Source organism: Agelaius tricolor, unplaced genomic scaffold (assembly GCF_023055355.1).
Source record: "Agelaius tricolor isolate 1412-34295 unplaced genomic scaffold, bAgeTri1.0.p SCAF_11, whole genome shotgun sequence".
Classification (NCBI taxonomy): Eukaryota; Metazoa; Chordata; class Aves; order Passeriformes; family Icteridae; genus Agelaius; species Agelaius tricolor.
The window spans coordinates 9,325,183-9,469,361 of record NW_027269271.1 but is presented as its reverse complement, the minus strand read 5'-3'; the positions used below and the strand labels follow the sequence as shown (position 1 = coordinate 9,469,361).

Genomic DNA, 144,179 nt, shown 5'->3' with positions numbered 1-144,179 from the left:
AGAAAGGCATAAATGTGTTGAGCCAAAACCACAGTATTCACCACTATTAGAAACAATCTGTGTAGGTTTTTTACATCCCTGTTTGCAGTGCCATGTACAAAACTCGGTACATAACCACAGCACTAACCTTTCCAACTGTCCACACACGTCATGCTCTGGGTAAACACTCAGATATAGCAGTAGTCTGTGCAGGGGTTTTTTATGACTGGGATCAAAATAGCTCCCTCAACTTGTATGTGTGAATATTGCCTTTATCATATAACCAAGACTCCAAAATTAGAATTACAGTGGGTATTTCTGCTGATCTGAAAGATTTAGCAGCTCTTTCCTCATAAAAAATTCTATTTGAAATAAAAAATTAATGCTTCCAAATCTAGTACTACTGTACACAATGTAGGAAAGAGACAGTAATTTGGTATCTCAATAAATTTTTTAAAATAATATTGAGCCAAAAAACTCAACACCCAAAAATGAGACATTGGAGAAAAATTTTAAAAGGCTGTGTGACAGGTTCATTTTTTGTATTGCTTTATATGGACAGACCTGACATTCAGTGCAACTCTGGTTTAGAAATCATTCTTCCCTCAGATCCTCTGTCTTGAAGAATCTTTAACAGCACTTAAACATGCAATAAAGTCCAAACATTTTGTGTAACTGGACTTCCCTGTCCCCCTGTCCTTTCCCCTCTCAATAAAATAATGGATTAACCATAAAATAGTAGAACAAGCCTTTTGTGATTTCTAAACTGCATCATCAATGAATCAAAACGGGGGGAAAATTGGGATCTCAGATTAATTTCATTCAGTATTTTCAAGGAAATATATTGAGCATGTTAATCTAAAAATCTCTCTTTTAATACAGATTAAAAAATATGAAGTTATTCTCTAATACATTAACTTCAGACTATGTATTTGAGTTCACCCAAAAAAACTGATAGGAAAGCTAAGCTCCACCTTCTTCCATCTGGTTTGGTTTGTCCTGAAACCATTTCCCCTCTCCTCCTTTCAAATGCATTAATTCAATCACTGAACTGTAAAGGTCTGGCTTTATTTAACATCTGTGCTCTGATGCATGTATATAACTGGAGGATTGTAAAGCTTTTTGCTAAGCAGTGTTTATGTTGCAAAGACCATCTTTAAATTTGTTAGGACTTTATTAGCTGTTGTCAGAGGTCACACACCAAACTGATAGGCTGGGCACAGAATCCATGCTCATCTTCTGTACCCACCACTGTAGAGAAAGTTTGATGGGGACAAAGCATCACATCAGGGACCTGCTGCAAAATTCAGACAGACCCGAGGCACTTTCTTGCTTCCTCTACACACCTTGCACTCCTGTAAGCTCAACTGCTGCTTTCCCCATTTAGAAAAACCAAATATTATATTCTACAAGCTGTTTCATGGGACCCAAGTACTACAACTGAGGAAAGGGAAATAGGTGCCTGTTTGATTTATAAACTTTACATACAAGCACAGGAACACGAGCAAAAAGAGACAGTGTCCACGCAGAAAGCATTTCCTGCACTGCTCCAACTTTCCTTCAGACTGAGTCATTGCCAGAATCTATGGGTATTTGTTCTACACACAAAAATGTATTTAATCATAATAGAGTCCAAGTAAAATGTGCAGGAAAGGTGAAGATATCACTATAAATGATGGCACTCAATCACACTCCTCACTAATTACAACTCTCGTTCCTGAAAATTTCGAGGCATTTTGAGGAGCAAGTCTCTTCCTTCCTGAGGGAATCTACATAAAATCTGAGTAGCCTGATCAAAAAATATAGCATCTTTTAACTATACTGTATGTGCCAAGGTTAAGGGGAGGCTACATGGCACTAAGTGATACAGAGAAGCATTTTTATTCACTTGCACCTTGCTCAAAATGAATTTGTTTCCTATGTTTGCTAATTTTAAAAAGTTGGTCCTTATGAGAGTGAGCTAAGCTTTTATCTTGCACAAGAAGCAATATAGAAACATGCCTCTTGATGATATCTGCAGGCAACTTGGGTTGCTGTGTTAGATACAAAATGAAATAAAATGTTGAGGCAAATTAAAAAATATTTTGGAGTGTAATTTCAACTGTCTGTGTGAAACACAGAAAACTTGCTTTGTTTGTTCAGTTACTGTCTGAGCTTTGATTTCCAGTGTTTTAGGAGTGAAAACTGAATACATGACTCGGTCACCTTTGAACATTCCAAGTAGTAATAAAACAATCAAGGAAAACTAGATAAAATAAATCCATTATTTTAGCTCCAAGGATCCAGTATTTGTTTTCTTCCAGGTAACTGCTCAGGCACTAGAAACCTGGTGACATGAGATGCTTGCTCTCCACTACAAAGGAAAAAAAAACCCACCCCATTCCAGAGCTGTTACCTTTTACCCTAAATTTGGAAATGGAAATGAGATCAGTAATACTTTTCATCATTGTTTCTGGAAAAGGGTTTTTCCTTATGCGTAATATCCAATTCAATAATCTATCTGAATACATTTGATATGAAATTGCCAAATGATAGTACATATGAGCACAGAACAACTAAATCAGCACAGCAGAAGACAGAAGAGAGCATGGACTGGCATCAGAAGCCCAGACTGGAATGTCCATCTTGGTTAATGGAGCTTACAGTTCACTTCTCAGGGGTGTGAGGTTGTCAGGGAAAGAGGGGAAGAAGTTGGTGTGTTTTGAGGGGTTTGAGGGTTTTAAGATTAAGGAATGAATGAACATGAGACTGTAGGTAGAGATTCTTTGGCAAATGTAAACACACAATGGTTCAGAAGAGAATAAGAAATCTTAGTTTCTAAACATATCCTTACACCTAAGACGTGCATAACCTGGCAGAAGTGAGACATGAACCCGGGTGACAATAAAGATTTTATCATGCACAATATGTCCTTAAATTAGCTGTGAGGTTCTCCAAACCGACCCAGGATAACATCTTTAAGACATTGATTTTATTGATGCCTGAGACTAAGAGCAGCCCCAGGAGTGAGTGAGAGTGCCTGCACTGATTTTACCTGAGGCAGCTGCATCATTTGACACCCTGCCTAAGCTCACCCTGACTGAGCAAGCACCCAAATACCCTGGGCATCCAGGGAAATTAAGGGTGTAAATTTGCAGTTTAGGCCAGCTTAATGAATTTGCAAAGGAAAAGAAAAACGCATCACTCTGGGATCACGGTAAGCAGTGACCTTATTATGAAAGAGGGCTTGAAAGAACCTGATGCAGGCTGTCACAAACAGGCACATTTACCTCTGTCACAGCTGCCACGTGAAACAGGAAAGGCTTGTGCAGAGCCACTGTTTCAGCCCGTCAGGGGTGCTTTAACACCTTGGGGGTTGCTGACCTTCCAGCCAGCTCCCAAACCACGAGAGGTGAGGGCGAGAAAGCTGCCAGCTTGCACTCCAGACTGGAGACTCTGCAAAGCCCTTTAAGCAGAAGTCACACAATTGTGTAACACAGATGATGTTATTGTGAACCTCAAATGAGTCACAGACTATTGAAATCAGAGCAAATAGCAAATTCTGAATGCTACTTCTGGAAACAGAGTACCTGTGGCATTCACTGTGTTTAAGCCTATATTTTGACATGTTGTTGAAAGAGAAAGATGGTCCCAAACATTCTTTCTCTACAGAGGGGGATGAAAAATCCACATGGTAAGGAAAGTTGAGAAGAAAAAATTAAGTTGGGGCTTTTTTTAAGTATCAGCCACAGTAATTTTAATGCTATGCAAGGTTTAAGGAAAAAAGTTCAATTTCCAAGTTGAATCAGTCATATTGGGTTCAATAGGGTATGGAAATAAAGTCTGAAGTCTCAAATCATACTTAATGATACATAAGGCTTCCTCTTAAAAAATAAATTACTGCTCTTTGATAAGTCTAAGAACTTTCCAAGCAAGAAAATGACCCTGTTAAAACACAGATATAATACTGATCACCCAGCTTTCAAGTATTCTCTAATACACGGTGAGTTGCACTGGTCAAGTGGGAAGCCAGCTCTTTATCACATTGCCCACCAGGATTCTAATGAGCATTACTTAAAGTAAATCAAAAAATAATTAGGTTAAGTCAAAGGGCTGCTGATTATTAGCAACCCCAGATATTAGGTTATGCAACATACTGAGAAATCTTTATTTAAGGGCTCACTGGTTCCTCATCAGGCATTCTAAGTTAGGTGCTAATCAAGTAAGTCCTCACTAACAAAACAAGAAGTGTTACAATTTTAAAAAAAGGTCTTTAAGAAGAGAGAATTCTCACTTAGTATCTTTAGGCAGCTGTTAAAAACAGGGTCCCATTTCTAAATCTGTGTTCTCAGCTCTCAGAAACAGCCACTGGTACTTTGTATCCTATACTAGAAAACTTTAGCCCTTAAAGCAATCTTTCACACATTGCTTCCTTACTTATCTATAAATATAATGAGCAATCAGCCCCCACAGTGGTGCCTCTCTGTCTGTCTAGAACTACTCCTCTATTGTAAAATTTTCAGACAGTGCTTTTGCCCCTTAATAAACAGAGCAGCAAAGCTTGCCTCTGAGAGTTTAATCTCACAATATCTAAACTGCACACATACCCATATATCTTTATGAGCAGATATTTGGAACAGAAACAAGCTTTAGCAGAGATCTGCATTTCAAGCTACAAATCAGAAATGCACTTTTTGATGACCTCTCTTTATATACATAGAACAAAGTACACTATTAATAAACAAACAAATGCCCTAAATTCCCAGAGTCAGCTTTATAGCAAAGCTGTCCTTAATGAACACAATGTTAGGTCTCCCTCAAAAACCACATTTGCTTAATAAAGAAAGCTGTGTGGCAGAGTACATCTGCAGCCATACCAAAATATACATCTATAAATTGGAGACTGTAAATGCACATTCACAGGCCTGGTGAGACAATGCCTCATTTCAGTTTAGCCATCTACCCCAGAGGGACATAGCTGTGGATCTCTTGTTTCCCTAGAGTTTTTCCATCCATGTTCTACATCCAACACCTGCTTTAAATCATGCTGTATGGAGTCTACCAGAGGTTAGGAAAGCTCTTAGGAAGACCCTGTCAAGCTTTAACTGCTGGAGCTCTCGTAGGTGGCATTTTAAAGAGTTACAATATGGACACAGTCCTGAGCCAGAAGCTGGGACCAGCTACAGGAAGATGCTAATGGGCAGCCAAAATATCTGGATTCAGCAGGGCAGACAGGCATTGCAGCTTTCCACTCCTTGCAGATGCACGTAGGAGCAGCACCACCTGTTTGCCCAGATGCTTACTTGCTCCTTTCACAGAAAAATCATCAACCAGCCAATCAACCCTGATTGTGTTATGAGAATTTCACAATTAGTGGATACTCCACATAGAAAACAACGCCCAAACTTATTGTATTTCATCTAGCCACAGTAATCTCATCAAGCTGTAAAAATTACAGTTGCATCCATGCTTAAAGGAAATAATCCTAATGAAGCACAGAAGAATCTAAAATGAAGTTGTTGAAATTTTTCAGGGAAATTATGTTCCCTGTAAGTTATTTTACAGCTTGACCACCTTTTTTTCAAAGGGGTTTCTCAACCCCAAGACAAGCACTGATCTGTTGGCTTTTCAGGGACCGCAATGACACAATTGCAGTCACACAGCCCAAATTCTGTGACATTTTTCAGGTTACATAGCTGCCCATTTTCTTAGTTCCTGGTATTATAAGCAAAATAAGTGTGATCTAATGGAGTAATAACCTTGCCTTACATTAGTAACATAGGCAGAAATGCCTAAAGAAAATACACCATAGATCAGCTAAACAAATCTTAGGCTTACTACACATAGCTCAATTAAAGTACCACTTAGGCTGAAGTTTGAGAATATTTTGTAGTTTAGAATCCGTACAAATATTTCCAACTTATATAACAAAATAGGCAACTTAAAAACAGATATAACAAGAGCTAATTAAAATATGGATACTTGTAGTTCATACCCATTTTCTAGCTCATAACAGAGAATCTGAAATGAACTAAATATATTGCTTTCCTTCATAGCAAACAACAATATGTGATGTTCAATTGGTATTTGGCTTGGGTTATTTCTGTATGTGTTGATAGATTGGTTCAACTTCCTGGCTAAAGCTTTTTGACCTTCATTTACTAGAAGGGGCTTGCATGCTGACACAAACTGAATTCATATCACTTGAATTCATATCATTTCATTATCAATTCATATCACTGAATGCATATCATTTCCTCTGCACTTATTTTGTACGTTTGTAATCAGTTTCTAGTTAGAGGGAAACTAACAACAATTATGGAGGAAACAAGAGCCTTTTCTTTCCCAAAAACATGGTTTCACAAATACAGAAATATTCCATTTGCCTATTTGGGTGTTTTTATCCATGTCCCCTATATTTTCAGAACCCTTTTCTGTCATTTTTCAGAAGCTGGATTCTGCTAATTGGGAAAAGAATTTATTTGGTTCTGCATTTGGGTCTTTGGCAGTGATGGCTTTAAAAAACCTTTAAAGTGAGCTGAACACTAAATAAGAGTTAGTTATGAAGAACATATATTTTCTTTCAGTTTTACATTAAAGACCCACAGATTTAACACACAGAGGTTGTTTGTCTTGCATGTTACACAAAACAAGGCCTTCTTTGAATGTTAATTTCATATGCTGGTTTTTATTTGTTCCCATGGTAAGCACACACTGATGGCCAAGAGCATAAATTATTGCAGTTTTCTCAGACTCAGAGTTCCCTCCCTAGGCCAGTAACTACCATATTACTTTTGCTTCACTAATTCATTCTGTAACCAAATTCCTCTATCAAGAGAAAGTGATCTTCCTGGGAAAAGAGTAATATGTGGATAAACACCACCTATTCAAGCTTTTGATTATTTCAAGACCACGTTCTTAAACTTAACTTTATTTTGACCTTAGTCTCAGTGTATAAAAATTCCATAGACAGACTTTAACTTCACAAATTGGAATAAACTTGCTTCCCCCTCCCCCCCACCACCCTCAATCCAAGGAACTGCCACTGACTAGTGTCAGGTGCAGCTCTGATGCAAAGTAATTGCACATTTATATTCTCTTTCTTTGTCCATGATGCAGAGGGAAGTGATAAAAAATTTTGATTCCAAGTAGAACTGGTAAGGAAAAAATAACAAAAACCAAAACCAAAAAGTCTTACTAGTACTAAGAAAAATTGCATGTATAATTGGATTGTCAAAAGTACACACCTTCCAGAAAGAAAAATATGCCACTGGAGAGTTCTCCTCCTTAAAAAGCTTTAAACACTTTCACCTACTTTTATGAGCCCAGTTTGGCATAAAAATAGCTTACCTGAGCTCAGGATCTGTGACAGCACCAGAAAAATAAATCCTTGTGAGACAACCAGGGATATCAAGAGCACGTACAGGAGGTGAGGGCACATTCAAACTTCCCTCATGAACGCTTGTTAGGAGTCACTTCAGCCTGCAATTTCTTTTGAAAAACCTTTCCCTAGTTTCCCTGTCCACATCCTTTAAAAGTCCAAGCCTCCTCTCTGTGTCAATTCCCCAAAATGCAAGCACAGTTAAGTGAAGAGCCTGGGGCAAGACAGCAGAGCCTGGGCTTACCCAGGGAGGTTCTCCCAAACACACACATAGCCTTATCCGAGTGTGAAGCCAGAACCTTTAAAACCTCAAACTCCAACTCTCTCCAAGAAGAAAAGGAACCTTTCCCTCCCTTGTTCCCACCACCCACGCAGAAAATCCTGCGGCAGGGCAGAGCTTTGAGGGAAACTAACAGGAAGGGCTTACCTGAGTGCTCCAGCTCTTCACCGGACACTGCCTGGACACCCTCCACAAAGAGTTTGCTGCTAGCTGGAAACTGGTCTGGAACAGCTCCTGCCGGAGCCTGAGGGTGGTGAGCGCCGGTGCAGACCCTCAACTGCTCAGAGCCGCCCCTCAGTCCCCAGGTGCATCCCATCAGTCCCCAGGTGCATCCCATCAGTCCCCAGGTGCATCCCATCAGTCCCCAGGTGCATCCCATCAGTCCCCAGGTGCATCCCATCAGTCCCCAGGTGCATCCCATCAGTCCCCAGGTGCATCCCATCAGGTCCCAGGTGCATCCATCCCATCAGGTCCCGGTGCCGCCCCTCAGGTCCCGGTGCATCCCATCAGTCCCCAGGTGCATCCCATCAGTCCCGGTGCCGCCCCTCAGGTCCCGGTGCATCCCATCAGTCCCCAAGTGCATCCCATCAGGTCCCGGTGCCGCCCCTCAGGTCCCAGGTGCATCCCATCAGTCCCCAAGTGCATCCCATCAGTCCCGGTGCCGCCCCTCAGGTCCCGGTGCATCCCCTCAGGTCCTAGGTGCCACCCCTGAGGTCCCAGATATTCCCTCAGATCCCAGTGCCACCCCTCAGGTCCCAGGTGCATTCCCTCAGTTCCCCGTGCCACCCCTCAATTGCCAGTGCCATCCCTCAGTTCCCAGGTGCATCCCCTCAGCTCCGCATGCCAGCCCTCAGCCCGGACAGCCTCACCCCAGGCCATGCCACGTTGCACACTCCTGCTGCGGCCCCTCCAGGCTCTTTGCACACTCCTGCTGCGGCCCCTCCAGGCTCTTTGCACACTCCTGCTGCGGCCCCTCCAGGCCCTTTGCACACTCCTGCTGCGGCCCCTCCGGGCTCTCTGCATGGGCACGGGGCCTCAGGGTTACTCCCTGAGTAACAGAGGTGTTCCCAGTGGATGCTGGTGAGGCTCCCCCAGGCATCACCCTCAGTGCCAGGCTCGTGGCAGGGCTGTGGATGAGGATCTGTGCCCTGAGATGCCTCCCCTGGCTGAAGCCATCGTGCAGCAGGGCCTTGATTGAGCACAAAGACTTTTTTTAATATCTTAAAGACAATTACAAAACCTAATGTCTCCTATACTGCAAACTGTTTAGCTACCATATCCCTACTTGTGCTCTACCTGGTCTTGCCAGGAGCAGCTGGTCTCATAGTGGCCAGCTAATGGGAGCTAACCAGTAAGCTTTTTCAAAATGGGAGTTCACCTCTGATATTAAACAGCAAAAAGAAATTACATTGTGCAGTAATCTATGGGCATAGTGCAATCTTAGAAGTTTTCAGAGTATACTTTCTGATTAGTGAAAATAATTTTATAATTTTGCCTCCTGAAAAACCACCTATGGGGGTGGGTTTTTTGAGTGGTGTGATCAATCTTTTGAGTTACAGCAATTCTTAATTATGTCTGTAAAGAATCTGCATTGTCTAGCAGCTCTCTCCTACTGTGGCTTTAACAAATATCAATTCCAAATTTCTTGAGCACTGTAAAAATGTTTCTGCATCTAATACTCAGCATCTGTCTAGGAAACAATATCAATCATATGATCACAAACAGCTGTTGCATTAGACTTTTAATCAGCCATGATTTTCAAAGGAGACAGAGAATGTCGGATGCAGTGATGGAAAGTCATTGCAGAGAATGCCCTACTTGGGAACTGAAAATCCAGTCTCAGGGACTCAGAGCTTTAGTAAGTATTGTAAAAGCTCTTCCTGTATACAGACAGTAGAGTTCTCTGATAGAAATTGGAATAAAATACTATGACACAATGCATGTACAAGCTAAAGTGTAAAAGGTGCTCCAGGCAGGTATTTTGTTATTAAATGTAAAAGGTATGTATCACCAGCTTGCACAAATTGCAAAGAATAAAGTTGTTGCTCAGCAGTCTGTTTTCTCTTCAAGTTTCATAAATCTCATTAATGAGGGGTTCTGAAGCCCTGTTGGAGGCATGTTGTATCTCTTTGTTTAGAAATCATTGATGTCCAAAAATGGCCAAATTCTCCTCTCAGTAATGTTAGTGTAAATCTGCATTAGCTCTGCTGGATTCAGGAAGTATTATGGCGTAGCTCCTGACTCATTTTCAATAGAATATGCCAGTATGAAATAGTAATATGGCTAACTCTGTGTTATCCATCTGACACAGAACCACAAGACTGACGAAAATAAAGGCTACATCTAGAATTGCTTTGGGGTTTTTGTTTGGGTGTTTTGTTTTTTTAATCCCAAACTCCTGGCATTCAACTACTATAAATAGCTTCATAAAGAACTAGAAAGAATATATAATGTAATCCCTTTAAAATACTTTTAAGTTCAGAGCCGTAAGGCATTCTAAACACATCCACACTGGGAACATCAGGCATGGTGTTTGCTCCACAGGCATCCTGCATAAGCTTTCCTAGTCTTTGACTTGATCCTGCCTCACCTCCCGACCCCTGCCTGACTTAGATGTTGCCTGCTGGTCCCTTTTTTTGCCCCAAAGCAGGGGCTGGGTGTCTGGGTGTCCTGGCATCCCTCTCCTGGACTGCCTGTGCCTGCACAGAGGTGAATGTTGCAAAGGCTGGTGCAGCTGCTTGGGAGCTGTTTGAGTGAGGGAGAAGTCCTGGAGCTAAGGTCCATGGGCAAGCACTCAGCAGACATCATGTCAATCAGCAAGTGATGCAAAATTCCTGGCAATAGTCAAGAGCTTCAACTTCTGTCAAAGACCTGGATTTTTGCCTTCCTTCATCATAGGCAGGTGAGGGCTTTCCTTCATTTTGGGCAGCCCAGGCTGCTTGAGGGAGCTCACAGCAGACATTTCTTTGCCTGCCTTTTGCCTCCTTCTCCAGCTGCTCATTCTTGCTGTGCCCAAAGCAGTTCAGGGTCAAAACACCCCGAACAGCATTTTTTTTTGACAGGAGCTTCTGTGAGATGGGCAGTGCAGACCCATCATAAAATTGTATCCTGCAGCAAAAAAAAAAAAAGTTTATTCTGTCACACCATGATTTGTGGATCCATCTAAAGAATAGCTATGAGATCATGAGGTTCTGCAAGCCTGACATTGAAACCAGAAACAGTCACCCATGACAAATATTATCTAGAAAGTATACGAGAGGAAAGAGTGGGACCCAGAAGTCCTCTCCTGTCTATCTTCCTGAGACAACATTAGCAAATTCTTTTTAAGTGGTCAGAGACATATGTGCAGTGGGTTGACTCTGTCTGAGCACCAGGTGCCCACCAGTGCCACTCAATCACTCTTCACAGCTGGGCAGGGCAGAGAAAATGTAATGGAAGTGTCCTGGGTTGAAATAGGACAGGGATCACACAGCAGTGAGCACTGTGACAGGCAGAACAGACTTGAACTGAAGAAATTAAATTCTTGGTAATCAAACTGGAGTAGGCTAAGGAGAAATCTTAAAATGGCTTTCCCTCAGCCCTTCCTTATTCCCTTGACTCCTGATTTCTCTACCTCCTCCCTGTCAGCAATGCAGGGTGATGGGGAACAGAGGCTGCTTTCAGTTCATCACACGTTGTCTTGGCTACTACATGCTCCTCAGAGGAGGACTCCTCACACTCCTCCCCTGTGCCAGCATGGGTCCTTTCCATGGGGTGCAGTCCCTTGGGAACAGGCTGCTCCAGCATGGGCAAAATTCCTGTCAGCAGACCTGCTTCAGTGCAGCCTCCTCTCCCCATGGGGCCACTGGTCGTGCCAGGAGCCTGCTCCAGTGTGGGCTTTCTATGAGAGCACAGCTTCTTTTGGGCATCCACCCGCTCTGGTGTGGGCTCCTCCATGGGCTGCAGGTGGATCTCTGCTCCCTGAGGACCTCCCTGGGCTGCAGGGCACACCTGCCTCACTATGGGCTACACCAGGGGCTGCAGGGGAATCTCTGCTCCCATGCCTGGGCACCTCCTGCCCCTCCTTCCTCACTGACCTTGGTGTCTGCAGAGCTGCTTCTCTCACATATTCTCACTCCTTTTTCCTCTCTCCATATGCAACTGCAGTGTTTCCCTCCCATTTCCAAACATATTATCCCAGAGGCACTACCACTGTTGCTGATGGGCTTGGCCTCAGCCAGCAGCAGATCCATCTTGGAGGTGGTTGGCATTGGCTCCAGAGAAGCTTCCAGCACCTTCTCATGCAATATACCCCCAAAACACTGCCCCACGCTCCCCCTACCAACCAATGCAACACAGTAGATTGTAATTTAATTTCTGATGCTGTGTTTCCCCAGAAAAAAACACAGATATAGGTGCTATAGATTCCTTCATAATGCCAGCAATCATGTGAAAGAGAGATGGAAAACTCATGGGAATTTATGTTCCTGTGTCCTTCAGAGATTTTTCCTAAATAAGGTGCATTTCCAAACAGTTTCCTGACACAATGTTAATTAACACTATAAATCAGATACATAAAGTCAATGAAATCATAAATTAATAAAACCTGTATAATTACATAAGTGTGGAGTTCAGAATGATTGTTTAAAAAAGGCAATAACAAAAAAGCCCACCAGCATTTGTTCAAGCCTGATTACCATGGAGCTGACATTACCTGATCTCCTTGGCTGACAGAGTTCTGCTACCAGCACCATTGATTGACAGAGTGCTTTCTAGAAAAAACACTTTGTGCATTTCAGATGTGGTCTGGAGGCTTCCATTTTCAAAGTCTGTGTTGCACCATTTTCACCTGCCCTGATGCCCTGCTTTGTGAACAGGTCAGGTCTTTATAATTACCATGAAAACACTTCTTTAAGGTACCAGAAAATGTTTTTCACTATTCAGTACCATGAAGCAGTCTCAGATCTTTGGATTCCATAAGTACAGCTAGGAGTGGGGTTGTTTGTTGAAAAGAAAGTAGCCAAACTAAGTGTCACTTCAAGCTTTTCATGATAAATATTGCCAATTATAAGCCAATTGGTAAAATAAACATCCTTGAACCCTGTCTCCATGTTTAACATCAAACATTTTACCTTTTCTCTTCCACCCTTACTAAAAGTTCAGCAAGGTGAAAGGACTGAATGTTCTTTACTAGCAAGATACCTAAAAGTTATTAAAAGTACACAAATAGCTGTTTTCCTTCATGTCATGTGCTTAAATATTCTACCACTGCAGATCATTGGGCACTAACTATAAGAAGAGATTAGTAAAGTTGAAGACCTTTAAATTCTTTAAAGTCATGCTTAATTCCCATTTCTGCTCCTCAAAGCAGCCCTTCTGAAATAGAAAAGTAGTTTTCTCAGGCAACAGTCACATTCAGGAAATAAAATCCTGTCAAGTCTTTGGTTCCTTTGCAGTACAAAAACAGGTCCATAAATTAAAAGAAATGTAGCACTCAGAAAATAAAAATGGTAAGACAGCATGTGTATTTTTTCCCAGGGAAATTATAATTATTCTAAAACATATCAAAAGAAAAGCAAAGAAAGGACAATAGGAATTGCCATAACAAACCAGATCCAAGATCTGGTGTCAAAGACAAATGCTTGACACAGAGAGCTAAAAGTTCTGCAGTAGGATAGTGTGAGGTGGTCTTTCCACTCTCATAATTCCTGGTTCTTTTTCTTAAATCAAATCACTTGATTTGGACCCCATCATGCCATTTATGTGTTCCCTGCCAATGACCATTACTCTGCATGTGTATCCTGAATGTTCTTCACTTCTACCTGCAGTTACCACTTCCAGCTAAGCCTCCATATTCAGCAAGAAATTAGAAGTGCTTTTATAGCTGTTAGTACTCTATACTAATAGTCATCTTGGAAATTTGTTACACCTGGGTTGCCAACACTGTGAAACACATGTCTCTGACAGCCTCTTAATTTAGGCGTGTTCTCAAGAGAAGCATGTTCCAACAGATCTTTCCCTCTCCACGGTTACTGCCTGCCCACATTAATGATATGAATCAGCACTCCTGTTAACATGTCCCCCCATTAGTGCTGCTTCTCACAAAAATGTTTGGGTTGTTCTTTTTCTGGGTTGTTCTTTTTTTTTTTTTTTCCCCCTTTAGGTAACACTGAATTTTTACAGCACATTTTTGCACAGAAAACTGCAGAGAGTATCTGCTCCTTTCTGAGCTACCTAAATCTTACCTTGTATTTCTCCAGGGATTCATAGTTGAGATCTTCAGTCTTGGATTTTTATTCCATTAACTGAATTGAAACAGACATGTAAATTTAATGGATAGCTCTGAAAGCCCTAATTCCTATTCTGTACCCACTCTGCCAAACTACAGCAGCATCTGGCCCTGAGCACTTTGTAATGCAGCAGCAGCAGCTGTGTGTGGTATATAGCGATACAGAAATCTCACCTGTGAACACAGACTTTGTTGTAGGATCAAGCAGTAACTGTACAGTGTGAAGGATGCAGTCAGGGATTAGCCTGCCAGAGCAGTGCCTCTCTCCTGATCCCATCAGTTATAGGTATTTATGTGTATATAAAATACTTTCTCATACTCACATTTTTGTCCTGCTTCCTCTTTGATTGTCACAAAAACAAGCCCACATAACAGTGTGGGGTTTTTTTCTGAAGTGCTTGCTTGTTCCCCAGTTATTGAAGATAACTTCACAGTCTTTCAATGTTCTTTATCTTACCACTTACCCCTAGTTCAAAGTATTATATTCCTCACTTTCCAAATAGCCTTTTTCCCAGTGACTTGCCCAGAATCACAGCAAAGACAAGGGCAGAGGAAGGAACTGAGTCCTCCACCAGTGTTCCCTGGGGAGCAGATAACTCTCCAGGTCAGCCCTTGCTCATAGCTGGGGTTACTGTGCCTGGCAATAACAGCTCATATATACAAGAACCCCATTAGATGAAAGGCTCACGTTACCTGGAAAGGTCTTAACATCAGATTAGGTTCCCAAATTCCTTTCTCCTGGAAGCTAATGAATGTGTCTCTATATCCTTAACTATTACTTCACAGTGTAGATTTCAGGAATAAAATATAGGCATACTTTTTGCCAAATATTCATTTAAAGGGTTCTACTAAGTAAAATTGAATTATTATAGATTAGTGAGTGTATGGATTAATCTTGGAGATCTCTGATACTTTAATGCATATCTATATGTTCCTACTTCTGCTTCCATTCTTAATAGATGTGCTTGCATATGAGATGGGAAAAGGAACTGCTTTATTACAACTTAACCTTTTTTGTTGAATTCACAGGGAATGGTTTTTCAAGCAGGATAGTCAGACTCTTCCTTCTCTTGAATCTTCACCGAAAAGGAAAAGCATAGGAGCAAACCTGTTTTAGATACAGCCTTCTGCATATGTCATTGAGACAACTGATCTAATAAACAGTGTGATCTGGCACCATTTAAGTCTGTACAATTTTCTCAGCACTGACAGCACTTCCGTATTGCTCCAAATAAACTGGCTCAGGTACCAGGCTCTATAGCTGCTCTGTCTGTGCAGTCTGCTCAGGCAAAATCTGTCCTGCCTCTCAGCCAGGCTAATTAATTCTGATGAGACTGCTGGAATAGCATTGGTGCACTGCATCTGATTGCTGAGCTCCAAGTGCACGGGCTTGGCATTGGCTGGGGAGCCCCTGTGCTGTGCTCCACTGCAGGACTGTCAGAGGCTGCATCTCACATTTCACATACAATGTACTCAGAGTCTTAACAGCATTCAAGATTTTGGCATTTTTGCTCTAGCTAGATGGGAAGTAAAAAGAAACTGCAGATCTGCGGGTGACTCATCACTTCCCCTTTCCTCTGAAAGAGTTAACACCAGGTACATCCAGGAGGCCACGAAGGGTTTGGCTCCAACACTGTGTTCTCCTCATCCATGCCAACAAAGATTAAGTAAATATTTATTTATGTAAAATATTTGCTTTAGTAGTAAATTCTTGATATTTTTTAAATTTGGGGGTAAATGTTACTGAAGTTTTGTGCTTATAAAAATGGGAGATTAATCCTGGCCAGAACAAGGCTTGGTGCAAGTGGACCCTGTGTAAACTCCCACACGTCTCTGTCAATGTGCCTCAGCCAGGAGCAGCAGTGAAACGTGGCTACTGTCCCAGTGCTCAACCTCTCCCGAGGGGAGAAAGCCAAATCTGCTGAAAAGCTCACTGGTTCGCTTGATTGCAAATAGGTTTCAAGCCCACCAGAACAGCACATTTAATTACACTTGCCTGGTTTTGACACTGTAACAGGTACTTGTGTGTCCTCCAACTATGCTCATGTAATTGTCACTCTCCAAAAATAAACCATGAGGCACCAGAAGTTGTATCTCTGATGGTGGAGTTTGGGATTTTTTTTAATTGCGTGTTAATTTTTAGTCTACTGGTCTCAATTCTGATGTAACAGAAGCCACTTCTAAGAGCAAATTCAAGTTGCTTCTTGCTTTGATCTTCCACAGGCACAAAAAATAATCCCTAGGAACAACTAATGCAGAGGAAGAGAGTGCTGAAAAAAGAGACAAGTATATTACTCCAAAAAGCAGCATAAGCAGGTCAATAGGAATTTCCCACTGGCTGTTCAAATTGCATGCCTGTTTGCCAGGTAACCAGGGCTAACCACATTGAGTTTCCCCCACTGTGTACTGCTGGCAAGCAATCTTATCACTGAACCAAATTAGCAGGAAAGCATATTCTTAGATTGCCATTGGCCAAGGACCAATTTAACAGTGGGCTCCAGGTAAAACTTGAAACAGATTATTATTTTTACTTTTTTTTCCCTTAAAGAAGCAGAACATGAATGTTAACAGAGTCCACTACAAGTGTACCCAGAGCTGTTCTCCACTTACAGGGCAGCAGAATCCAAGAACTGAATTGTTTCAAAACAAGTAGTGTGCCAAATGCACATTTTTATGTGGATGACCTGTTTTCCCCTTAGTTTTGGGGAGAAGAAAGAGCTTATTAAAGAAGGGAAACTTTCAGCATAGAGGCAGTATTTGTGAGTATCATTTTCTCTGGTACTGAGAAAAATATGTTGAATATAATCTATTCATACTTGCTTCTCTTATTCAAATCCCAACTTACTGCACAGCAAAATCGTTGGAAATGATCCCACTAATTTCAGTTGATATAGGACAGAGTCCTGGCTCAGAAGAATGCTGTGATCATATTGACATCACTGGACACCTCTAAGCAATATTGCAAAAGCAGTTTGCCCATGGAACTGCCTTCCCCATGCTCATGATGTGCTTTATGGAGCAAAAACCCACACTGGGAAAACGCAGAGAAAGCTATAACTCAGGGAATTGCTTACGCATTATCCTGTTGGGTCAAAAATTTTGTTTTTCAAGAGAATGTGAAATGCATTGGGTTTAAAAAGCTCTCACTTATATAACAGTTGCCAAAGGGCAGCCTATTCATTAGCCAAGATATAAAAGTAAAAAGGCTGCTCCAAGGCCTTGAGGCAGCACAGTTTCTTGAGCTGTGCTTCATAACAGCTGCCCTCCAAAGTCTGGTTAACGTCATCTAAAATGCTCTTTAACAGAGGACTAGGATGACACACTTACTGTCACAGCATCCCCTCTTCGGACAGAAAGAAACATCTTCTCTTTCCAGAGCTCTCCTTTCCAGTGCTGAACTCTGACATACTGGGTTTGTCCTTTACCTCAAAGTATTCACAGCAGGAAAATTTGCTCTTTTCTTCTTTAATATAACCTTCTGCTCTCCTTAGTCCTTGATAAACAATGGATGCTCAGATATTTATTGTAGCATGCACTGCTGGCCCTGCACAGTTCAGCCCTCTATGAAGAGGCTGCTTTGATCTTTTGAGGATCAGGGGCAGCCTTACAGAATACTTATGCTGGAGTTTTACAGGACAGCAAGTAGGGAGCCAGTTTGAGGAAGCAAAGGGAGAGAATGTGTTCCTTCCTATCAGACGATTTTATTAATTTGCTATAAAAATAATTAGTGCACACTGCATTTTTCCCTTAAATGCTGCTATAAAATTATGTAATTGGCTAAAAAAAGAGAACTCTTCCTCTCTAAATCTGTTGTGTCTTTTTCCAAGCTAGAAGTCCAGCAGAATAGCTGGACACCTGCATTTATTTCTTGCATACAGCCTGCTACCCTGCCACGGAGACATATCCTGTTCTCATTCCTGGGCTGGGTTATCCAGGCTACCTTCTAACTGGCCTTTACATGTGATCTCAGCTTGTGAACCACTTCAGAGGAGCCATCAGCACACAGTTGTAGCTGTTCAGAGCAGTTACCATCACATGGTCACTCGGTTGTGTTTGTGATGTCTCTCAGCCAAGAGTGTCAGGTTGCAGGGGAAAGTACTGGCTGGGATGTCTACTGTAGATCAAGGTCTTGCCAAGGAAACCTGAATAAACCTTATAAAAATATTCTCTCCTTCCTATTTATCTTAGATTTCTGAAGTTTTAGCTACTTAATTTATCAAACTTGATTTATTTAAGTATTTACCTTGGATGCTGTTCTACTTGATGGTTTTGAGCAAAGAAATAACTGATTCATAATGACACTTGGATGCAAAAACTTGCAGCAGGAATTAAACCAAACAAACTCCTGATTTATTTATATTTTTAGCTACTAGCAAAAGCTTAAATAGAGTGCTAGATGCAATTTTTTAAAAAATGCAATGCAGAAAAGAGCTAAAGCAAAACAAAAAACCTACAAACAGACAGAAGACCATACCGACCTGCTCCATCAAACACTCTGGAGGAGAAAAGGAAGAGATTGAACTGGCTGCTAATGGCATTCATCTGATGCCTCCAGAGCATTTCTTTGTGAGCGTGGGGCCACCTCAGTTCAAGCTGCCTTTCTCCTTCTCCCACAGTGCCTCCTGCCAGGAGCATCCTGCCATGCAGCTGGCACCACTGCTGGCCTCAGGACGGCTCTGCTTCCATTTGAGGGAGCTGCTCACTAGGAGGAGGCGCCTACAGGAAGGCCGTGGAATGTATGCACCAAAAATGACATTTACAAGTACAAACAACCTTGTAAATGAGTCCTGATGTCCTCGAAACCAATCTACATTCATGGTGCTCAGCCGCTGACAAGCAGTTTGATTTTCAGAGCAATTGCCATGACAGCAGAACAGACTTTTCCTGTATGAACAGGGCTGAGACCACGATTTCACACATGTTGTCAGTTCATAGCTGTGCCTCTCAACTCTGTATTAGACTAGAAAAGCAGCCTAGGCTTCAAGGCCTTTAAAACTCAAACCAGATTAAGACCAAAATTTCCTGTAGCCCAGACTTAACCACCTACTTGTAGTGTAGCCTGTCCTGAGTTGTGATGTTGTCTGGCTACATACATCTGTTGGGACAAGGAACCTTTTTCTCCCTGTCTGGGTATAATGAGGAAAAAAGGACAAATAGCTCATATCCCCACTCTCCCATTTGTCAAAACCAAAAAGGGGGAAACAGCTGTCTTGGAAAACAGCAGCATTTATAAAGCACTTTATATAGCTTTGTGCTTCAACAAAAGACCAGAAAATGAGATGAGGTGCTTTTTAATGCATTTCTGTGCAACAGTGCACCATTCATGACTTTAGAATTTTGAATTAGGAATTCAAAATTAGCAAGCCTGAAGCCAAAACCCCATCAGAAAGCTGTTCCTGCATGATGGAAATGCAGAGAACAAGATATCTACTTTGTGGCTATTTCTTTCCTATCTTGTATGAAACAAACTTTCAGAATAAAACCTCAGCTGACCAGATAATAGAGAGGCAGAAGATGCAGATGTAGCTCTGTGTGGAAATGGGCCTTGAATGAAAATATGACAAGCATCATATCTGTAAGGCAATAAATTCAGCTGACTTACTTCTTTCTCACCTCTACCTGCACAGGTAATCCCAAACTAATATTTTTTCTCAATAAAATTTGGAGTTTAAGTCCAAATATTAAGCTGGTACCTGTGGCATTGATTTTACAGGAATCAGTAGTTTTTCTGTCATCTTCACCTAAAATATCAAGACCTAAAATATCTGCACTCTTCAGAAGCAGTAAAGCAGGGCCCATGGAATCGTGCACTGTGCCACAACTGAGGCTGGTCACTGTCCCAGTCCTGCTCTGCTCACCCTGCTCAAGCACAGTGAGACTGTGTCCATGTGGGGCTGGCCCTCTCCTGCTTGGCCTCGAGCTGGGCTCTGCTTCCCTGGCGGGGCAGGCAGCTCTTGCTGCTCCCTGGCACCCAGGATGGGGGGAAAGGTACAGGGAGCATGGGGACAGGGCTGGGCTGGGAGATGGAAACAGAAGGCTGCTGTGGAAAACAGATAGCTCTTCAAGTCAGTGAAATGCTGGAGCTTCCAAATCAGAAGAAAACCTAGAAAGATGACAAAATTATTCAGGTGGGAAGAGATCACAATTCAGTAACTGAGAAAAAGCTACAGAAGGAAGAGTCAGAGTCTTCAACAAATTGGACTGTGAAGATGAGAGCAGAGGTGTCTGCGAGGGGGCTGTGAGCCTTGTCTGCCCTGCACTGTCACAGAAAGAGTCTTTCCACTGCAAGTGGAGACCAGCAAGTTCCATTTGATAGTGGAAATGCCTTGCTCTCTTTGAAACAAGACATAACTCTTTATGGAATAATTTACTAATGCCATTTAAGAAATTGAATTCCTGTTCTGTGAGAATTTTATTTATGCTAAATCAATATATGAAGTCAGAATTTCATTTTATTGCTGAATAGAAATTATATTAAGAAAGCAGCCTAGAAAAAGGAAACAATGATACTGAACTGCTTTAGTTTTGAAGGGGTATCAGTGACATAATGATGTATTAAAAATAATATATTTAAGTATTTCAGAAAATAGCAGGAGTAAAAGGAACTATAGTGCTAAACATAGAACAAGATATTGTTATTCTCAAAATGGCATATTAACATTACAAAAATAGGATTAAAATTATTCATTATTCTTCAAGAAAAAATATTCAAAATTGACATTCCTTACCAAATGTCCGCATTTGGCAAGAACACTGTCCTCCAGTGGTAACTTTCTGTTGTCATTTTTTTACCATTTTTCACTGCAGTTGAAGAACATGCACACTGACTTCTATTGCAATATCAGGAGAGCTAACAAATATGTATTTGGTAGCCTCTGATGCCAGTGCTGATTTAGTCTGTGACAACAAGAGTGCTCTGTAGCCATGCAGTCTCCTGCACCTCACCTTTAATTTACTTTGCAAATTCATCTCTGAAAACCAGCTTATAAAGAGCACCAGCTGCACTGCCCCACAAAAAAAAGTTAGTACAGGATCACCGTATCATCCCTGTTTCTCCAATTTTACTTCCTTCAAGCCAAGCAGCTGCCAAATCAGCAGCTCATGGATTTCTGGCTGGGGATGGAATCTCACGCTTGAGGCAACGAGCGATGCACGCACACACACACACACATGCACACCCTCTGTGTCTGAACTGGAGCTTGGTCCTGGGGAGACAAGCTCTGCAGTGCTGCATAAACAAATGCCATCTTCATTACCTCAAATGGCTCCATGTTACTGAAATGGAGCAAGCTGGATGCACTGCAGGAGGCTCAGAAGTGAGCAGAAGGCGTTTGAAGAGTTTCAGCACAGCCTGCCGGGAAGCTCTGAAAATACACAAGGGTCGCCCCAAGGACTCTGTGGAGCACTGACATGTGCAAGCTCTGACTCCCAGCTGACTGCCAGACAAGGTCAGGCTATCAGGGGGTTCATCTCCAAAAGCAAAAATTTGAATCTGAGTGCTGAAACTGATCCAAAATAAACTTCCTTTTATTTTTCCCTCTGTGTGTCAGACAGTCACACTTATGGCTATGTTAGTACTGCCTGCCAGGGCACTACACAGATGTGGGATTGAAGAGACACCCAGCTGTAAATAGATCTATGCCTATTCCTCTGAAAAAGATTTAATATCTTAATTTTAGAAAGTTTAGCAACATTATGCATTGCTGATGCTGGCAATTCTGAGTCTGAGGACATAACTATTCAAAGCTAAAAATATTCAAAGTTATATTTTACTATAATTTGTAGTAAGTATCCTTTCTAAATAATTTTTTATCACTATAAAGAAGATCTTTGAGCATCAACTTGCACATTACTTTTGGAATCATGTTCCTTCCTTTTACATTGAAAAAACAGATTGACTTAGACTTTTGTATAAAATATTCTCTGTTGCCATATATTCCAAATAATTGGATTATATTTATCCAAAGACTTGAGGTTTTTCTGAAGCAGAGCTGATGTACATAGAAATGTTCTGTATTCTGTAACTGAAACTCCCTTTTCTTCTGTTGTAGTTCTCCCTAGTCCAAAATCAGCACGATGGTCCTTGGCAAACAGTTGCTTCACATATGGAAAAATAGCTGCGGTACAGCTGTGTAGAGCCCTCAGGGAATTTCTGATTTTCTTTTAGAGGCAATCTGTAGAATGTACCATGTCAGAAAAAACCCTGGGCCTTTACAAAAGTAAGATTCCTTGTCAAAGAGATAAGCATTGGTGCTGGAGAGTTTTTCTGAGGAATGTTAAACATACAACTTCCTGCTTAATGAAATACCTGTCTGGAGGCACCACTCACTTTACTTTCTTTGCTATCTCACACAAGCAAACAGCTCACAATGGCAGGATTTTTCTTCCCTTTGTAACTCTTAGCTTCAGCACTTTCTGTGGCTCAGACCCACTGCCCAGCACGGTTTGTGCCTCTCACACCAGATTATTCCACCCAGCTCTCCTGGCCTGCAGCAAAGCCCAAATGCACTGCCTGCCTCACTCCCCCAGCAGCCCTCCTGCACAGGGGGTGTCCTCGGGGTAACCCAGAGCACAGGACTGGGACAGGTGGGGACCCTCCAGGCCTGCCCTGACCCTCGGCTCCTGCTGTGGCCACCAGCTCAGCCCAGCCCTGCAGAGGGCTGCAAGGGGCAGAACGCCCTCCCTTTACCAGTGGGAGCGAGCTCAGTCCCACCAGAGCGTGTGCTGCGGCAGCACCAGCCAGCTCGAAGTGGAGAGAGCAGGTTTGTGGACACTGTGTGCACGAGTGTGGGGGAAAGGAGCAGGCACAAACATTCCCTCAGGAGCACAAATCCAGCACTGGCAGGTGGGCTGTGGGAGAGTAGCAGGGTTTCTGCCATCTCCCAGAACCCCGACGGGCAGGGCTCTGTGTGCTGGCCCTGTTTTGTGTTGCATCATAATGTACAGCCTCTGAAAAGGTCTTAATGTAACTGTCTTGTTCATTACAGAGCACGAGAAACAGGAAAAAACTAAACAAAAGCACACACTCACACTCCACTCCTCATTGCAGCTACCTGAGAGCAGAATCTTGTGTAGACTCTGAGGTCCTTCTTCTCCCCCATCTTCCCACACTGGATTCCACTAACACAGCACTGCAATTTTTACATACCCACCTTTATGTCAGCATTTACCCAGAAAATCGTGGGAGAAATTTAGTCCCTCTGGTCACATAAGCACTTGATTACTTTTATTTGTTGCTCAAAGTCCTCTCTCAGCTCATCTGTTGCTTAGTTGTTTTTATCCTGGACTTCAATTTTAAACCATTCTCCAAGAGGGCTTTGCTCAGCTTGAGGCAGTGGTTAGAAAGTTTTCTGTGGTTTAGCTGTATTCATGAGATAAACATTTTTCATCTTACTTTGAGACTGTTTCTCAACATTCAGGCTATGCAAAGCCAGTGTGCTACACTATTTTTCTTGCCCTGACAGAGCCAAAGCAGTTCCTAGCAAAGCTCTCTAGCTCAGGGTTTGTGTCTCACCTGTAAAATCTTTTACCATGTTCCTGGGGAATGTGAGATTTATCCTACAAGTGAATCAGCCAAGTGACTGTGCAGCATCCAGCATAAGGACCACCTTCTGCAAGCTCTGTGTCACCCCCTCATGGATGTTCAGGAAACAAAGGACAATACAGAAGGCAAAAAAGCATCCCTGGCACACACATGGAGAGTTCCTGCAAGCAATCAGAACTTCTAAACTGTGTTAAGACAGGCTCCTTCAATCATTGAACTGGGATTTAATGAGGTTTAATTCTACAATATGTTCTTTAATTTGAAATTAATTAAAAGCCAAGAGCTCAGTTTACCTCCTTGTGACTGTAAGGAACTTTACTGCAAAAGTGGTTCACACTAGGCACATTAGGGCAGTTTCAGTGTAAAGCTCCATTTCTCTAATAATGAAGACATGCATGAAGGAAAATTTAAGGATTTATCTTTCCAAGTACATATACAAATCAAGAGATAACTTGGCATTCTTCTCTTTTAAAAAATACCAGCAAAAGGACATTGATATAATTCTAGAAAATAGTTAAACAAACCATAATCACACAAGGTTTTTACAGCCTAGGTGCTGCAGGAGCTAAAAACATAGGAATCTTTTTTCAAGGAATTGAAGTATATGATGGCCCTCAGATTTAAAACAAGAAACATTTAGTGCAATTTTTGATTTGGGAAACACTTTCAGTTATTTTTAAAAGTGTGACTAGTCTCTGTCTCCACAGCTTTACATTAGACAGCAGCACTCACTTAGTTTTTCTGTGTGAAAGAGTGGTTTTACAGTTCCCAAATCTTAAACAAAGGGAAATAAATTATTGCTCTCTGACATGCAATGAACACCAATAAACTAATCTGCACCCAAGGGTCTTTATACTGTTGATCTTCAAGGTATGCTAAATTAACAGTTTTATTTTAGTTCCTCTAAAACTAGCCAACAGATTTTGGGCCTACAATATCTTTTAGATCATCTTCCCATGTAGTCCCTAGAGCTTTCCCTCCACACATGACCCTTTCAGCTTTGTTAGTTTATCACCTAACACAACTCCTTGCTGAAAAGGGAGTTCAGCTGACAGCCAAGGGGAATCCCCCTGCTCTGTGTCTGCTTGCTGCCACTTTCTGAAGCAAGACTGCCAGCAAGCACTTGGCTGAGCTGATAATTGTGAATGATATATTTGATCTAGGCTAACAGCACAATTAAATCAGGGCTTTAACCAAGTGTGACTGTACATGTTGTTTAGACAGCTCTCTAAGTGATTTCAATTATGTTTTGTAATGAGAAATTAGGAATGAGCAGTGATAAACTTGGAGCAATGAATCTGTTGCGCGACTGTCTCTTTGATGGCTTCAAGCAAAATAAAATGAAGCCTCTTTCCTCTGTTCTGAGAAAGTCATGGCACTTACCTGGGTACACACACAGTTTTAGAAGAATTAAATTATGTATTTTCCTACTGACATTTGTAAATTTTATCCATGTATGGGACAGCACAAGATTTTATACATTTAGAAGTAAATTATCAGTTCGCATAGTACTAAAAAGCAAAATAATTTTCATCTTGTCAACTATTAATTATCTTTTTTATTTGTTCTAAAAACAGTTAGCTAAAATCCAGCAAGAAATAGTAAAAATATCAAAATTGTAACATACAAAACATCATTATGAAAAAAAAAATCCTGTACCAATTAAAATCCACAAGTAAAATTATCAAAGTATTTTCCAATTCTGAAAAGAGGTTGGAGGCATTCATGGAATAGTCCTTTAAATAAATGTAAGCATAAGAAATAGATATGAAAGCACTCGGTATTTTAAGCTCTAAGAGTAAACAGAATGTGTTTTCCACCAGGACCATTTCAATGATCAAATGCCAATCTCCAAACTCCTATAGGAGTATCAGATTAACATATGTGGAGCAATAAGGACACCTTGAGGACACTTAGAAAAATGCAAAAATTTCAATTCTGCATTGATACGGGAGGACTTACACATCCTTTGTAAGTCGGAATTCCTTGGAATTGCCACATGATGTAAATTATAAACTCTTAAAACTGTTTGGCAAACTCCCACAAGTCCCAAGAGTATTATTAATGCTCTCATTAGTCCTGAAATACTAGAATATATGCTTACCTATAGGTTCACTTACTTACTTCACTAGTAGTTTTGAGGATAGACCTGTTCTTGCAACTTAATAATCTTGTTCTGAGTTGCTTTTCTCCTTGTTACAGAAATAAAAAATTTTGCTTTGCACTCCTCAGCATAGTATTACACTGTACATGTTTTTAAAAGGAAAAGTAAAAAACAGTGAAGTTTTCTGAAGAAGTATTAAATGCAAATCTACACAAAAATTAAAATTCCACAGTTCTTTGTCACTCTCTACAAGTTTCAAGTATTCCTTTACATTTGTACCTTTTAAAAACCAAAAATAACTAAAATTTTTTAAAAAATGGGAAGAAGAAGAAATCTTATATCTCCCATTTTGCTTAAGATTTTTTTGCAGGCAAAAAAGCACTTTTTTTTTTAGTCTAGCTCTAAGTTAGAACTGCAGTTGTGGGGCCATTTGTAGAGCTTTCTGTTCCCTTAGTGCTATCTGCAGACTTAGAACCGTCACATATTTCCTCTGGTGGCTCAATTTCCTCTGGCCGTGGTGGGGCAAGATCAGCTGTGATCAAATCAGTTTCCTGATCTGATTTTCCTACTTCACTGCAAAATTCAACTTTATCTTCCTGCTGGCTGTTCTTCTTTATTTGTCCATTCTGTGCAGGGTAGGTACTGGCAATGGTGTCATACAGAAATTGGTATTGTTCCTTAAAAATAAAGAGAAGAAGTTAGTGTTAATGGAATGCTTTGAGTCCAATAATTAATCCTTTCTTTCTTTTTTCTCTTACATTTTAGAAATGTAGCATGCAGTTGGACAAGCAAGACTGCATATGAAGCACTTCCTCAGTTTTCGGCATAGAGAGTGTTGCTCCTATGGTTTATTCTGACTTCATGTGTACATAACATCTCTGAAACTGTCTGCATCAGATATTCCAAGCTGTCACTCAGTGCCCTTTTGGTTCATAAAGTACCAAAAATACATTTTTTAGAGTACCTAAGTTGCAAACAACATGCATTATACTGACTTAGGAAGGCCATGTAATAACCTGCCCATATTGATGACACCCAGGTCTGGTTTGTGGTAACTGCACAGTGTGTGCCACGGTTCCTCTGGAGTGACTAAACAAAACAGTCAGTGGCTGCCAGCCTGCACATGGAGTTCATCTCCCAGCTGCAGAAAGGACACTGCATGTACATCATGAACCACCTGCAGGAACAGCAATTTATGCCATTTGTAATTTGATCCTGTACACCCTTTGCAAAGGCAGTACAGAACTGCAGCTCTGCATCTCTCAGATTCCTTCATTCCTATCAGCAAGCGCCGCTGCCCAAATGGGGGAGTGTGAATGTTCTGATTAGAATCAGTGCTCCCTATACAGAAATTATGCCCAAGGTTATGGGGATATTAGTGATCATGGTAAGTAATGTCCTTTTTTTTTCTATTAATTCATAAGATTTACTTACAAAGGTGGAGACCATTCCCAGCCTGGTGCGACGAAGTGATTTTACCACTTGGAAAACATCTACTACTTCTTCTGTTTCTGCACTTTCCAAGAGGGTCATTAAAGCACAGAATACACCAGTCTGCTGTGATCCATCACTAGAAGATGATGCAAAATACACATGAAAATCTACAAAGTAAAATCAGAAGTCTTCTGACTAAATGTTAGATATATTTTTAAAACTTTCTACTGAATTATATTTCCAAAGTATTTTTTACTGGACTGAAATTGCCACAATTAAGTATACGTGTAGGATTCACACAGAACATAGTTTATCCCTGAAGTACCACTTAAGGGAAGAGGGAAATTCAAAATTTGAGACTTACAGTCCCAACTATTGTTAGCAGGATTATCTTCTGGTTTAGATGGGATGCAAGGCTATTCCTGGAAATGGTCCTAGAAAAGTGCACTTCTATCCTGGAGTGAGAGATGATCCTAAAAACTCTACTGGATATTCACTAGTATGTCCTGCAAGTGCACTCTGACTTAGCATTTCCCCACAAAATAGGTGCACCAGCCAAGAGGAGCTGCTCATAGCACCTGCTGTGTGCCCACACTTGCCCAAGAAAAGTGTGCTTTCTTTTCATCACTACAATCCAAAAGGCCAAGGTTGAGAAATTCAAGGAATCTTCTTGGGAGAGTTGAGTCTCCAGACACACAGAAAGGCTTGTGAGAAAAGGTAGGCATCCCAAAATGATAGTTGCTCTGTATACCCAGAACTTAGAGCTAGGTGAATGTGTGTGCTGAATTCAGACCCACCAGCAGTGGACAAGCAGTGGGACACTGCGGGCTCTCCTGTTGTCCTCAGTGACTGGTCTGGCTGGAAGTTTTTGTTTAATGTTGAGAATCATGCTGACTAAATCTTTGGGGGTTTCTGGAACATCACAGCCACTCCATTGATGGTACTGATACTGATACACCTTCTGAGTTTCTTTTGTCTGCAAAACAGCAGTGGAGATGTGGTTAATGTTCAGGATAAAATACAGATTCACACAGTACCTCTATTGCTGTGGATTAACAAAGGAAGAAGTATATTCCTGAGGAACTGCAGGGTGATAGTTCTGCCGCATGAATATGAGGTAGGTAGACATCCAAGCTTTGTTCAAAGTACAAAAGTCAGCTGATCTCCTGAGACTCCCCTACCACCATCTCAGCAACTCGCTAAATAGAAAACTTGAGATAATTTATAGCATTTGTCATGATTGACTGTTGGTCTGGAAAAGAAAAATATTTCCATTTCTTAGAGCAGGAGCTCCTAGAACTGCAGAGGGAACTGTTTCTTCTCTTTCTTGAGGCTAAGTTTATAAATTTAGTTTTAAATTTAAAAACTCCTTGAAAACAGTGTTTTGGAATTTGCAAAGAAACTTTCACCTTCAGATGTGCAACATCAAATGCACGTATGGTATAGCTAGGACCAGAGTTGACATCTGCCATTTGAACTTCTAAGCCACCATAAGTTTTCTTTCCTTCTCCCCAGTACTGTGCACAGAGTTCCTAAAATGGATAAAAGTACAAGTCAGTGATTAGCACTTAAATCCTTTTTTACTTTGCCTTCCACATGCACTTAGAGGCTGCACTGACTTTAAAGGAGTTCTATGGCATTTTAAACTATAGCATCGTACACTTTTCCCTGAAAAATTCATTAGAAAGTAAATTAAGTAGGTAAATGATAGGGCAAAATATATTGGAAATGCAAATTCCTCACTCTATGGAAAACATTTGAGCAAGGGAACAAGAGAATACAGTGCAGTGTTTTGTTTGCACGGAGAGGATATTCAGTGTGTCAGTGTGCAGACAATGCCCCCACCTGATCTCCCTCCTTCAGCTCTGTCAGCATAACAATGACTTTGACTTTTCTATGGAACACCATTTGCCAGAAGTCAGAGATAGTTTCCTGCAGTGGTCCCTGTGTTGCAATCATGGCTTTTGGACCCCAGTAACCCTATAAAAGAAATAATTTTTTTCTTCAATTCATTTGAAATATGATTGTCAAACAATACAACTTGTCATTTAAGGAATACACTGTGAAATAAATTAATGCTGTCTGTTTATAAGGAAAACATGTCTTTCACAGTAGGAATCGGTCTTATAGGAATCCTACTACCCAAATGACACTTACCTCAGTCCCCCTAAGAATATCACTTCAGACTGACAACAAGATACATTGATGCTGCAGTGGCTGAGATCTCACCCTGTCATTTTTTGAAAAGCATATTTTTAAGGGGTAAAACATTCTGTTTTACACAGCCTTTTGATTTTACCACTAAGAAATTGTGTTTACACCATACAAAGTTGGTACACCAGTCAATTCACACAGAGCTTCCTAAAAATAAAGATACATTTACCCTGAATAGGTATCTTAACTGTGCAGCATTTCAAAGGATTCAGATAAATGGAACTTAGCTAGTAATTCCATTAAAATCAGTTACTTCATTTACGACCAATAATTGTTCTTCTTTGGATATATAATGATACCAAAAAATTGTTGGCTCCAATTTTCACTGCTAGGGTTTGGTCTATGTGAATAACTATAGTCACATTTCATTAAAAGGGACAATATTAATCTGGTTCCACCTGCAGACAGATGCCTACTAATGGAAATATATGTTATCATGAGGCCAGCTGAAGACTAATGGTTTTAAACATAGATGGATTTGCCAATCAGCCATCAGTTCCATCTCCCTTATTCAACTAAATTCTTTTCTATTGTGATGCCAACAAGAGAATAAGAGTTTGTGCTGAAAGCTTGTGAAATGCCTATAGTGGATGCTCTCAATACATACAGTTATGAAGGAAGCATTGATGTATTTGCTGGATTCCTCACAGTCGCTGTCCTCATCCGAGGACTCATCTGAATCATGCTCAGCCTCCTTACTGCAATCTTCTTCGTGCCTGATGGGCACTCGGTTAAAGTCATCTGTGTGAGACAAAGTGTCACTGTCACAGCACACCACCTGGGTATGGCATTTCTGGGGGCCAGGGAATAGGGAAGGCCAGTCCTTTCACAATAAACTGCAGAACCAAGGCCACCTTGTTTGAAATAAACACTCACAATAATTCACATTGCTAAAAACTCATCTCTTCTTTTTTAATCACTATAAGAAGTTTAGAATTTCACAGTGTTCAGAAAACTAATCAAATACTACTCTATATGGTGATTTGCTCATTTTTTCAAAATTTTTCTAATAGGAGAAAATCGATAAAATAAGGCAATGGAAAATACTTACAAGGAATTATGTTGGCATTCCTATTTTTGCTTTTATTTTCATCCCGATTCCCAATGTTCTGTGTCCGCCATCCCTTATAGGAAGGCAATCGCTGAAGAAAGAGGATATTTGATATTATGCTTGACTAAAATGGTTCTTGAGATAATTGTCTCCCCTCAGAACTCTCACACCCAGTCTTCATCTCGCAGTGCCTCTCTCCTTACTTTCAGTTACATCTGAACTACCATTACTTTAAATGGTAGTTCAGATGTAACTCTGGTAACATCTGAACTACCATTTAAAAATGCCTGCTTCATAATGTACAATGGCACAGGAAATCATGAACACAGACACAAGTAATCATTCTGTGAGCTGCATCCTTCTTAAAAATATTAACACCAAAGCAGAAATAAAACTTCATTAGCATACAGCTTTTTTTTCATTAAAGTAAAGAAACTTTCTGTGCTGGAGAAATAAAATAGCACCTAAGTGATCTATTACCTGTGGTATCTCTCTAGCTCATGACTATTGTGCAAGATCATTTTTAACATAAGTAGGAAGGAGGGGCAACTGGAATGCAAAGCTTATTTACCTGGAACTCTGCCTCCAGCAGAGAAGGGTCACTCGGCTGGTCTTTTCTTTTCAGATTGTTAAGGGAGGAATGCAGTTCTGAGAGACTAATCTCTGTTTCTCCATACTGATTGTATTCCACCAGTGCTTGATGAATAAGGATGTACTGTGACTGGTGTTTCCCATTTGAAGAGTTTACACATGAAGTTATTAAAGAGTAAAAAAAAAAAATCATATCACTTTTTAAAATCATTATTAAAAGCTATTACTCCTGTGATAATATCGTAAGTGTTATTAAATTAAGCATTAACATTAAACAGATATCAAATTCAAGTGTTAAAACTTTAAAATGCTGAAATAAGTTAAAACATGCAATGCATCAGTCCATAACTTTTGTTGTACTCAACTCATATGAAAATTGCACTTGGGCAGATGTATTTTAGAATTTTTAAAATCCAGTTTGACTCTGTAAGCTCAGTTTTGCATTTATGAATTGTATGCCAAAAAGCTATTCTCCTTGGTTTCCTCATCTAAAGTCTGAACTTAAAAAGTTGAAGTTCCTAAAATTGAAAAATTATGAAGTTTTTTTCCCTCTTAATATTTTTCAGAGCTGTATTTTCTATGAACAGCTTCAACTGAACTGAGCAATGCACTTGTGAGAAATACTGCTGAAGCCCCAGACCAGGAGAGTGATGACAGGAGTTTCAGGGGGATACCTCTACTTGGACCATGAGGCATCGCTGCCGACGCAGTTTGACGATGTATCCATAAACATCCACTCTGCCCTCTGTGTCCAGCCCCTCCAGCATGGCATCGATCCCGATGTACGTCCCCGTGCGCCCAACGCCGGCACTGCCGTGCACAGAGGGACTTGGTTACCCACAGGCAATGCCATTGATTGGCAAAACAAACAATCATGAGGTTGCATTTTTAGTATCTTTTAGTGAAAGCAAGGCCAACATGGCCAAATATGGTGCTTATCGCCAGAGCAGCCCAACGCTGATCTGGCTGTTTTTCAATTCAGGTTTTATCAACCTGAATTTCTTTCATATCCTTTAAAAACAGGCCTTGTGTATCTTTTGCTGCCTCATTTTCAAGTGTTTAAGTCACAAAATCTAGGATCAGACAAAGACTTTTGCCAGATCTCTGTTCTGAATAGCTTCATTTCAGTCATTTAACATTACCAGATTTTTAAAAGAATAATGTATATTTACCTGCAATGAACCACGATCGGGCCACTAAAAAAGTTGCTGAGGGCATTAACTCTGCGTCGGAGTTTGAGAAGGAGATGTGGATCCTCAGGAACCCCATGGTCTGGCCAGCTTGTGAATTGGATATGAGTGACATCTCTTCCAGCTGTCCTTTCTCTTCCCTAGAAAAAGTGAAGTATGGTTTTTTACATATATCAATCTATATATACATTAGTATATGTATACAGAAGTATACATAAATCTAAGTGACTAGATTAAAGCCCAAAGCATGTGAGTCTTGAGTGGACTTTGGTATGTTGCTTCTAGACTAAAAGAGAGGACATACATTTTGATAACCATGATTATAAAACTAAATTAGAAAAACCCCTTAATGACATTCCTTTACTCGCCAAGATTTTATCTGCCTGTACAGGCATTTTTCCATTAATTAACCTCAAAATTCTTACTCATAGTTGAGTTATCCAGTTGTGGCTATTCATACAGTTGTTTGCCATTGTTTCAGTAATTATACATCAGTCTTCTACCAACTGCAGAAGTCTCCACTTTCTTGCCATGGACCACTCTTCAATCCCACAACCAATATCCATTTTACCTTTACTTTATTGATATGATGTCAGCTGAACAAAGAGCAGATAGTTCTAAAAATATCAGCCCTCAACCTGCTGCACTCATTTCTAATGTCACATTCCTTAAGGGACAGAGCAATGTCTTTATAAATAGGTAATTTTTAACATCCTGATCTGCTCACTGACCACACAAAGTTACAGCTTTCTTTTAATCTGACCACTTCCAAGTAAATTTTAATGCAATATGAGACAGCAGAATAGGAATTTCCAGCTGTAATCATGAATCAAGATGGGTGCATTCTGTTGCTTTGCTGAAGATCTGCCAGCAGATTTACTCTTTGAAGCTGAATGCTTTTAGCTATGATTTAGGCTCCATTTATTATCATTGAAATTTTTTTGCAAAGGGCCTGAGCTGAGCATTTAGCCTTCGATGGCAAATTTTGTTCTCAATTACACCTAGGGCAATTAATGTGACTTCAAATGTGTGAAAGAGAGCAATTAACCAGCCTTAATGACTTTACACATTTCTAAACGGTGATTTTAAAACACTTATATTTATAAACACACTTGAGATTACCAGAATTTGTGATTGTCCCACTGTACAATTATCAGAAGGGTAAATAATGGTTACCAATGAGTTGCACTGATTTTAGTTGCAGAGGGTTATGCTGAGATACACACAAAACAGCAAATTTTTTGTGTTCGAGAACAAACTAAATATATAAATACACTGCAGTGTATATATTAATTTTTTACCACTTAGCAGCATATTAATAGTACAATCCTAAATGTAGGTTCCAGAGGATTAAGGAAAAATACCTTTTGAAGTTGGGAAATATATATCTAACTCATATTTCTTGCAAAAAATTACACCTACATCTAAGTTTTCCTTTAAGCTATATGATGCTTAGGAAAGACAGCAGAGCATCTTCCATTGAGAGCTGACTCTTCTCTCTTAAAATACAGACTCCAAATCAACTCCAGCTCCAGTCAGTCTCACACTTTTGACTCAACTTACATTTGTGATGTGCAGTTTCTGAATGACATAGTCTGGACATGTTTTACTTTCATAGATCTTCACAATGATGTCCCCATACGTTGCAGTCCCGTTCTCCATTGATGGCCAGTACTGGGCACATTTGTTCTGTGAAGAGATGAAGTTAAGTAAGTGATGTGGTGATGTGGCAGATAACTGAGAGCTAGAAAAAGGCCTAATTTAAAATACATGGCAATTCAGTATAGCTTTTCCAACTTTTCAATTCCAAATATCCAACAACTCAGGTCTCTGACCTAAAATTTAAAGCCATAGAATTTAACTTCAGATGTATAGTGGAGAAAATAAAAATCCTGTACATTAGTTGAAACAATGAAGAGTGACTGCTACTGTCTCCCTGTGGCTGGAGAAATGTTTGCAGCTACTTCCATGCCTTTTTTTCAGTCTTCAATGAGGGCTGCTGCTCCTGCCTGCCTATAACATCAGCTTGGGTGTGCTGCAGATCTGCAGGCTGTCAACATCTTTAACTGCAGCTAAAACAGCAGTTCCCCTTTTCCCTGCTGTACCTGGAATAAGGAAAAAAGCAGGCCAGAAGCACCCAGTCTTCCACTTAAAAAAAGGCAACAGAGGGAAAATATTCTTTCTAGGATCTTCTGAGGGCATTGTCAGGTTATCAGAATAGGCAGGAGAAAAATAGAAACCATACCTTTTCTGACAGACCTCAGACAGAGGAGCTACAGTTCTACCTTGAGCCCTTTTCTGGATTAATTAGCTGCAATTTGGAAGCTCACCCTCTGCTACATACTGCTGTGACTAAAGTGATATTTTCTGGTAAGACTGGTAATTCATAAGGCAACACTGTTTTGGCATGCTTTCCAAGACAGGTTCTGCCACAATGAGAGAACAGCACAGAATGAAAAAAAAAGTACTTAAGAAGAGTATGTAATTCAGCACAGCACAGCAATCCACTCTGTTTTCAGGAAAAAGAAGGAGGGAAAGACAAAAGGAGGGAAGGACAGGTATTTCTCACCCTCTTTCCTTCCTCACAGCGAGTCACCATGACAATAACGGTTGCCTTCTGTTCCCAGATCATTCTCCAGAAATCATCTGTGGTTTCATCCTTGGGGCCTAGAAGGAGATAATTTAAGGGACCTTTTCAGAGTGCAGTCCCATGGAAAAACATCTGCATGTTTGGCCAGGCAATCTGAAGAGCTAACCAGAGATCATACAAATAATAGTCACACACTTGATTTCATTATGGCTTCTGCCATTAGGCTACAGCATTTAAAAACTCTCATCTGTATCGTTAGTGCATAGCCATGAATCTGAAAACTTCTGGTGTAAAATTATATAACATGAGAAATCTGTCTTTGAACTACAATTTATTAATTGTCACAAAATTCCCTAAGCAGAAACTCATTGACTAGTTTGTCATATTACATTTCAAAATGTCAGATCTTCATTTTTTCTTTAAGATTACTAGTAGGATTTTCCTACTCTAAAAAAATGGGTGAATAAGATTATAAATTACCTTGCGCAGCAATATATTTTCTTGGTTCTTTGAAGCCCTGTGAAAAGTACATTGTTATTAACTTTTAGAAAGAAAGCATGAACAATCTAAAAGGTTTGCAACTTTAAAAATAAATTCAAAATGCAACAATTCAATAATATCAAATACATTACAAAGGTGAAAACAACCCCAATGGAAATCCTCCAAGGTACTGATACTTCAAATGCACAGCCTACAGGATTTCTTCCATATTGTCTAAGACTTTTTTAAAGTAAAAGTCACTCACATCAATATAACTTGCATTGATATAGTCTGATCCTGGATCTCCTGGCATCTCTGAGAGCTCAACACGGTTATGGTCATCTGTTTAAATAATTTAAACCAAAACAATTGCATTATCTCAAGGCAGTGACAAATCAAACATATATAATCCATGTTAAAATTATTACAAATACTCACATGGAAGAATATCAATGTAACGGTTTTTGTTCTGATTATGGGTCTTTTTGGCCTCCTTTATAGAAAATTTACTGAAGACTCTAGGAATACTCTGTAAAATACAAAATTTATTTTATTAGTTAAGTCTAGATAAAAAATTGTCAAATGAATATGGAAATAATTTGGAATTACTGAATCTGGAAGGCAACATTATACTTCATAAGATATTACTTCATATATTTCTTATATCTAAAGTTTAAAAAATTCTTCTCCTTAATATAGTTGGTATATATCTCCACAATTACATATTATTTCTATCCCCATGGTTATGCAGTAAGACAATTTTTAAAATATGTATTAAAAAATACTTTAGGATGAGAGGTACTTATTCTGCATACTTTATACTTTTGCCGAAGAACACCTTCAGGAAAAAAAGAGTATTTTCATATTACAATGAGGAGAAATTGGTAGAAAAATTAACTGAGGACCATTTGACCTTCACGTAGACTATTTGACCTTTCTAGATTATTTCTTTCTTTCTTTCTAACTAGTACAAATACATGTACTTCAAACATGCTCCTGGAAGGAGTGCTTCCAACCGTCTGGATAAAAACCTGTGGTATACTTTGAGTGAAGAACAAACCTGAAATTCTTCCAAGAAGAGCCTTCCTTCATCTGCAATCTTCCTCTTGTATGTGTCCAGCAATAGCTCTGAGGGTATTGGCTCTATGTTGAGAAGTTGCTTGTCATCATCTTTAACTGTGTAAATAAGTCAAATGTTTATTGTTACTGATGTTGAAAATGTACATCACACTTCAGTAAACGTAATTTTAAAACTGCCAGATAAATTAACAAAAGAACTAAACTCTTTCTTTTAACTTGGTGTATTTATTTTTATAAAACCGGTGTTGCCTGAGCCAGCTGTGAGCAAACAGGCTGTAGAGTAAGAGAACTTTTCCAGCTCTGCTGCCTGACTGGAGACACCTCCGGCGGCCACATGCAGGGAAAGCACATCAATACTTTTGCACAAAGTGGTGACTGCCATATTCAGGGCACAGCAACTGCCTCAACAGCCACAACAGTTCCACAGCCTTGCCTTCTGCCTCAGTTCTGCTCAGTCACTGTCTGTGATTAAAATAGAACAACATGTATCGCCTAACTTTCCACATTTTCTCCAATTTGTGTTCTGAGTTGCAATAATCTGCAATATCATCTTGAATGAAAAAATAACAATTGAACAAATTTTAACACCTCTTACTAGACATATATTAATTTTTAATTTACATTGAAAAGTTGTGTCTAAGCAAATGGATTTGAAATTCAACAAAGTCCTACTTCCCATTTAATGTAGTTAGTTTCTGCAAATTTTAGTGTTCTAAATTATTTTTTTTTGTGAAGCTTTCTGGTATTGACTGATCCTGTCCTTCACAGGCTTTGAAATCTTGTGCAAAAAAGTGCACAAAATTTTCAGTCTTTGGGATTTGAAAGTCTTCAAAATTTTTCAGTAAAAAATAACTAGCTAGTGTTCAGTCTCTTGTTTTGGAAAAAGGTGCACAGAAAAGGGAAATTATGTTTAAACTAGATTTTATTCTGGACTTATTCTCACTGTTAAACATATCACAAACATTGTCTGGGATAACTAGCTGGGTTTTTAACTAACTAATAAATAAGAATTTTTCAAACACCGATGAACTTTCAGTTCACTCGAGTATAAATACTTCTTTTATGTATTTACTAAAGTACTTTTGTCCTCCATATAAGGTGTTATCATTTTGATATCTGTAATCTGTGTATGCAACCTAGAATGCAAATAACCCAAAGTCAGTAGCAAGATCTGAGACTAGTTTTATTTCCATTTGCTAAATGGAAATAAATATGAATTGCTAAATTTCTAAAGATACTCACCTGCAACAAGGTTCACGCCTTCCGAAGAATTGCTGTAAGAAGCAAAAGCACCTGTAAATGCTTTGACTAGTAAGATATATATAATAATAAGTTAATAAAATCAGCAAAACAAGAGTGCTGTCTGTGAAACAAGAGTTCTACACTTGGGATTATGCAGAGGTGCTTGGGATCCTTCTCCTCCTGCCCCAAGGCAGGGAAACAAGGTAGCCACATCAAAAACCTGTAGTGCCTGCATGATTTTGCCTATCTCATCTACAACAATCATGTGTTTAATCTCTTCACTGAAGTGACTGCTCACACCATCTTCTCTTCTCTTGCTAGTGACAGAAAACTAACTCATACATAAAATACAGCAAGTTGAAATGCTAAGTAGCCACAGGTATCAGGGAATGCAATGGCCATCCTTCTATTGCCATCCTCTACTACAGAGCTGCTGAGCCATCGAGAGGGCACTGTAATAACAACAACTCCCTGAGATATTGTTTAGGGTGAACAAGTTCTTAAAAGAGTTCCAAGAAAGCGTGGATTATTTTTATTATTTTTGATTTAAATCATGAGGGAAATGTTTTCCAGATATTTCTGAATTTTTTTCACAAAGCTAGGGACAAGTCATTTTGTTCTGTGACTCAAACAAGGGTAGAGCAGTGAGACTTATATCTATTTCACTATATTTGTTTTGTTTGACAAACACCAAAAAATTAGTTTCTTTTAAAATTATTTGAAGGTAAAAGGGTATCTTTTCCCAGGATTAATGAAGCATCAAATTTGTAACATTTTGTCACTACCCAATGTGAAATCTTGTGGAAAAACCAAAAGCCACACCCATGCCCCTTCCATTTATGTATGAGAGGGAGACAAACATGAAGCTTACCTAAGCTTTTTTTGGTGAAGATCATAGATTTTGTACAGAACCAGCAGTAAAGCAATTACAGTCACAATGATCAAGAACACCAAGAATATAATCAAGGCTCTAGAATTATCTACCAACAGAAAAAAAATACATTTATTATTTTAAAATTACTTTAAAAAAAAGAAACCTGTATACTCCCTAGAACCAGTGCTCATCAATTTTTGATTTGGCGTCCTTTTTGAGAAAAAAACTAAACAGGTTTGAGTTTGCTATGCCAAAGTAGAGGAAGGAATTTTAAGTTTTCATTAAGAAAACTTTTCCTTAAATTCTCCATGTCCACCTGTCAAAATGCTACAACTCACTGGTTCAGCATTACTGTACTTGTCTCCTGCTCTGTGTGACCTGTACAGTGCAGCTCTCAGCTGTTCCTGATCTGGGAACTGGGAACCTCTGCCAAGTCACAGATGTTCAGCTCCTGAAATGCAGGATCCGAACACAGGAAAATAATCCAAAAGTGAATCATGTCAGTCAGAGAAATTGTTTTCTAGTTGCATTTGAATATTTCCTGAAGAAACCACAGCTGTGTAATAATTCTGAGTTATGATTAATGACTTGTGAACAGGATCGGCTACATTAATACTGAATGGGGATATTTTTCAAATGCAGATCAAATATTAACTATAAAACAGGAAGTTTGGATTTTTAATTAGGAGCAATTTAACTGAATTGACAATTTACATTATTTACATTATGCTAAAATCAAAAGGGAAAAATGCTGTACATATTTACTTACATCTGGTTTTTATACTCCCCACTACTTCTGGCCCATTGTTTCTTCCATTAAAGACGGAGATCTGCATGCAGTGCATGACAATAATAGAGATGTTCAGATATGACAAGTAAAAATTTCTGCATACAATTCTTAAAAAACAAATTACAATAGATTTTTCAAATTCATCCATCTATTGACAACATCATTGACAGCAGTGTCTGCTATCAATCTCTGTATGGACATTTATGGTGCAGCTCAGGTTTCTACCCAAGTTACAGCAAGATCTGGGTTCAAAAATATGGAGATGACAGGAAAAAGAATTTAGAAAAATAGGAAACACACTTAACAAAATAAAAATCAGATGCATCTCAAAGTAAAATCAATTTTATCTTTTATTAAGCCTCTTAAATCTGAAAAATAACTGTGCAATATATAAAAACCTCATTTGCTGCAATAGTAAATATACAAATAGTCCACTGAATTTGATGGTTTTAGTACAAATTTAAGTATGGGCAGGTAATTAATAGAAATTTAATTAAATAGGGTGCTTTCTTGCATCTTTAACTTTTGGGTACTCTAAATGGTATTAAAACACAACGTTCAACTGTGTTTGTTTTGTCATATATTTAATATTTATTTGATCTTTTATATTTCCTTAATGGAAATTCCTGTAAATCTAAAAGACAGCTTGCAGTCAAATATTTCACACTTTTTTTTTTCCTTGTGAGTTTTCTATAACTTGACCAGAGTCCTTTCATTACCAGCTAAGCCCATAAGGCTTTGTCCAGTTTTTGGGAAAGAATTAAGCAAAATACCTGCAAAGCAAAAGCCGGGATTTAGAAGTGCAGAAGCAAATTCCTTCTGTAAGGAAAACTGCTCACTGAAAGTGGTGGACAAAAACCCTTAAACAGCACAGTGGTCCTGTGCCACTGGGACAATGCAAGGATCTTTTGCTCCTACAGGACCACATCTTTATTTTTCAAATATAAAGCTCTCTGAGCAGCATCTGTTGGGAAAATCCTGACAAAATATTGACACGAAACTGAGGTTACTCAAGTTCCCTGATACTGCATTTGTGCAGGTTAAGTCACAGGAGGAGGAAAAGACTGTGGGGAATAAGTGAAACTGCTTCCTACAAGGAATAAACTGCTTACTTTCTTGCCTAAACTTTACTGAGAGGAGCTATCAGGATATAAGCAATATTCCTACTGGCCTTATTAAGGGAATAACACAAGGCAACCTCAAAAGGGTGAAATGCAAGACAGAAGAGAAAATCTCAGGAAAGTGAAGGCGTAAACAGAGGAGGCTATATTTTGTATGGACACAAGGACTGGCTTGTAAGAGGCTGATGTAATGGCATGCAAAAGGATCTGAACTGCTTTATACTAATTAGGCCCTGAAGAACCAAAAATCTTCATCCATTAAATGGAATATGTTTTAAAAACTAAAATGTCAGTCATACTCAAGAAACTGTTTTAATCTTATGGAAACCCCAAACTTCACCTGAGCCAAGTACAAACAGTCTATTCTGCTTGAATTTTTCTTGCTGTTAGAACCTATGTGGAATAGCACACCAGGGATTGCTTGATAGGTTAGGCACATATGCACTTTAGTTCCCAGATAATAATTACTTTTTTACACCTGAGGCCTATAGATTAAAAATTGACTTCTCTGTCACCAAATTTACCTTTTTCTCCTAAAATCAAGCATAATATACTTAAACAGTGAAAATGCAGCAATATTTTATATATTTTAATACAATAAGCTAACTTACCTTAAATGTATACTTTGTCAGGTAAAAGAGATTTTCTCTTTTAAATTCACATTTTCTTTTCCTTTCAGGTTTCTCATCATTCTCCCAAATGAATATAAATTCTGCATATGGTCCAAACACACTTTCGTTTTTGCATGTAATATGGACAGCATTATCAGCTGTCAATGTTGTTTTAATGTGATTCACTTTGTCTGGTACTGTAGACAAAAAAAGGGGTTACTTGCTCTATTCTCATCATTTCAAACTCAACATTTCAATCTGTATGTGCTCATGTCTGTTTCCTGTCTTCTCTCAATAACTTCATATATTTTCTTCCTTAAAAATTTCAGTCCCAATTTAATAACAAGATAAATAATCGACTTTGACTTAATCATGAGCTTATCTAAGCTGAAAAAGATGTGAAGTGGACTGAAATGCTCTACTGACAGACTGCAAAAATAGTATGATGGCAACTCTCTCTTACATCTGACATCACTTTCTCATTTGAGGAACATGGGGCAACAGACAAGACAGGAGAAAAAAAGAGCTCTCCATGTGAATATTTGTTTCAAAACTATTTTAAATTAAATTTCTCCCAGAAGCACTAGTGTATTCTAATATTTAGAACAGTGTCCTTACACTTAAGTCTGGTTTAAAGCCACAAGAATTTTTTAATGATACAGAATCTGTTAAATCTAATCTGTGGTTTCAAACTCTAGTTTCATCTGTTGCAACAAATGTTGCAGGTTTCAGACTGAGGGGCACAGCCAAGAGACCTTTCACTATGAGCTGGTAAAACCTTTTAGAAAGTAAAATGAGGCAGCCTTTGTAAGGCAGCCTCATTTCAGTAGCCACATTTCAGTAGAACACCACCATGGAAATTTTCTACAAAATCATGTCAATTTGCAAAACAGCATATTGAGAAAAAATAAAACCAAAAAACTGCAGCTGATTTTTTCTTCATGTGAAGAGCTAAGACTTGTAAGGCTCTAAAAGCAGATCAAATATCCCAGGTGAGGAGTGGCAGGATATTTGACTTGTCTGAGTGTGAGGTTACATCATAGCTGATCATTTTTATCCACAGGGCAGATCTGTTAAGATTCCTATTCCACATGCTGCTGAGAGAGCTGTGACAAGGAGAAAGTGAACATTTCTGGAGGCAATGTCTTTGTTGAAGATGAAAAAATCTTTTATAAAATGTAGGGGTTTTCCTGTTTCCAAGGACTGGTGGTACACTGTTACATTCTTCAGCTCAAGAAGCCATAAAATTCTTCCACATCCTGCCTGACTTGTTATTAACTGTTGTGACAGTTGAGAAGGTCTAATCAATACCATTAATTCATGATGCAACTCATTATTTTCGCAAAAAATAAGGGAAATGAGGTTGTTTGCACATCCATAAACTTATATTGAAGACTTCAATCTTCACCTGAGTTATTAAAATTAGTGGAATGCACAAAGTGGGGGCTTCAAAAGATAATATGCTCAAGCTAGATTTTTGTAGAGAAAAGAACCACAGTCATGCTCATATTAGGGCTGCCTAAAAATTAAAGCCATATTTAAATTTGTATTACAGTGAAGTCTCAGATCAACCTGTTTATATTTATCAGTAAATTAATTTATTAGCTTTTTTTATTATCTTTTTGTTTAATTCAATTTTTTTTTCTTTATATTGGGATATAATGCTTCCTAAAGACTTCACAAGAATTTCAAATAATGAAATCTTCTTTTTAAAATTATATATATATAAGAAAAATAATCATATGAAGTACATAATTAAAAATAGATCAACTAAGTAATTTTAAAAGGGACACTAATTATATGAATGTCAGTACAATTATTTTAATTTTAATCCATTTCTTGGCTAATAGTAATACTATGTATAAAATACAATGAACTACACAAGGGAAGTACAAATTCTTTATGTTAGTATCAGCCTAGGTCATATCAGTTAGCAAGCAGATTTACCTCCTTCATCTGTTGTGAAGTCAAGCCTTTCACTTCTACCTTCAAGACGTTCTTTGTGTTTGTTCATTGTAAATGGAGTTACTGATACAGAAACTGTGGTATAATGTTTAAATCCATCGACAGAATAGTGAGTTGTGTTGATTGTTATGTTATGAACGTCTGAAAAATGAAATTAATGAAATTAATTAAATCTGTGTTAGGAGCACAGGAATTCTTATACTTTATCAGAGCTACCTGAAACCACTATCATGTGTACTTCTATTTTAATTACCTTATTCTGGTTGCTTTGCTTTGCTTACCAATGCTAAGTGAAGGCTCAGGAAGAAGAGGAAATACATAAATACATAGAGAGTATTTACATAAAAAGATTCATTGAAATGTAAGATGGCCTAGACCAGCATATCTGGAAGGAGTGGCCATTTAGCAGAAGACAATCCCCTGGCTATAACTATCTAAACTCGTTTATGCCTAACTGCCATGCATTTGTGCCAACTGAAGGGTAACAGGGCCATGTCCTGACATGGTAAACTGAATAATCTCAACTGAAAATTCAACTGGAACAACCTTAAATGAAGGAAATTTTAACATTTGTCTAGAATAAATTGCAGTGTAAAGAGAGTCCAATAGGACTTGACCAGTGCATTATGCCTGGTGCTCTGTAATTATGTACATGCAATGAATTATTTAATTACTTACCTTCGCCTTCCGCCGAGAAATTCAACATGTAGCCATCTATGGGACCGTTGGAAGTGTCCCTAGGTGCTGTCCAATTAACTGTTACACCTGTCATATTTTTGTGTACTACTTGAAGGTTTTGTGGTGCTTCTGGAACTGTTGTGAAAGGAAAATAACAATAATTTGCAAAGAATGAAAATAAAAGTATTCCTCTTTTGACCTATTTTGATTAATTAGATTAAATTTCATCTGACACTAAAGCAAGATACCAACAACATGTAATTTTTTTTGTACTCTATTTCAAGAAAGTATACATAAGTATAAACTGAGTATATGTAAAAGCATCATATTACAGTAATTTCATACATTTAATTAATTTAGGACAAGGTGAATACAGCAACATCACATTTTACTAAAATTGTCCAATGTCTTCAAATCAAGAATTTAAGACTTGTCTCAGACTAGGTCTGCACTTTTTTTGTATGTGCATCTTCATTCAAAATTCCATATAGTTGACCATGTTTTCAGTCTCCAAACAACAACAAAAAATAATCACAGTCTCTGACAGAAGGAAAGAAAGGCTCAGGCTGGAAGACTGAGGGGGTGACTGCAATGAAAGAACAACCACTAGGGCAAGAGACCAGGAAGGAGGAGCTGAAGGAGAAACTGAGTGTGGCTGAGAATGCTGCTCAAAGTGTATCTTTAACCCCAGGAAATCCAGATAATAGGTTTCATAGTAGGAGTTCCCAGAAATATGTGGAATGTAAACCAAAAGTAAGCATTACACTTACCACCATAGTCTGTACATATGTTGAAGTTTTGGTTGGCAACATTTTTTTCATAGAAATTTATGGATCCAATGCAGTCATACAGACGGTTTGGCGATAAATTTTTCAGCACTTCACAAGTTTGATTTTTATCTCTAGACTTTGAATCTAGAGACACAAGAAGAGCTTTATCAATATTTTTCACAGCTCCTAAAGTATGTGGCACCATTCTAACTAAGATTTTCCCTACCGTATTTATTTGATATAATTTGTAATAAACTATCATGATACTACAAACAGAAAAATGTACAACCTGATCCAATTACTAGATTTTAGTTCTTACATACTAAATTAGTTTGCATAGACTTCACTTTTCATCAGTAAAGGTCAAAATTTGACTTTCTAAGGAAACAGCTTTCCTACAGAAATCAAAACATGTCAAGGGGAGTCTGGCAGAACCCTGGAATGTCTTCCTAGCTCTTCAGCTCCCTGAAGCAGGAAATCTCCAGCCCCAGACATTCATCACCCATTTTTCTGGGACACATGAGGCCATTCAGCATCCATATCTGGCCTGTCACACGAGGTGCCTCTGAGCCAGCATGTCCTCAGGCTGGCTGACTCCAAGAGCAGAAAGCCTGGCCTCACAGCATCCAGGAGCCTGCAAAGACAGAGGCCAAGGCAGCCTGCAAGGGGTCAGCTCACAGCACGAGCACAGACTGCAGTATTTCCAAACTGCTCAGCACCCTTTCAGAAAATCAAACAGGACCTCACAACCTCCAGAATTTGTGCAACTTTTGAAACTGGTAAACTCAGCAAAAGAGATCTCTGGGTTTGAACTTTCCCAGATCTACACTTGTGGGGATGGAAGTCCTCCAACTGGCAATCCCGGGAATTCTGAGCTACCTTTTCCTCAGACTGGCACAATTAATTTAAATCTGCCAGTCTTTCACCAAAAGACAACATCAACAATGCTTTTAAAGATAAATAAATAAATAACCCACTTTCAAAGGAAGTTGATGTTCCATTGCAGGTGACAGTCATGTTAGCACAGGCAAGTGAGCTACTCCAACATAACAAGGCAGATGTGTTGGTTGCGTCCTTGACTTTAAGAAATTCCCTGGTGACTGGAATGGAAGAATATTATACATCATTGTGACATTGGCTATACTGAGTCTTTTAATAACAGTTCATTTATGTTTTTTGACTTGTTCTGCAATATGAAGAATACAATCAGCAGAGAATAATATACAAAGAATTTAATAAGAAATGGAAAGCAAAAATTTAAAAAGCCTTCATGAGATAAAGACACACAGGTATTCAAATAATAAATTAATGTTTTAGTACAGACATTCAGCATAAACACCAGCTTTGAAGTGGTGGCTGGTCTTGCTATTGTTTACCACAATGCATATGGCCACTGCAGTTAAAGTTTCCTTTTTTCTTTAGAATGAAAAAACTACTGTTTGTTTTCATTGTTCCTTAAGAAAATACTGCAAAGTTTTAATATACAACTTCAGAATAGCTTGCGAACCATGGACAAAATATGAAAAATTTCTGTCTGATTCTCTGAAAAGCAACAAGAACAAACAAAGAAACCTAGGGAAGCTGAATTACTGCATGTAAAAATAAATTTTTAAAAAAAGAAGAAAAGAAACTACTAAAAGCCTTGTACTCCTACCTTTTGGAACAAGAAAAGAAGAAGTACCATCTGAACACCTGCCGTTTTTAACTTGGACAGTGTAATTCCAGCAATTTGGGAGCTCTACTGAACGGTTGCTGGAACTCACGGTTCTGTTTCTGTCACGCCCCACAATAATGTATTCTGTGTCATTTGTGTCAATTTTCAGGAAAACTTCAGTCATGTTAGAGTCGTTCTTAGAGTCTTTTATGTCTTCAATAATAGCTAAAAGAAAAGCTACTGTAAATGGAGGTGAAAAGACCAGAATTGTTAAATAACTTTAATCTTACTTCTTCCAGAACTCAAAGACATTTTATAAAATAACTAATTACCAGTTTTATATGCTAATTGATCAGTTGTTTGGTTGGTTTTTTTTTTGCTGCTTTATCAGCTTTTTCTGTATTTGAGTTTACTATTTGGTCACATTTCAAGACTGAAGGAGAATAAGGGGTATGATTCTTACCACAAGTTGCTTCAGGTATCACTGTGGTAGGTTCTATAAAAAAAGAAAACAATATGAAGGTCTGTCTTAACAGATTGGGTATGTTTTCCACAAAGCATTGGAGAAGGGTGACCAGTACTGCCCCAAACTCTTTTTTCAATATATTCAACACAAGTAAATGTATTTAGCACTCCTCTCACATTAGAAATAGGGAAGAAAACATCAGCTATACATAACACCATTCTTTAACTAGTTATTTTAGCCATCATCTGTCTTTCACAATTTGCCAATGACATCAATGAACTAGAAATCAAACTGGTTATTAGTAAAATTTCTGAGTACAAAATTACACATGAGTAACATTTCTGAGTACAAAATTACACAAGAATATTCCAAAATCACACACTCTCATAGCAGTATGATAAACTACAGCAGTTTTCCAGGATGCCCATAGATTTACCCATCTAGGCTGTGAAATGGGTAACTGAGTTGTATAAAATGTCACCAAAGAAACAAAATTTACCTGCTTTTTGCACTGCCATCTTACCTTTGGAAAGAGATTTATACAACAGTACAGGTCGTTTAGTGACTACTTTTACACCGGGATACCCAAAAGAAATTTTTACTGGTATTTTCTGTAGAGAAGCGTGAGCAAAGGACTTCATCCTGAAAACACTTACTTAATATATCCCAAGGTAAAGGTGTCACTAAAACACACCAATATCTAATTTTTTCACAGAAGGCAGGCCCTAGATTTCCTGCCTCCAGGCTGGGAGTCACCAGCTGGATGGTGGCAAACAGAGGGACCACTGGAGAGGCACCAAGACTGTAAGGGGCAGAACAGCCACAAGTAAAAGCTAAGTTCAGTTTGTCAAAGAGCAGACAGCAGCCTACAGCTACTCCAAGGATAGTTCAAGATGGAAAGTGTCCAGCTCCTGGGTGTATTTTGCACAAGCACATACATATATTTTGCTGACCTGACTAATTCCTTACAGCCCAATGGCAACTAAAATCACTGTAAATGCTTGAACTACCAGATGCCAAAAAATATTACTGCTGTGTGAAACCAAAGGGAAGACACTGGAAGACAGAGAGGCACAGAGATCTCAGATGTATTCACACTTTTTTGCAGCTTGGGCAAATTTCTGTGAATAACAAGAAAAGTACTGACACAATAATTGACAGATTTACCCTCCTGCTATATGCCACTGTGTGGAAATAATTTCTATTTTGCATTTGCTTGACAAGTAACAAATCTGGTATCTTTAATATTACTCATAACAGTAAGGTTCCTAAAAACATCCTTAAGTTTAATGCAGTTGTATGTCTAATTTGTCTGCTTAGGTTAAAAACATTCCAAATGAATTGCCTCATCTAAATCCATTTTCTGTGCCTGATGTATCGGAACTGTGGTAACTGTGTGCAAGTTTGTCACCTATTGTGTAAGTGGAGCTGGGAGTGGGGCTGATCCCAGTGCCTGCTGGCAAGTTGACTGATGAGGTGGTGCTGTGCAAGGATGTTGAATTGTAATCATCTGTAAGAAAATAAACAACATATCAGCATTAAAAAGTGAAATTCATTCTTCCATATGGCTTTGTCATCAGAAATGTCTTACACTACAGTACTTCTCTGTTTTTGTTTTGTTTCTTAGGGGATTTTTGTAATTTAGAGAAGACTGCTGAAAGAAAAGTGATGTTAATATTTTAAATTAAAAAAAGAGTATTTAAATAGAAAGCAAATTTTTAGGAGTATACCACTTACAAATTAATTTTGCTATGTACAATGACTTTTTTTTTGGTCAACAGTTAGTCATAATTCCAGATGAAGTCAAAATAAAAATAATATTTCAATCTATGAACTGGGAAAAACTAGAACATTTTGCTATATTCTTACAATGAAACACAATTATGAAGAGTGCTTGTGCTGTTTCACAAACAGCAACTCTAGGGTAGTGCTCGTTTGCTGGGGCATGTACCTTGCTCACTCACTGTAATTCTTACTATACTTCATTATTTATCTCCCTGTTTATAAACCACTGACCGGTCTCTATAATCTCTTTTAGGCTCATTCCTACTGCTCTTGCTTTGGGGGCAGCCTTGTTGGCAGCAGCTGGCACTTTGGTTCTGCTGTGGTGACTGCAAGACCGGGCCCTCCGATACCAGGTCCCGCACGTAGTCCTGGCATTGCCGCCATGCCAAAGCACAGACACCTTTTCCATTGGATGAAAATGAGCTGGAAAAGGCTACTCTGGTGGTGAATGACTTCGTTTCCCCCTAGAGTTTTGAGAGCAGAGCGTGGCTGCTAAGGGGAGAGAGCAAACCTGCAGGAGCATCCCCGAAGGCAGAGGGAGTGCGTGCGGTGGGGGCAGCGGAGCCGCTGCTGCGTGCCGGGCTGCTCGGGGCCGTGCCGTGCGGGGAGGAGTGCGTGCTGTGTGCGAGGCTGGCACCTGCGGTGAGAGGGACAGCAGGGTCGGTCATGCTCCATCCCGTGTGCCCGCCCGAGGGACAGAGCTGCCCACACCACCAGGGTGCAGTGCTGCAACACTCCCTTACTGAGACACTGGGAATTTTTAACAGAACAAACGCACATCAAACATTCGAAGTCCAGGGGATTCAACAGGTGTCAGATGAACAACCAGTGAGTGGTTTCTTCTTTGGTTATAATTGCGTCTTTCATGCTAAATGCTGTGTTTTAAAATATACCTAAATACATTACTCAAAACCAGACATGTCAGATATTCCTGCCTATTAAGACAGCATATTTCATTTTGTTGGGTGAATGAAAAGGCATTATACACTCTGTGAGGTAATAGTGTGTGAGAAAATGAAAGAAGAATTTGTCAAGGAAGAAAAAAACAAAAAATCAATGCAATTCTGCCATGTAAATTGTTTCTTACCAGTACCAGGTGTGGTCATTGCTGTCTCCTCCCCTGAAAAAGAGAGAGAAAAAGCGTAACTTAAACTTTCAAGGAATTTGCCAAAAAAATAAAGACACATTCTTTCCTCCCAAATATCAGCTAAGCTTTCCCCAGGAAATTACACATTCTTAAGTTATATTTAGTGGATATAGCAACAACCAGATGCCCAAAAAATCAAGTATACAGTCACAGAATCACAGAATGGTCTGGGTTAGAGAGAATCTTAAAGATCACCTAGTTCAAACACCCCTGCCATGGGCTAAGATGCCATCCAGCAGATCAGCCTGCTCAGGGCCCCATCTGACAAACTTCCAGCCACCTGTTTGGCTCTTCCTTCTTCCTTCTTTTGCTCTTTTTCTACCAGATCTTTCCTACTATGTTTGTTTCTTGGAATTTATTTATCTCTTTCTTGTGGCACATGTTTTTCAGATAGAACTTCTCTGTTTATCATTTCTCTGTTACTTCAGCTTCACTTCACGACACTTCACAACTGCTGTATCTTTACTCTTTTGCAAATAAACTCCTTCAACCTTTAAAGCAAAAAGCCAGGTTTATGTGAGAAACTGCCATACTTGTGAGGGATACATAAGTATCCTGTTCATGTATCAGCATCAGAGCCATGTCCCTCATCTCTGACACAGAAGATCAACATAAGCAGATGCCCTGGGACTCCAGAGATTTTCTCCTTATTGACCTGACAAACAGCAGCAGTGTTGGCTGCTCAGTGGCCACCATGGATTCTCCACCTCATATGGACAGTTTAGAACGCTGACAACAGACATTAAAAACACACAACCAGTGATGGCAGTGTCACCTGCAGGGAGTGAGAATTACTTGGTGTTTAGAACTGTCATGAAGTGTGTCCAAGCCATGGTATGGATATGAATGTACACAAAAGCTAAAGTCTTGCAAATACTTTTCTAGTCAGCAACTGAATTTGTTGTGCAACTGTACATTATGCAAAATCTCTTACTACAACTGACAATTTGGGAAAAGCCAGTAGCCTGATACATTACAGAAAAAGTATCAACAGAAGTCAAATGAAGTCAGGCAAAAAACAGTAATGCAGCATTTATTTCTTTACAGAAGTGGGGAAGGGTGTTGCCTAAAATCTGGTCCATGAGATGAGGATATGGGTCCATGAGGTTTGCCTGAAATCATACGAAACTGTCAAAATAACATTGCTCTTAATTGGAAGAATGTAAGCTCTAAAATGTAGCAAACTGAAAACAGATTGAATAACATGGGTGTAGAAGCCACTATATTAACAGGTCTAGTATATTAATTCATTTATGTCTATTTACCTTCATTGAAACACAGACCATGCATTCTTTCCAAAGCTACACAATCTTAGCAAGTGAAGCTTCCTAACCTGAGAGAGGTTACAGATAAGAAACAAAAATATAACTCATCTTTCGAACTTGCAATGTACCTTCAGCATCTGAAACCTCCTGTCTGCAACATTTCTTTACAACAACTGCATGATCTATAACTATATGTGTTAAACTGCCAAGGAACCCTGTAAAAGCTAACATTCATATCCATTTGTATTTGCCATAAGCAATAAATTTTCAATGTATTTTCATGGTTTTCAATTCAGTGTTTGAAAGCTGGCAGTTAGTCATTCTAAATTCCATAATGTGATTTTCTTTTTCAAAAGGCTTATTAGCTGAGGAATCAATTATTCCCCCTCCTTTTCCAAATCTTACTTTGGTTGAGTACATCAAATATACCTTAAGCCAAATATTAACTTTCCATGAGCATCATCACAGATTAACTTTTACTTAGAAACTTTTCCTAGAACAGAATAAAAGAAGTTGCAGAAAAATCAAACTCTAAATTAAACTCTGCCCAGATTAGTGAAACATTCAGAAATACTTTTCAAGCTACTTACTGATCTCTGATGCAAACATAATAGAGGCAAAATTATACACATCAAGATTGTCTCTTCCAAGCTAAGTGAGATAATAAAAGATCAGGGGGATCATAAGCTTGTCAGTGTTGTGTTGCCTCATTCACCTCCTCAAGCTTCCTGTGAAAATCATTTTCCCCATCCTCCCCCTTGTAAAGTTAGAATAATGCTAATAGCTTAAATAGAGTGTGAGGTTTATTGCTCAATCCCAGTGAGAGAAGCTAAACATTACACATAATCATAGAACTCCAGGTTACAAGAGACCTCAAGAGATCACCTGGTACCATTGCCTTGCTCAGAGCAGTGTCTTAAAACAGAATGGGAAATAATACTCTGAAATTGCCCTTTTTTCCTGCCTATAACTAAGCACTATCACTTTAACAGAACTTCATGGCAGTTTTATGCCCTTCTAAGTATTTCAAGGGTCTCCTGCTCTCCTATGATTCTATTCCCTGATATGCTTTATTATAGCAATGGAAGAAGTTGCAGTTGAAAAAAATTCAATAGGTGGCACCAGAACACTAAAAAATCCTCTCAAAAAGAAAAGCAAATGCATTTCCCCGTGAAGCCTTTCTGAGAGCTACTGGGTAAAATGAAGGAAAAGCAAGAAGAATCTCAACACTCCAGACTCTGTTACTCTGAGATTAATAGGTATATTGCTACTATTAATTTTCAAAAAAATGTCCCAGCACTAACAAATGCCTGAGCTAACCTCAGGCTAACCAAGTTAACCTCAAAGACAAAACTGTCTGCTCTTGTTTATATTCTAAAACATAACTCTAGAAACTTGAAAGCTGAAATCCAAAAATATATTTAAAATGCAATGAGGATGTCCAATCCCCCAAACACATGCTGTGCAGTATGAAAGCTTGATGATTGCCAAGCTAAGCAAGTTGGTCTGAGTTTAAATGGGAACTACCCCAAAACTTTTCTCAGAGCTAAACTGCATCCAACCATAAGACATTCTCAAGATGATATGTGTATGATAACAAGGATAACATCAGATAACCCATATGGAAGAATTAGAGCATAGAAAAAGTTCCTACAACTATAGTAAGTTTTTTAAGCTTCCCTCTCCCTTCTCTTGATTTGGCCATCAGTTGGTTCCTGCTGACATACCTAAAAGATTTCAAATGATTCATCAGTAAGGTTTGAGCAGATCTGGCCTTAATCACATGTCCTGGAAAAAGGTATAACCAGCAGCTCATCCCACAGGCAGATGGGAGCCTGGCTAATCGCTTTCATTATCCTTCCTACCAGTCAGTGGAGAGAATGCAGCGGTGCTTCAAAGAAAGGTTTGAGATGGCAACAAAATACACCTAAAACAAATGAGTTCATCGCTCTTTCTCCTGAAAGCCCAAAGATGTACTGGCCCTGTGAGTGAAATATGGGAGTACTGTGTTATGAAGTACTTTTGATGTTCAACAAGAAGAGTAAATGGAAAAATCCTGAAAGAATCCAGGCCACTAAAAAAAAACAAGCCAACCTCTCAAACCCCTAGGACAGTAGGCTCTCTGGGTCACATCTGGAGGTACAGGAGCTGCTGCATCACCTCTGCAGTACTGACTCTGCACTCACTGCAGTGCTGTGGTTACACCTGTATAAGTCCAGTTGTATAACATTAGGAAAATGTTTTCACTTGGCAGAACCCAGCAACTCAACAGAGGACAACTGGGACCTACAATATGTTAAAAGATAAAAATGTGTTTCAAGGAAGTCCAGGGTGCGATCTTCTTGAGCAGCAGGAAGAGCCAGCACACATTTCCTGTGTGCATGGGCTATTAATAACACAAACGCCAGCTGATAAGATGGAGATCCTGTTGAATCAGCATTAAGAGCCCAAAAATGCTATCATGTTTAGAGGGGCAGAAATCCATTAGCTGATGACATAGAACATGTCATTTAATTCCATTCTGCTGCTTAATTTGCACAGTGAGTAAAATGGACCTGGTTTTGTATTTCCTGCTGGACTGGCCAGGAGGCTACACCTGCACAGCAGCAGCTCAGGCTGTCTGCTCTGAGCACAGGATTGCTGCAGGACTGCATTCCTCCACACACACAGCACAGAGTAATGTGGGAAGGACGATGCTCTTCTGCTAATAGTGCATTTGGTGTTTTATCTAGCCTGGTGCCATACCAGCTGGCTCTTCACATCCAGCTGTACTCCTCATGTCTTTGCCAGAGCTGGGAGGGGGCAGAGGAAGTAATCCTTCCTCTCAGCCTCGTGTCTGTAAAGCAGTTGGCAGCCGTGTTTTGCAGCCAGGAAAAAATGCTTACTGATTCTGCAGAGCTGCTGCCCTTTTCCCAGGATCTCTCCAGCCTTTAGTATATTGAACAGACCCCAGCAACCCCCACCAGGCAGCATTTTATACCAAGCAACCGATGTAAGTCCAGATTCTGCCTTCCCTCTTTTCACAGCTGAACGGCACTGCTTCAGCAGGGTCAGGGCTCTTCACATCTGCACAGAAAGCAACAGGATGTGGTCTACTTGTTCAGATGGAGTAAAGCTCTTTGAGGGGGTCTCCTAGCAAACAGCACAGACATTGCAGCTCCCCTGCCAGCCAACACTAAATTGCAAAAAAAAGAACAGTTCCTGGTGGGAGGTGAAGGGTGAGTAAGGCAAGGAGCCTCACAAAATGCTGCCAGCCGCCCTTTGATTTATTTTTAAACTTCAAGTGGGATAGGATGTAATTCACACCTGCTTTAAAGCTCCCTTGTGCTGCCAGAACCAGCTAACGAGACCTTAAATAAATGAGCATCAGGCCAGAGATGTTACTGTTATTTTTGCTGAAAACACAAAACAGAGGGATCCATTGCTACTTTATAAACAAATCTGGGCAGACCTCAGAATAAACTAAAAACACTTAAACATCTGAGTAATTCTATACCACAGAGGACCCCTCAAATTTTATAGGTGGAATCACATGTGCTGAATTGTTTTCATAACCAGAGACTACAGAATTACACTTTATTCTTTATCTCTAATTCTGGAGAAGAAAAAACTAATAATATTCCCAGTTTCTGGATGAACTGTTGCTTTTTGAAAATCGAGTAAAAGAATGCTATATAGACTTCATATTAAAAATATGAGAATTTTTTCATGCTCTGAGTCAAAAAATAAACTACTCATTTGAGTTTACAGTATAGAATTTTCTCAGATGACGGAGACATTTCTGAGGGTACTAAAATAAAAATATATTCTTGTGATCATTGAAGATGAAGCCATCAAATCACTTCTAAGTTATTCATTGTCTAATTGATAAAAGTCTTCATAGCCCTATAGCAATCATAGAAGTTAGAACTAAATAAACATTATAATTTCTTTTCCACAGGCAATATTTATAATATTTATTTTCACCAGAAATTAGGGATAAAATGTTGAAACTGTAAATTTTAATTTAACAGAAATTCTAAAATGTTCCGATTAAGAAATTCCAATTGTTTGCTTTTGATATCTGGATTTTATGTCCATTCTGACTTTTCAAAACAATAATTAAAATAGTTTCCATCTAATTTCTCAAAATATTTCTTTTTGCACAAGTTCATTAATAATTGCCTCCCATAGCAACTCCTTCACATAGTGCATCACTGCCCAAGAGCCTGATCCTGGCACTCTTTCCTTCCCCTTTAACCTTTGGTTAAGGCATTATCTGAGAGTCAAAGGCCTTTTTGTTCCCAAGCACCTGCCAGTGCTGAGGGCTGACCTGCAGTGGGAAGGCGTGGTCTGCCTGCAGAGCCCAGCTCAGGAGCGAGTGCTGCTCTAACTACAGCCAGTGATAGGATGTGGTGCTAGGCTTTCAGTGAAAATTGACCTTTGAAATTAATGCTTGTTCTAGATCCCTCTCCTTGCTGTCCACCTCCCAAAACTGGAGTTATTCCTATCCTCCTCAAGTTCAGAGTCAACTATGAGCATTAATCAGCATTTACAGGTATGGAGAAGGCGAAAAATTCAAATTAGCCAGCAATCAATTACAAGGGGAACAACCAGAAGAAAGGGAGAGAATTAAGAATGCACAACTGACTGATACAAGAAGGAACAGAATGTTACAATACATGTTGAATATTTCTGACCATTTTTAAAAAAAGTATTTTTCTAGTTCTGATTATGCAAAATAAATATAGGAGTATAATTTTTCCAAAGGAAAACAAAAACACAGAGCAAAAGAGAAATTTCCCTGAAGAAACATTAATTTAATGGATTTAATAATTATTACCAATGATATGTAGAATTTCTCAAAACTTTAAACCTGAAGTAGAACAAAAATCAAAAGCAGCAAATCAAGTGCTTTTTGCCAACACAGTTCCTGCAAACCTGAAATAAATACCCAGGACTATTGTGTGTTTAGCAGTCAGAAGGAGGGGTTTTCTATCACTTGCACCATACTTTAAATGACATTTGCAGCCTTCACAGGACGGCTTTGCAGTAACCCACTCATACAGCTACAGCTAACGACGCCTTTGCTGCCCTGTGGTTTCTCTCATGCTGTTTACTTCTGCCTTTCTTCTACAGAACCCTGCTCAAAAGGAAGAGGGTGCAGCATACAGTGGTTTTGAGCTTAAGTGCTTCCAAATGCAAATGGAGTTACCATAGCACCCACATGCCCAAGCAATCAGACTTATCTTACTGCTAAACCACTTCTCTAGTGCAGTCATGACACGTCCCTATTAAACTCCTTTTCATCATATTTGCATTTGTAATTATTTTCAGTTGTACAGGTTCATTAATATCATACAGTGAGGGGTGGCAATCTTTGAGATGAATCTTCCAAACTGCTTTGCAGGGAGCCCTTGTCACCATTGTGAAATGTCTGCAAGAGAGGAGAATATCAAACCCTGATGTAACAGTTCCTTCAGCTGTGAAATGCTGGGTACTCTCTACAGTGATTAAGAAACCCCTTTACATGAGGAATGAAAGACTGGCTGTGATATTTGTTTGGCAATTTTGTGCAACATGCAAAAAAATCTGTGTTTATATTTGCTTTGCCCTTTATATATTTTCAGTATTTGTGCACAGAAAGTCTTGAGCCAGATCCATGTTGTTCCCATGCTAAACTTCTCTGCTCCCCAGGGCCAGTCCCTCTAACTTCAGTCATGACTTTTCCAGCCCTGCTGGATCCTTCCTTGATCTTCCTTTCCTCCATCTACCTTGAACAGAAACACTCGCTCCATATTGCTCTGCTTAATGGCACTGACAGAATGGCTCTGGATTTGCTGAATGTATATTGTTTATGGCAAGCAGAAGGAGGAAAGAACTTACACCTATTTTATCATCCTCTCAATTTGCACTCCCACGGTTTTTGCAATTGCTGACTCTATTGGTCACAGGAAGTTGTGGAGAACAGCAGAAGACAACTCAGTTCTCAAGAGTTTTGATCAGAAAAAGAGGCTACAGCTGAGCAGCCTGACTGACTGACTTGATGAAGAGTGTGAGGCAGGGGCAAACTTAATTTCAGTCCCTTCATTGGACCATGGCTTATTTAAATATCTGACTCCTCTGCTTCTCAGAGACAGATATCTTTGAGTTCCTTCAAGATTAAAGCATTATCTGGTTTTGTACATCTTCCTGATCGATTATAACTTTTATGTAATTTTGCCAGCAATAGCAAATGGGTCTTTTGCTCTAAAAAAAAATCAACTTGGAAATACTTCTCTAAACTGTCTTTAATTAGCTCAAATTCAAACCATAAACAGTTTAGTACCATTTGAAGAGTAGGGGAGGCTGCAAGTAATTGATGTTGAAGGTCTAGTTTAACCTAAGTCTTTCTGTGAGTCTGGGATTCTAAGATCAGCATTTTAGCCACTGATAACATAAAGCCTGTTGAAATCAAAAATACCTTCTGTTTCTCAGAGTTCTATTAGCATGAAATCCTTGGATCAACAGCTCTGTACTTACTGGGAGCATTATGCCAGTGAGGACTCTAATCAGTGATTTTCAAAAAGATTCAGCTTTTTAAAAAGAACATTTTTTTCAAGAACTGAAAGTTCTTGAAAACTTTCTTGAAATCTACCTGTGAGTTATTCCTTTTCATAATAATATTTGCCTCTGATCCACTGCTGTGTTAAACACCCTACCAAACCACTTGTTTGATTGTTATGCACTGCAGACTTTTACTGATAAAACATATATAAATGTACCACAGGAGCTCCATGGTTTCACCTTGGCCAAGGGCTGAGGGCAGGGTAAGCAGTGGTGGCACACAGACTCAAGACAGCAGAACCAGAGCGTGACAAATGACAGAGCAACAGCCCACCAGAGAGCAACACTGAATAACTGCTGCAAAAGTGTAGCAGCACTGACAGCACCTGAGTGTCATGCTCCTCAGCTGCAGCAGCTGGGGACAGAAATAATCCAGAGCCCCCAAGGCTGCAGTCACAGAGCTCCTCTGGCCTAGTGACACAGGTGAATGTACAGCTGCAGCTGCACCGTTCCCAGAGCTTTTCCCTTCAACAAGATAATTCAGTACTGCTGCAAAAATCACACTTTTCAGTCAGTCCTGTGAAAACAACATTTCTGATACTTCTTGGAGATGACAACTGGCTCAAAGGAGTGCTGCAGTGAGTGATACAGTGATGTTTGGTGCTTCTGAAACAACCCTATTACAGAGTCAAATTCTGGGGCTAGGGGATTCAGCTGGTGTCTTGGATGAGAACGGGTCCCGTGGTTCAAATGGGCATATTGGAGTCAGAGTGAAGATCTGAGAGAGAATCTGCCTTTATCTACTCACAGAATTAAACATTACATTCTAATTGAATTATCTGATGATTGTGCAGTTCAGGCCTAAAGAAAACTAGTTGCTCTATTCCAGAGCAGAGAATGCATGAGCCATTGCTCAGTACCTCCAGTCACTGGAGGGTTTTATTGTGCTTAGTTACTCTGCCTGCACAGCCTCAGCCTTTGAAAGATTCACAAATCAGAATAAAGATGTGGCACAAAAATTTCCTTTTCCAGTGATCTGTCATTTGTATTTCTGTGACTTCTTGCTCCAAGCTTAACAGGACCCTCAGCAGTCTCTGTGTTCCATGAGGTGAAGTCCCAGCCTCACATCTCCAAGCAGCAATGCTCTAAACTATCCTGCTAGTCTCAGTCATATCCTATGACCCAGATTTCTTCCAGCATGAAGAGAAGATCCTAACCAGCACTGGCTGATAGACAACTAGCTTCTGTTTCTTGAAAGGATAGAGAGTACGGAGGGAAAAAAAATCATGCAGCTCAGTGGAGAACCGTCCCCATACCAACTCTGCCTGCTGGGCAGCTTCCTCGCCCTCCCGGGGCTGCCAGCTGCAGCCAGCAAACTCTCTTTGTTTCAAGGGACACTGATTTTACTTGGCTACTATCTTCACTTTTTCTTTTTCCTCCAGACATTCAGGCCAAAATTTATCAGAATTGAATATCCTTCATCAAACATGCTACTGAATAACATTTTTATTGTTCATAAAATACTCTGACAGCCAAGATTCACTGACCAACAGCTAAATCAACTGCATTCTTGTTAGGGTGCAATTTAAAACACAGTAATCTATACACACAAAATGTTGATAGGAACCATCATGTAAGGGTCAGATTCTACCAGCATTATTCATGCAAAAATAATTTGAAAAGTAAATCATTCAGTGATTCATATCATTATCTTCCAGAACACTGCCTGTTAAAATTTATTGTTCATTTTTTAACTATTTCCCTGGAGGTGTTTAAGAAAAGGCTGGATATGGTACTTAATTCCATGGTCCAGCTGACAAGGTGATGCTACGTCATAGGTTAGACTCGATCTCAAAGGTCTTGTCCAACCTAGTTAATTCTGGGATTCTGTGAAAAGCAGAAGTTACACTATTTAAATTAATCAAAATGTCCTATATTTGATGTGTGACCTGAAATCCATCTTGTCCTCAGCTAGTGAAAAAAATTGGAACTGTGACACCAAGTCCTACCCAGGAATTCCACTTTTTACTCTCTTAACTGCATGAGTGGCTGTATGTACCCTCTACGTCTGTGTCTCTCTAACATCCCATGCAAAGTGGAGATAATGGCATATTGCAATTAGAAATTAATTTAAAATTATGAAGTTCATAGACAAGGGATCTGAAAGTGACATAAAAAAATATGCCCACATCCGTCTGATTGCATAAACAGGAACAGGCTGCAAAGAGAGAAACTCCTTGAACTTGAGCTCCCCAGAATGCCCTGCACACACTTACAAAAGCCTCTCACTATCTCAAAATCTGGATTGCAAAACCTGGGCTCAGTCCCTTCAGGGAAGCTGAGCAGCTTGAGCAGGTCAAGAAGGGGCCCTTACTTCATGTCACATCAAAAGCAATGGTGAACAGATTTTAGAAGAGAGCACAGTGCACACAACTCCTCTGGAATTCAATAAAAACATTAAGTGAAAGTGATTTCTTGATCCCCTCTCCTCTTTATTTTTCTTTTGGAACCAGATCAGTAATTTTGGTACCCAGCACTGGGCCTTTCACTGCATTTTAAATGTGTTCTTTTTTTTCCCCTTTCTCCATTTGCTATTTTCATTATAACAAACAGGAGATGTGAGATCCAAGTTTAACGAACCACCTGATAATCACAAGCAAAGAGAGGTAAAAATAGTTCATCTAATTTTTCTTTAAATCCTATGCTGATCATCCTTTTCTAAAAGACTGTATGCTGAGTATTTCAGGAAATAGAAATACAGGCGCAGAACGGAAGGACTCCACTCTGCTCACAGTGATTGTGGTGTCCCATATTCCAGCAAAAATCTAAAGCTCGTGTTCCTCAAGATATGAACAAGACTGATTTCAGTAACTTTAAGTAATTCAAGGCAAAAAGAATATAAATAGTCTGTTCTTCCATCTTTTGCCTGTGGAAGGCAATTTTCATTAGCATTTCAAGTTTTTTTATTATAATTTTTTTATTTTAAAAGAATTAAATGAATGGTCTGGGAAAGAAAAGAAAAATTGAAGGATAAGAATGGTAGACAGGAATTTATTTAGGAAAAGAATTGTATGGACCTTTCAATGTATAGGGGCCCATGGAAAGCCCTCAGGCCAAAGTTAAGAGAACATCCAATTTCATGCTCCAAATAATTTTACACTCTTCATATAGGCACAGCTATTCACAAGCTGGGAAATACCACAGACCTGTAAACATTTCTTATGTCTAATAATAAGAAATGCGTATATAGCAGCATTACATATCTGACAATAACAATCCCACTTGGAGGTGGGAGGTCAGAAACCCAATTGGATTTGTAGCACAAATATCAGTTTGTACACACACATCCCCATAGATGGAGCAGTTTGGAAGTAGTGTGCATACTGTCTGCTGTGATGACAGATGGAAAAGCTGAAGCAGAAAGACACAAGTATGTGCAAATGTGGGTAAGGCTTTTCTAAGTCTATATTTTTACAGTATTTGGCTGAAATACTGGTGAATGTATGCCCACATGAACTGGTAAAATGTACTGCTCTTTCATTTTTAATATGGAAATATATAAGTTTTTGGTTTTTTTCAGTTGTGTACACGAAGGCACTTGAAGATATTATTCAGCACCTATTATTTTGCATTTCATATGTATGCCCCACAAATTGATAATGCAAACAAACTGCAAAAGACAAAAACTTCTGGTAGGTGTTCAAGGAAGCACAGAAATTTGTTACTTGTCATTTACTTCAGTATTAAGTATAGCTTGAAAATTAAGGAATTAAGTATAGCTTGAAAAAAAATCCTAGTCTGAAGAAAGATAATGTGAATCAAGACTTCTATAGGGTCTGGCATGTAACAGATCTCTTAATAACGCCCCAGCAGCACACAGAAGCAGGAAGTGGGCACTGACAGTGCTGGAAGGAAGTGCTGAATTCAGGAAGGCACATGAGCCTTCTCTGCACTCCCATTTGGTGCACAGAGACCAACTCAAGTGTGGGATCACCTGGATTTCCCTGGGCTGCTCTGCACCAGCATGTAAACTGTTAGGAGTACTTGGATAAACTGAACTATGATCAAAGCCCTGCACAACCTGCAGCACCCTCACCCAAATTCTTTATCAAATTTTTCAGTTTTCATTATACTTGATGCTGAAACTGAAACTTTCAAGGTAGTTTAATTAATATTAATATTAATAATTAATATTAAAAATATGAAAGAATATTTTTAATAATGCCCAACATTAGCAAGGCAACTGAGAAAAAAGAGACTGCAGCATTTTAGTCAGGATTATCAAGAATAGCCTCATGAGCATAAGCTTTGAAAAATCTACAAAAAAGTAAAACTGTTTTCTGGATTTCCATTTTGCCACATAAGATCCTTTTGTAGGATATTCCATGTCAAGGATGGTCAAGAAATTCCATGATCAAGATGCTCTGCTCATCTGCTGATGAATAATAAATTCTGCCATGTTAACACAAGGTGTTCTTTCTTTCCTTTTGGACATAAAATATGTTTTTTATATACATTTACATAAGCAAGAGCCAAAGAAATTAAGGACAGACAAACATTATCTGCAGTGACAACAGCATAAAGCAGTCTGAAATAGTGCAATGAAAGTTGTGTCTGACTGTTTTTAAGGCTGATATGGTCAAAAGAAAGCTTTACAAAGACTTTAGAACTTTCAAGAAAATAAGGAACACAATGATCAGAGAATGGAACCCTGTACCAAGGATATAATGTGCTTATGTTTGGGTACGAATAGCCAGTCCTCCAGGACCACAGCAGATGGTGTCAAATAAAATTGAACTAAAGGCTGTCAATTCATTTTTGGCACATGTATGGGGCCAACAGCTACCCCAAAGGAACAGGATTCTCTGATGAATGGAAATGGAACTTATTAACAGAACTGTCCAATGAATGCAAGAAATGGCACTAAGGTCCACAACATCTCCTACACTGAGCTGAGATCCCCCTGCTCAATCCCCCATCATGAGTGACTGGGAACTGGCAGATAGAGGAGCTGAGATGATGAGTGAGTGGCTGATGGCTCAGTGGGATCCCACAGCACTTGGTATCATGAGGAACTTCTCACATTAGAACCATTGCAATGTACTTGACCATGGCTTTGGTCCACATTACATGAGAAATACCGGCCTCTTGCCAGAGCATCGGCCCTCCAGCCAGGAGTGCAAGTGCTTTTACTTGTGCAAAGGTGCACAGTGCTAAAACAGGCTTAACTGCCAAGCTTGTTTTGTCTTTCAGTTTTAAGTTACTGGCAGCTGCTAATGAAAGTCATCTTTTACCTCATCAAAGTTAATGAGCTTTGGCACTGCACTCCTGAATGCGGCTGTAAAAGTCCTGCTTCCGCCTGTAGTTGTTACTGCTTGTTCAGGGGCCTCTCTGCTGGCATTGCTGTACTGTGGAATCCTGTCCTTTTTGGCTATGACTCATCACAGTCAGTCAGCCACACGATCTAACTCCCTTTTCAGTTTAAATCACCTTCAGGTTAGATTTGAGTGGCTTAACTATGGGAGGGTTCCCATTGTCTTGTTTCTGCCTTCAGACCTTAGGGGACAAAGCTGAGAGCCACTGCTGGTATTATCCATTAGACAGCTCTAAGTTTTGCTTTGGCAGAGATATAGAGACATCACATAAAGCAGATAAAACTCACTGCAATCCACCACCTCAGCAGGAAGGGGCAGGGGAATTATTTTAACACTTAAAAGCAGATAAAACCCTTGCTACATGTGTTTGGTCTGTAGTATAAGTTTGACAAAATGTCTGCCTCTGTTCCTTCCCAGGTTCTGTGTTAACGCTGACACTGACAAGAGCTTATGGAGCACGGCTGACATGTGAATGGACTCAGAGGGGGGGCTTGGGCAGGTGCTGCAGGGCTCCAGTGCCTTCTGCACATCCACCCAACAATGCTACACTCCATTGTGCAGCTTAAAATTGCAAAAGCCATATGTGATTGGCTGCTTTTTGCCCTCTTTTTTGCCTCCTGCCCTCCCTGCCAGCCAATGTAGGAGCTCCTGACTCGATGCTCCTTCAGCAGCCGACCTCTAAACTGCAATGGCCCCACGTTCAGGGGGCTGGTCCCTACCTGCCTGGCTCCTCATTATCTTATCATTGTGCATCTGATTACAAAACACTCCAGGAAAGATACCCCTGATGATGCCTTCACAGCACAACCTGAAAGATGTGTTCAGTCTAACTCAGTAGTCAAAAACTGACATGCTCTTGCACCAGAGTTTCACTAAGAACTTACAGCAGCTTCAGACTTGCCACCTAGACTGCCTTTTAGGAAGCCTTGACAGTTTGCTATCTCTCTGCCAACTTGATCAGAAGTTCTGAAATTCAGAGGTGATAAGATCACAAGGATTAGTTCAGTCTTCTACAGAGATAGTAGTTCAGATTCGCTTGCCCAGCAGGCCTGTGATGCATAACCATATTACTATGTTTATCTTCCTGGTCTTGACCAGTTTTCACTGGATAATAAGGTTTGACTTCAATAAACTAAGAAGCTCAATTAAAATTTGTATTTCTTTTCAAATGACGTACTGATTTCAGACAAATTTCCAAAATAGACCCATTCAGCCCTATTTAATAATTTATTGCTAAAGTTCAATTAAAGTTGCTAACATTATAGAGTAATAAAAGGAGAACACCTACTTCCCTGGTTAATAACTTAATCTGAAACATATATGTATTTAAACAATCAAACACAGCTGAATTTTTCAATAATTTTAAGCTGCATATTCAACATCTTTGGTACAAGGGTAACAGATACAGGAACTAGCAGCAAATAATGATTACAGATGTACAAGAAGAGTTGCATTAGCTACCAGTTTTGTGAATTCACTCCTGTTCACCTGCAAACCTAATATGTCAGAGAAGCAGCCAGAGCTGGTTTTGCTCTTCCTCTGCCACCACCAGGAAGAGTTGCATGAGCAGAGGGTTAAGGTCCCAAGGCACCCTTTCAACTGTGCACAGTATAATGCAAATCAAGTATAACTTTTTAGTCTTTGCTGGTTTTTAACAGTGTTTGGAACTAATGGACTTATTTCAATTTCAATTTCCTGGTATATGGCAGTCAGCAAGAACTAAATGGTGTGACAGGATGTGGGTGCCTGAATTTTATCTCAATTTAGCAGAGCACTGGTCTGCACTTAGCAAAGCAGCTCTCAGCTTGCACTGCCAGCAAGCACCTTCCCATTCCCAGGCAAGGCTGCCTGTCAACCCACAAATGAGTAAACTTCCTCACTGAGGTAAGGGGAATGGTGGCAACGTACAGAAGCATTAACACTTCAGCCTACATTGTTTGAAGACACAGAATTTTGCAAAACTAAAGAACCAGAAAGTGTAGTTGCCCTAATGATTCATTTTTTTCTTCATTTTTAGAGTGTTTTTTTTAGCTACAAAGCACAACACAGGCAACCACCCCAATGACACAAACTTCATGGTACACTATGGGATGGCCAATATCTAAGAACAAAATGTCATTTCCCTTCTGTGAGCACTGCACAAAATATCCAGAGACTGTCCTGGGCCAGGATGAGCCAAGCTGCCTAGTACAAACATTCAAAGTTCTTTTTTCTTTTATCCTTCTGCTATTGCTATTTCAAGTACTTTTTAACTATTGAAACTTCATTGGTCTATCCAAAGTCCAAAGAGCCACCATTATTAAAATGATGATTGCCTGGCTACCTCTACCACAGCAGCTGATGCTCAGGCAGCCATTTGGTTTTTTTTTAATTGGAATTTCATATTCTTAAGTCCTTCAAGAAATGTTGGGTGAATTCCACACCATTCAGCTCTGAAACTTACTTCCTAAAGACAACATGCACAAGTTTTTTTTTATATTTTTTATAAGCTTATTCATAAGCTTTTCTTTCCTAAAAGAAAATCTAGCATTAGTTAAAACAAAATAAAAAAAGAAGGCAAAAGGTTCCCATTTCTGCTCTTCCCCAGTGCTCCCAGAAGCAAACACCTTGTGCTGTTAAACTGCTGGGCCCCCTCCTAACACCACTAACAGATTGTAGCCAACCCTGCCTTCTACTGTTGCCTTATACTTTCCAGCACTGAACAGGAATCTCTCTGGGGCTGACTGCATGAAAACTTGGTAAAAAAGGCACTTTAGTCTTCAGTTTTATTGCTTCTAGTACTTTTTAACAATCTAGCAAACCATTGAGTTATTCACAGCTTTTCTCATACATTGGAATAATTTGTTAATTAATCATGGTTTATATGATTTCCTGAATTCATTTCTTCATTTGGTAATAATTACTTTGAATTTATCTCGAGTAGTAGATATTATCTTTAGTTAGTATCCCTTTAGATGGATTTTCATCTTCAGAAAACCACTACTACCTACACAAACACTTACAGCCCAGCCTTTATTTTTTTCTCTGGCTTCACTGCTCCCTCTCCATTTAGCCTGAGGCACACACTTGCACAGTGTGTTGTCATAATTTCCTGACAGGTTCTAGGATTTCAGTTTATATTTGTATACTTTCTTTCCATACATTCTACAATGCTTTCTCCTAGAGCTAACTTTTAAACTCTTGTCCCAAAGAAGACTAGGGCTCATAATCTGCAGAAATAGCACCGGGGATTTCAAAGGAGATGTAACTTTTACTGCTTATATTACACCCAGAAGATAGCATATAGACTTCCAATACATTGCATCTATGTAATATACTCACATTTCTCACTTTATAAGTGTGCATATATTTTTACAATACTAACTCCAAATACTACTTATAATACAGAAGCTCTTCATAATGTATCTCTGCCACTGCCTTAAACTGTGCCAACAGTCCTTTGGTTAGGTATGCTGGGAGCTTGATACAACTGAGTGAATTAACTCTGTTTCTTTGTATGCCCAATTTCCAGTCTAACTTAATGGTGTTTGCAATGAGATTCCACAAATGTGCGCCTTGTCCTCATAAAGAAGAATGCAAACTCAATTAGTGTGCACTCCCAAGCACTGGGAATGGAGGATTTTTCAGACCATTAAAACAAATCACTGCATCTGCACATTGTTACCTGTGATGTTTTACACTAGAATATATCCTCTGTGAAAAGGTATCAATTAAAACATGACATTAAACCAAGCCATGAGGTTCTTTTAGGTAAAAAGTGATGACTTACTACAGCAAGAGCAAATCAATCACTGGAAAAATTGCACACTGCCCAAGAGTATGATGAAAGGCATCCAAATGGCCCCAAGTTCCATCCTTCATGCATCAGTAGAAATGGATGAATATCACTATATCAACAATCCTGACAATGTTTCCAAGATTGCAGATCCAGATCAAGCACCTGACACCAAGGGGAAGCACCTCCATCTGCCGCACTACATGAAGGAAGCCTAAACCTGCAGAAGAGATGGAAGCAGCCATGTGTTCAGGGTGACTTCCTGGACAGCCAGAGGTCTGACAGCCAGGCAAGGATGTCACACCATACTCCTCTCCTACCTTATCATTTTTATGGATTTCTTTTTATTTCATAGTTTGCATTATTAAGCTTTTTGAAAAGATCCCTATTAATACAGTTTCTCTAATTTACATTTAAAACCCCCTTATTATTAAAGAAAAAAAAAATCTGCATAACAAAATTACAAATATTAGAAAACAACAAAAATCAGTTGATTTCAATAAAGTTGCCCTGACAGACAGATCATAAATGCTAGTGGAAAGAAATACAGAAAATTCATTCTGTTTAATTATTAATCTGCTGACAGCACAAAGTAGTGCAATGGACCTGGGTGTGTCCTTGAAATGCCTCTAACCTTTGTAAGCAGTAAAGTGGTCAGAATTTGTTTTGCAGAAGATGAACAACCCCTGCATCTCCACAGAATCCTTTGAACCTCCCAGATGCAGAAAATCTACCCACTGTGGTGTTTAGACTTCATTTTTGTTTCTGTAGCATGCAGACAATTCCTATCCAAATTGAGAAACTAAGCAATCTTTTTTACTTCCTCTGTTTTCCCCTTAACAAGGCTTCACTTATGAAGAAGGCACAAGCTGGGCTGGTGCTTGCCAACTTGATAATTATATTAATATATCCATCAAAAACAATATTAGAAAGACTCACCAGTAAGACTGCAAGCACTGGACAATAAAACAATATTAAATCTAATTCTTTTTAGTAAAGAATCATCAAATATTCTTTACTTTCAGAAAGAAAGTAAATTCAGAAAGAATTTTTGATATTAAAACAACAGCAGGAATATGAAAAGCAAGTGTACCATAAAGATAATGAGTAGAGAGACCAAGCTAGGATGTATTTGCAATCAAACTAGTTTCTCCTCTAGCAACTGCATTGTGAAGCATCTAGATGGAATCTGTGGTCAAGAAACATCTAACATTTCAAAAACTCAGCATCGCACACTGTCAGCCATTTCCAGGATTATTATGAGTGAAATCTCCTGTCCCTATATGACAAGAAGTCATAGGGATTTGGGTTTGAGCTTGTTTTTGAGCCAAAAGCTTTGAAGCACTTTTTGTTCTGAAATGTGGCATCACAATGAATTTTGTGACAGATCATTTTCCTAATGATCACATTTCCTGTAGTGAGGCTTTTCATCTTCCTCTATGACTGCACCAACACTGCAACAACACACACTCTGTAACACCTTCCACCTCCAGTGAAAAGGCTCTTACAGTCCCTTAGATTGAAAGAGGACTCAAAGAAATGTGTCACTCTGACTTAAGTCCTGGATCAGGACTCTGCATCACCAGCACAGCTGTTTTGATTTGGGGGTTGGACTTATTTCACAAGAAAGTTACATAGTAACTTCTTTAACAATCTGCCTCACTAAGACCTACCATCATCCTGATCATGTTAATTCTCATTTGCATTTGCCTCCTGCAATGCCACAATAATTCCAGATCAGAAAATAAATGGAGCTGCTAAACATACTGAGCCCTGCTATAAAATTACTGAGACATCACTGTTACTTCTCTGGTCTTGATTTACTCTTGCTCATGTTCATAAAAAAATGCCACCCTCTGATCTGACCCAACTGTCCAAGCAACCCTTTTATTTGTGTTCAATTTGATACCTCTGACTGGAATTAGGCAGAAATTTTCTGGAAGTCCTCCTGCAGTAGTCTTTGCTGAATTTCACATTAAGTTCTTGTGTCCACCCTTACTTGGATGACAAGTACTTTATGCAGAAGGTTGACCCAGGATTTCTGCAACTGGCTGAGGTGATGTACAGGCCTCCTACCATGCTGCTGATTGACCAACAGGGTTCACTAAATTAATGGTTCATTTCATGCATTAATCAGTGTTATAGTCTCAGTTTGGGCTGTTCAATACGGCTTTTTGCTTCAGTTTGCTGCAAAGTATGTGACTTCCTTTATGAAATTACAGTCACAAACAATCAACTTCAATGTTTGGATTAAAAAATGCTCCTTTTTTTGTCTTAATTTCTGATTCTCTTTTTTTTGGCTTCTTACTCAGCAAAAGTAAGAGCTTTTCTTTTTTTTCAGCAGCTTTTCAAGTGACCTTTTGGAAGTCAGCTATCTGAATGTTTCCATTTACCACAGAAATAATAACTTTTACTAGCTAAATTGTTCTGAGCTCCGTGGAACAGTAGGACTTTTAGAAAGGTGCAGTGAATTCCATTTATGAAGTAGAAATATTTTATATCGGCTCTATGTGGTGACAATTTGCTATGATGAACAGGTGTCCCAAGGCTCTTTTCTTTTGCATTTCCTTTAATAAATAATGTTTACCAGCACCTCCTGAAATAAATACGTGATCTGATTTCTGCAAATACATACTTTTCATGGCTTGTGAATCCTGAATGGTGTCTGTGGTGGGGGGGGCCAAGAGACCAATTGTGTGTCTGGCCTGATAAATGATGTAGTTTAAATTCTGTATAAGGAACCCAAGGAATTTGAGCAAATTTAAACTAGTGAATAACTCTGCTTTCTTAATGGCACAGATTTAAATAAGTAAGACACTGAAACATTATTAACACTGATTTTAAAGACAAGCTATGTTGTTTTAGGCAAAACTCTCACAAACATGAGAGCTTCTCCAGGTAAGAATCTTCTGAAGAGGCACTATAATCCTTTCTCTAAGCAGAATTCCTTCCCCCACACCTGTAAGAATTGCCTATACCCTTAGACTGGAAGACTGAGAATGTTCTGCCTACACTTCCTGGAAACTGTGCCTAGGCCTGTGTGTCTGCTTTTATCAAAATATCCATCAAAGGTCAGGTAACTTTCCATACTCATCTAGAGACAAGATGCTACCTATCCTGATGAATCAGTTCAAGAGTGTTAGTGCTTTTCCCTCAAAATAGATCAGATACAATCACTAAGAAAATGAAGGGCATTATTTCCATGACTGTTTCCAAGCATGCTCAGAATTACAATGGTAGCAGATTCCACAGCTTCTTCCACTGTGGCACTCCAATCAGCTCTTTCCTGGCTTTGGAGCTGGGGGCAGGGGACAAAGGGCTGAGCAGGAAATCAATCAGGAAGGGCTAACTAGACTTCTACTAGTTCTGACAGCTATGAGTATGGGACACTGAGCACTAGTTTTAAAAAAGAAAAAAGAGAAAAAAGAGAAAAGGCAAAAAAAATGCTATCACTGAAGAAATGCTGGAGATAAGCCAGTAAGTTTTCATCCTCTTTAGACTAATGCCAAAAGGTGACTGTGCCTGCAGTACTAATTTACTTCTTTCATGAGAAACTCCCTGATTTACAGGGAAAGAAAACAATGACTTTTTATAAAGTAAAATGCTTTTGCTTGCTAAAGTGTTCTGAGCTCTGTGGAACAGTAAGACATTTGGAAAGGTGCACTGAATTCCATTCGTGAAGATGAAATATTTTATATCATCTCTATGAGGTGACAATTTGCTATGTCACAAACAGGTGTCCCAAGGCTCTTTTCTTTTGCATTTCCTTTAACAAATAATGTTTACCAGCATCAGGGCTGCTTTTTATGACAAAATCATACACACATAAGCTGTTCCAAAGTCATTGCCCAGGGAGCAAAGGCAATTACTCAAGAGATAGCAAATATCCATTTATACTGCCAGTGTAAAACCTCATTCCTTTTCCTTTCCTAACACTGCTGAAGTCCACAGAGAGGTTTCATTCCATGATCACAGACTGCTCTTTTGGTCCAGCTTAGAACACATCTCCAGAGCATGTGGTAAAGATGCCTTTCACCTGCAGAGCTGATTCTGTGCTTGAGCCATGGAGTAAGGGAGGCAAAGGGCCCTGAGATCACAGAGATCTCACAGCTTAGTAGGGAAATGGTGGCTTAGGTAACAGGATGAATATTCCAGCTCTCATCACAGAATTCTTCTATGATGTTACATAATGTACTCACACTAAATTTTACATGCAGCAACCACTAATAATTGGTCTGTATTTAACAGGTTCTTAATTATACCAGTCTGACTGACAGAAGTGGTGACCTTTCAAAATTGAAAATTAATCTGAGACAAGCACCCCTCTCCTTAAAGCACCCCTAACTTCAGTTTATTTTTCTGATTATTAGACTGATCTTCTCTTTGGGCCATTTTATCATCATGGGTATGAAAATCTATATGTGTGTTGCACTTAGCTAGAGAAGATCAGCAGCAGCTTCAAAAAACATAAAAAGAAGCAAGTATTTCTAGTTGTAGAAAGTTTTCAGTAGCAATTCTGTAAATATGGCCTGAACTGTACATTGAGCAACACAGATATAAAACACTGAACAGGTTTTCATTCTCTTCACAGAAAAGAGAATCCAGTAGAGGAAAAACCTCTTTCTGAAGTTGTGAAGAACTTCTTTCAGTGAAGATACTGATTGCATCCACCACCACTGCAAAGATCTGGTATCAGCCATATGTCAGCTTTATCACTCTATCATTGCAGTGCTCTTCAAACACTACCTTAGAGATCTAAAGCAATTTTTAAAAAGTGTGTAGGGTTACTGTACCTGTTTCCTTCCCCCTATGGTTACTCATTATCTCGAGGAAAGGCTGTCATAACAGACAGAGATCAGATTTTACAGAAAGATTATATTAATAAACAGTTATTACACACATCTTACACAATACAACTCCATTCAAGGCTCTGCTTAGAGCTGTATCTTATGATCAACTACTGCATTTGCAAACAGAGCCATTCCAAATGCTTAACATTTTATAACAAAACCTTTTCACTCAAACTTGCAGCCATCCAGGACCCAAAAGTCCTTATGACCCTGAAATCTTACACTGCAATTAAAAACAACTAATTCCACAAAAACCAACCAAACAAAAATTGAACCAAAACCCCCCAACCCTTTGTAGTGTTCAGTAAATATCTGTAAAAAGATATTCTCTACTGTATTACAGATCCAGGTCACACTTGAATTAATTGCAGATCTTGCATCTACAGATCCTGCATCTATAGAATTCACCCTCTGATAATCAGGAAATAGGATTTTTTTCCTTTACAGTCTAAATAAATCAGTTAGATCAATTACAAGTCAAAATAATTTATTATTGTTGTTACTATTTATGAGCACTTAGATATGAAAGTGCTGAATGCAACCTGAAATTTTTTTGAACTGAATAGAACAGAATGTGGAACCTCTCTTCCACATGCAGATGCTGTTCATGTTAGCTCATCTCGTGCAGGTAGAGCAACAGCTACAAGAACTGAGAATCAGGAGGGTGGGATTACATGCTCTCCCATACCAGACAGTGAATGTGTGTGTGTGTTTGTAACACATCATCCACACACTCTGTTGTTTGTTTACTGTATTTCACTCACTGGTGGGAGAATGCAATATGTTAATGAAAGGATCCAACAGCTGGAGAAAATCATCATTGTAAATAAATATAGTGCCTTTGTATGTGACCTGATTTTTTTATTGTTTCCACACAGCAAGAGCTACTTTTTTACCTACAGTAGTTTTATCATTAAGTGTTATCCCAGGAATACTTACACCAGTTGTTGCCATGTATAAAGGTTTTAAGAGGGCAATGTGATGATATGTGCAATACATGGGCCTGTGTAAGATAGTTCATCTTGAATCCTGGAAATAATTGATTGCATGCTGCTTTGAATGAGATGTTGTATGCCCCTTTCTGAAATAAATAGCACAGGGGATTATGCAAGTTCTCTGGCTGGCCACATATGCTGCTATCACTTTTTCCATTATCAGTCTTTCCTTTCACCTCTATAGCATTCCCATTTAAGAAATATCCATGCTATCCAGAATCAGATCAGAAATCCTTCGAGGACAAGACTATACTTCATCCTACATTTGTCCAGCACCTGGCCCAGCAAGACCACAGCTATGGAAAATAGCCCTCCTAGAAACACAGAAGTAAGACAGTCACAACCACACAGAGGAGCAGCTCCTTCCTGACTTCCCAAGTAGCTCTTTCTTTCCTTTCCAAGTATTCAGAAAAACTTTTAGAAAATATTAACTTGCAGCTGAACATCACAATTTTTCACATTGTCTCAGTGACCAACACATGGAGGTCCTCTGAAAATCTGATCATTTTATTCTATGTAAAAACAGTCCCCAAGTGTTTTGGAGCTTACAGTCAAAGCCAGGGATATCTCTTCCAAACAGTTTTCGCAGGGACTTGAAGTTCAAAGACTCCCAGTAGGTTTAAAGGAAAAAAAAAAAAAAGGAAAAAAAAAAACCCAAAACCCAAACCAGCAAAACCAGAAAGATAAAATAAATTCTGTAAGACACTGAAAAACCTTTTCAGACTTTCCACTGACGTCACCACTGAGGTGAGACTCAGGTGAGCAGCAATTCTATTGTGAAGAGAAACAGAGAGCATCAGCTGCAGTGAGAGCAACTGAAAATGGCATTTCTGACATGCATTTTGTTATGAAAATGTCTTCCTTGCTTGGTGAAAAGTGTGGTTTTTCAAGCCATGGTTTGCAAGCAGTCTTTCCCTTGCCATTTAAGGCACCCTCCCACAATGACAACACACTTGATGACATCCACATTGTAAATGGTTTTCTTTCCAATATTAACACAAAAACTTCAATCAGCTACTGCATCAAACACTTGCCTATTTATTCAGGGCAGTGCAAAACTGCATCTTAGCAGGCTATTGAACCCAGCATTAATTACAGGAGGAAGACAAATGCAGCTGTTGCTTTTTTATTAACTTTTGGAATAATTGATGCACATATCTTGGCATTTTTCTCCTGTACTGTTCTGTGATTTATAATTAATTTAATGCATCATGTGTGGATTCAAAAGGCATCTGTAGGTGAGTTCCAGAACTGTATGCTTCTATAAATAATATCTTACTACATAATAAAACTTAACTATTTTATCACTTCAAAATCCTCATAGCCAAACCGACCAGTCTGCCGAAAAGTAAAAAATGCTAAATTTGGCAAGCCAAAAAACACAGGACTTTATGAAAGTTTCATGTCTGAGTATTACAAAGCCTTGATCTGTTACTGTCAATGTTATATAACTCTTTACAGAATTCACATTCATTTCCTTGAGCCGCCTCCCTTGTATTCAGCACCATTCCACTGTAAACCTTCTAACCTGTAGAGAGGAAGCTGACACTGGGTTAAACTGTTATTATTCATACATTTTTTCTAAGAGCAGGAATACTGGATGTCTCTCAGAAACATTTCTTTCTGTCATTTCATTAGCAGACAGACAGCAAAATCAGAAATGCTACTTATGCCTACTAACACATATTTCTTTCTGCTCTTTCACATCTTTCCCTCAAACTTTAACCACATTTCTAACCTCAGACTAAGACACCAGACTGCAGGTGTGTGCAGGATGTAGAAAGATCTTTCACTTCTGTTGAGGCAGCACAGTTGAGCATAGCAGCATTAATGAAGCTGCAAACCAAGTCAAGCTTTTTTCTGTACTTGTTAAGCAGTCTGAGATATCCCAAATATCACACTTCCACTCACACACATTGCACATGCATATTCACAGACTGCATTTTGGGAGGAGGGACCTTGTGTACTGCACACAAGAGATCTAGGGCAATAATCTCTTACTGCCATCAAGGACCAAGTAAAAAAAAAAAATCCACATAATTTAAAAAATATACGTTTCATCATTTAAAGTCTTCCAAGAAAGTATGATATGAATAAAGAAATCCTCCAGATACTCTATCCAAAACTCATTAAAACTGGAAGATTTCTCTAAGATGCATACACAGGTCATTTTTCATTCTTTTGGACATCAAAAGTCTATGTTAAGAGGTTAATCAAACTGCTGTAGTAGCAGCCCTGGTCATCTTTCCTTTGGTTATGTGAGTGTACAATTTTACATTATATGCTGACAAAGTCAACTTGGCCTGCACTTCTCTAGAACAGTTATGCAGGTTTATATCTGCTACCACTGTGACTCCTAAAACACCTAATTTATTAGACAGGCTTCCTATTGTATTTACCCTTAGGTGTGGAGGATTCTTTACAACATGAATCCTTGTGCAGCTGTGGTCTGTTTAGCACACCTCAGCTCATCCACAGACACAGGAAGTAAAAGGCTGGTGGTCCTGTTCTGGTGTCTCAAGAACTCATTGACCAGCTTCAGATATTTCACCCAGTAATGGGTAAAATAGAGACTCAGTTGATGTGATCATGTTTTACAGAATTTCAGATTTGCTAGGGTTATGCACTGACAATGTGCCTTAAGACTGACAAAAAGGTACCAATTTATGTACAAGTCATTTGCCCCATACTTTTGCTTTCTTTGCTCAGATACTCTACCCAAAATACTCTAATGCACAGCCAGTTTCATCACATTAATTGGTGGTAGTTTACATGTTGCAAGACACAAGCATACCTGTAAATATTTAAGGAATTAGGACTCTACATTTTCGGCAAGGTAAGTGTTACTACCTTCAATCTGACAGATGATGAAACTGAAGTCTGGAGAAATGAAAGCAACACTTCACACCAGGAGTTTCTGAGACAGCCTAGACTGCAGCTGACTTCTGTCTCTTAGATCTTATTCTAGAAGCCTGACTCTGCTTTGTTGTTTATCTTACCCTATTTTTTTCCCTACATAAATCTTAACTTACAAGCCTCCAGAAACAGTTCAGAGCTTAATACTATCTTAAATATTCAATTCAGTTTTGCAGTGTGTATGATTACCTGGAAAGGCAATGCTGGCCCTATATTTTTGTAATATCTCAGCTGAGGGTCTGTATTATATACTTCTCTGAGTGTAAAAATCTTTGAACTCATATAGGACATATGCTCCAGTTAACGAACTACTATTTCCTTATATATTTTACAAAGAGCTTCATTGTGTGGCTTCATTTTTCTATTAGACAGCTATTTTGATTATTTCTCTTACTGTCAGGAAAAGAATCTATTTCAAAAGGCAATTAAAAATATTCCTCCGTGGAGTCCACATTTTTGAAACAACAAAAAAGTCATTCATGCCCTAAAAAAAGGTACCTCTAGAGCTCTTTGCAAGGCAGTGGGATTATGAATGAAGAACAGACAGATTGCGAGAGAAGTCTTTGAAACTAAAGAATAGAAACCTAAGCAAGCAGGCCAGCCGAGAAGGCACTGACACAGAGGGAATAACTGCAAGAACAGTACTGCAAAGTAGTGGTATAAAAGAAAAGAAGTGGATCCTGTTAGCTATACAACACTATGGATAATATAAGCTAGCACTGAAGTGCTCACAGCTAGTTTCTAAAATCCTGGCATTGAAGGCCCCAAACTGCTTTACTTGAAAGGGAAAAAAGCCTAGAAATAGATAAAATGCTGTAACAGTTACTGAAACACCAGTGAAAAAGACCTGTTTGCAAGTGCATGGATAGCCTGGAAATACATCAGGACATGCAGGCTAAAAGAACAGTCAAGTTGCAGGGAAATAAACAACTTTTGTAACTGTATCTGTTATTTTAATCTTGATATTTACAGGAGGAAGTCAGAGTTTTGCCACTCCTTAAAACTTCTCACCCTTTTTTTTTTTCTTGCACAGAAGTGCTTCGGGGCCTAAACTGAGCTTTGTGAGGCAACTACTTCCTCCAAAATATACTGGATGCACTTCATACGTTTGTCTGAAAGAAAAAGCCTGCTTGATTTCTGTTGTATAGGACTTAAGATAAATCAGTGTGAGCGATGGGTATCTCAGGAGGATGCAGGAAGCAGCAGGGCTCGGGGACAATCGCTGTCTCACAGGCAGAGCAGGCAGTCACAGTGCCAGCAGCCAGCTCGGGGAGCCCATTGCTCTGAGCAGGCACAAACACCCGGGCCAGCCCTGCCTAAGCCATGCACTCCTGTAACACTCAGCCTCTGCTGGGGCTCAGAGGAACTCACAGCCAGAGAGCTGAACTCTTGCTAGCAAGCCTTGTCCAGCACTTCACACCTTCCTGCAGCACTTCTCACTCCTCTGCTGTTTTGGGTTCCATCTCTGCAGCCACCCCCGCACTGTGCTCTCCCAGCTTTGGTTCTCACCCTGGGACTGGCAGCAGAGGAGGAACAGCCTCCCAAAGAAGGCAGACTGACTAAGTCTGCCCTTCTCTGACATGCAGGCACTTCAGAGATACTTGAGCTAACTACACCAGGTAGCTGACTGAGTACAGAAAGTCAAGCCATGTCAGCAGACTTCAACGTGGGTGAATTTCTTCTGCCTTCCTGGTGGACCAGATTTATGCTTATGAATATTAACTCTTAAAGTAGATAGAGAATGTAAATAGAGAACAAACATTTCCATGGCTTGCTGTTCTCTCCTAGCTCCCAGCGGGATACAGTAAATACCACAATGCAGCTGCACAGCAAGGGAAAACAGAATATATACAATGTATTCCCATCTTCAGCGTGGAGACTGATGCTTGTTTAATGCATACACGTGCTACTGGACTAGCAGGCAGTTCTGAAAATAGGTCATAGGAGTCAGAAAGACAGCTTGATTACTGACAGCACATTTGGAAAGTCACTTCATCCTGTTTCCTCCCCCCATTTTTTCTGCCTTATTTCATTATATATGCAGTATTTCTAATATGCTTTCTTATGATTTGTTTTTCAGAACCTTAATATATAAATATAAGTTCACCAAATTGAAACTAAAGGAAGTGGTTCCAAATACCAAGCCACCAAGAGCTGGACCCTCTCTAGAACTGGTCTCAGCATGCCAGTTTTCTTTTGCTTTAGGTCTACACTGGTAAAATATTCTTAGTATATCAATATACTGATGTGAGTGAATAAAAATTACTAGAACATGTCTTTTCCCTACTATATAAGAAAGACTCACTAGTCCAGAACCAATGTCTCTTGCGCTGCCTGCATCAACAGATATACCTACAGCACATCCACAACCCAGCCATCTGCTTGTTATGTTTGAACAGGTCTAGGTTAATGAGTAAAAAATCACATATTTAGTCCAAATCTGTATCTAATTTCAGTCCAGAAACCAAGTTGTTCAGCCAGAGTTCTGCTGAGCTCCAACCAACTTTGTGTCCTGCCTGTAGCTTAGGTATGACACCATAATGAAACTGAACTGCTTCCAGTTCAGCAGCTGTGTCTGGCCAGCGCAGGGAGCGAGCAGAGCTGCCAGGCACCTGCGTGCACACCACTCCCTGCCTCCATTCACTGGGAATAAAGCACTGGGGTGGTGCACAACATGTAAAGCAGGCAATTTGTTGTAAATAGTTAAGAGGTCCCTGAGTGCAGGACTCCGCAGTACGCATTTCTGAAACCCTTGAGTGCACCAGTATAACAAAAAAGAACTGTCTCAAACAGAACCTGCAGTGGGGCATCTGTAAGAGGACAGCATCAGCAGTGATGCTCTTCACTTTCTTCTACCTTAATATACATTCTCCTGCCAGAGCAATTCCCCTTATACTTTATACTACACAAAAAATGAACCAATATTACTAAGTCCCACTGCTTAAAAAATTTGGTTGGCCAGACTCCTTCCTAGGGTATAGACTGACCTGTGAAAAAGATTTTCATGGAAAATCAGAGCCATAGGATAAGCTATCTGAAAAGAAAATGCAACACTTCCAGCTGGAAACTTGCACAGCTCGTGAGCATGGAGACAACATGACCAGAATTTCAGGTGTATGCTGGTTTTGACTGTGGTAGAGTTCATTTTCTTCACACTATCTATCTTGGAGCAATGTTTGGATTTGTGATGAAAAATGGGGTTAATAATCCAGAGATGTTTTTGTTACTGCTGAGCAGTGCTTACACAGTCAATGCTTTTCCTGCTTCTCATACCACCCCACTACGGGAGGAGATTGCGGTCCCAACAAGCTGGGAGAGGACACAGCTGGGACAAGTGACCCAACTGCCCAAAGAGATATTACATATGGCATCACGCTCAGTACTGGGAGCTGAAGGAAGGAGGAAGTGGGGACATTCAGAGTGATGGCATTTTTGTTCCCAAGTAACAATTACATGTGATGGTGCCCTGCTTTCCTGGGGATGGCTGAACATATGTCTGCCCAGAAGAAGGAGTGAATTAATTCCTTACCTTTGGTTCTTCTTTACTTATTAAACTGCCTTTATCTCAACCCATGATTTTTCTCACTTTTACTCTTCCACTCGATCCCACTGGGAGGCAGTGAGCATGCAGCTGTGTAGGGCTGAGTTACCAGATGGGATTAAACCACAACAGTTCCTTTTGATGCCCAACATGGGGCTCAGAAGGTTCAAGATAACAGCTTTGATTGGAATGTGCTAGATGGAATTTATAGCTGTTCTTGCTCTTTGGCTGCTCCTGGGCTTGATGCCTTACAGTACATTAGTGCAGCGCTCATCTGTGGCTGCTTTTTGCTTTCCCTCTGTCGTGCTGCTGATCCCCTCGCTCTGCTGTGCTTGGGGACATTTTGAGGACAGCCATGGTGCTGCACAGGGACTGGCACATGGCCCGGGCAACCCTGCTGTTTCTGTGCTGCTGGGCTGGACATGCTGGAACTCCAGTGTGAGCTTGAGTCAAAGGGACTGTGACCTGTGGGTGAGCCCACGTGGGAGCAGGATATCCTGAAGCTTCTCTGGCCATTAATAAGTCCACAGCAGAGAAGGTACATCTGGAAGTGCCTGTGGCCACAGCAGGGGCACCCCTGAAGGCCTCAGGGCCCAGGGCCAGCTCCATGCTGCAGCAGGGACACCTTGAAGCACCAGTGGCTGTTGGTGGGGCCCTGCTGGAGCACCTCAAAGGGTGTGGCCATGGACAAACCCACAGCAGAGCAGGAACAGCCTGCAGGGACTGCAGCCAGGAGCAAGGCCAGGCTGGGCAGGTTTGCTTTCTGAGGGGACAATGGCTGTGGGTGAGGCCATGCTGGAGCAGGTCTATCTCCAAAGGCACTGTGGCCCATGGACAGGGCCTGCTGGAACAGCTGCCCCTCAGAGCCCCTGTGGCTGAGGATAAGCCCATACACCAGGAGGTGTGTCCCTGAAGAGACTGCCTCATAGACAAGGCTCCAACTGGAGTACATACAACCCTAAGGGACTGCAGTCTATGGGTAAATCCAAGCTGGAATAACAGCAAGAGGAAGAGTTCATTGCATTGTTAAACCCAATAGGGAGTGGATAAGAGATTGTAGTAGAAATACCATTAAATTGTTGTAACCCATGATTTGAATTGCATGTTATAAGAATTACTATAACTAGGAGCACCCAAACCTATGGAGAAAAAGCCTTACAAGAAACAGAGCAAATGCATCAGGAACCCAAATTAAGCTGGCTTTGGTGCCCAATAACCACAAAACAAACCACCTCTCCTGTCCTGAGCATCACCACAACACAGAGCCCAAAGTCATGGAATAAGTGGACTCAATGAACATGTGCTGGACATCTTATGAACACTTTGCAGTGGTATCTGTGTATTACACCAAAGGATGGGAAGTCAGGTGGTGGTTATCTACCTCTATTATCAACACGGTTTTAAGCACAAACCCATACTAGCTACTGTGTCCAAAATTAACACATCCCAGACAAAACCAGCACAGAGTGCTGCTGAAGCTTGATACTTTTGACTTGGAAAAAAAAAAAAAAAAGTCACACCCAAAACTATCAAGCAATTATTTAGTTTCCTGAAATAAAGGAAGTGTCTCAAAACTGGGTGAAAGCTTTTGAAAGCTGTCAAATTGCTAAAACTTTTGTGGAGGAGGGGGGGAAACTTGAAATAATGATCTAATGGAAACAGTGCTTGTTCTGCAAGCATTTCTTTTTTCTAAAGGGAAGCAAAGGTGTTTTTCTGATTTTTTGGCTTGGGTTAGGGGTTTTTGGGGGACAGCTTTGGGGTATTGGTTGGTTTTTTAGGGTGTTTGATTACCACTACATATCCCTTTCTTATCAGAAAAATTAGTTGGCTACATGCTCTTCATTTGAGGGATTTACACAGTGAAAAAGCCTTTGTGCAGACTCTAACTTCTATTTTGTTTAGTTTAATGTAGTTTGATGCTCTTAAATGTAGCTTGGCGATTACAGGAAATAAGTGATGTTCTATAGGATGTCTGAGCTTGTGGAGGAAGTAAGACAACCTTAAAATTTCTCCTGCTAAGTTTTCAAAATCACTAGCTACAATAGGCTGCTGGAAAATAATTTTAGTAATAACAAAAGTCCAAATGCCCATCAAACACTTACAATCAAGCGCCTGAAAAGTGATTGCCATAAAACCAAAGCCTACACCACCCTTTCAAAATGCTGCTCCTCCATTAACAAACCCTTCCCTAGGAGACTGCCCAGCATCCCTTGGCCACAAGGCAGAGCAATCTGCACAGCAAATATGAAGTATAATGGCTCTGTCACCCTGAGAGGAGATGCAATCTCTGCGCCAAACTACATCATAAAAGCAAGGTCTATGGTGTCGTGGACTTGATACTACAGCATGAGATTTAATTAAGTGTAGTAGAGAGGAGTTAAAATATTTCCTTGAGGCTCTTCAGTTTAGAAAATGTAGAGATGAACTGGCTCAAGTCAGACTACTGTGTGTGAACAGAGAAAAATAACTATTACTTGAAATAAAAAGCTACTACCCATTTATCTGTCTTCCAGCCCCCTCTGTCAGCTAACATGTTGACTGACTGTGGAGGTGGCTGAGAGAGCAGACAGTAACCTGCCTTTTCTGGAGAAAAGGTAGCAGTGGGAAGTCTCAGAAGGACTTATAAAATGGAAAGTAGGACAGCAGATAAAAAAAAAACTATAGCAAAAGCAAGAGATTCTTTTCTCTTCCTCTACAGTACAGCATTCACTTGTTTTCTTATAATCTCCAGCAGCTATCAACCAGATTTATGCAGTGCTGTCTCTGTTCAGAGACTTTGAGGGACAAGAGAGCTAATGCTCAGGCTTCAAATGCTCTTCTTAGCTGGTTATCAACTAAAGGCAGATCATTTTGTTGCTTACATCAGTATAAACCTGGGGTTACTATAGTGACATGAGGGTAGAAGCATGAATAAATTCAATGTAAATGAAAAGAGATTTCAGCCCTGCATATAACTGGCTGCCATTTCAGAAAAAATATTTCAAGCCATTTTGCGTCTGCCATCAACTATCCCAAATTACATTACTAGCTAAACCGATGGAAGATACATATACATAAAATGTTGCATTTTCTTCTGAAGAAAATATTTTCTTGAACAAGTATTTTCTTTACATTAAGTATTACCTCGAGCCTAATTGCTTTTCTTGCTACTCTTTATCTGTAACATCTAACATGTTTTGCAAGATCATCCTCTTGAGCTCGATCTTTCTCTTAAAAAGTCAAGCAACAAATTCACCAGCACTAAGGTAATTAAATATTCCAAAGAGTATTTAAGGAGCAGCTTTTACAAAGTAAATAAATAATGTTTTACAAAATAAGTAATTTACCAATAGTAGAGATTAATTTACAACTTTTAGAAGTTGTTACTAATCCTCCTGCAGTAAAAAAATCAAAACTTGAGGAACTGTAAGCAGATTCTGTAATCAGGGAGTGGCTAACATTGATGGGAAGACTTTTTTCCTGAAGGATTTAAACACAGAAAACCAGTACTACATCATGAGATGAAGCCGAACATGAAAACTACATGGAACAGGTTTATAGAAAAGACCTAAATGTATTCTTTTTCCAATTCAGCTACAAATGTGGTTGTTGTTTTAAATGGTCTGTCTAACTCTCACATGGGACCACACGGGAGACATTTTAGCCTAGTACATGATGCACCAATCTTCCTGACCTAGGTTCTTACACCACTGCACACAATTGTATTCTAATTTCTGAACCAAGATGGTATTTCTGCACTTTGCAAAGCTTTTCACTGGTTTTACATCTACAGAGGATATTGAGGGATCAAAATGAGAGAAAGAAAGATCAGTTTGCGACCTACCTTTGAGAAAAGCATCCTGTCCCAGAAATGCAACACCAAATGCTAAGAGTTTAAGCCACAAAAACATGGTTATTTCTGGAAATCAGGCGTATCCTTATGAAACAGCATGTGTCTCTCTCTGGAAAGCAAAATGAATGTTATCTGTCTGCAAAAGAATTTCTTCACAAAACTTGAACCCAGAAGGAGACTAACTAGGCACATACATTGCACTGCCTGCTTATCTGTGAAGGAGTTGCTTCCTCTGTTACCCTAACTAACCACTCGCAAACTCGCAATGCACTGTAGTGATGTCAGAGACAATTACTTCTTCAAAAAAACTTCTTTCAGTTTCCAGGAAGTCAAAGAGGTTTTTCTTAGGCTCCTGCAGTAATACTTAGCTTCCTTAATTCAACTGAAGTAGATTATTTTCAGCTATTTCTCCCCTTGTACTTAGGAGCTACACAAGACTTCACTTTTCATAGGACTGGATTTAGCAAAGTCACTTTTTTCCCTTCATGTGCACTTTTCTGCACACATTCACGGACTCTCATATATGTTATGTATGTTTCTTGAGATTTCTCTTGAGAGAAAGAGAAACCCTAACCACGAGTCACCAAAACACTTGTTCTGACAACAAGGCCCTCATAAAAATGCATCCTCAGGTGAAGGAACTGATGATTTAATGAAAATCGTTTAAACATGGGGTTGAGCTAGATGATCTCTGGAGGCCCAGTCCAACCCTAACTATTTTGTGATTTGGTGGGATTTATTTCTGAATCTTTCTACAAGGATGTTCTTCCGGGTATGACAGTCATACACAACAAATGCATAGAGGCAGTCCAGTTCTGTTTTCTGTAATGTTTAGAATTGGAGAACTCAATACAATTCTTTACCATGGTAGTGCAGGAGAATTTGTTGTTGCTTTCATGGACTTAATACAAGGTACAGCAAAGGCATTTTCCCTCACTGCATGCACTGAGGCAGTTCTCAACAAATTGGTAAGAAATGTCCCTTATCTAGTAGGGGGAAGAAATTTTTCGTTGCTTCTCTTATTGAAGATCTCCAAGGTTCTAAAAGAACCAGCAGAACCTTGTCATAAGACAGATAAAGAAGAGAATACCTTTGTGCTGCCTATTCCTAAGTCCTTCAGAGATTTCCTAACAACACACAGGAAAAGGTTGCAAAAATTCACTTAATTCACAAATGACATGACTGAATCAACTCCTCAGAAGATTAAATATATCTTCTACAATTTTGAGTCAAGTCTTACAACACAGACCAAAATCTTAGCTTTCATTAAGCAGTATGTCTCCATAGAAAGTGGCTGTAATAACAATTATATTTTAAATGTGTTCAGAACAAAACTGATCCAATGATATTGCTCTGACACTCCAGAGACTCTAATTTTGATATAAAATAACCTCATCATCCTGGAGTTAAATTTGGACTACAGCCACAAATTAAATTTGGACTACAGCCATACACTACCTGCAGCCCTGACATCTTAGTCCCTTTTATCCTAGACAAAAGCAGGACACCAGCATGGCTGACATGTGCCATCTGATGAGCAGAGTGCATGACAGCCTATGAAGAATTTCTCGTAAAGGTTCTCAAAGAGAACCAGGCTCCATTCCCACCTGACATTCCCCAGTAGTTTTATACAATCTCCACTCAACTCCTCTAGTGGCGACCCCAAGACAAATTCCTGCAGAATGGATCTTTTCTGGCTGTGAGATATTTACAGAGCTTCCACAGCACTGAAATATTGCACCATGCCCTATCTATTATTTAGTGAGAACATCACACTCTCCAGTGATCCCACTGTTCTAGGTATACTGCTAACCATAAACCATCAGCTGTTAAAATTATTGACCAAAGTTACAAATTTACATAAGAAGGAGACAGAACTGTTGGAGCAAGTCCAGAGGAGGGTCACAAAGTTGATAAGAGGATTGGAGCACCTTCACTATGAAAACAGGCTGGGAAAGTTGTGGCTGTTCAGCCTGGAGAAAGTTGTGTGAAGACCTTCTCTGAAGGGGCCTAGAGGGAAGCCAAAGGACACTTCACCAAGAACTGTAGTGACAGGACGAGGCATTACAGGTACAAGTTGAAAGAAGGGAAATTTAGATTAGATATTAGGAAGAAACTCTTTAGTGTGAGGGTGTTGTCCAGGGAGGTTGTGGATGTCCAAACACTGGCAGTGTTCAAGGCCAGGTTGGATAAGACCTTGGGCAGCCAGGTCTAGTGGGAGATCTCTCTGCCCACTAAAGGAGGGTTGAGACTGGATCATCGTCAAGGGCCCTTCCAACCTATAACATTCTATGATCCTGTTGGAACTTGTGAAGTCTTTTTCCAGACATAAACTGCAGTCTTCTTTCCCAAGGTTAAACCCAAAACTTCCCTTTTGAAGGAAGGGGAGAATTAATTTACTCTACTTGAACATTAAACAATGGACTGTTAAAATAAATCCTTTCTCAGGACAGAGGCTGAATTTTTAATTGGCCAACATGATTATGTCAGTATGTAACTAGAGCAGTATACTTCCCCTGTCCTGGAAAGAATCAAAGCCAGAACTATCAATTTGTATTAATAAGAATTTCTAAAATGACCTTAAAAATGTGCAGCTGCTTAAGTTACCCATTTCTTTGGAAGTCTTTCTCTTTTGTACTCATCCCCCTGGGTAACCTGGGAGGGAGAGTCTGGTTCTCTCACTGCTAATAAGACTACAGCACTGAAGCCAGGAGCTGTGATCCTCAAAACACTCCACACATGCACAGCCTCTCATAAGACAGCAGACAAAACTGCTTTAGGTGCTCAGTGACTGATGCTAGACAGTGCAAAAGCTCTGCCCAAATCCCAAACAGTCTTGAGCTAGCTGAGAGATACCAAGGTCTCTCACAGCCTCCACAGTCCCTGCTAACTTGCTTTCTACCAGGAGGTGTTTCTGTAGCTCTGTTTAGTAAGTGGTGTGGCCCAGAGGCATCAGACTGCAGGGTGTGACAGAGAGAGGGAGGGAGCAAGCAAGCACACATGCATGACACTTCTGCCCCAGAACAACTCCACCATATGCTAATGCAGCTAAAAAATACCTTACTATTCTTTGGGGAGAAGCCAAGGAGCTGCTTCCTATTCCAGTGAAGGGCAGAGCAAAGTAGAGAACATCCATAAAGCTCACCACTATTTACCCTAAAAGAAGGGAGAGCATGAACTCTTCAACCACGAGATATTATTTTGAGATTCCTTTTTTTTACTCCAAGAGTGTTCCCCAAACCATTCCCTATCTCTGCCTGGTACTACTGTGCCAGGAGGAAATGGAATTGAAAGATTACAGCAAGGCAACAGTAGCAGTAACCAGGGTATAAACAGCATCTTGATACAGCCACAAGCCAAATAAATCTGTGCCTCAGGTTGGATTGTCACAGGTTGTCTGTCCCCAAAGACTGGCCCATCCTGCATCTGCCACCAGATACCAACAGCCACACTTCCCCTGCACTCTGACACCTACGGGGCCTGTGCCACCCACAAATGACCATTGGTGCTCACTGTGTTTAATGCCACACATTAAACACTGAAAGATGCCAGTGAAACCTCACTCTGTTTGTTCTCTCTTCATATGTTTTCATGTGGCTCAGTTTCACCCTGTGTTCATTTTCCTAAGAGTTCAGCCAGGTAACACTGCAGCATTCACATTCCTCATACAACACAACTTCTGAGTCCAGATTATCAAAGTCATTATGGTTTCAGTTTAGCATCCATCACCAAGAATTTTAACTGGGATTTATTGGGTTTTTGGAGGGTATAATGGCATGGAGTGGGAGGATTAATTCAGGCAATGGTGTTCTTCACTGGTACCTAAACCTAATGCTGTTTTGTGTTAATGTGTTTACAAAATGTAGTATGAATTAATTTTTACAATCAATGCATTCTCAAGAACTCACCTGTGTTTTCCTTTTGTTCAGAGGCCTTGAAAGAATAAATTACAAAGCATGTAACTAAATAAAAAATAAATTCTCTACATACTCCATACATCATTTGTATTTAAAGTAATGCAGACTTCTTTTGCATAATTTCCCTTGCACTGAAGTCATCTCATATGACTCAGCTCAGTTACAGTGATGCTCAGCACACTGCATATCAGAATTTAGCAGTTCACAGAAACTAAAGTCACATGCTTTTGCAAACACTAAGGGACAGAGGATAAATTTACCCCAAGGGCAACTCTGTTTAAATCAAGGGGGCTACCTGCATTATGCATTTTATCCAGTAAAATTATTTTGACAGTCTTACTGTGAAAACATTGTTCATGCTAGAGAACATATAACAGTCTTAATGTTTCACTGAACATTTGCTAAGGAATCTATTTTTTACATACTTTTCCAGGCTTGTTTTCAATTGCCAAGAACTATTTCCTGAAGAAAGAAAACATTTCTACTTAATGCGTCACATTGGATCAAATTATTTTAAGGTCAAGAGTAAACAATAGAGCTCTTTGTGCAAGCATACTGCTCTGCTGCTATCAACCCTCAGGCAAGGATGATTTGACATCTTCACTTCATATGCTGCCTGCATGATCTGTGCTGTACCTGCTCAGGACAGAGAACGTATTCTGGTATCCCTGAGGCACTCTGCTCAATCTGGCCCAAAATGAGCAATAAGCCTACAAGAAGCTCTTGGAAGTGCTAGGCACCTACTTCTTGCTTACACATAAAATCAATGCAGGATAACAGTGGGCTCAGTTATTGTGAAATGAACGTTCTTGAACAGCTCCTTTTAACATGCTCACTTAGAATTTGCTACCCTTAAACAGTGTCAGCATATCCATAAGTCCTGGGATTTGTTAGATTTGTGATGAACATCTACTCTGCTTCCTGGTTCTGAATGGGTGCTGGATGCTGAGAACAGCTTAGGATTTAGCTTTGTATAAGGTGTTCAACTCTTGCCCAGTGAATGAGATAATGTTATATTATAAAACATCAAATAAACATTTTTACCCATAGCATCTTTTCTCTGTATCCTTCCATGATTCACTTTGAAAGGGAAAATGAAAAGAAGGGATGAAAATTAATTGAATATTTGCTTCCCCTGGACCACTTCTTGAACTCTCATTCTGAAGAGCTCTTCAACAGTGGCAGATTTTTTCCTCCTCTTAGTCCGATTCTGCTTTTCCCCCCCAGTTTCATTTCCTAGTACCAACTTCTGGGTTCTATAGGCACTCATATGACTGTCTCAACAAATGAAGAACCACAATTTGAAAGGGCAGTGAGCTGAATTCTAGGCAGAGCATTGTCCTCTGAACAATCAGGCTAAAATTCAGGAATACCACCCCAGCTGGAGGAACTAAACAAGCTCCCTCTGTGCAGGGAGCTTGACCTGCACCCTATCACATTCACAAAATCCACCCTGCCTTCAGCTGATGGCTTGGTACTAGCTAATCTATACCTGCTGGTTAATTTTCCCAAACTATATGCAGAAGTATACTTAATTACATAACACTCTGCAGTAAATGCTGTCTTACCTGCACCATAAAGTCACAGTTGGGCCATGTTTGCAGAAGGCCTGACAGAACACAAGTAAAGCAATAGTAGCACCTGCCAACACAAAAGACCCCACACAGAAAGGGAAGAAAATGCTTACAGTCTTTCCCAAAGTCTGTACATTCTGGTTTCATTGCAGATCACTGGGTATTCCCTTTTCTCTTGAACATTACTTCCTGTGTGCCCTGCACCAAATATGAAGATCAGTCTGTTTATTCTGAAGGTAATACACAGCGTGGGCTTTTTTTTTCATCTTTTTTTTAATGCTCAACTTCAGCTGAAGCAGGCCAGGACCAGGGCCAGGGTAGGCTATTGAGCCCATGTTTCAGGCTATCTTCCTACAATATGCTACTTCAGAGCTAACTGCTCTCTAGTCTTTGCTGTAAATGAGCAGACCAGCTTGCTTTCTGTGAGTTCTCAGTACCCTTTTCTGTTCTTCCCAAGCAGGAATCTTCTGTGATTTTAAGTTCTGTTTTCTTTGCTTCTACCACTGTATCCTGCTTCCACCCAGACTGCTCCTCACCTAGGGTGCCAGATTGATTGTCTTACCCTATTAGCTGTGCTCTACAAGCAGTCCTGGTCTTTCACGATCTGTCAGATCACAGTGCTTATAGCCAAGAGTATTTGTGTGCATTTTTCCAATAAAACACAGAATTACCTCATAGCATTACCTCATAGTTTTTCTAACATCCCAGCTAAGATTATGTTTTGGATGGACATGCAGTCCCACAGCTGATTGTAGTCATTACTGCATAGAAGCACAAAATGCCTTTGAGCAAGGTATTTATAAGCATAAACCACAAATCTTTACCTAGAAGGAAGGTCTGCTTACAGTGATGCTGTCGGTCATCTTCTGATAGCCCATCTCCTGGCCTTCTTCACATTGGGACATGATTTTTCTCTCTGGGGCTGTCCAAAAGGGTTAGAGAGATGTCTCCAAGAAGCATGTGGCAGGCATTACTTCTTCCTCACTGGCTTGTCAAGAAACTACTGCTATAAATCTACAAGAGTCTGGAAGATTTCTATAATCTAAGCTCAAATAGTCATCTTTGAATTTGAAACTGTTAGGAACCCAAACTGATCCCACTGATTTATTTACCCTGTACATCAGTGTCTGTATCTCCCTCCCTCAGTTTCCATGTCTCTAAGCCCTTCAGTTTATTTGTTTCATACACACTACAAGCCATCTTAAAATGTCACAAGTTCATAGTGCTGATACTCTGGAAAAAACAAAAGTCTGTATAAAGATGCACTGGATGTCTTGGTTTATTCTCACACTAAAAAAACCCCAGAATATTTAGCAAAGACAATAAATTCTAAACTTTAAAGTAAAATAGTAATGCAAAAGTCATTCATGTAATTGAAAATATTTCTTTATCACTTCCTGTTAATGGGCATAATTAGACTCAGCTAAGAGAGGTGCAAAAATATTGGATATTTACTTTTAAAATAACAATCATGTAAACAGTAGACTTGTGCACGACAAATTTTGGCAGAGTCAAGCAAATGTTTGAGTGATTTACAGCAGGTAAGAGAAAAGACTGCATTGGGAAGACAAGCACTGAAATAAATAGATTTGTTTTGGTATTTGGGTTTTACAGCTAATTTCTATTTCACTAAAGGACATTTCACAATAAGCACTCAAAGACATTTAGCACAAATTGGCTATTTTAACTGGGTCACAAAGCTCAAGAAACATATTGCTGAGGCCTTATAAATACATACAATCTGTGCATACAGTGCAAAGGAAGAGCCAAAAATAACCAAAAAAGGATGGTGGAAGGGGAGGAGGGGAAGTTGGTAATCCCATGCTGTGGTATTCCCCAAACACCTGGAATTCTCAGAGTGTGTAAACCACTGAATCACAAGAGAAGCAAAACAGTATCAGAGTCATTTGTTTTAAGAAAAAAAAAAAAACCTTTCCATGTTCCTTATAAAACAGGACCCTAAGAAACACCACAATTTCACAACTGTTTTATAACATGTGCTCATTTGTACACTGCCAAAAATCTAGTCTCTATCAAAAAAAAAAAAAGGCAAAAAACATAGTATCACTATTGTTTCTTAAGTTTTATTCTAAAAAGTGATAAATGCTGGCAATATAAATTATTAGCAAGAATAGCTCATTTTTCCCATACCAAGCTCAGGCTGATATACTAATTTGGTAATGTGCTCTCACCCCCCAGATCAGCATAAAATATTTGCACATCCTCTTTCTGCCTTACAGCAAGTGTTACTTCCTACACTTAGTACGTTAGGAAATATCACAGAAGATGAAACTTCATGCAACAATTATTTAGCAAGAGTCTCTGTCTGTTTTTGTCTTCTTCTCATAAGAAGATCCTCTTTAGAGTTCATGAGATTCTCTGTTAAAAATACAGAGGCATTATTTAAAATTGGTTTGATGCAAACCAAAAATAAAGTGCCAGTTCCTAGAACAAAGTCAGTCTGTCAAACCTACAACCAGGTAAACAAAATGTAAGGCTTCTCCTTGAGACAAAGCTATGCTGAGCAATCTGAACCTCATTTTAGTTTCATAGCCCAGCTTAATTTTCAGTTTACTGAGGTTCAGAAAGTTGCTCCACTCTGATCAATAGAGACACATTCTGGAGGGGTGAATTTTCTGACAGACTTTACCCACTCCATCAAGCACATTGTCATTTTAGGTGGAGGAGACCATGGAAAAATACAGATTCACAAATAAATTTGTCTACGAAAAGCAAATAACCTGTTCATTTTCCTTTCCTTCTACTGTAAACAGGAACAAATTAAAGACAGATGATAGCAAACAAAACATGACCTGCCTGCCACCCACTGTCCCTGATCAAAGAGTCCTTGGTGCTATTCCTTGCTCTCAGAACCTTCCTTTCTCCAAATTTCCCACATCAGTCTGAAAAAAAATCCTGAACTGTCTCACTACTCTTCAGTTCACCTTCTTGAATCATGAATCTGTAAGGTCAGACTTACATACACGCTATTCTAGCTGGAAATACCTTTCACATACTGCTACAATTTTTGGGCACCAAAACACCAGTCCAGAGGAAAGCAAGCTCCATGCATATTTCTGCATAAGGAACATGAGCAGGGTGAGAAAAGAGAAGTTCAAAAACAAGGTGGGAAGAGCTTTTCTCTGCTGCTTCCACAATGGCCTCTGCTCGACTCCAAGAGGTAACAGGAAGTAGAAAAAGTAATTTTGAGAAAGCCTGGGTTGTATACATGTCCTAGCTCATGTTAGAAAGTTGAGCAGCTGAAAATGTACATATTCTTTTTATAACCATGGGGTCTCTCTGAAGATCATGCATCTATTCTTATTTACCTATTTTAAATAGTTCTATGCTTTCATTAATATTCAGAACTAATTAAGGGGCAAAATAATTTGGTTTTCATGATCTACAATAGTTAAATTATGTGAAACCAGTTTTATAAATTATCTACCAATCATCCAAACCACCTACAACCATTTATTGAACAAATAAGTGCTCAAAAGACAAAACAAAACCCCAAAGTCCTGTCAAATAGATGATTTATCTTGAATCCCAGCAGATACCCACTTAAACTACTCACAGTACTTTTTATGCTGTATTTGTAAAAAATGTATGTAGTTAAAAGTTTTGTTTAACTGCAACATCAGATATATTTTAATACCTTTACTGTTGTGAAAGATCACCAGCAGTGTTTTTCAAGATTGCCAGATTAAGACTGTTAGACCAAATAAAGCTATAACTGAGAAACAATAAAAATTTCTGATGGCTGCTTCTTGCTCTTGCCTCAGCTTGGCCCATAAATCGCTGCTGCTCTCAGCTTTCCAAGCTGGTTTCACTTTGTAGTTCCTGTATGATAATTACCAAGGCTCAGAAATGGCACAGAGCTGCAAAAGTCATAACTGAGGAACTGAATATAACCTTCTTTTCCAGCCAAGTGAAATTCCAACTACATCAGTGAAGCCACAATTTCATTTATGTTGTCTTTGGTAGCTCTCTTTGCAGTTGGACTTTCTGGAGATCAGCTAAGGCATTTTGATGCAGCCCACTGTGGGTCCCTGAAGTAAGGAATACTCTGGGAGCTGAAAACAGCAGTGTTGATATCCTGGCCCTCAAACCCCAACCTCAATTTGACACACTGAAACACGTGAGGTGAGTGCATGCCTTCTTACCTTTGGATTGTTTGGATGAAAGGATTGATCCTTTAGGGACAACCTACCTGATATCTCAGCTTTCATTCTGTACATCAGAGGTACCAAGATCCTTTTCACCAATCTGCCTGCCACAGGTGCCATCACTTTCTTACTGAAAGCAGAAAAGTACAGAGACAGATAAATACCATGCATATTCTCATCTAAAGACTGGATTACAGATTTGGCAAAACTTTTAGAGTCAGAGGCCTCAGGTTTTCCTCAACAAGCTGCTTTCTTAGCTCTTGTCACGATACATTGAGTGATTTAAAGCTTGCACTGAACTAATGCACACCTGACACTGAATCCCAGGTGCTGCGGGACCTACAAACTCTGCTCTGGGGCAGGGGAGATGTTGCAGAAGTGTGCAGACATTTGAAGTTCTGTTCAGTCCAAGTGCTGAGAGCACATCTCTCGCTCTTCCTGGCCCCTGGCTGTTCTTTCAGCTTGTCAATACCTCCCTTTTGACATGACACAACTTTTGTATGGAGCAAAATGATCCATTATACAGCTCTCCCAAAAACACTTTTGGGCAGCACCTTTGATGGGATGCATATCTTGGCTTGTACTTCAATCACATATTTTAATCTACCTGTGGTATACACGGTTACCAGTATCTCTTCCTCCCCTTACCTGCTGAAGTGTGAGATTGAGTTTTCTCTGTTTAAAAATATATAGCTGTCACTTTATGGCCATTTCTGCAAGATTATGTGGAATAATTTGAACACTTTCATCATTGGGTGACATACACTGCTTGTGCAGAGATTTGTGCTGTCCTTCTCCTAAGCTGGGGACAAGGAGTGACAGAGGCTTTCTTTCCTCCCCAGCTGTCCCTGGACATAGCAGTGCTCAGAGAAAGGCACCCTTTGGCAGCCAGCTCTGTGCAGCACACTCTCATGTTCTGGTCAAGCAATGCAATTGTGACTGGGAGGGAAGGAGAGGAGAGAGAAGAGGAGAGCTGAGGAGAAAAGCAGATCATGGAGCAAGAAGTGGTGGTCACTGAGAGCTCTGCATATGCAAGCAGGATGCTGTAAAAATCTCAGCAGAGAAAGCACAGACACCAGTACAATGCAATGTGCTTTTACTGCACCCAGCTCCACCTAGATGTCAGGCTGCTGGGCCCTACCCTCAGCTCTACAGGCATTTGTGAAGTCCCAAGAAGTGTTCAAAAGGGCAATGATCCACAGGATTCTCAGTGTATCTGTAGGTACATACAGGAACATGTATATGGGTATTTAAGGATGGATGAAGTTGCAGATTAGTTGCCATTTTTCTATGGAAGGGTTATCAGGTAAAGACAATCCTTTAAATGTTTTCTGTTCCATGCTGCACAAAAACCTTTGAGCATATACTTGTTTTAAGCAGCTCATATTGCCCAGCTCAGCAAGGGTCATGTTCAAATTTGCTGCTAAAATTAATGTCAATAGCATTTAAAGGGTCTCTTCTTGGAAGCTTTTAGCTCTAAGAATCAGAGCAAATACATATCTAGCAAGAGACACAGCAACTTAGATTTATAACCTGACCTTGAGTTATGGGAAAGCATTTTATAACATTCCAGATTTATGATTTTATTTCCTGGAGACCCTGACTGTAAAAATGAGGCTGGACTTAAAGAAGAAAGTACACTTCTGGTTTTCTTAACAAGGTGTCCTTGAGCTGTATATCTTGTAACAAAATCCAGACAATCTTTTAAGAAATCTATGTTCTTCTTTAATTGTCTCATAGCTAAAGGCTTTAAAACCAAGATGAGCTATGTACTTCCTCACATCCACAGATGCAGAGACACTGAGCACAATTCTAGCTTTTATTATGCACATTTCTTGAGAGTATTATATTCTTTTTCTCCATATGCAAATTTTACAAGTACCTTTTCTCTTTCTTGATTTGTAGCCTACACAATCTTTGCATCATACCATTTGTAAATTTTCAAATTTATATCAAGAAAAATATCCATTCTTAGCTTCAATAAAAATTAAGAGGCAAATGCTTACAGTCTTATGGACTCACTATTTCAGTGATGTGTAAACAGACCACTTGTCCTGCTATCATTAAAATTTTCTAGAACAGGATTCCACTACAGAAAACTCAAATATAACTGTCATTCACTTGACAGCTTAAACTGATAATAACACACATCCTTATACTTAATTATTCCTTCTGTTTAGGAGACAAGACCAAAACCTACCTTTAAGTTATTGCCTACTTTTAAGTTATTGCTTTCTTTTCTGTTACAGTTTTTCACCTCTCACTCATCTTACAAAAATATAGGGAATGGGAGCACAAAATAAAGAAGCAAAGAAAGCAGCTTCAAAAATTGGAAGTTTACAGTTACTTCCCCTTTCCTGCTTTCAGGATTAACTATAAAAAAAGCTCAGATTTTATTTTATTCTTTTCTTCAAAGAGTTTCTGGGAATAGAATTCAAATTATCAGAGGTTCCCTTTCTTATTTAGGGCCACTTACTGACCCTAAGAAAAATGTATTGAGGCATCAGATGTATTTGTTTGAAATACCTGATATTGAAATTCAAACAGTTCTTCAAGCAGAATTCCCAACAAGAAGGATTTGTGACAGGGAGTCTACAAGATTTACTTTGAAGAAAGAAAATGCGTGTTTAAGAGACCCTCGAACCTTCAAAAGAACACCTCCTTCAAAAGGCCCCACCTCACAGCTATAAGGGATTTTCAGAAGTTAATATATTTACATAAAGTGGAAAGACTTGCAAACTGTACAAGGCAATTACTGAAAACAGTGGTGTAGTATTGAACAAAATGGTCCTGATTTTCCTTGGGTTTTTTTTCAAAGAAATCCATTATTTCTTTCATCTACACTAAAACTATAGAACAAATCCTATAGTTCTTACTAAAAAAAAAGAGCAAATTTACCAGACTTCCTGCTGGTCTTAGGTGGAAATACTCCAGTGAGGTGAAGGACAGAAAGAAAAGGAACTTGAAAATACAGTCCATATGAAAGAAAAATTGTATTTGTAATGCACCAAATAAACACTAAAGACCAATTACCATGTATTTGAGCAGCTTTTTCTGACATTTATATGACTATGTCTATTTAGACACATATATATGCTTGTATATTCATGCACCATTTCACACAGAGCTATCCAGATGAAAAGCCTGTCCCATCCTTCTTAGTTTTAGTTAGAATACATTGAAACCAAGACACTCTTTGCTATCATCAGCTAAGGCTTCCTGGAGATGGGACTCCATGGTGTCTTATGTTTTAAATCAGCTTTGTGAACCTGCTAAAATGATATTTCAGGAAGAGAGAACAGCCAGAGGACAGACAGAAGCAGAAGGTCTAGCTGGGTAGTTCAAAGTGATCAATTTATTTTGTTGGGGTTTTTTTATTGATTTTAAAAGGATTTTTCCCCTTCTAGATTATGAACAACTTTTGTCTTCTGAACCCTACCTTTATGTTTCTCCTTATCTCTGGAATCATCCTGAAGACGTTTCAGAGAGAGGGCTAGAGACTGAAAATGATTTTTGCAACAGAGTAGGACTGGTAGAGCATTTCATCAACATTGCTGTGGACATGGTGCACGAACACATGCACACCCCAACCACCACATGTCCAATGAAGATTCTTCCCTGGTCCCTAACTGCCCAGTATCAACTGAAAAAAGATTCCACACTGCAAAACATGGCAGAATGAGTGTCTGGTGTTTTTATATGGGAGCTCTCTAGACTTCATCAAAGACACTTCTTCCCACTAAACACTGCAGAATCATTCAGCCTACACACAATAATATATTGTAATCTGGCAATGCTTGCCCATGTGGTAAGAACACCCAAGAAGTTAGATAAGACTACACAATATCTAAATTCATTTCCATTCACCTGTTTTAGTAACAGGGAATCTATATTTAAATAAAAATTGTATTCATTTTTGAAACTATCTTAAATAATTCAAATACTGACCATCAATCAGTTCCCAATAAATCAGTCACTCTGGCTGAATGCTTGAGACTGTTTAAAATCATGTTGTATATTTGAAGGGGAAAAAATACAAAAATCTTTTTCTCTACACATTCACCAGAATGTATCTCCATTCAGCAACTTTCTGAACCTCAGTAAATTGAAAATTAAGCTGGGATATCAGACTAAAATGAGGTTCAGATTTTTCAGTGTATCTTTGCCTGAAGGAAAAGCCTTAATTTTTGTATGCTCAGCATTCAAAGCTATGAAAGAATTAAGGTTCTGTAGATGCAAAAATTACATATCTGACCAGGATGATTACAGACACAAGCATCTCCTAATTATTCTCAGCATAATGAACAAGACAGCTCTGAAATTCTAGGACTCTGAAGTGACATTGCTTCTTGTAGACACTTAGATGGTGAATTCTGAAATTTTAAAAGTGAAGCAAAGGCTTCTATTTATGCTCCTCTGGATCCTATTTCTTATTTATATGGGAGTCTGAAACACTTCTGCTGTGAAACATTCTTTTTAATATGAGGGTTTCCTCCAAACACAGAGCCTACTGCCACCTCACCTACTACTAGAACCAAACTTTCAGAGTCTGTGCAATCACTGCAGGAAATGCAATGAAATCTTCAAGCCATTCCCCAGTATTTAGACTTTCCTCTGCTGGACTTTTAAAGCCTTCTGCTATGTGGTTACTGTACAGAGCCTGTGATTCAGTAACATGACTGAAAACCATGAGCCTGAAAACATTTAACTGAGCTCTGGGTGATTACAGAGGAAGAAATAGAGCCTCTAAGGCCTCTCCATTTCCCCACATGGATATTAGTGCAAGCTAGAGTAACTCCAGCAGTTACAGCCTAGATGTATGCAGGAGTTTTTCCTCTTTATATGCCTTGAACAAACCTTAGAAATGAAACTTCACCACTTTTTCCCCACTGCTACCTGCAGCTCTTAGACAACCTGAGAGACATCATGGGTGCAGGAAAGGACTGGGTCACAGGGTCACCTCTGTATCCTCTCTAGGCCAGGGCACAGACAAGCCTGTGCACAGACTGCAGTAAAGGCCCTGTCATGCCATGGCACTCACTGCTCTGGACCCTGGGGGCTGAGGATGCCTCTTTGCTGCTGCCTCAGGGGTCAAGCAAACTGCTGGTAGGTGTGGAACTAAACCACTTTCATTCTCAAGTAGGAGTCAATGTGTTCAAAACATGTTCCTGCAGAGAACTCTGGGGGTTTTCCTTGCAAAATTATTATTTAGTTCAGTTTTCTAAAACAAACAGGTTCTTTGGCAAGGTAGGCTGCAAAGCTGCTATGAAGATTTGTAAGCCAAATAACAGGATAACACACACCTAACCACAGGCATAAGCATATTTTCACACAAACCTTTGATTTGTCAGTAGCAACCTTATCAGATACTGTCTGAGGAAGGGGAAAGTTCCCACAGCCAAGTCATCTCTTTATATATTTAACCTGCAAACTTCAAAACAGCAATATTTTATATAGAGGAAGTCAAGGTTACTGTAAAGAGTCAGGTTTCTGAACTTCTTACCGTCAGCTCCCTTCTGAACCTTTAATTCACATACCTATTGACACAGGTTTCTATGCTGCACAGCCTTGTTTTTTCTTCAGCATCATCAATACTTATAACAACAGGTATTTCACATACTGCAGAGGTGCAAAAACAGAAATGTGACTCAGAAGAAAACATTGATATCAAAGATATTACAATAAGAGGGGGTAATTTATACTTGGAAATTTCAAGGAAATGATATGCTTTACCAGTAATGCTTCAGAGCAGTCCCCAGGGTAAACAGCACACATTCCTTTTGGGGTTTTTTCCTGGAGTATTTGGGACATAATATGCACATTATGAAAAATGTATCAACCTGTTGCTATTACAGTCAGTTTGCACAACATCCCCACTTGACACTGTACCACAACATTTATTTGACATATGTAGGTGAGCCCCTGCACCCCACTGAAGCTCGCAAGGTGAAAGCCTTGTCTTTTCATCACCACGTCTGTTCCTCTTCTTCCCATGTGGGATTCATTAAAAACACGGCTGTATGAGCCAGCAAAAGGGCTGCAGTGCTGCACCTGCAGCTGGGGCAGAAACCTGCCTGAAGGTCCCACTCAGCATGAGGCCCTGGGCAGCAGCACTGAGAGGGAGCTGCTGGCATGGGCAAAACGCAGCAATGGCTGTGTACTGACACAGCTTATTTCATGAAAGCAGAGCTGGTTTTGTTCTGAAGGCGAAGAGGAGTCAAGTGGCCAGAAAGAGGCAGAAAAAGAGTAATTTCTGAGACTCTCAGTACTTTGCATACAGTGCTCACCCCTACCTCAAAAAAGGGGAGAAGTGAAATGGACAGATGAACTGCTGTGATGTTGTGGATTCTGGGACACATATCTACAATCATCTCTGCTATTAAGAGGATCTCAGGTGGCTTGGAAGGGAAAGATCCAGTAGGGCACACTGACAGAATAAAAGCTATCACTTCTTAGGCCTTTACTAAAGAATTTCAATGGATTTAATTTAATTTCAAGAGTGTTTTGAGAGCCAAGACTGTGTAGCCTTTTATCAAGGGTTACCATACCCATAAGCATGAAGCCTCTTTTTTTAATGTATCTTTTGAGGTTTTTCAAAGCAATGATTTTTTATTTTGAGAGACTTCTATTACAGCCTATGCCATGCTCTGTGAGAAAGGTTTAATCCATGCTGCTTCTGCCATTACCCATAGCATCAAAAAAGAGCAGTGCAAATATTCACAATATCCTCAGACAGAAATAGAGAGAATACTTCTGTGCTTTCATAGTAGCCTAATTCATTTTTTTTCTCAAAAAAAAAAAAAATCCAGGCATTTATTTCAAAGATAAAATAGGCAGCTGCTCAGAATTGCCAAATTGATAATAATTTGCCTTTATTTTTTTTCCAGCAGCTCCTACCAGACCACATATTTACTAGAGCAAACTTTTCATATTAACATTAACTATATGTAAATGAAGTTCCATTTAATATTAAAAATATTTATTTTTTAAGTCATTCAGCTCGTTGTTGATATGACTTCAAAATAGCACAGACAGCAGCGAGGCTCCCCTTTAAATGCTGTGTGATAGCAAAAACCCTGTGACTCTCTGCAGAGCCTGAAAATATTCCCTGGGATAGAGAAAGATCTTCCAAAATGTTCTTCTATAAAATCTTTTGTTCCTCTTTGTTCTCCCAGACAAAGTTTGACCCTAGAACTTTTGTGCCATAACCACAGAAATACAGAGCCAAACTCCCCGCACAGGAGCTGTGAGGGAGGCCCACAGGGAGCTCTCCCATGGTGGCCCAGGCTCCACGGTTCACCTTTGTAAGCACAATTATTGTCAGAAATGCACCTTTTCAGCCTATTCCACTTCCAGGACAATGACACCCACCACCTCTGACCTATCTTTGGATCACCACTCCTGTTACTTCCCATCCCACGCCAAGGAGAATTTCAAACAAGCCCGGGCTGAAGCGCAGTTCGGAGCCCAGGCTGCCCCTTCCTGCAGGGAGGTGCAGTGAGGGCCCCGCTTACCCGGCGGCTCCGCTCCCACCCCGCTCCCAGCGCCTGCAGCCCGGTCCGGCCGCGGCTCTGCCCGCCCTCCCTGCCCGCTCCTCCCCAGCAGGCCGGCCCCAGGCTGCCTTCCATGCCCGCTCCTCCCCAGGCTGCTGCCCTCCCTGCCCGCTCCTCCCCAGCAGGCCGGCCCCAGGCTGCCTTCCATGCCCGCTCCTCCCCAGCAGGCCGGCCCCAGGCGGTGGCCAAGCGGGAAGGGCGCCCGGGGCAGGGGAAGGCGAGGCGGGAGGCGCAGCCATGGCCCCGCACGCAGCCGTGTGGGCAGCCAGGCTTCCGGACATGTTTAACACGCTGTAGTGGTGCTTGGCTTCATAAGCTCTGCCGGTACTGGCGAGTGAAGTGTCTGAAAGAAAAGCAGAACTAATCGTGAATTCTGACCTTCTTTTCAAGCCTGTAAGAGGCTCTACGTTAAATCATACAGAGATCTCCTCCGCAGAACTACCTTCTGCTGTGGAAAACCCAAGTCCCTACGAGATACCAAGAGAATGGCAAAAAAAGGAAGGAAAAAAAAAAGTGTTTGCATGAAGGCTTGACAATAAAAATCCTTCCCCCTCTAAAATGAGGAACTGCCTGAGACAAGACTCACTACTCTTACAGCCACATGACAAGCAAGAGAAACAGAAATACCAGAGACGTGATGTAAAGTGGTGGATAGGCTAAAATTAGTTAATGTTCTGATTTCTTTTAAAAAGGGAGGATAAGTTCTATTTTTATTTTTTTAATTACACCAAAAATCGTAGAGGTGACTGGAAAGTGGTGGAGTAGAGATTTTTAAATCTCAGTACTCACATGTACTAACACAAATACATGTACATGTTAATGTTTAGGAGCACTAATTAAAAATTGATTGTACAAAGTAAGGAGAAAAACACCCCATTCACCTTCAGAATTCTATCAGAATAACATCAGGAAAATTTACAGACTACCTTAGCTAAAGCAACTACTACTCTAGTCTTAAGGGAAAGGTTGCCAGTATTTCTCATTTTTTCCATCCCATCTTTTCTCTCTTACCTTTCCAAATAAAGCTTTCCTTCTTCCTATTGAGGTGTTAATACTTTCACTACAAGAAAGGAAATTCTTACTCCTTTTTCTCACTTTTAGTTTAAGCTGGTGTTGCTCAGAGCTGGAATGAAATACAATGAAAAGACTGAGTAGAAAATTAAGATATTGTTACAAGTTAGAAAATTGATTAAACAACCTTAAGCTATACACAAAGCAACAGCACTTAAGTACAACGCAGAGGACCACAGGTTCAGCTCCTCTAGGCTGAAAAGTTGAACTATTTTCTTTGTGTTATCTTTGTTGATCTTGTCAAGTCTAAATTGAGACAGCTGAACTTTTCTGATATAGTACACTCAGTTTTCTTCAAGTGAATTTTCAGCTGTGACACGGATATGAGTTGTTGGTTAGCCTACACAGTTTAAAATATACTTTCATGGCTCCCCACTTCCCCTCCCTGCCTGCCTGGGTGCACAAACACACTGATGACGTTACCAGCTTCTTTTGGGAAACGTAGCAATGTGAAGAATCATAGAGAGGATGTAGTAAGGGAGGAGGCACTGTCATGGTGCAGAAGAATGGGAAAGAAGACAGCAAATAGCTGCACTGGGGAAAGGAAAAAGAAAACTCCTTGAAATGAAGCTGTGTGCTGGGGCTGGCTGCGATGGAGTTAATTGCTTCATTGCAACCTGCACCTCAAATTGTGCTGATAGCACACCAGTGTTGGAGGTGTTGCTGAACAGGGCTTGCAGGGTGTCAAGGCTTTCTCTGCTCCTCAGCTCTGTGCCCCATGGGGCTGGCAGGAGGCTGGGAGCAGGCACAGCCAGGACAGCACCACGGGCTGACCAAAGGGGTGCTGGATGTCACATAGTGCCAGCTCAGCCACAGAACTGGGGTTTGGCCCTTTCTCAGTACTCCCTCTTTGGAGGCTGACTAGGCACTGCTCTGCTTGTGGGAGGTCAGAAGTGACTTCTTTTTGGTCAGTTTGTGTCCTCCTACCCTTTCCCCTCATTTTAAAACTGCTTTTATACCATGACGCACACATTTTCTCACTGTTGCTCTTGTGATTCTCTCCTCCATGCCACTGTGGGGGAGTATGTGATCTACTGGCTGGGGATTTACTGGCTGAGGTGATCACACCATAAACTGAGAATAGGAAATAACCACAACCATAATGACAGTGAAATTATAAATTAACCTGGAAGTTACAGACACAGAAACTATGGCTTTTTTTCTGCTGCAGTTTCTTTTGCACTTTTGAAAATTAATATTTGCTCTACCTAAATTTTCACATGAGTAGTGAGAGTTATTAAAAGGACACTTTCTTTATTCTTTTCTCCTGGATGTTGAAGAGATTTTTAGGAAAATTAATTCAATATACAGCTCAGACTGGCTGTCTCTGAATGTGAAACCTCCTATAGTTGCAAAAAAAAATTACTTCCATTAAGACACAGGCCAAATTTAGGAAAAATATGAGCTGGTTTAAAATATGTGTTCAATATGGGGTCATCAGAGTACCACACCAGTTGAAGCTGGAGCTGTGTTGCAGACTTGGCTAGCAGTCAATAAGCTCACCCAGACAGTGTGGCAGCAAGCTGCCTCTAGCAATATTTTAATATTTATTCATCTTTACGTACCTTTTTGTTCCCATATTTTTCAGGCTGATGCGTGAAATTCAGGCTGCTGAAGTCAGCTGTGGTGATGTCATCAGAGTGAAACTGTCAGTGTGAGAAAATGGCTGCAGCAAGAATCTTAGCTTGCAGACATAATTACAACTTCAGTACAAAGTTCATAACTTTTTCATCTAATGTAAGCAAACAGGGGTTTTGAATTCAGAGAGAAAAGGCCAGAATTTTCAGATATGTGTGATGGTTTTCACTGTAAACTTACCAATTTGTGTACAAAGACCTTTTGCTATTGATGCTAACAGAAGCCCCTCTCTCTTTCTCAGCCTGACAGATCCTACTGCATCAGAAGGTGCTCTATTTTCAGGAGGAACAGTCCCCACTGTGCTGCAGAAGCCATGCAGGTGTGCACCCTGCTTTTCCTCACCTAGGCCTTTCTAGAGCAACGAAACAAAAGGCACTCAGACCCATAAAAGCACCCGAGGCAGCTGCCCTGCCTGACACCCTGCTGATCTTAAGGCTTTATCAGTGAATCAATGTCTGCAGCCTGAGCAGAGTGTGCTACTTAGCTGTCATAGCAGCTCATTTGGAAAGAATTTGGTTCCTAATTATAAAAAAAGAGATTTCAAAAGTGTTTGCCTTGGGAAGTACAGCCACAGAGACAGTGCTTGGGAGACCTTCAAGTTCAACACGTTTCAGTGGAAACTCTGCCTGCTGCCCTCCTACGTACAGGAGAGTCTGTACACACTTAAACCACAATAAAAGGATGCCACAGCACTACCTTTGCTGCTCAATAGTAGGTGGATTGAGAAGGTGGTAAACTCGTGCTAGATAAGGCTCAATCTGAGTTACAGCAAACAGATTTTTTCCAAATAATCTGAATTACCTGGGGTGAATTCAGCCACTGGCCCTGGCCTTCCCACTGCAGAGATAAAATAGCAGCTGCACAGCCTACATCTAAACTCTAAATGCCTGATTTAGAGTGTTTCTGCTGTTCAAGCTGTGGGTCAGCAGGGAGAGCTCAGCAGGGTCTCTTATCCCTTGTAACACTCTTCAAGAGCTCTTGTTCTACAGCTTTGCTTTGAAGGAGTAAGAATGCCGGAACTGAGCCCATTTTTCCCTTTCTGTCTGTTGGGATAATCAGAAAAGGCTCAGGAAATTCTGGAGGCCAAGATAGATAGACAAAATGCTGAGAAGAAAAAAGAGACTTAAAAAAAACCAAAACTCCTTTCTCTGCCCTCTCTCACTTTGGTAACACCTCTCCTGCCCCCATCACCAGTCACCACATCAGCTTCTCTTTTCTAATTGAATGAGTCTGACTTGGAAAGAAAGCCAGCAACTACAACACAGAGAAGTTTCTTACTGGTTTGTGTGATGAAGTAGGAGCCTATTTGGCCAGTTCATGGCTTAACCTACTTTATTTTAATGAATTATCCATGAGGTGGGATACATAGAGGTGCCATGTCAGCATAGTCTGAGGTCATCGCCAACATCATCAGACAAGCTTTGAAATTAGCTCTAAGTGGCAGTACTTCGTGTGCAGTCTAACAAAATGTGTATGAGCACCAGCCAAAATAAATTATCATCTTCTCCCCTGCAGAGGTGTGCCAGTACCTGCCTGATGCCATTAGGGCCAGCGTGGCATGCCACCCCACTGCATTGAAACAAGCCACAAGGAAAATTATAAACTGAGACTTTTTTTAAATTCAGAAAAATATTAAAAGTGTGAACTGTGACATGTGCAGCTCAAATGACCTGCCTAAGGAATATATTAATTTTTTCACAATGGAAGAACTTTATAGTCTCTTGAAGATTGTATCTTTTTTTCCTTAAAAATTCATCATGTAAAATCATTTTCTGTGAAATATTAATTAATAGATTGTAAATGTCAAAATTCAGATCATTAGTGATGCCCAAATACTATAATTATTGAGAACTGCTCTGAAAATTCAAAGGGTCTCACCCATAATGCTTTCAGCCAAGTCCAGAAACGGAAGCAGTTTAATTTGCCAGTAGTTTTGTAACATTTCTTGCAGCAGTGAGATTTGCTTGACGAGACCCTTTGCCTGGAAAGGGATTTACTTTTGATGTCTGAGACAAGCCTGACATTTCCACTTCCTATTTAATTTTTAAGTAACTTCTGCTTTAAAGTTCTGAGCTCAAGTTTGCTGCCCCAAGTAAACCAGATCTCTTCATTTTTTACTTTCATTTTCCACTTCTGCTTTTCTCTGTCAGTAATATCGCTGGTAGCTGAATCACAGTGGCAAATGGCTTCCTAACCCTACAGTTTCCACATTTTCTGTAGAATTGATCATCATTTCTTCTGTGTCTGAATAAAATAAACTTCAAGGCTATGCATTAAAATCTTCTAAAAACAGTGCCATGTCTGCTGTCCTGCAGTTAGAGTGAACCTCTGATTTCAGTGCTGGAGATGAGCTGGCATCTCACACAGCTTCTGGATAAAGAAATAAACTCAGTGTTTGATACACTGTAAGAAAGGCGGAGCTTGAGTGAAATTTGACCTTGCAATAGCGCAGAAACAATAGAACAGAAAACAAAACAAATTCCTTTTCCAGGTCTCAGTGCTGCTGTCGTTCAGGGCACTGCCAAAGACAATAATAGGACCAGAGGGCTCTCCTTCCATTTTCTCTCAAACCTAAAGCTATTTGGCAGGGCAAAAAAACGACCTCATAGCCTACTTCATAGCCTACTTCATGTAGTACACATTTCCTCATCAGGGTCAGCTAACACAGCAAAGTAGCAGCATGACACTGCTGCCCTGGGAAGCCCCAGAAAAGAAAGGGCCCTAAAATAAGAGCCATTAACAGAGAGCACCAAATAATTTTATATAAATGTATTTTATGTATAATATATGCAGAAATCATATCATATGTATAAATCTATAACTATGTCTATAAAATTGCAACATGAAAAAACTTTTATATCAGGAGGTGATCTCCAGTCCTGGCAGAGCTCTATCAAGAACCTGTAATAAATATATTTTACTCGTGCAGGTATTTTTTCACAAAAAATAAATTTATCTTAATTATGCAACATGGCACGTCCCTCTCCGATGCAATGGCTGAAGTACCTGTAACAGGAGGGATTTTTTAATGAGGATTCAGAAGATGAGCATGCTACTTCCTCATGCAGTAGCTCACAAACCATTCTTTCCTTTTGTAGGGAATGGGATGTGCATTTACAGCCATGCACAGGCATTCATTTGACTGTTGTGTGCATTATGACTTGAAAGTAAAACCTAGCCCACCATTCATACCTTGCAAGAGTCTGGATCTTAGAGCTAATCCCAGAGTTTCTCAGTCCATCTCGTCTCCACTCACCTCCATCATGGCAGATTACAAGGCAGAGCATACCTCAGTCCTTAAATGCTTTTTTAAACTTTAGTCCCCAGTAAATTAATTCCTGTTGAATATTTTTAGAGTGAAAACCCTAATAAGTAGTGTTAAGAAGTAACATTAAACAGAAGCCTGCAAGCAGTTCTTGGTGTTCAACCAAAATTAATTGTTGACTGAACTTGATTCTTCACTTTGAGGGGAAGTTTTATTTAAAGGAAATGCCAAGAAAATATTTTTCCCCTCAGTTCCTAGACAAGATTAACTGTATTCTGCTTCAGAAATAGGAGTCTAAAAAAGAAAAAAAATCCCCATTAAAGTGCAAGCCATTTGAAGTGCTTTTTTTTGCCCAAATCTGTTAATCAGAGACTTCAAGTTTTCTGTGACCCTGAGGAGAGGAGGACATTCCCTTCAGCCTCACTGCTGTGTTTTTCTGACTGCACTCCCAGGCTTGTGTGCCCAGCAGCAATCCAGGCACAGCCAGCTGGGTTGGTACAATCTGGAAGCTTGTTGCAATAACACACAGAACAAAAAACACAAGGAAGAGCCTGGCAGCTGTATAAAACTCCCTCTGAGCTCCAGTCTCCACAGAAGTTCACCAGCCCCAGCAAGCAGCATGACCAGCCAGTCTCAGGGAATCCAGCAGCTTTTGCAGGCAGAAAAACGTGCCAAGGACAAACTGGAGGAAGCCAAAAAAAGTGAGTAGTTGGCCTGGTTTTACTGTACTTCTCAAGTGCAAGCCCTTCAGAATAACAGTAGCTCACAGAAAAAGATTATTTCATCTGTATACATGCACTAGTGCTGTGCCTTGGCTGCAGCCAGGCGCTTACTCAAACCTGAATATTCAGAGTTTGCTTAAAATCCCCTGTGCTTGTGTCTACGTGTACATGTGCCTTATTACATTAAAAAAATGTTTTCTTTGTTATATTCATCCTGTCAGCTGCATTTGTTCTTCCTTTATCTCAGTGTTGTTAATGCCATTACTGCCTTGCTATTTAAATTAAAATCTTACATGCCTTTGACTGCCAGCTCTGGAGGACTAGACTCCAAACTCTTTACTTTTCTTAATAGGTTTTGCTATGATTTTTTTAGTCTTCCTCTTTACTTGCAAAATCCAGTAACTTGTCTCCTAATTGAAGCTGGGCTTCAAAAAATTATATGAAAACTAAGGGGAGACTTCAACACCCTGATAGTAATCAAAGTCACAGTAAAACCATGAGCACTCTCAGTACTGTAATAGATCATTCACAGAAGTTTTATTACATGGTACAAGCAATTATTCTCCTGAGTGCAGGTACAACCACATGAGTCATTGACCTGCACTAGCACTGAAACATTAATACTGTTTTCTGGAGTGATCTTGCTTCAGAAACCAGCAGCAGAATGCAAAGAAAATGGATGACAATGATGTCATGTGGAGCAAGAGCACAATAAAGGAATATTGTTTTCCAGGGAGGAATGGAAGCTCAACAGAATAATTTGTGTAGTTTCCATATCCCTTCTACACATGAATCAGCATCGTTGCTTGCTCATTAATCTTTAGTGTGATGTATCAATTTGTACAGCAGCACACAAAAATAAATAGAAAGGCAAGTCCCCTCCCTAAGCACCCAGGCACTGCCTGTGCCTTGCAGACACAACAGAGATTAAAGCAAATCCTCCCACCTTCATAAAACAGAACTCTCAGGCAGAAACCTGAAGGCAAAGGATAGTTAAGTAGTGTTTTGACCTCTTACACAGCCAAACTAGGAGCTCTGGGAGGGATGTTTTTTCCCTTCTCATGCAGGGCTAAGGAAACACACTGCTCCTCAAATCAAGAGAGCACATTACCTGGAAAGGCACAGCCTCAGTGGAAGGAGGAAGAGTTTGGCCTGAACACAGACTGCAGAATCAGGCCTTAGCTTGAAGTGGATTACTTTTGGGTTTGAGGCTTTTTTTTGTTGCTTTAATTTTGCTTGTGTTGTAAAGTTACTTTAACTTTTTCTATAATGGTCAGTTAAAAAGGAAGCTTCTTAAATTAAGAAACTCCAAAAATAAAAGGAGTAATTATAACATAAAAGTGATAACCAAAGATGAATGAGAATCATGTCTTGCAGAATCCAGACACAGTTATGGATGCATTTACTCTACTCTGCAAAAGACACACTCCCTTGTCACCATCTCAGCCTCATTTGGAGTGCTTGTGATAAGAACAGGATTTCTTACAGATAAAGTATCTTCAGACCCTCTGAGTCAGAAACTTGAATTAAACCACTGCCAGTGTTCACCTCAACACTAACCCACCAGTAGGAGTTATTAACCAGTTACAGAAAAACAGCTATTAAGAATTTTGCTATCAGTAAAATTATTCAGAGTAAAAATATATCATCACTCTAGCTTTCTTTTCTATTACTTTTAAGATCACAATTATTTTTTTGCATTTATAAAAATTATTAAGCAAAATTAAAATTTCAATACACAAATTTAAACATAAGAAAACAACCCAGTGACTGTGAGGGAGCAACAGACTGCCTGGAGGCTGGGGAATCTCCATTCTCAGAGACATTCAAAACCCACTGGATATGGCCCCAGTCAAGCTGCCCTTGCTTCCATCAGGGAATGTATCCTATGGACTCCTTCCAGCCTCAGCACTTCAGTGTGATTCCATGAAGAACCTCAAGAATTTCCAAAATTAGCACATCAGGGGCAAACAGTTTAAATAAATCCACCCTGGATTTTGTTCTAAACCAAGCGTTATAGGTAATCTATAGATAATCAGCATAAATATACCTAGACAACCATTATATTCAACGTTGCAAGAAGTTTGCACTGAAGCTACAAAACAAACTGCCTGTGTTGATTTAAGTATTTTTCATAGCACTGTCACTACACCACCTTAGATAACTATGCCAGCATAAGTTAAATACTGTGGGACAAGGGCAAAAGGGATTCTTCTAGAGACAAGTCTGGCTGTTCTGAGTTGGGGTTACTTCAGCAGTGTCTTCCCCACATTGATTCTGCAGTTAGATCAAAAGAAAGGATTGCAGAGTTTGTCTCCGAGCATAAAAGCTAAGCTGAAAGGCAATACATGAAATGCAACAGATCTGTGCAGTGCAGTTGGCTGACCTGTGCACACTCAGCTGGGTGGAACAAGGAGGGAGGTGCTGCTTCACCTCAGATTGGGCAGCTCAGATCCACCTGGCACCAGCTGGGATCAGCAGGTGCTGCTCAGGGCCTGCTCTGCAGCTCTGGGCTGCCAGGGAAAGCACTGAGCCCTCCCAGCCCTGTGACCTGCTCTGTCACCCCAAGCAGGCATTGCACAACACCACTGCACCATGGGTCTGGCTGCTGTGCTGGCACTGGGACAGCAGCTGGCAGCTTGTTCCTGGGACACACCAGGAACAGGCACTTGCAAGGAAATGGGACTAGCAACACTACCCTGATGCAAAGCCTTCCATGTTTACAGTTGATACTCACATAACCAATCAAAATGTAGTGTGAACACACATAATATTGTATATAAACAGTTAATGGGCCTAGGTTTTGCTGACATATGTGCAGTTGTTAGTAATGCAAAAGCCATTTGAAGTAACTGAAAAAATTAGCTAATAAAATTATATTGATACACACAAAACAAAACAAAAATATAATGCTAAAATTCTTCTATACATGCTTTTTCTTACTCCTTGCTCAATACCCTTTTTCCTGGCATGATATCATTAGCTGATATCATTTATACCTGAAAATGTATTAATATTTTCAAATAATTTAATGAACACATGCAAGGCTGAAATTATTAGACTGATTAAACACAAGCCAAACCAGTCTGCAGTCCTTTGACCATTTGAACATGGTGCTGCTTTAGCTATCATTTTTACTTTAAGCACAATTTGGATCCCAGAAATAACTGAGCATTGTCAGTGCCAAGACATCAATTCCTGAAAATCCTTTTGGGTAAAACAAAGGAAACAAATGTGTCATGAACACTGTGCTTAGCAAAACTCGTTCTCCTATAGATTTTTACATATTCCCTTGAATTTCTCATGCCTAATAAAAAGAAAACTCAGATGAAAGATTATAGAAAATCAAATTAAAACCAAATGTTAATCAAAATAAGATATTGTAAACAGAATTATATCCATGGCGCTCTCTTGGACAATATCCAAGACATATTTTATCGACTGAGAAAACTGTATATAATGCTCAGCTGCCTCTATTCTATTTTATTAAAAGTACAAAATAGTTTTCTCACAATGCACATCCCCAAATCCCATTTTCCAGACAATTTAGCAAAGACAACTGAAATGGTTCTATTTTAAGAAAATATGATTAATTTTTGGCAGCTTCTTCAAATGACTTGATTTCTATGCAGAAAGTCAGCTAGGAGCCTACATGATATGTTTGAAAACAAAACTCCAATTTTAGCATTGCAGTTTTTGGAAATTAAGATAACTTAGTGTTTGAACAAATTAGAGTGCAACATTTTTGCCTCCCACTGTCTTTCTTATAAGATCTAAAAAACTCCAGCAACCTAAAAGACACCAGTTCTTGTAGATTTAACCAGAGCAAAGTGTTTCATGAATATCACAGAAATGCCTAGGAAAAAGAATACAGCCTTTCTCTATGCTAATAACACCTTGCCATGTTAGGCAGGAAAATCCTGTACAGTGCTGACTGGTCACAGCAAGTTTTTTAAAATTTGGTCAATTTAACACAATGCCTAAAAATTTATAGGCTGTGGAGAAGGAAATCAGGCATAGCACAGCTGCTTTGCTGCTCCCATCTTCAAGGAAGGAAGGAGGGACAGAGGGCCAGCAGCAATCCTGGCCCCCACAGGATGATCTTTGTGGCAAAAAATCTCTTCAAATTTGGGGCTTTCTCTACTTCACCTCTATGATCCTGAGGAAATGTCATAGGTGTCATAGGCCCAGGCTATTTGCCCATCCTCCAGCACTTCTTGCCCTCTTTTTGCATGATTTTGGCTGAATTTCAGTGCTCCACCACCCTTCAGTGTGCAAGGGTTGATTTCAGCTTGGCTGTGCTCTGAAGAGAACCAGCCCAGCAGATCAGTAAGGCTTTGAAAAGGCAGTCCTGTATTGCACAGCTACAGTAGCAGACAAGTGGTTAACAACAGACTGATTAATTAATTTTGGTTTGTCCCTAGTGGAACAGCAGGTTAAGCTCTAGTTTCTGCTTAACTTAATCAGGTGCAGCATATGCACCATCGCATATGTTGGCAGTTGCCGATTCTGTCCACAACGTTGTTGGACTAGCAGTAATTTACTCACAGCTTTTCCACTTAATTAAATAGGAAGCAGCAGGTTCCTGCTGTGCCAATCCTAAAGGCATCATGGAAAAATGAAATGGCTGCCACCCTCCAGTGACACCCCATGTATTGTGCTTACTCCAGAGCACTGTCAAGAGCTGACACGTATGTGTATGTATAGTCGTTGGTTCACTATCTACATTGTCAGAGGCAACTGAACTGTTGTTTTATAGTTAATATCGTTCCATTTTCTGCATTTTAAATGGATATATTTATCTATCTGGTGGCCAAATATGCAACATATTTACTACAGATGGCCCCCCAGATGGAATTTGAAATTAAAATCCCACTGATTTTGAAATAATTTAATTTGCTATAGAGATCCAGTTCCTCAGCTGGTGAAATTGGCAAAGCTTCATCGTAGTCACTCCCCCTGACTGCCAGCTCCACAGAATCACCCCCCAGCTCCACTCCTACAGAGTGGAAACTCTACAAAAGGCTGATCAGCTCCAAATTTGGAGAGGAGAATAAGGGAAACTTCAAAATACAGACTTGAACCTGGTTCCAAATTTTGTTGTCCAGACTTATGTCAGGCTCTTACACAGATCTGTCAGTTCACTTATCCTGGTCCCAACACTTCATTCAGTGAGTAGCAGAAGCTGGGGGAAATCAGCCTTTTTCAAACAAATACAAACTCTGGAAAAGTACCCACTAGGTTTAAAACAGCCTCTTCATACATAAGCACAGTGGCTCAATGGGAGAAGGACTCTGAGAAATATAATTTCCCCCCCATGAGAGCCCTGCATGGATGGACTGGGAGTCAATAAAGCTATCTGGTTCCTCAGTAGGCTGCTCCTTCCTGTAGAAAGCCTGTGTACATGCCACCCCCAAGGTTCCACAGTAAGCCAACAGTCCAGGAATCAAGACTTAAAAGGTAATTCCCATGTTGTGCATCTCTCTGCTTCTACTCACCCATCTGCAGATAATTATTTTGGAAGGAGCAATCAGCTGGAGAAGTAATTTCCTGCTAAATCAGGTATTTTACCCAGGCTTTTGCTGATTCTCAGATGTGTTAAAACAGTCTTCCTCCCAAGCTTCAGCTTCCTCATTATGCCATGCTCAGTGGGAGCAAGTTGCTATATGACACACCTGATAAGGCTAGAGAAGCCCAGCTCAGATGTAACCAACCAAACCAGTGTAACAGCCTGGAGAAAGAAAATGAGAAATATTTATGTTCATCTTCCTAGCCTAGACAGAGAATATTTCCTAGGATTTCAGGAAAGGAGGAAAGGTATCTTTTGTCTTCTGTACTTGAATTAAGAGCCAAAAAAAAAAAAAAGGTTCTTATTGCTCAGTGGTGTTAAATAGGTTGTTACCATAAGTAAATAAATCAGTGTGCCACAAGAGATCAAGATGGGTGTGCCACAAGAGATCAAGATGGCTCTTTCAGCTGCCTAGGCCGCCACTCTCACATTCTTGTGATATCCTAATTTAAGCAACTAAGCAGTTTTTCAGCCACTGAAGATATTTCTCCTATTAAGAAAAGGGAGCCACCTTATTCCCCCCGCTCCTAAAATTCTAGCTGTACAGCAGAAAGAGACCCCCAAAATCAGCAGCAGCCCAGATATCAAGTATAGCATACCAACGTTTCATGCAAGAGGTGTACAGTTAGAAAATTACTGTTTCCTCACAAAGAGTGCAGCATCCTGAGGAGCTCCCTAGCTCCATGCAACTTTACTGACTTTATAAATGACAGAGAAGCCCACAGGGCTTTTATGACAAGCTTGCCAGCTCCTTCATGTAGAACCTTAAACATCACATTTCCATCAAACCATTTACTCTTGTTCTTTACATGACAACCCTACTAGATCCAGGAAGGATCTTATGCCCAGTCCTGCAGTGACTTACATGCTCTTGATTTGACAAGCCCATAGTGTTTTACCTAAAACAAACTATTCACAGCAAACAAACTTAGGTATGTAAGCAAGCCTGGTGAGGAAGAAGGCTCTAGTTTCCACTACACCCTGAAATGTCACCTTACAGATCTCCTTCTTGTTTAAAATAAAAAGAAAAAAAAATTTAATCCCTTTCATGGTTTCTGTGCACTGGCAAAGAATTGACCTTCTTCTCCTTGTCACCCACCTCTGCATTTAACAAAGGTTAGTAGAAAAGGCTTGGGTAAGAAAGGACAAAGCTTGAAAGTTGCAACTCAGTTTGATAGTGGTTAAGACATCTTGCATTGTTTTGGATATCTGCCAGCTCTAAGCAGAATCCAGTTGGTGTGGGATGAAGGGATTCTGGCAACCAATCAATACAGGAAATCTTACAGAATAACGTCTTTTCCCATCCGTGACAACTAAAATCTGTTATCTGGCTGCTACTATTGTTGATGAAGAAAAGATAGATATTTATTTAAACACCAAGCTGTGATTAGAAAAAAATGCATTTGTGTTGCAGGAAGATGTCTACTTGCAGAAAGACTTCTGTTGTCAGCAAACCAAGTTCTTTACTTGATGTGTGCTTCTGCACAGGAAGTTGGTCTCAGAAGAGGGGCACTTACATGACTGGCTAGCAGTCACAAAGTATTCTAAATAAATCACTGTCTCTTCTGACCATTCTTGTGCAAATAAATCCAATGGACAAGACTTTCTGCAAAGTCAGTGTTCTACTATGGCAGCTAAAAGATCTCTGATTTGGAGAGATTCATCTTTGGGGATACAGGGAAGGTATGAAATTAATGCCCCTTTCTTGCCCCTCTAGGAAAGGGTAAAAGGCTGAAGCAGGCCAAGGAAGAAGCCACAGCTGAGATAGACCACTACAGACTACAGAGGGAGAAGGAATTTAGAAACAAGGAAACAAATGTAAGTGAGAAACCTGTGTGTGTTCTTTTGTCTTACCAAACTGCTCAATGGTAAACTAAATTGCTTCCAAGAGTATTACCTGGAGACTCCTGCAAACCAGTGTGGCCATACTGATTAAACACAGGGGTGTCATCTGCAGTGTCTATATGCTTCATTTGGACTTTGTCACAGGCTTTGAATGCATTTGTAGAAGAAATTGTGGACATTCACCACTAAAATGGTCCAGATTCCATATTTGGTTCATGTTTATGCTTTGAAGACATATGTCCCTTAAGGAAAAATACTTTTGGGTCCTTTTTCTATAACCACAGACAGACCTAGTTCCTGTCCTGAAACTGGAGGATTCAGTAACATAGCTGTGTCAGTAAAAACAAAAGTTTAAAATGTTTCTTTCCATTTCTGTTCCACTTCAGCTGTCTCTTTTTATTACATATAATACTGCATCCCTTGTCAATTGAAGTCACCAAAACTTTAGAGGTTTTCACTGTTTCTATAGTAAAAGTGGTCTGACTCAATATTTTCCTATCTGAATAAAGCCATTTTATACATTTATGGCATCTTGCATTTTTCTCTAGTATTTCCATGAAATTCACAAACCATTCTCTTTTCACCAAGCAACCTTCCTCCTACATTCTTGGTCTTGTTTTTTTCCCCCCAGGTTGTATCATGTAATGACAAGGAAAGTTTTGTGCAAAAGCAGACACAAAAAGCAAAAAAAAAAAGCCAAAGAGGTCAAACAAAATCTGTTTCACCAACCTGTCATTTCAGTCACACTTCACATAAAACATTTTCTGGCAGGGATCACAACCCTTAGGAACATCTATATACACGAAGTATTGGTATCATACCCTGCCAACCCCCAGACACACTGTCACACAGGCAGGCCAGATAAAAATGTCTCAAGTGTACAGTTTCTGTTGTTTACTGACACCAAAATAAAGTATAAATACCTCTAACATTTGTTCACCTTTTCAGCAAAGCCAGAGCTCTCGTTTTAGGTCTTGATAGCAGAAGAGTAAAGATGTTGCTTTTTTGTGAACTCCATTTTTTTCACCACAACCAAATTAAAGCTGCAGGGAAAGGCCACTATTTGTTGACGGAAGGTTTCACACGAGCAGGACAGAGCACATATTGCTCCTCAAATGACAGCATGTTGTACAAGATCCTTGCAGTCCTCCTCCACATTCCCTGACCCCATTATGTTGAACATTCACCTTCCCAGACAAATGCCATCATTATTAACCTGTGTCTGGAGGCAGCCAGGAGCTCCAGTGAAGGGGGAGCTCTGATGCCTGGTTCAGTTTACTTTCTAGGGTATTTGGACCCCAGGATTTTTAATTCTCTGTCACAGTCTCCTCTAATGCCATCCTTCCTCCTACTTTGCGTCTCTTGTATCCAAACAGCCAGAAATTTTCTCATACTATGAGAGGCTTCATATCTATCCAGAATTAAGAACAACAACAACAAAAAAAATAAAGATTGAGGTTAAAATGACAATATACAAAATCTTTTTTCAAAACATGTGAAATTTTTTGCCTGGATCTCAAACCAATTTTGCTTTTTCATTCATTGAGATCACCTAACTCTGGAGATGTGCAGCCTAGTTCTGAATTTTCTTGTGGCTTCTGAGCCAATGTAATATTTTAGCAGCTTTGAAATTACACTAGCATAAAACCTGTATGGGAAAAATAAGGGAAAAACCTTCAAGGTCAGCAAAAATCATAAACCAAGCAGAGCATTGCCTGCATTCTGCAAGAAAAAGTCCTCAAATTCAGAAGCTGAAGAAGAGAGGTAAAACACATAGAAGTGTAAGAGTTTACTATCTCAAATGACAACATTAGCATGAGCCGAGAGAGCGGATCTGCAGAGGCTCTTCTTAAAATTGTAATACTTTTCTTGAGGCTTTTCAGAAGTATTTAGTCGCTGGATAACATGCAACCATCTGGGATCTCTAGAAAGTTACTTCCCCAGTGGAAAAATTCAGTTCCATAAATCTGGTCTAAGCTGTACAACCTTTCCCACACACAACCCTTGCAGCTTGTCTAAAAGTTATAATAAAATGTCAGCTAAAAATAGATGTTATAGAAAACTATAATCCTTTCCCAATACTTATTATTATGTCTACAACCTACATTTCTTCCAAACTGAAAAATGGTTTACATGTGGATTATGGACAAATGTCTTCCTATGTTGCCAGGTACTGATAAACAGAACAGGGAAGGTGGCCTATGCTAAAGATGCTTTGCCTTCTTTTAAGGGCTAATTTGGGCTGAAACCACATGGAAAATAGAGTCAATGACCCCTCCCTTGTTTCTGGTCATGCTCTAGGTACCCCACTAATATACCACGGTTTAGCTCCACCTGCTAGTCCACCCCGGAGAACCATGGCAGGAACAAGAACAATATGTTACTTACTCCTTTCTTACTCTGCCAGCATGCAGAAATGTCTTCTTCTCTCCACATGGAATTCTTTAGCTGGAAATCAATTTCTCTGCTGGTATCTGAAGGACTTTTCCATAAGGGAAGAATTCAAGGGATGTTGGGGCAGTGGGGGAGGAGGGAGCAAAGTCACAGATTTGGAACGTGTGCATCTGTTTATAACATAACCTTGCTAAAATGTTCAGTGAGTCCAGAGTCAATTAAATTCTAAGCGAATGTCCTGATATTAACTGTGCCAGAAGCTGTCTGGTATTTCGCCAGATAAGAAAATGTAACATTAAAAGACCTTGTCTGAGGCCTGTTGAGGGTTATACATCACTAACTGCTGAAGACATTTCAAGTACTCTGAAACTGTAATTATGCATTTTCAGGAAGGCTTTTCCATGTTTGGTCCTTAGCTGCACTCACAGGCACTCTCAGTGAGGCCAGATGAAGGCACACAGTGATAGAACTTAGCTGCCTAGTCATTAAAATAGAAAACAAATTAAAATGAGCCATATAAAAGACAAAACATACACAATGTTTTTCCCACAGCGAGCTTGGAAACTTTCATTACATAGGGAGATTCCCATTGCTAATGAGCATATGAGAGTTGCCTTTAATCCTGTTTTTATGCCTCCAGTTGAACCCAGATCAAACCGTCACTGTTCAGAAGCACTAAGATGTGTTTGTGTTATGCTTGTGCTACATGATGAAGAAAAGTACAATAAACATGGCTATATAGAGCCTCTCATTTTGCTTAGAGGTCTTCTGCTTTTCAGGTAATGGGCTCCCAAGGTAACCTCTCTGCCAAAATAGAAGAGCAAACAACAGAAGCCATCCGAAACCTCACAAGCAGCTACCACAGGAACATGGAGAGCATGATGAAAAAACTCTTGAGCACAATATTTGACATCAGCCCTGAAGTTCACCCAAACTTCAGACCTGCAGTTTAAGATTCATTGATGTGCTGTGTTTGCAAAGCAAAGTAGCCTTCCTTCTTGATAAGTATAAATACTTTCTCATGTATTGTTTCTGTATGTGTGAGAAAAAAAGAGCACTGAAGCCAAAAGCACACAATTTCACACAGGCTTTTGATGTGACAAGAATTTTACAGGGTTTCACAAGCATTTGTTGGAATATTGTTTCCTGTGGCTAAGCCCCTGTCATTTAGGCAGGGACAAGTCAACAACAGCAAAATAAATGATTATTTGACACCAGTAGGTTTTCAGTGGGAGTCTTTGTTCCTTTTGTCTTATAAAATGTTCTGTACTTGGATATTATGTTGCATAAAGTCTGTTTATCCTAATCTTTACTGCACTTCAAGTCATGTGAAATAGAATATCCCAAAAAACAAAAATGGAACATTTCTGTTTTTCTTCTGACACATGGAGTGGTCAGGCTATGGACCATACAGGAACATTTGATTTTGGTCAAAAATAATAGGTCAAAGCATTTTCAATTTTTCTATGCTAGCTTAAAGCAAAATGTAGTTAACTTGTACAAAACTATGCTTAAATCCATACTTAAATTATTATACTAAAATTTAACTACACCACAAACTTTATATAGCTTTGTTAAATCTGAAAAATGAGAACAGGCATAATCATTATTTACAAAATTGCTATGGTGCAAGGGGCAGGCTAGCACATGTATTATTTCCATACAGTTACCCTGAAAGCACAGGAACCCACGGGCTCAAACTCTACACCAGTTATGCCAAATCCTGAATCCACAGGTTGTCCACCAGAAATCACATCAGCTACAGCTCATTTCTGTTACCCTAAGCGACCTTGGGTAATACTTTTCTGTGCAGGAGCACAGATTTCCCTTGGAATAAATTCTACTGAAGTTGTGAAAATACAATATGATCTGTGCTCTCAAGGTGAAGCCCATTCAGTCTGATGGGAGGCACTGATGGGAGTCACTGATGAAGTGGGGATCTGACACACACCTGCACTGTGAGCTCCTTTAATGCCTTGTCTCCACTACAAAATTACACCAAATTAGAAGCTTGAGAAATGGCAATGACTAGCAAACAGCAGCCATGATTTTCAGTCCATGTAGAGACAGAGAAATCATTTCCATTTCACAGCAGCTAGTCATAGGCAATCTCCTGTTCCAGCAAGGTTTACACAGTTGACGTGCTGTCATGTGTAAAATGACCGTAAAGCTGTAGTCAACCTAATGTCAGCAAACACAGCTCCTCAAGGCTGTGCCTGGATACCACATAATCTCCAAGCCCTGATTGTTACAGTCTCCTGTGCTTGATTATATTCTCTGGGGACCCAAGGATGCTGAGGAATGGGAAAGAAACTAGAAATCCTATTGACACCAGCTGAATGGCTCATTTATTTAGGAGTGCTTTGAATCAATGTGTGATAGGTTTTGATTTACTGAGAGGATGAAGGCACTGCAGTGCCAGCCCATGTGCAGGACCCAATGCAGGCACCTTCCTGCACAGCTGAGACAGTCAGGGCTGTCTCACAGCCCAGGGGCACATACCTCCAGCTTGGGTCATGGCTGCAGCCCCAGTGCAGTGCTCTAAAGAGTCACCAAAGTGGACACTAACACCTCACAGGGTCTCACTGCAGTGTGCTCAGACTATTCTGTTCCCTCTAGGCTACCTCAGCACCCTTGCCTCCAGCTATCACTTCTAAACATACAGAAATGTTGCAGGTTCAGCTGCAGAACTGTATGAAGCAATGGAGCTCCCATTGGCAGCTGCATGGGATAAAACACCCCCGCCCCACTATGGTGAGAGCAGAATTGCCACAGCCTGGTTAGGCAGCAACCCAAGTTACATGAAATAAAGGTTTCTCTTCCTGGTTACCCTGCTTCTTTTTATGACAATCCCTCTCTCCCTCGTTCTTGCCAAAATCTGTCTTCTCTCACCAAGTGCTTCTCTTGCAAACCTTTAAAGGCTGTTTGTACTCTTCTGGTCCTAATGGCCAGGGACACATCTCTTATTTAAATATCCTCTGCCCTGCACTCACAGCCATGACCTGCCTGTGTCCTTGTTATCACCTGCATACCTGAGGTACTGAGTCTTGATTATGAAACTTTTTTGAACATGATTATGATTAATTTCATAAGATTAGGTCTTTGGTCTTGAGATACAAATCGGAGAGCATTTAGCACTCTGAGCATTTACTCTCCTCAACATTCAGTCCTACTTCTGGACATAAAAAAAAATTGGTCATACCATCACTTTTAGATGCACAGAGGTAAGGGTCAAACTAGACTTCATATAATTTGGCAAGATTATATTAAATGAAGAGTGTAAATTACCAGCTGCATCAATGGAATATTGGGGTGCCAAGAAAGCACATGCTGAGTTTATAAGGGCACAAAATACCTTGCATGTGACAATTACATACTCATGATAATGGCAAATAATTGTTCCATGCAAAAGGAAAAACAGGATGGTTAATTTCAATTTTTTTAAATACATAACAGAAAGGTAAAAATGGTTACTCTGAATTAGCAGTCACCTATCAGGGATGATTACTAATGCCCTTTCATCTCCTGGGGATATTCCCAGACCCACAGGAGCCCCCAGTCCTCACAGTGCCTTGACACTGTATTACCTAGTATGCACCAGTGCAGTTGCCAAATAAAATGGCAGTATCTCACATGTCACAACACAAACAGATTTTAAGACACAGAAAGCCACACATATATAAACCTTCCTCTTTTGTTTCATAATTACCATTGAAACCAGCTGTAAAACTCCCATAGTGTGACATATTAGGATTGAAACAACAAACCTGAGTTTCCTAGATTGGCCCAATTCTTCACTGGCTCACAGGACAGGGATTAATAAGGCTCTTTCTGTCTGGAAATGAAGACCTGTATTAATGAATAAATTCTAAATCCACTGATCCAAGTATCTCAAGTATCTCAATTAACAACTAGGTCATAAATAACAACAAAGGGTCATACCAGTGGAAAGTACAAGAACTGTTTCATACAGCTCATGATGTGGATTGGGCTGAATTTCTCTGGCTGTTCTCCCTCAAAATTCTCCTTTGAGTTATAATATATGAGGATGTAGTGATGTGGTTCCCATTCATGGGTGATGAGGGCAGATCTCTGAACTCATGCCAGTAAGACAGAATATCTTTCAAGTCTAAATAAAGTAAAATGAAACAGACATGAAGAATTAATACTACACTCTGTGCTGAAGTTGTCTACTGACTTTCCCATTAATTTCTGAAGAGTTTGGAAGCCGAGGTTTGGGAAATCAGAACCAGATGTTAATCCATTACATGGATTATGATATTAACTGAAATTTTTCCATATTAAAATATACTTGGAAGTTCATGCAATCTGTAAAACATAAGTTGTTCTTGTAAATCATCATATGTAGGGTATATGTGTGTGTGTATGAAGTTTTAACAGAACAAAATATTTCAGTCCCTGACTTAAAAGATTTTGTAGCTCCAGGGCTGTGAGGAGTGTTTCCCTCTAAGTTGGGACAGGATGCTCTGCTGTTGCAGAGCTCAGGAACCACCACAGGGCAGGTGACAACAGACTGCCATGACATACAGTCACAGGAGATGTGAACCTGCAGATCCATACTTTCACACACAGCCTTGCCCAGAAGCATCCTTAACTGCAGACAAAGCAGGGAAGATGTCTATGTGTAAGGATATATTGGGCATCCCTGCAGCAGGGGACAGGATCAAACTTTGGGTACAAATTTGGGCAGGGTCAGACATCAGACTGAGTCTGGGGCTGAAATTTGAAGACATTCTTAGGCTATTAAGCTATACCTTCCATCATTTGCAGTGGCCCTGGCTGTTGGCTATACTGACAGGCAGGTAATAGTGCCATAAATTAAAGACATGTGAACAGTAACAGTTCTTACAAAAGGAGAATCAACCTTGCCCCTGTGGTCCATCAATGGAAATGCATTATGTTCACCTGGAACTTCTCTTAACTGGATGCATCTTTCAACTATGGATTTGGTTTTTTCTCAAAATAACAGACTAATCAAATGTTGTCAAGACACAATTCTTCTTCAGTCTCAGCCACAAGTCAGGCTTGTATTCTAGGATGTCCTCACCAAAAGACTAACTCTTGGGAATGGTACCCATGTGGCATCTCATCATCACCTTCTTCAAACTCTGGCTCTGACTGTCCAACATCTCAGTGCAGAGTCAGGTGCTATTGAAAATAAACACAAGGGGAGCAAAGGACACCGGTCAAAGATTTTGGGGTAACAGCAGCAATTGCAGGTCTTTTCTATTCTGGAAGCCCCCCACAACCACATGTTGATTAAGTAGGAAACTTAAGCATTATGTAAAATTACATTCTGCTTCGTGCATACAATACATATTCTTCAACATAATTTCCTCCAGATCCTCATTGAAATAGAGGGAATGTCTGTTCGACAGTACACAAGCATCATGTATTCCTGTCAGCTTCACTGTCCTTCACAGATTTGATTATTCCACATTTTATGGTACTATAAGGCACTTATACTCTGAGTCTTCCCCAAGGAACATTAATGCTTGTTAGAAGTACATGACCCAACCAGTATTACTACAAAACACTTGGAAAATGTGACATTGGAGTACTATTAATACACTCTATTGCATTTGCACTACATGACTGCATGTGGAAAATCTGATGACTTGCAAGCTTATTAACTTACTGAGATTTCTCATTGCTTTTATGAAAGATATGCCACAACTGAACTACCTGACCCTGGGTGATTCCTGGAAGTTCCTCTGGCCCCAGATCTGATTTATTTCCAGGGACATCAGACTCCAATATGCTACCAAATTTCCATATCGCTTTTGGAAATACAGGATTTTTGAGTAGAGTTGTGCTCTAAAAACAAGCTTTCCACAAAATATGCCAGGAAAATTACCTCAAAACTTGCTGTTAAATAAACCTTGCTTTAAGAAACACAGTATTTATAATTCACCTGTAACCAAAGAGCATAAATATTAATATAAAACAGATCATCAATGTCAATATAACCTAATTTGTATAAACTTCTCTATGTATTTCATGTAAATATTTATTTAACAATCCTGTGGCACTGATTTAAGGTACAAAAGAGACGGGTAGATAAAAACAGATATCTAACATAACTGTAATCTACCCATGTGTGTCTTTGGCAAGTAAATCTAGCATTTTGTGTCAGTGTCGTTTCCATGCAGACTTACTCACGGGAAATGAGCAGTCCCATTGCTGGCAGCAAGATGACTCATACCTGTGTTTTAAATGGAATGAAGGTGAAGTGTGGAAGCAGCTCCAAGTGCAGAAGTGAGATGTAGTAGCAAGGACAGACTGCCGGGGCATGTGGGTGCTCAGAATTGCTCCTGCCATGAATTCTGATCCATGTCTCTTCTCCAAGGGTGGCTGCCCTGCACCTCACACCAACACTGCTGTTTCTGCCAGTCCATGAACGCGCAGCCTTGACTTTGCAAACACCTGGCTCCCCAAGCATCAGGAGGATATGTTTTACCTCTTACACATGGTTTCCCAGCTGTTAGCAGCAGCAAAGATTGTTTAATAAATGAAATAATTGTGTCTTATAATAGATTTACACTTCTTAACAACATATCTACTAAGATGAATTTCAAGGAAAAAACCAAAGTATTGCTTCCTCTTAACATTTAACTGCTGTGTCTGCATGTGCTATGGGTAATGTTTCTTATGGCACAGGCTGCCAAATCCATTCAGAGTATTTTCCCTAATGCCTTTTCCATTCAGCTCTGGAGTAAGCAAATTAGCATTCAGCACTTTTCTCCTGTTTTTAAACTATTTTTCTTCCACATCCTTTGGAGTCACCCACAAAAGCGACATTGAGATAATAACTTACTCCAAGGTAAAGAGTTTGGAGAATCCTCGCCCGCTTCCATAAGTACACCATTTCCAATTCCTACTAACTTCTACAATTTTCACTGATATATTTATCTATATGAGCAAATATATACGTCCCATATGTATCCTTCATACTCAAGAAGTTCAAGTAATTTTCATTATTCAGTTTCTCTTTCTGAACGTAAGTATTTACCTACCTTGGAAAAATAAACAAAAACTACTTTTCTACTTTTTTGTGGCAAATTCAAGCCCGAGTGATTCACCAGTTTCCACTTAATCACTGCCTAAAAGAGCCAATATTCACCATAAGGGATTTTAGACCTGGAAATATCCCTTTCAAACTTTTGTTTATGTAGAACTATTGTGAAAAAACCAACAAAGGCTTGACTGTCAGCTGCTGGGAATCTCTGTAAGTCAGATGATACCAACAGGGTAGCAATCAACACAGTTTTGTGAAAATCTGGGAGCTCTGCATCCATCTCAGGCACTTTCTGTGCTGTTGCACAATGTCCCAGCATGTCTGCTGCTCTGCTGATGCTATTGTTCCTGTCTGAAACTAGATTCAGTAAGAAAAACACCTTGTGATGGAGGGGGACACCAGCCTAAGAAGGCACAAGAAGGATGAGTGCATAGTCACAGTTTGTGCCAGGTCTGTGTGCAGGCTGTCTGCTGCCCAAAATAGCCCACTGTCAATGACACAGGCTGCAGGGTACACCAGAGAACTAAAGAGAATTTCAAAGTGGGAGTGCCTCTCAGGAAAACTGGTACTTTCTGAGAGAACTTTCCATGAAAACTTTTTCAATCAGCTCAAGCTTAAAATTGTGCAGCTCTATGGGTTTCAATGTAAATAGCTTTAATGAAGAGGACTCATTCTGAAACACACTGCAATACTCTCTGGACCAAGTTTGCTTGAACAGAACAAATGGAACAGCCATGTTCAGTGAAACATGAAAATTTGTCACAGCTTTGATCTGCACAGAAATTCAGCAATTCCACAGTAAAGCATGGTGTTTAGGAATGATTCACTTGTTTGACATGTGACTTGTTCAAGCACTAAGACCAATATTTATACTCTTTGGTGGTTAAGAGGGATGTTGTATTCAGAAGAAAATATGTTGTACACAGAAGCATGTGGACTTGTCAGCAAACACTGAATGTAGTCATATATACTAATATACTATTAATTGCTTTGTGGATAGTAAAATCAAGTCCCTGATGTACTTCAGAGTGAAAATATCTTTCTTCTCCTTGAAATGGAGAGCAAACTTGTATCCTACATACTAATATGGATGCCAGAATTCCTCAAAATCTTGTGCAGCTTTTAAATTAAATTTGAGATTCATTCTCTGTTTCCATGTGGAAAAGGTAAGATTAAATGTGTACTAGTTAAGACAGCATGCAATTAAAATTCAAAGCATTAACAAAAATGGCACTATGCAGTTTACAGTTGACTTGCAGACATAAAGTTTAACGAGCCTCTTTGTTTTCTCACTCCTCTGCAACTGGCTCCAAGTCTTTTAACTATTCCTTTGCCTTGTAAATTCAGGTCCATGTAAGGTGAAGATCAGTGTGAAGGTGCATGTAACCTAACAAGCCTGTCTGAGTTTGTGTTTCAGTGCCCTGCTTCCTTTCAGCAGCTCGTGTAAGACTGGAGCATGCACAGCCCCAGCAGCAGCCGAGGGCAGGAGTCAGCCCAGGAGCTGGCATTGCAGTGCTTACAAATGTTTGAGGAGAAAAGAACATCAGTGGCAGCTACAGAGGCATTTGCTGACCTTACAGGCTACTCCTGGTGTTCGGACTTCAGCGTGTCTATGGAAGAGCTGGGAACTGGAAGAGCAATGTAAACACAGACCTATAAACGAGAGGAGGCACACTCCAACAGCATGGGTTTGTAGGAGGTCCAGTTCTTGACTTAAAGCCTCAGGCTACTGCCCTAAGGAAGTTGCTAGATGTGCAATATCCAGCTCCTGTGCACAGTGGGGGCTGTCACACACCAATGGGGTACCCTATATTTTTTGTGTATTTGTTCTAGTAAAATGAGGCAGAGAAGGCTTATTTACAAAGATCACACTGCTGACATAACTGAAAAACTTGAAGTCATCTCTTCATAATCCTGTACACAGATTTCATCTGCCTTTCACAGGATCTCTGCTCAAATTAAGCATATGTATCTCACCAAGGGAGTGCAGGCATGCTGTAGTAATGATTTTTTGGTTAGTCTCTTTGGCACAGCCACTAGTACCACTGCGAAGAGTGAAAAAACCCAAAAACATAAGGCACTCCAAAACTTTCCTGGCTTATCACTTTCATCAGGCCAACATTTTTCTCACACAAAGTGCAATCTGCTTTTCTTTATGTCTAATGTGTACCCTAATTTATTCCCACCATAATCTCCTTAATTTCCACTTAAGTTATGCATCCAGTTTCCAATATCCTCTAATTATTTTTCCAAATAATTATCTTCATGCTTTCTCCTTCTCTAACAGGAATTCATCATAGACACACATCACATTGATTCATTTTCCTTCTCTACACTCCTAGTAATCCTACAAAAAGAGCATGGCAACCCTAAAACAAATTCTGTTTTGAAGCTACTACCCAACAGCATCTCCGTTTCTTTGTTTTCCGACTTCCCCATTCATCTTTTGCCACGTTGTGCTACCAACTCCTGAAGACACAAACCATCCACCCTTCTGACCTCAGCTCCAAGTCCCACCCTCACTGCAGTCCTGCTCCACGGCTGTGGTACTCAGGAGTCATCAAACACAAATTATTCCCATTAAAACAACAAAGTTTGTATGGGGTTTGATACACCAGAATGACTGAGGAACATTTTAAACTGAGAAGCCATAGGTAATTCTAACTTGTCCCACTTACACTTACTAGAAAGCAAAAAATATTCCATGTGTTTATCCCTAGGGTGGGATTAAAAAGGCCCATTATAAAAAAATCCCATTTGCATTGTTTTTACTGAAAGACTTTAATTTAACAGGTCTGACTTGGATTAAAAATAATGACCCTCCAAATTCCAAACATTCTTCATGTAAATACTGGCTGTCCATTTATAACATAATTCAAGCCTGTTCTTAACTTGTAGCTGGCTCACTACCACCTGCCATTAACAGCTTGTTCAAAGTTGAACCTAATTGTACAAAGAGATAAGGAAACCATCAAAGTTATTTCTTAACCAATCCATCATCTTTTATGCCCATCTCTAAGCATGCCACTGCACTGCTGGTAGGCAGACTAATCTCTCAGGTATATAAAGGGAAGGGACTTCTGCTTTACCTTTACTGCTGGCTAATCCTATTAAAATAACAATATGTATACAATAATTAGATGTCAGAAATAATGGGTGCTGCTCTAGTCCTACCCTCTCCTTTTTTCATTTGACTCTGTATTTCAAGAGAAAGTGATCTGGTGGCCTCTAGTTCTGACCTTTATCAAGTATTCCCGAGATCTGCAGCTCAGCTTTTCTAATCTTACCTTGACTTCTCTTCAGTGACCCTCCATTCCCCGTTACAGACTTCCCCAATTACCTCAATATTCACAGTATTCCCTAAAGCACTGCTACATGGAACACTATTATCTCTTATCTATTTTATCTATTAACCTTAGGAACACAGGCAAGCTATTATGAGCAATCACTGTGCTTACAGAAAAAGGACAGAAAGGGGGCTGTGCTTTAAAAGCCTATGTGGAAAATGTTTGCCATTTTGAATGCATTTTATGTTTTCTTCTAAAGGAAAAATAACCAGATACTTCAAAAGCAAAACCAAAAGTATCCCAATTAAGCCTCTCAGCTCTTCTGCTTTCAGTGAAGTACTTATATTTTTTAAAGATGTTTCCCCTTGATTCCCACACATTTTCTATTGCTCACTCTTCATAGAGAGCCTGTCAAAAGACAACAGCCATCTGGGGACGGAGGTGTCCTGGATCTCCAACTCTAGCCCCATACCCTGTTTTCCAGGTTGACTGCCAGACTCTTAGGTTGGTGATGCTGTGCATCTGCCCAGGGACAGGAAAAAACTCCTGAAGAGCCAGCTGCTTCAGGAGAAATAGATAGCTTGGGAGAGAAGGAGCAGTCAGCTCAGGAAAGACAATAATAGCATGAGACAGCTGGAGGAGAGATCTGCAGGAGCAAAGCTCATCCCTGTTCATGTACCATCAATAGAACCGGCAAATTATTGATTTGTTTCCCAGTCAAGAGGTTTGGGGTTTTTTGGAAATCTGAAATTTAGAAATAACCTATGTAAAGACAAGATCAATTTTTCCTCGCTCACTGGTGGTTTGTTTATTAGGGATTTGTAAGTTGCAGATTTGCCCATATAATCATATTGTGTAATAGTGCTGATTTCAGATAAAGGGGGAAACAATTTGTCTGCTTCACAAACAAATTCAAAGCATACATTTTGATCTGTTGGGTTTTGTTACTGCTGGTTTTTTGGGGGTTTTTTAAAGGGAAAAAACCATCATTTTCCCTTTTTCCAAAAAGCTCAAATGTTTTTGAAAGCAATCTGAGGGGGAGAGCAGGGGCAGAAGTATACAAATGCTCTGATCACAGGGGCAAGGAGAAATCCTTCAGCCTCCACTGTGCTTTTCTTTTGGAATGACATTTCAGAGGTACAGATCTTAATCCAGCTCCACCAGAGACAGGAATATATGCCAATGCAGTCAAGCCAATTTAGAGGTGCTGAGCTTTTCTGGTGAGGAAAAGAAAGTCCATGTATCGTGTGCTTTCCATGTTTAAAATTGTTGTTTAATCACAATTAAATTATATTTTGAATTGCAGTGCAGAACGCTATCCCCGACCAGTGCTAATTCCATCTCTAATCAGCAGATGGCACCATGAATTCGTCAAACAGGATGGAGACCAGAAAGAAATATAAATTTATTCCCTAAAAGGAGGGGGGAAAACAGAAGGAAAAAAACATATACCCAACTTGACACACATAAATCAGGAATTAAATTCAGAGGGTGTAACTTTCCCCTCACGCCACCCCTCCAAAAATAAAACGGGCTGTGGAACATGCTGTGTGACACCCTGATGCACAAAGAGCAGCTACACCTATCATGTCCCCAGCCTTGCCCTGTCACTGACCTACATTGTCTCATGGCTGACTGTGAGACTGTAAAAAATAAAAAAATCAAAAATATCCCAACTTTGCTTCTGACCTCCCCTTGCTCTGAACAGCACCTCTGGAGTAGAAGGCCTCCCCTGGGCTGGAAGGGGCACCCAGGAGCAGCACAGCAGGGAGCTCAGAGGAGAAGCTGCAGGCAGAGTTGCAGATGCTGCTGCAGCACAGGTTCAGAGTCACAGGGGTCCAGAGCCCACCCAGGGAACCACAGGCTGGGAACAGGCAGGGCACAAGAGTTTGCAAGACTTTTTTCTTCCACTCAAACAGCAAAATTTCTACTCGGAATTCAAAGGCTGGTAGAGGCAGCTTCCGCACATCCCTCACCAGTGCCCTACATCCCTGAAGAAGCACAGCATGAGCCCACAGCTCCAGCAGAGGCAGGGAGTAAGCCCTGCTCAAAGGAGCAGTTTGGTGTGTCTGGGTGTCTGCCTTTCCCCTGGCCCAGCCATGCCATCCCTACCCCTGCTGGCAGGATAACTCTTTTGGCAGGCATGGAGCTGGCACCCACCTGGCACCTCTTCAGGCCCACCAGGCTCACAAAGGGCTTTGCTGTGGGCACGGCGTGCCATGGGAAGGTGGTTCCTTGGCACAGGTGCCAAAGGATGTGCAAGGTGTGCTCACCCCCAGCAGAAATCTGCTGCCATAAATATGGGCTTCTCTGTGCTCTTACATATGAACAGTGAGTGTGAAAATCCTGCCTGTCCATCTGTTCCTTAAAGGTTTCTTTCTTTCGCTGTGTGTTAGAATTTCTCCCCAAATCATCTTCAGCAGCACAAATCACATCAGTGACATTTATGGGTTAGGTAAATGGTATGCTGCTGACATCATCTAAGCACAGTAACAGGCACAGTTAGACTCTCTGTGGATAGCTTTAGTGCTATGGACTTCAAGCTCCATTTATCCTGTTCTCAATAAGCAATAATTAAAGTGTTCAGTAAAGAAGTGTTGCTCTGAGAAGCAACAGTCCTACCATGCAAAAACCAGAAATTTTCCCAACAGAAGAGAGCATTCAATCAACAGTTTCAACCATGGCACTGAAGTGAAAACTCTGATGTTGAAATTTAGAGAGGAAAGCAGCACAAAAGTAAAAAGAAAGCTTACCTTGCATTGCATGGAGTCATCTTGTCTCAGGCCCAAGGAGCAGATGCCATAAATTTTTGCCACTTCAGACTCTGAAGGTCTAGTTGTTGCAAAGTGATTTTTCTTCCTGACCATTCCTTACTATTTTCCCAGCCTGCCTAGCAGGCACAACTCAGGAATTACCAATACCTCGGCAGTGACACAATTGATTAAGTATGAGCAATACCAGCTTGGGTTTTGCATTCAGTCAGAGCTCTGTAATGGCAGCACAAGGGGCCTCGCTTGTTGAGCAAGAAGGGCTTTATGTCACTTGTCCCCAGAGCAAGGCACAAGTGATCTTGATGGAGAAGGCAGCAAACATACTGTCAGAAGCCATATTCACAGGGAAAAGGCAGAACAATGGAGATTAAATGACAGGGCAGAAGCAAGGAATTAAATCATCCCCGAGGCTCAGCTATTCCAGGCTTCCCCATGACACCTGCAAGAGGCACAGGGGAAGACCTGGAGCAAATCCCTGTGGAAGTCTTGCCATCTGTACCAACTCTCTGATGGAAAACCTGCAAAATCGCTTGTGGCTCTTCTAAAAATCATGGGCCATACAACCTCGTGTCCAGCTGCACAGTAACTTTTCAGCCAGTTTCCAGTCTAAAAACTGGACTGGAAAAGAACAGTAGAATTGCTTGGAATTCAACTCTTTTTAACTTTTTATTTCTGTAAACAGAATAACTCTCGCCTGCCTTTCTGCTGTACTAGTGTAGCTCATTTCCAAGTGGTAAAAAGAAAGGAAAATAATTGCTTGCTATAAATCAAAGGAGATTGTGTAGGCCACTTACACACTTGGTAATAACTCCGTTCTTCCAAAGGACAGGAGGCACCCTGAACCCACAACTGCCCTTTCAACAGTGCACCCAAACCACCACGACAGAGCCCTCTGCACGTGAGCATCTTTTCCTCCAAATGCTCTTCACGCTCTTCTGTGCTTACATGGACCCATGGCAGATATTTTGGCTGGGAGGGCAGTAGTGAGAGATTTTGGATTGTCACCTGAGAGACACAACCACAGTTCCAGGCTTAGTGCCAGGGTAAAGCTAAGTTTTCCACAGACAGGGAAAGAACTGTGGAGAAAAGGGAAAAGCTAGAGGTCTGCTCTGTAGCAGCCTGATAGCTACCATATCCTCCCAGGCCAGAGGGAAGACACCTTTGCTTCAGACATGGAGACAAACTCCTGGTCTGAATCAAAACTTAACCCTTGATATTGCCTTGCGCAGATTTGTGCTGAGAATGGCACAATGACTGTGCAAGAGTGAACAACAACATTTCAAAGTCTTAGTAAATAAGTTCCAGATACAATTACAGTAACTTACTGTTTCCTTATATTGAATAAAAAACATTTACTTCTGTGGAGCAATGGTTTCGGCTGTCTGTAGGTTTGTGAAGTTCCTGGCTCCTTTTGATTTAATAATGCATGGGGATGATGGGCACTGCTCACTGTACAGCTCTGTATGCCTCTTCTGATGGTGTGCTGCCACTACCTCCCTGCCTCTTCAGACCATCCCTCAGCTTGGTACAACACTCAGGGGACTTGTGATCTGGCCTCAGCTCTGTGAGGAACACTGCAATGGTAAGCTTGAATTTTTACAAAGCTTCTCCATCTCCTGCCTGTAAAATGGAAGTGACAATAGTAATTATTTAATATTAGAAGACTAACTGTATTTGTAGGCAGTCTCTCTGTGCCCCAGTTTCCAAAGAGTTTCAGGTATGAATTCATTCAGGTATGAATCCATCCTCCTGCTCCTCCTCATTATTTACTTACTTTCAAAACATTGGGACAGGAAAGGCCACAGACAACTGGCACAAGCCTGTTGTCAATGTCCCATTGCCAAACCTCTGAGTAGAAGGCAAGGAGGTTCCTCTGATGCTTTCCATGGTCACAGGGCTGTGCCCATGTAGAAGACACTTATGTTTGCATGATATCAAGGATTGTGGGGTCTTAGTTGAAACATGAGGCCTCTAACCCCCACCAGTACAAAAAATGGTCTTCAATTGGTGCCAAAGAGTCTGCACGCCATGCTCAACATCTTCACTAAAACAGCATCCTGTGCCTGCTTAAAACAGAAGAGAAAGTTACAAAACAGGAGCCACCACCTGCTTGGGAGTCAGCCTGAAATACACCAGCTGCAGCTGCTGCTCTGCTCAAACAAACAGGGAGCTGATGTTACACAATGCAGTTGCAAGGAAAAAGTGATCAGCAGCAGTATTAAATAATTTATTTCATTCATTCTCATTTACTTCATTCATTATCAATAAGGGACTGTTTCCCTTATACTTTTCTCCTCACCAAAACAGGTTTTCTATGCAATTTGCTCCCAGCTTCAAGTTGGATACAATTCTTTTAAAACTAGCTGCTTAAAAGGAGAAAGCTAAACTCTCTGGCATGGCTTTGGAAAATTAACATCATTTGTGTCACTAGTAGGATATCACTGGGGATTCTGTTTAGCCAGAAAGGTTGTAATTAGGCTAGTGACTGAAACACATTTTCAAGACCTCCAGAGCACATGTCCCTCCACACAGCTTCTGCTCCCTGTGGGAGAATTGTGACGCTGGCACCCCCCTGCTGCCACCACCACACCTCAGCAGAGAGGAACATGCCTTCAGCACCACTCCATGGCTTTCTGAACTGCTGATACTGCCAGTTTTCCTGTACCTGCAGCTGCTTGTTGTTTAGACAGCTTCTATAATATTACAGAGCTGCAATGACCTGTCTGGAGCCCCAAGCAGTATTTTCACTGTAAGCACTGCTGCTCAGCCCTTAGAAGTGCATCTAAGTAGTTCTGGGAGAATTTTATCTGACAAATGTAAACATGGTATGCGTGAATTTTCATTAATATTTCACATGAAGAAAACAAGGCTGCATCAATCAGATTGTATTGCAATTTAGCCACTATCTCTGGTGATAAGCAACCACACCAAACCCACAACCCTCTTCTATTCCCTTAGTTTAAAATTATCACAGATATTTCTTTGTAAACAGCTCTTTGCTTGCTGGACCTTCTCTCAAGAGCTTACTTACATATTTTGATTTATAAATAAAGTCTGAAAATCTTTTTAAGTTCTCTGCATACATTCTGTACTCCAAAACACACAGTCCCTCCAGAGCCCTTCCCAACCCACACTCCTTCACCTCTGCAGCTGCCCTTGCTTTACTGCACCTCCTCTTGCAGGGCTGCACAAGGCGCAAGAGGAAAGAAGTCACCTGGCAGCAGAGACATCCACAGAAGGTGATCAAAACAAATCCCACCAGCCTCAGAAGGCTTCATATCTACCTGCTAGTTATACAACAATCCTCCAAACGTATCCAGACTGTGGAACAGCCAGAGGGTTGAAATATATTCACAAAACCATAGGAGTTCTCCCTCAGATTAATACCAGAGTCTACTGAATTCAACCTGAGAAGCATGGACACCTTAAAAATGTGCAATCACAGAGCTGTGGACAACCTGCCAAAATTCTGCATTTCATTGCAAAGAAGCATCTAAGTCCTTGAATGGAACACTGAGCTAATGTCAGCAGTAACCCAGAAACATAAAGCTGTATAACAGCAATTTGAACTGATTTCAGAAGCAAGCTGAAAGTATCATACTAACGAAATGCACTTTATGACCTAGTCCACACCTAGTTTTAGACACCTCAGAGACCCTTAATGGTTTGGGGCTTTTTTTCTTTGCAGGGGTTGTTTTCTGGGTTTGGTAATATTTCATTTACAGGAAGGTTGAAGACTTTAGGCCAATATATGCACTTGCACCATATTTCTTTAAATATGTTCCAGGAAATGCCATACTGATGAACTGCTCTGTAATATAATCCTTCAGACTGGAGCAATTCATAAGATCCCAAGAACAAAAAAGCTTTTTCAGCAGGTATGGTTAATCAGGAAGTGAGTACATGCCATATTAGTACCCCCTCAGGGTTTCCAGTCCTCAACCAGAGCATGGCCAGTTTGTTGTTTTGCTGGGAAAGCTGTCACAGGACAGACGGACTCATTAGAGTCCCATTTCCACGTTCTCTGGAGTTCAGAGCAGAAGCTTTGCCATGTCTGCTCTGAGATCTTTATTGGTTGTAAACCATGACAGACTTGAAGGAAAATTCTCAGCCCTACGGTCCAAAAAGTTCACAGTGTAAGAAACAATTCACACCAAGGATAAACTGTGAAATGCATTCCTTAAAGTGTTTTATTATCATTTTTTCTTTGAGCCTGGTGCTGGAGGTAGATATCTCTTTGACACAAAGCCCTTTGTCCCACAAGCGGTGTAAGAGCTCCAGGGACAAAACTGCAAATTGGTTTCCAAGTCTATTTAGGAATGGCTTAACAATCAGAAGAGGAAATGTGATATTCAAATCAAATGGCTAAATTTTTCAGTAATAAAGGTGATGGTAATATCTGTTCTAACGGCACCAAACAACAAAATGCAAATATTCTAGCACTGAGTGGCTTTGCATGGGCCAGTACCTGCTCAAGTCACACATTTCTGCCTGCTGAGTTTGGTAGGGAACAAGGCTGTAGGGGAGCTCCTGGCGGACAGAAGCCCAGGGGGCTGGAGCTGGTGTCCCTGCCTCAGCAGAGCACAGCAGTCGATGGTGAGCAGCACTCTGGCTGCAGCTGCATCCTCCAGCACATCACCATGAACTCCAGCTGCCCAGCAGCCTCCAGCAATCATCCACTTGTGCCTCCAGCAAGGGACCACTTGTTCCATCACATGAACACCCCAAAAAGCAATAGTTTGAGGGACACAGCAGCTTTGAATACTGCACCTTCCTTCTCCCTGCTGGAGTAGACTCCATTTGAAGAGGATAACAAGTTCCATCAGGCCGGCACATTGGGCAATAACCATCCCAGCACTGAGGCACACGGCTCTCTGGAGCCTGGCAGGATGTGACACAGGGCCCTGGACAGCACTGGGTGCCAGGCAGCTAAGGGTGCCAGCACAGACATTCAGCCCAGCTCATCTCAAACACCGCTGTTCCCAAAAACTCCACTGATAAGAGAATACAAATATACACGTAACTAAACTCAGGTTTGTTTGTGATTAGCGGAGAAAGGGTTCTTAGTGTTCATATTAAGCTATTTTTGAACTGGTACAGTTACTTAGTGTTCACTTGCAAAAGTAGAAGGCTTTTATAGATTTTTGCCAGAGAATTCAACCAAATGTTATCAGGTGACAGCATAACACAAAGGCACCAAAGAGAACGGAGCAATGCCTACTTACAGAAGCAGAGGATCCAGCCTCCAGCATCCTCTGTGCATTCAAATAAAACGGACACACTGCAACCTTTCATCTGGTGCAAAAAGTACTGGAAAATCACTGTTGGTGCAAAAGAGCTGTGCCTTTGTACTGGTTTGTCCTATGGAGCACATTGTATGCATTTGCTTTGCCCAGTTCCCAAAGCAAGGCACCCAACCATACACCACGCCGTGGGTGTGAAATTCAGCCACGTGCTGCTTTAGGGGTGTCAGCATAAACCACTGCTCAAAAATCAACTGTCGGTGTCACTGGCACTGGGGGCAAGTCGGTGCTCTGAGATGTGGCCACTTATGAGAAATACTGTGCTTGTCTAAAGGTCTGTCAACATGGGGGAGATTTACTCAGGCAATTATCCTGCCTGTAACAGGGCACTAACCTGCTACAGTCACACTGCTGCAACTCTTAGTACTGAAGTACTATCTGCAGTTAAGACTAAGTTGCTTTGAATGCAATATAATTATTACACTGCCAAAATCATAACAACAAATATCCCTTTGCAGACAAGTCCTAAGGAGCAAAAGGCTTTTCTGCCCTGGAAAAGATTAGGCAGATACAAATAATGAATCATCAGATTTTTTCTTGCTCCCATTATCTGTCTCTGTTAACAGCCTACATTTCAGGAAGCTTGAGCTAATGGACTGGGCATAGGTTTAGGAAACAAGTGTCTCATCTCTGTTTTTCACCTGCTGAGTGACAGCAGGTAAGTCACCTGTTCTTTTTGCCTTTGGGTTTGTTAGTAGAACCAATATTTTTTCTGGCAAATCAGTAGAGGCAAAATGCCAATTTAATAGTCACTAATTTTTCTATTTCAAATTTTTTCTTCTTAACACTGATTAAAATAAACAGGATAGCTATTGCTGCAGCATTCCACGTTACCACATTCCCCACAGAATTATGGCTCCTCTCCTCAATGCACCTGATGCTGACAGTTGCAAATGGTTTGCAAACTTAGAAACTATCTGAGCTCAAAACTCAGGCCCTTTGTGTTAGTCTAACCGGTGTAATTCTCTGGAAATGGATGAGGAAGTGCAAAACCACATTTGATACAATACTGTTACCTTCAAGCCACAGAGGAAGAAGTTCTTTGTTTCAACATAGAATTTTACCTTCAGTGCTGCAGAGATCCATGTGGTGACCTGCAGTGAGGCATGTGCCATCACAGATCTCCAAAAATCAGTCTTTCTACATTAGCTCACCCTGCTAAAATGACTGGGACATGCAGTAGGTCACTCTCTGATGGCAATGACCTTGAAGTCTGTTTGCTAATAGGTCAGTGTTGGTCTAGTCTCAAAAACCACATCTCACCACAACCCAAGAGCTGTGCTGTGTCACAGGTCCAGACCATGAAGTGCTGCAGAGACAGCAGCACCTGCCAGCCAAGCACTGGCCCTTGGGAGCCCATATGCCTCTGGAGACCCTGACACAGCATCTCTCATTCCTTTGTCAGACCTGTTCCCAGTCAAGGATCTATATGGTCTTCATAGGCACCAGCCTATGCCCTAACTAGGAGGCTTTCAAAATTAGGGGATAGATAATGTCATTTATTTGAGGGCTGGATGCCTGGACCATCAAAATGAGGCAAAAGCCCTTCTTTGGGGTAGCTAAGTCAGAACATTCTTTTCTGAGAGTGATTTTCTTTGCTGGCTTAGCTGACAGGTGGGAGCGAGGGGCAATCTTCCTTCTGATTTTCAGGTGCCTGCCAGCACACAGGGATGTGGCCACAGCTGCCAGAGGCTCCAGCAGGTGCCCAGTCATGGTGAGAAGCAGCAAAGCTCCATGGCCCCCTGAGGCATTCCTGGTAGAGAGTTCCATAGTGGGGATGCTCAGCCTGGCATCACCACTGGGGGAACCATGCCAGGCTGCAAAATGACCAGTCAAAAGCTCGGCTGTGCCCTTCACTGGGCTCTGGACCCTGTACAGTGCCCTGTATTCAACACACACTGCGCCCTGTCCACATTTCACTGGGGTCCTGGCATGGAAGAAGTGTTTGAAAAAGTCATGAGAAATTTCTAAGCAGATAACAGCTTGACATAAGCAAGAGGAAGACAGTACCCCCTTCAGACCCAACCTGCAAATAAGTGAAAAAAGACAGTTCTCCCAAGGCAACAACCCGAGATGATTCAGATTAAAAGCCAGTGATTTGCCATTATACTCCTGAGAACACCTTGGGATGTGAATTTTTCCCTAGTATCTTGGAATAGCAAAGTGTAAATCGTGTGAAAAGGTATGTATGTCCTTCTCCACCCAGCTGGCACAGGCCTCAGTTAGCAGCTAAAAGAGATGACGTGTCCTGTGAAACACCAGTGAGAAAAAAACATGGTGAATGTGCCAGCACATGAACATGAAAATATCAACCTTTTTGTTTCCTCATAACATGGAAGATGTGCATCCATATTACTTTCCACAAAGCTACTAAAATGAAAAACACTAGGAACACCTCACACAGGAACAGTTTTTGATTAATAAAAGCAAAGGTGGGGATACATAAAGGTAGCATTTGCATGCTTTCCATTGGACAGCTTCACTGAAATGTCTGAAATGTCTCTGTGAAATCCTGAAGTCACTGAGATTTGAATCACTGAGATTGAGTATAGATGAGGTCTTCCACTCAAGAGCAAAGGGATTTCAAATTTAAGTCATCAGGGTTGATAACACCTGGAAACTTCCTGCCTTATCATATCTTTGCTCTTTTACTCAAAAGTATCCTGAAATACTTAAGTTATTGTGTCTCTGAAATATTCATAGCTTATTAAAGCATTACTGTCATATGCTGCAAATACTCACTTCACATAATCAAATGACCAGTTCATGACCTTGCAGATATTATAATGTGCACACCCTTACCTGACAAACAGAAAAAATTGGATTCCATCCATGTGGACCACACTTCCAGGCACATGATGTGATTCTTGGGGTTGCCTTCTGCAGGGCCAGGAGGTGGACTCTGATGATCCCTGTAGACCCCTTCCAGCACACTGAATCACTCTATGATTCTATTAGCAGAATGACACATTTTAAAATCAGCATTCCCAAAGCATCTAAATGCATGACTCATGTAAGCGTTGCACTGTACAGCTTCATACTTTTGAATGAGTTTGTTCATATTTGCTAAACTAAACTCTTTGAAGGCATGGGAAGAAGTTTGAGACATTAGGCTGTACAACAGAAAAAAAAACAGAGATCACACAAGCAAAGAGATGACAAAGATCAGCACGACATGGCTACTTCACTTCTGGGGTGCTTTTAAGAAAAGCATTAGATATTCAGGAGATGCTGAGTATTTACCTTTAGAGAAAAATCAAGCCCATCTGAAGGTGCCAGACAGTCAGCCTGCCCTTGAGTTTCACTTCTACTGTGCCAAGAGACATTCTGCCTCACCTCAGCAAGCCTCTGAAAACCCCATGAAGGTGCCTTACTCTAGGACATGTGGATATCACAGCCCTGGAAGTCAAAGAAATATCTGGAAAAGTCATCAACCTCAGTGGGAATGCTGATTTCCTTCAGGGTTTTTCTGTGGCTTGTTTTGAATTTGTTGCTTCCTTAATATTTAATCTTTGGCCTGGCATGGCAGCACTGAGTGGGGAGCAGCGTGGGTCATCCCAGGCAGCATCTCGAGCTCCAGTGCTCCAAGCAGCTGCTGCAGGCACCAAGGGAAGCTGGAGATGAAGGGCATTGTGCACTTTTTAGGCGTAGGTTGTCAGCCAAGTTGCTACGCCTGACACTTTTTTGGTGCGGGCACTCGTTTCTAGGAAACACTTTGGTAAACAACTTTGAAGTCAAAATGAAAAATTACAGCCTGAGTGCTTTTTTCGCTTTTATCCACCGTACCTTCATGACTGTACTCGTCCATTTAAATGGCAAAGCAGTGCTGAATGCAAACAGCCTCCTTCTGCAGGCTGTCTCCACAGTTCAATTACCAGTGCTTTAACAGTGCTAATTAGCATTTCTCAGAGCTAGATCTCTTTGAGTGACAGGTAACCATGGAGAGTCACAATCCTGTAGGTGATCAGCAAGAGTCTGACTTTTCTTTTTAATTAAAAATTAGAAATGCCTTAAACAAAAATAATAATTCACTGATTTATGCTATTATCCCAGGGTTGCCAAGCTGGTGAGAATAACATTAGTGTAGTAAAAATGAAACAATTTTTAAATTAATAGACTAGGGCGATATAAAGGAGAGCAGGTTTATTATCTGTAACAAGAGATTGTACTCATAATGATGGTACAAAATAGTAGACACTTCTCCAGAGAGTTGGCATGGAGACCAAAAATAGGACATTTTCCTGAATGTGGGATGGGATTGCCCCAATTTATTTTAGATTTTAACAAGATAGATAGATAAATACTAAGTCTGTTGCACAGATAGAAATTTCATAGGGATATAGTTTCAGTAAAATTTAACCATGAGTTATACTGAGAGATAATATTGCATCTGGTCCAAGTGGGAGCCAAGACTGTAAATTGAATCAGCCAGATAATCAATTAGTGAAAATTGTTTTCAATGTAACTATGCCATTTCCCGTCAGCTAATGATCTAGGTCTCCTTCCAGAAATGGACTCCAGCAGCAAAAAATTCAGAGTCATATTTTTGAAAATGGCAGTGGGTCTAAGTCAGCAGTGTTGGCCCAACCAAATCTGAATATTATTCATCAACAAATAATAAGGAACATTTTTAAGCTGAACATGCCAAAAATAGGAGGACGGATACATGAATGTTTGTAATTATGAAATATTTCCCAAGACCAAGGAATTTCAACTCAGCAAATTCATTGATTGTAGAGTCTAATGAAAATAACTGCATATAAGACAATAAAAGGAAACAGATGATCGAGCAAAAATTTTTCTTATAATCAACCATCATAATGCAGAATTCTAGCCATTGTTCAGAGGCAAAATTACAGCTGTTAATTGTGAAGCATTTATTTAACAAGGGATTTTTAAACCTTCCCCATATAATTTCTTTCCTATAGGCAAAAATTCCAAAACCCCCCAAATGCCAAAATCAATATGGTTTGTTTTCATATGGGGGGATTTACATCTTTAATCTAAATGAGAATAAGATTTAACCTTATACAGGAAGGAAAGAACTAAAAGTAATTTCATCCCTGTCAAAATCACTGTCGGTTTCCCTAGTTTGATTAACATTTCCATCTAAAATTGAAATGTTAACCAAAAAGTTAATTTCTACAAGTCCTGGGAGGAACACTTTCCTAAAAACACAAGTAAAAAAAAACCCAGCTAGCTTTCCAATTTACTGAGTACAAATATATAATAGGGAGTAGTAAAATAAATACCCCATTTTCAGCTCATTTATTTAATGTTTTAAGCTGACAAATGGATAACAAAGTACATATCTATAGCTGTCAAGATATGCAAACAACCAGGGCTAATCACAGTTTTGCTGAAGCTTATAATACAGTCGAAGAAAGAAAGAAAGAAAAAAGTGATGAGACATCTCTGAGTCTAATATTATCTTTCATTTCTTTCTATATTTACAAAAATATCAGTCACTGACAGATTTTTAGGATTTTTAGCTCCACTGAATGCTCTGAACTTTTTCTGTTTGAAGGGGAAATTTTACAAGCAAACAAATCAGAGCTCTGGCTTTATGCTGTTAAGATACCCAAGTGCTTCCCATCCTGCGAGCTCTCATCCAGAGAGATCTCAGCACAGCCGTAGCGCCAGGCTGGCTCAGCTCCAGCCAGCCCTGGTGGCACCCAGGAAATTCAGTTGGACTCTTACTAGTTATCCACACACTCAGACACACATCTCCAAATTTTTGGTCTGGTAATCTTCTTCTTACTCTCATATTTCAAGGAAATAGTAAATTCAGTTTTATGACAAAGCTATTTTTGCTCTAAATTCAGTCTGCCTGTGTATCCGTGTAGAGCGGTTCATTCAAATACTGCAAACTTTAGTCACCAGCGTGGACAGAAAATTATTAATAGAAGACAATTAATTAATTAGTAGAAAATAAGTCTCAGAATAAAGGCAGCCTGCTTTGGAGACCAGGTTTGTCAGCTTGTTTTGAAAGCTGTTCTGCTTTCTCTACTGCAGTGCAAGGAAAGCAGCAAGGGGAAAGAGACTGCTTATGCAGGAATGGAGTAGGAAAATAAACCCACCTCTCTCTTGCACAGCTGCTCCTGTTCCCGCTCTTGGAAAGAAACTCTTTTTTTTTATCTGCTAAACTATCACCTACTTAAAGAGAAAGCAGATTTGAGCAGCTACAAAAATGACAACGCTTTCTGACAGTAAGTTCCAGATTTAAAGAGGTAACAGAAATAACCATCATCCAAAATGCTGGAGAATTTTTTTTAAATAAATGTGTTTGGTTCAGATTTTTTCATTGAAATCATTGAACATGAAATATTCTATAATATTACGGTGCTATTTAACAGTTTATATCTTTCTTGATTCTTGATAAATAATCACATCCTGGCAAGTTTAGGGTTTCAAAGATTATCCTATCCAAAGAGGATTAATTTCTTTCCCTTCTTGTTGATAAAGCTGTCAACATGCTTATATCATACTAACAGGCTATGGTCCACTCTCTGCAGCATCAGAAACGTTGAAATACAAAACAGGCTCTCTGCTAGCTCTCAGCAGAGGGATGAAGTTCACTGACAAAGGGAGCTGATAAATTCCCCCAAAATGGCTCTTAGAATTTCTCAGCAACAGTTCTCAGTACTACAGCCTCCATGCCTTGCCCTGTGACTGCCAAACTGGAAGGACTGCTAACTGAAATATCTTGGTTTCTTTCCCAAAATCTTTGGCAATATCTCCATTGCTCTCATCCCTCCCTGAAAAATCAGTGCAAGCAATCAGATTACCTTCAGTAGAACTTGTACCAAGACTTAAATGTGCTCCTGTTACCAATTCTGTGATCAATTCTGACTGATATTTTGGTATTATTAAATATTTATAAAACTACATAATTTTTTATAAGTTATTATTTTTCTTATTCCCTGACAGAAGCCCTCTGGTTATGAAAATTGGCTGGCATTTTTCTGAAACTACCCTCTGCTTCTCTTCTTTCAACTTGCACTTCACACATCTTAAAAACAAAAATAACCTCAACCCAGTCCAGTCTTCCCATTAATCTACATATAGGTAGGCATCATAAGGCAATATCAACAATATTTTCAATTTTTTATCCTTAAAAGGTCCGTAATTCTTCACCAGCCTTTGACTGTGGAGATAGCTCCCAAAAGCAGGAGTTTTCGCAGGTGGTGCTTTAACACACTGTCTCTGTCCCTGCTGTGATAACCTCATCTCGCTTTCATGATTTCTTTATGTTTTGAAATGTTTACAATTTGATACAACCCATTTTCTGAATAACATTGTTGGGCATTCTAAAACTCTGCTGTTTAGAGTCCCTCTGGATGAGGGAACAATTATATAGCTGAAAATACTTCCTTCAAGATAAGAAGAAAAACCTACTGAAAACATTAAATTATTAAAGTGAAAACATTGCTCTCCTGAAGAATAGAAGTTAATTCTGTAAGCTGTGCTTCTTGCTGTGGAGCCCAGGCTGGCTGGCGTTTCTGGCTCCCTCCCCAGGTTCAGGCTTGCCCTGGGGGTGCCCAAGCTGCACCCTGCCCTCAGCCATCCCTTCAGGCTGAGCCTCAACTCAGGGCTGTCACCTTCTCCTAATTGCACCCTACGCTGGATTTCCTTCAACCTCAGAAGAGCTCTCAGGTGTGTTCTGCTGCCTGCACTCAGAAGCAGGCACACTGCCCGTGGAACAAGGAATCCACCCTGCTCCTGGCTCCAGCACAACCTAAGAGCTCAAAAGTTAAGTGTGGCCCTCACTGTTATTTATTTTCCTATTATATTTTGTATTAGGTCTATTTGTGAGTAATTTTATATACATGGTAAACTGAGATTGGACTGTGGATCTGTTCTCGGGCTCCCTTCTGAAAGCACACTTAGGAATGGTGGTTTTTGCATGTGGCTAAATTTTGATTAAATATGCATGGCACAAGAAAAGAGATGGTGTAAGCCAGACATTCAAGAAAATAACTTTTGCATCTCTGTTTTAAAGAGGCTACTGGAAAAGCTGCTGGCAGCTGCAGAAGCCCTGCCTAGTTTGGCTGCTCCTTTCAGACTTGGTGTCAAAATGGAAAATTTCAGCGCTGTCCAACGGAGATGCTGCATTTTGACTTTCCCAGGAACAGGATAGAAAGTGGAAACTAATGAAAGCCTACTCCAGTTTTTCCTTTGGTAGCAAAGAGGCTGAAACACATCTGAAAGCCTGGAAAGAGAAAAAGTAGGCTGCTTCTTCTGATTCCAAACAAGAGGAATTAATTGCAAAGAAAGAAAACGTTATCACAAGATCACATATTGAGTTTAAAATGTACATATGCAAGTAGCTGTGCACATGTTAGAAAAATTCTAAATGCATAGGGGATAAATTTAAGTTTCAGCAGTGTTAAGAAGCTGTTTGCTACTTACTTATTGGCAGGCCATAAGTGATTTTTATATTCAGCAGAACAGGACAGAATGTATTTCCTTTAGGTACAGCAAGCTAAGTATCTTGCAAGGAAAGGCTGCATTGTTTTGTTCAAACTAAAGAGAAATAGCTGATGAGTGAATAAGAGCATGATCTAAAGCCTATTGAAATCAATGGAAAGATTCTCATTGACTTCTCCAGGCTTTGGATCAAGCCTCAAAAGAGCAGCTATTTCTCTCTGATACAGCAAGGAATCAATTCCCTCTCCCAGCGGTACTCTAAATAATTCAATATTTTGTCTCAGATCATTTCCTAAGAAAAATGATGAGGATGTTGTTTAAGTGGGCGATACCCTGAAGTGACAGAGTTTACAATGCATTCAGCCATGTAAAACCTGCTCTGTGCTGCGCGGCTGCTCAAAGGCAGTGCGCTGGGAGCACCCTCGGACGCTCAGGAGTCCCTCCCCCGCCGGCCGAGGGACAGCGCGGTCCCACTTCTCCTCCCCGGCCAGGAGAGACGGAGGAGCTGTCCTAAATCACAAGGAATGCCCACATGGTGACAATTCTTAAAAGAAGCAGCACTATTGTATCTTTGCAGTAAAATCATGATCTCTTTGCACAATTTCTTTATGTCCACAGAAGGGCAGCAATTACAATGCTAATCATGTTATTTACCAACACAATTGATGCTCTCACCATTCTTCAATGCTTTTGCTTTATAGAGCAAAACACTATATGGAAATTATATCTTCCTTCTCAGCTCTTTTCTTCTACATGAAAAATTAATCAGTACAAAGCAAACCAGCAATAGATTGAGGAACTCTGCCCCAAACATCAGCAAATTTTTACTTACTAATTTTTACTCTACTGCCATAATCTGGTGGCCTTCTGCTCACTAATCCTTTGCTCCTGTAAACTAGAGAAGCCTGCTACAAGTTGCTTACGAGGAGTTTGGAGGTGAGGCACAGGATCCGTGCTGTCTCCTGGATACAGAGGCTGACAGGAGCACAGCCCAGCTCCCAGCCATGCTTCCTTTGAGCCAGCAGCAGAGCAGTGCTGGGAGGACTCTCCCCACTTGCACAGAACAGCAATTTTTAATACACCATTTTAAGGGGGAGTGTGGAAATAATCCCACTTCTCCACTCCCACCTGGCAGCTACCTAGAAAGAGCTGACAAATGGGCAGGATAAAATTGGTACTGAGCTGCAGCTGGGGTGATGATCCCCCTTCCCTATGAGGTACACCTGTGGGGAGGGACTCACCAGCAGCACCTGTGATGACTGCAGACATGGCAGCCCCGGCACATCCCTC

At 40.1% G+C, this 144,179-nt stretch overlaps 2 protein-coding genes and 1 long non-coding RNA gene across 11 annotated transcripts; 1 reads left to right on the top strand and 2 right to left on the bottom strand.

Annotated features, from left to right (window-relative positions):
• Positions 1-23,649: 23,649 nt before the first annotated feature.
• PTPRC (protein tyrosine phosphatase receptor type C) lies at positions 23,650-99,503 on the bottom strand. 7 transcript variants are annotated; one of them, XM_071436037.1, is made up of 33 exons: positions 97,736-99,503; positions 97,540-97,621; positions 97,340-97,433; positions 92,047-92,132; positions 49,209-49,241; positions 48,633-48,758; positions 47,748-47,846; positions 46,334-46,366; positions 45,871-46,095; positions 45,194-45,316; positions 44,217-44,360; positions 43,447-43,581; positions 42,751-42,909; positions 40,804-41,000; positions 39,051-39,111; positions 38,279-38,387; positions 37,408-37,439; positions 36,146-36,261; positions 35,524-35,614; positions 35,351-35,427; positions 35,086-35,122; positions 34,585-34,682; positions 33,579-33,704; positions 31,998-32,155; positions 31,500-31,635; positions 30,806-30,955; positions 30,235-30,325; positions 29,791-29,924; positions 28,815-28,949; positions 28,379-28,501; positions 27,767-27,945; positions 26,970-27,105; positions 23,650-26,212 (listed from the first exon to the last, which is right to left on the bottom strand). In XM_071436037.1, exons 4-33 carry the CDS (start codon positions 92,120-92,122, stop codon positions 25,937-25,939), a joined length of 3,615 nt encoding a protein of 1,204 aa, XP_071292138.1. In that variant the 5' UTR covers positions 92,123-92,132; positions 97,340-97,433; positions 97,540-97,621; positions 97,736-99,503; the 3' UTR covers positions 23,650-25,936. The 7 variants fall into 7 exon arrangements, with proteins under 7 accessions (XP_071292138.1, XP_071292140.1, XP_071292142.1 ...); XM_071436039.1 differs by lacking the exons at positions 48,633-48,758; positions 97,340-97,433 and having other exon boundaries at positions 97,736-99,502; XM_071436041.1 differs by lacking the exons at positions 47,748-47,846; positions 48,633-48,758 and having other exon boundaries at positions 97,736-99,501.
• Positions 99,504-99,623: 120 nt separating this feature from the next.
• On the bottom strand, positions 99,624-143,809 carry LOC139594237 (uncharacterized). Of its 3 annotated transcripts, none has more exons than XR_011680545.1 (5): positions 143,722-143,809; positions 137,262-137,410; positions 102,192-102,272; positions 100,567-100,678; positions 99,624-99,898 (listed from the first exon to the last, which is right to left on the bottom strand). It is a non-coding gene; the product is annotated as an uncharacterized lncRNA (long non-coding RNA). The 3 variants fall into 3 exon arrangements; XR_011680544.1 differs by lacking the exon at positions 143,722-143,809 and adding an exon at positions 137,703-138,054; XR_011680546.1 differs by lacking the exon at positions 143,722-143,809 and adding an exon at positions 137,703-138,054 and having other exon boundaries at positions 102,192-102,247.
• ATP6V1G3 (ATPase H+ transporting V1 subunit G3) lies at positions 106,087-117,276 on the top strand. The gene is made up of 3 exons (XM_071436036.1): positions 106,087-106,230; positions 113,538-113,638; positions 116,839-117,276. The coding sequence occupies exons 1-3, from the start codon at positions 106,149-106,151 to the stop codon at positions 117,010-117,012; spliced, it is 357 nt and encodes a 118-aa protein (XP_071292137.1). The 5' UTR covers positions 106,087-106,148; the 3' UTR covers positions 117,013-117,276.
• Positions 143,810-144,179: the final 370 nt, after the last annotated feature.

What these genes read in the sequence shown, in the direction of transcription:
- PTPRC (XM_071436037.1), bottom strand. Translation starts at nt 92,122, where the DNA reads ATGGCACCTGTGGCAGGCAGATTGGTGAAAAGGATCTTGGTACCTCTG. An exon ending in GAATGCCAACATAATTCCTT is followed by an intron (nt 29,925 to 30,234) that starts GTAAGTATTTTC and finishes TGTCTCACACAG; the next exon opens with ATGACTTTAACCGAGTGCCC. An exon ending in AGCTGAAGGAGGGAGATCAG is followed by an intron (nt 28,502 to 28,814) that starts GTGGGGGCATTG and finishes TATCCATTTTAG; the next exon opens with GAACTCTGTGCACAGTACTG.
- ATP6V1G3 (XM_071436036.1), top strand. Translation starts at nt 106,149, where the DNA reads ATGACCAGCCAGTCTCAGGGAATCCAGCAGCTTTTGCAGGCAGAAAAA. An exon ending in ACTGGAGGAAGCCAAAAAAA is followed by an intron (nt 106,231 to 113,537) that starts GTGAGTAGTTGG and finishes TTGCCCCTCTAG; the next exon opens with GAAAGGGTAAAAGGCTGAAG. An exon ending in TTAGAAACAAGGAAACAAAT is followed by an intron (nt 113,639 to 116,838) that starts GTAAGTGAGAAA and finishes TCTGCTTTTCAG; the next exon opens with GTAATGGGCTCCCAAGGTAA.